Source organism: Anser brachyrhynchus, assembly GCF_964034855.1.
Source record: "Anser brachyrhynchus genome assembly, chromosome: 6".
In the NCBI taxonomy this organism is placed as follows: domain Eukaryota; kingdom Metazoa; phylum Chordata; class Aves; order Anseriformes; family Anatidae; genus Anser; species Anser brachyrhynchus.
The window spans coordinates 37,508,771-37,614,582 of record NC_137700.1 but is presented as its reverse complement, the minus strand read 5'-3'; the positions used below and the strand labels follow the sequence as shown (position 1 = coordinate 37,614,582).

The 105,812-nt window shown below is 38.4% G+C and overlaps 4 protein-coding genes across 5 annotated transcripts; all 4 read right to left on the bottom strand.

The window, feature by feature from the left end:
- Positions 1-557: 557 nt before the first annotated feature.
- On the bottom strand, positions 558-20,648 carry LOC308197339 (inactive pancreatic lipase-related protein 1-like). The gene is made up of 12 exons (XM_080597632.1): positions 18,525-20,648; positions 17,619-17,773; positions 16,952-17,077; positions 14,648-14,782; positions 13,430-13,538; positions 10,547-10,666; positions 10,182-10,301; positions 8,665-8,783; positions 7,428-7,560; positions 6,181-6,292; positions 5,204-5,371; positions 558-3,271 (listed from the first exon to the last, which is right to left on the bottom strand). Exons 1-12 carry the CDS (start codon positions 18,571-18,573, stop codon positions 3,208-3,210), a joined length of 1,410 nt encoding a protein of 469 aa, XP_080453758.1. The 5' UTR covers positions 18,574-20,648; the 3' UTR covers positions 558-3,207.
- Positions 20,649-22,056: 1,408 nt separating this feature from the next.
- On the bottom strand, positions 22,057-39,827 carry LOC308197337 (pancreatic lipase-related protein 2-like). The gene is made up of 14 exons (XM_080597626.1): positions 39,602-39,827; positions 35,658-35,751; positions 33,850-33,898; positions 32,881-33,035; positions 31,246-31,371; positions 29,538-29,672; positions 27,617-27,725; positions 26,929-27,045; positions 26,716-26,838; positions 25,858-25,976; positions 24,920-25,049; positions 24,534-24,645; positions 23,328-23,495; positions 22,057-22,225 (listed from the first exon to the last, which is right to left on the bottom strand). Exons 2-14 carry the CDS (start codon positions 35,658-35,660, stop codon positions 22,162-22,164), a joined length of 1,410 nt encoding a protein of 469 aa, XP_080453752.1. The 5' UTR covers positions 35,661-35,751; positions 39,602-39,827; the 3' UTR covers positions 22,057-22,161.
- Positions 39,828-43,140: 3,313 nt separating this feature from the next.
- LOC308197340 (pancreatic lipase-related protein 2-like) lies at positions 43,141-62,596 on the bottom strand. 2 transcript variants are annotated; one of them, XM_080597634.1, is made up of 13 exons: positions 62,366-62,595; positions 61,292-61,340; positions 59,660-59,814; positions 58,031-58,156; positions 56,479-56,658; positions 55,957-56,065; positions 54,704-54,823; positions 54,500-54,622; positions 51,961-52,076; positions 50,308-50,437; positions 49,044-49,155; positions 48,401-48,565; positions 43,141-48,285 (listed from the first exon to the last, which is right to left on the bottom strand). In XM_080597634.1, exons 2-13 carry the CDS (start codon positions 61,338-61,340, stop codon positions 48,222-48,224), a joined length of 1,449 nt encoding a protein of 482 aa, XP_080453760.1. In that variant the 5' UTR covers positions 62,366-62,595; the 3' UTR covers positions 43,141-48,221. The 2 variants fall into 2 exon arrangements, with proteins under 2 accessions (XP_080453760.1, XP_080453759.1); XM_080597633.1 differs by having other exon boundaries at positions 43,143-48,285; positions 56,524-56,658; positions 62,366-62,596.
- Positions 62,597-78,806: 16,210 nt separating this feature from the next.
- Positions 78,807-101,747, bottom strand: CCDC172 (coiled-coil domain containing 172). The gene is made up of 8 exons (XM_080597636.1): positions 100,377-101,747; positions 100,069-100,154; positions 96,972-97,088; positions 95,296-95,461; positions 93,197-93,298; positions 92,127-92,229; positions 82,227-82,314; positions 78,807-81,387 (listed from the first exon to the last, which is right to left on the bottom strand). The coding sequence occupies exons 1-8, from the start codon at positions 100,453-100,455 to the stop codon at positions 81,355-81,357; spliced, it is 774 nt and encodes a 257-aa protein (XP_080453762.1). The 5' UTR covers positions 100,456-101,747; the 3' UTR covers positions 78,807-81,354.
- Positions 101,748-105,812: the final 4,065 nt, after the last annotated feature.

Genomic DNA, 105,812 nt, shown 5'->3' with positions numbered 1-105,812 from the left:
AAAGTGAGCTTTTCAAAAGCTGCAAAATGATGCAGATAAAAATCAAAACATTTCTACTTTTAAAGATTCAATCAAAGACTTGCCATGAATGGTGTGATATTAAAGTTTAAAAAAATAATCAATTTAGCATGTATTTTTGAACACGATTTGTCACAAATAGCATTCCCAATAGATAAGAATGATTATATGGTAAAGAGCGTAATTTATATATCTCAAGCACTATGCTTTTGTCACCGACATCGTTAAGGAATTTGACACGTTTGCAGGAGAACAATATATGTCAACTGAAATATATACCAATTAGCCATAAATGGGACACTGAAATGAATGATGCATGTGCATGCTATACTTACAAGTAATAACATGTGGTTTAAAGTCGCTTGCGTTTTCAAACAAGAATTCTTTTTATGTTGTCATTTAAAAAATCTAATATTTGAAAAGGTCAGGAATAAATAGCACCATTAGCATTAAAAGCTAGCTAAAGGGAAAGTAATTTGTTGTTCATTTAACATTGCATTTTATGTAATAGCTTTGTAAAGTGTTCGGGAGGGGGGAGAGATTTTACTTTGCTAAAACAAGATGACGGCAGCTCCAGTTCATTATTAAAAGGAGATTTTTTATTATGCTATTGTCAACTTTAACGTCTTGATTCTGTTAGGTGTTTGTTAAAATTACATGGGCTGCTGAAGTGGCTATGGCAAAAGATAATGCAGAGAATATCATGACTGTCAAAACAATTGTGTAGGCAAGAATCTGCTTATACTACGATAAAGGAACAAAAGACAAAGGAGAAACTCTTTTGCAGTGTTAGGAAGTTAATAACCCTGTTGAGGATTCCTCGGCAGGAGGTACTGAGATCAGGAAGCCAAATTCTAGAAGAGACAAATAGCCATGGCTAAAGGAAGCAGGGGACACGGAAACCTGGCATGGGGTGCTGGCTCTGGTGTCTGTGGCTATGTGAGCTCTGGGCAAACCCCGTAACAGTTCGCCTCCCTGGAGCGGCGATGTGTGCTCCTTCCTCCTTGGACTGCGTGAGTGATGTGTGAAAGTGTGCAGAGCCCTGTGGCTAGATCCTGTCTCCCGAAGATGCATGAAGATGCAGAGATCTGAGAAAGGCTTTGTAGGAGCAACTGAAAACTGGACTTACCAAAGCCCTGGCACAAGGCAAGCTATTCATATCTTTGAAATGGTTAGGCCTTACACCTTTATTCTGTAAGGCTGACCACAGATGGGAAAAACTGGAGGCAAAATAAGTGTTAGCCTGTACCCCTTATGGAAGGCACAGGCTGGGAAGAAAACATACAAAGCGAAAGCAAACTTCTCAGCTGTGCACTTGCTGCTGCCATGAGGAGCTGCAGGGGTGGGGTAGCAACGTAATGAGTGGAAAGCACAAGTAGCATCATCAGGGTGAAAAACATCTGCTTACCTCTCTAGAGAGAGAATTTAGACAACAAATTGTCTTAACGTTTTAACACACCACACATCTATGACAGCATTGCAAGGGATGTCTCCTTTACTAATTCATACATTTATTCCCTACTATCCTCTCTAGAGCAAGGTTTCAGAGACTTATGAAACAATGATTCTCCAGGTCAAAATTTGATTTGTGCTGTGCTCCTGGGGCAGCACAACTGGGTATTGCCTTTTAATCTGGGTATGTAGCACAGGTGTAATTTACAATGTTTTTAAACATAAAATCAAGCCTGCAAATTTCCAACTAAAACTGAAGTTGATGGCAGATATTCTTTTCAGTTGGGTAAAATCAAGGAACGGTTTGTTTCTGACACAAGGAACTGGTTCCAGCTCTGAGAATGCCAATAAATTGCCAGTCTTCAGTGCTGACTCTTCTTATTCTCCCCTTTACAGCCTCCCCTTTTCAACCTCCACCACCGAAAGGGGAATTCAAAGCCTTGCAAGGGGGCTGATGTTCTCTCAGGACTAGACCTTTTTTTGGGGGAAAGATCATGCAGAAAGGCAGAAGGAGCAGAGGGCCCCAGCCTGGGGAACATCAGGAGAAACCCCTTAAGAGAAAGGGTCCCAAGGAGTGGTGGGTCTCCAGGCCTCAGCAGTTCTGTGTTTTCTTCCACTGAGGATGGGGTTCCTCTGAGAGCAGAGGAGAAACAGTGTGTTTCTCCAGCAGCAGGATGAGGGAGCTGAGATAGGATTGCTTCGGGACAAAAATTAATTTGTGAGCTAACTACACTTTTGCTGATAACGTTTATCAAAAAGACGAGAAAGAAGTGGCTCCCTCATTGCATTGTCCGTTTTGTAACTTGACTACTGATTATCTGGCAGTTTTGCTCAAGACTGTGGGTCAGCAGATGGAATTTCAGAATAATTTGATGATTGTTCTGATTATAAGCATTTTAGTGAAATTTCAGTAACATTTGAAATTTGATATGCAAATTTCTCAAATTAATTCTATCTGGATCCTGTGGTTTAAGCTTAGTTTAGCATCAGTTCAGCAAGTTCTTCATCACGTTCACTATTGCATTTCTTACTGGTAATTAAAAACTTCTGTATCCTTTTGTAAACTGCTCACCCTCCTGTCTCTGTTCACATTTTTATCTCTTGCCAATTCTAAGTTTAGGTAAGAACAGTTTGGGTAAGAACATCAGCTTCATTAATCCTCTCATCTCTTTCTTCTCACAAGCATGTCTGCTTTCTCATGGCACTGTCCAGAAGCCATGTGCCAGATTCTGTTACCTGCCCCCTTTCTTCCCCTTGTCTGAAATTATTTTGAAACACACTGAAATCAGAGGATTTTTTTTTCCCAGTGGGCATTGGCTCATTCACTTCTAAAGATGCTGTAAAAATTTTGTATTTTGCAGGTTGTCCATAGGGAGAGATCCACAGACTCAAAAACAAACAACAACAAACCCACAACAAACCAACCAAGCAAACAAACAAAAAACACACAAAACCAACCACACAAAACCCACATGACCACCCAGAAATAACAAAATGTGCATCTGCAGCCTCCTCATCCCTTACACATTAAAATTCCTTAATTATTATTATTTATTTTTATTTATTTTTAGCATGCTAGGGCAAGGAAGGTTTCTTCTTGCATGTCTGCATCTAAAAGGTGCAATTCATTACTTGGTATGTAAAGCTTCCATCATAACTGCAGTGACTGAAGACTCCAGTCTTTCATGCATGACTAGCTTTTATTGAGAGCAAGGCTTTGGGCATCCATAGGTGGTGTTAGCAAGCAGTAAGAGTTTGCAGAACTTCCTCCCTCACGGTCTCAGAACCACAGAAACGGAATCTGAAGGAAACAAAAATATGTGAATGTCTTGAGCTGTCAAGAGATTTACTGAGATTATACAAGCGGATTTGTTTTAATATGTCAACCCGATTTGTCGTTTGACACACTGTGTTGAGTTTACGTGGCAAGGTTTTGGTAGCAGGAGGCTGCAGGGTTGGCCTCTGTGAGAAGAATCCAGAAGCTGCCCCATGTTAGGTAAGGAGCAGTTTCAGCCAGCTCCAAAGGGACCCGCCACTAGCCAGAGCCAAGCCAGTGGGTGACACTAGTTGGGTCACTGGGAGAGCAGATTGAAGAAAGGAGAAACAACTGCTGTGCAACAGCAGCTGGGAGAGTGAGAAGCAGCCCTGGGGCCCCCCAGGTCAGTGCAGCAGGAAGGCAGGAGGTGCTCCAGGCACGCAGCAGCAGTTCCCCTGCGGCCTGTGGAGAGGCCCCTGGTGGAGCAGGCTGTCCCCCTGCAGCCCATGGGTCCCACACGGAGCAGATCTCCACGCTGCAGCCCGTGGAGGAGCCCCCGCTGGAGCAGGTGGATGTGGCCTGGAGGAGGCTGCGGCCCATGGAGAGCCCCCGCAGGAGCAGGCCCCGGGCCGGAGCTGCCGCCCGTGGGGGACCCGTGCTGGAGCAGTTTGCTCCTGGGGGATGGACCCCGTGGTACGGAGCCATGTGGGAGCAGTTCTTGAAGAGCTGCTGCCTGTGGGACTGACCACAGCCCCATTCCCTGTTCCCCTGAGCTGCTCGGGGGGAAGAAGTGCTCTACCTTGTTAGTAATAGGTAATAAATTATATTAATCCTGTCCTTATCTCAACCCTTGAGCCCTTTCCATCGTATTTTCTCCCCCTTTCCCTTTGAGGAGGGGGAGTCAGAGAGTGGCTGTGGTGGCCTTCAGCTGCCCAGCTGGGTAAAACCACCACACACACCCATGCTACCTGAAAAGCTTTCTTTTTTTTCCCAGTTTGTGTGCTACCATCACTAGATAGATGATCTCAACTCCGTGTGCAAGGGTATGAGTCCATAGAAGAGCATGTGCTCACTGAATACGCTTTGTCAGCATATGGTTTGATGAACAGGAACTACAACTGGACTACCTCTGCTGAGAGGTAATGCTTTGGGGCTGTAATAATTTTCCTTTGCTTGAAACTGTTTCCATCTGCAATGTTGTCTTTTAAGTGATTACATTTTAACCAGGAACTTGTATATGGGCCTAAAACATATACTGTACCCCCTCTTCTAGACATCCAGTCATAGGCTGGATCAAATAACATAAATGATCAAGCAAATGAGGGGTTGTGTTCTAAAAAGTCCAATCAGATGGTTAAAATAGGATCAGTAAAACATACTTCTTTAATCTGAGCATCCACACTGTACTCCACAAAGTCTACAGAAATCAGTTTTAGCCTATATCAATAGACTTTATATTTAGCCATTTAAGTACAGTTTCCAAGTATTAGTCTCTGGAATGGTAGGCCTATTATTGCCACTCTGTCTTGTCAAATGTGATCTCAGGGACCATCAATATCAATGGAAATCTTCTGCTGATTCCCACTGGCAGTGAATCAGGCATCCTAATGCAAGCTCAGACACAGATAACCATTTCTTGCAGACAGCAAGTAGGAACTTGGCAAGAATGATGCTGATAATCCAAGCCAGTGCTAATCTTTCTCACCCAAAGAGTTAAGCAGGAAATTTTCCCTTCTGAAGCCTGGAAATATTTAAATTTTTTCTTTGAAGTTATTTAAGCTAGAGAGTTGAAGTAGTAGTGAACGAAATTATGTATGAACAGTATCTTGAAAGGGAGGAAATTAAAAGTGTTGTTTAGAGTCTATTTCTTTTAATGCTTTAAACACCTTTTCTTGTGGAAACATTTTTGCCCCACATATACTTTTGTCACTTACCCTTCAAAGTAACTTTCAGGATTTTTACAATGGGTATACTTACTCTTCTCCACTTTCTCCAGATTGTACTGTGATAGTGGCGGCTCCTAGTTTAGGGAAAGTCGGATTTGCCACGTTGTTGTTCCAAAGAAATTTAACCTTTGTAACTGTTCTGATATTAACTTCTGCATCAATGAAGGCTGTATAAGTGTTGTCTGGTTGGAGGGTTCCCCTGTGGAAAAAATAATAAAAAAAAAAGTTTTATGGATGCAAGTCTGGGTGGCATTTAATTAATTACTAGTCCCATCAACTGATTGTCTGTGGTGGCAAGTCAATCGAAAGTTAGTAGTATGTCAGTATAATGGAAAATTAGTAATATGTTAGTCCATTTTCCAATGTAATGCATCCAAATCACTGTTTGTCAGAAGAAACAAAGGCAGATAGGCTTGATATGGCGCAGTCATAACTCACTGTGAAGACTCAGTTAGAGGACAATCCCTATGGAGTAGGCAGAGCTGCTCCCTGTTGCTTATGTAGGCAGGGTTTATACCATGTTTTGCACATTAAAAAAATAATCTTATTTAATGTTAATTGATTTATTTGATACAGAAGCTGGATTTGTTTGGGAAGGCCAAAAGGATTATCCACCAGCTGCTCTGACTGGCTCTCTACCAGAGATCCTCAAACTTACAGCAGTGTGACTAAGTAAAATGTGCATCTGCTCTTGGGTCACCATAGTTCATAATCTGGCTCCTAATTTCATGTTGCATCAAGAGAGCGAGCTCTAACTGGCAGCAGTTTGAGACTGCACCAAATTCTAATGTTTTAAATTTCTAAGATTTTAAAATTCTGCATTCTAAACTTTTCCCCTCTAAAGTAAATCCAGAATGAGTGAATTGTCTCTGCATTTGCATCAAGAAGCTGTACCTGGAAGTAGAATTTGCTCTGCAAAATTGGACTAACTTAAACAGAAATATTATTAGACATATGAATTATGCATTCTAGAAGAGAAGTTTCTTTTCTATTGAATATTGAACTCACTTGAGAATCTGATGCTGCCTTGTGTTCCCATCATTCCCATACAGGGCAATATTTGCATATCCTGTTACTTTCCTGTTTCCAGAGAGTGTCACGGTTACTTTGTACCTCCAAACTACACAGAAGAAATACAGTGAGTTAGATCATACCCAGAGAGAAACAATTTCCAAAATATCATTTTTTTTCTTTTTCTTTTCTGTGTAATGTAGTTGAAAGCAAAAGTAAAATAAAATAAAAAATTATCACTGCCTTGCACTTTTAGCTTAAGGCTACATCCCAGGCTGCCTGGACTGGGCAAAGTTAATACAATGCTGTCATGCAGGACTGTTGGTGCTCACCATTATTCATTGGGTTATAACCGTGCAACACAAACAAAACACCAGTGAGTCAGATCTGTTGTTATGTCTTAATGAGATCAACAGGAGAAATGGGTAGACATTTGTACGGCTTTCTGAAAGCAACCAACTGACAAACCTAGCTCATAACACGACAAACACATCATAGACCTGAGCATTTTGACCCCAAATGTTTTTACATACAGTGAAGCTGGAAAGAAGGAAGTACTGGGAAAAAACACTGATCCATACCAAGTATAAGCAGTATAAAAGGAGTGTAAAAAAATATCCAATGTGATTATTTCTATGAGTAGGAAATTTCCTTTAGCATGCAATTAGACAAAGCACTTCTTCTCCCTCCGATTCTTGCTTGCAAACATGAAGGGAGAACTGTCTTATGAAAGCTGACATTTAGGATAGCTTATAACTTAGGTTGTAAAGGAAGTTATCTAATCCATCAATTTCTCAAAGCAAGATCAGCTTTGGTCAGGTTGCTCATTGCCAAGTTGAGTTTTGACTATCTCCAGAGTTGGAGATTCCACAGCTTCTCCAGGCCTCTCTTTCTGCCTTTAACCACTGCCATGGTGACAGACACTTTCATAACATTTAGTAAGAATTCCCCTTGCTATGACTCCTGTGCTTTGCCTATCATCCCTTCTCCATGCACCTTGCAGTGTAGCCCACTGAACATCTCGGTGACTTCCAGTTGGCTATATAGCCCAACGTCCTTCTTGTGCTGGAGGGCACAAAGCTGGGCATTAGTATTGGAGCAGAAGAGGAAAAGGCACAATGACCGAAGAGCCATTTGTACTGCTATGAGGTCTATTCATCTGTTTAAATTAACTGTAAAATTGGGGGAAAAGTATGTTTACAAGGAGTAGGGAGTAGGTAGCAACTGAAGCAATCAAAACTCACGAGCAAAATCCTTGACTTCTCCAGTATTCAGGTAAAGTTTCACAAAACTGCTATCTTTATATCTGGCTTTGAATTTATCTGCAAAGTGACCCATATTTGGGCATCCTTCTTTTGGGCATGGGAAACAGTTTTCCTAGTGAAAATAAATATATCTGTTAATAAAATTACCCAGACAGCCAAGAAAAAAAAAAAAAAGCTATTATTAACTGGTCATGAATCACAGCAACGAGTTTTAAGTAACTCTTTCTGTAACTACAGAAAGATCATATAAGCTAGCCAGAGTTCTGCAAGACTGATTTTTCAGGGCTCCATGTTTTTTCTCATGCCATCTTGCTCTCTGAAGCTGCATAAGTGACGTCCTTGAGTAGTCTTGAACTGGAGCAGGGAGAAGGAGGAGAAGATTTCTTTCCCAGCAATTTGTGAGAAAGAGTGATGTCTCCTCATACCTTCAGGTTGGGTCAAGAAAGTCTTTTGCATTGAAAACAAAGCTCATTTTTGTCTTGAAAGCAGCTTTTTACCCTGGTGACAGAAGCATGTAGTTGCCTTCTCCCAGAGTGATCTGTATCACCTGCTCAGAACGTATAAAGGTCAATTTTATACCTTTTATACTTGTTCCTTGTTCCGTTCCCTTCTGTCTGTGCTGCTTGTGGGATATGATGAGCCTGTTGCCTCCCTGCTACAATTAGGCTGTAGTTCATTATCTCCCAGTCTGAGACAGGGAAGGGTTTCCTGCCCTTGGTCCGTAAAGCATTGTCCTCTGTCCTTGAGGCTATCTTAGTTCACCAAAGTACTTTGACCATGGACTAACCCCATCAGACCTTTATGTATTATTTTACTTCTTATTGTTCTGAAAAAATGTTTAAGCTACATTTGAAAGCTCATCTGCTACACTATGGGATTCTCCTTGCTGCTGTGATTGCTGGGACAGGCTCTTCTCCTTGCCTGTTCCCATTTGACACTGCAGGGTAGGCCTGGGGCCTGGAGCCCCACCAGCTGCAGTAGCACCTTAGGGCTGTCACAGCAGCGAAGTACCAGGGATATCACTGTTTTGCTGTTACCTTTTCCTACTTTGACCCATTCATGAGCTATAACACTGTAAGATGTCTGTCACTTCTCTTACATGGGCACCCATTTGGGTGCAAGCTAGCAAAAATAAATTGAATTTCAAATTTCAGATGTATTGATAAGAGTCACTGCTTTTGAAATGGCCCATCCCGAGGCTCTGAAAAATACTCACTGTTTGAAAAGCATCGTATGAAGTACAAGAATAACCCAGAAATCCATCAGGGTAGATAATACTGTCCGAGTAATACTTGTAACTCCGCAAATGGTTACAAGCCACAAAGTCCCGAGTTCCTGTGAAAAAATGCTCTCGGGTTAGTTCTTATTTTTGGTAAACAAACAGGAAAAGATACCAACACAGCACTTGCCGTGACACCAGAATTTATTATTCTCACTCAAAAGCCTCCCCACTACTCTTGGAATGGTGAACATGAGGTTTGAACCTTGCTTTTGCAATGAATTGATGCTCTGAGGAATGTCATTGAGTCAACAGGTATAAAATATAAACTTGAAATGCTTTGTGGAGACTGACTGTGCAGGCCAGCCCACCCCTAATCCTCCCCTCTAAAACGCTTTGTCAAGTAATCTGACCGAGTTTCACAATAGAAAGGAGAGCTGCACCAACCAGTCTTTTATAGGCAATAGCTGCATTATCATAACAAAAGAAAACTGAATGCCAAGTATTCGGTTTGAACTGGGCAATGCTGATTTATTCCAGCTGAGGACTTCAAAACAAAATTATTGTTATTCGGAAAGTGTTTAAGGGAGGAAGACTCTTAAAATTAAAATAATGAATATATTATTTTCCTTTATATTTCATTTATTTTCCTGTCTTTAGATTAAAAAGAAGATGATATACAACACTGTTATTTCTTTGTGCTTTAATTCCCCATTATTGATAATAAGTTTACTTGGGAGGGAGGGGGAGTAGTGCTTCCAGCTGCATTGATTAAAACCTAGATAAAAAGGCTGGTTATCACATAGAAATTAATGGATTCCCAGACTATAAGGTGCTTGCAGTAGTGTAAGAAAGAGCTCAAATTGTATACTGAAGTCTTTAGAGGAGAAAACTTTTTTTTTTTTTAAATGTTCTGTTATGTGCAATGTAAGTTTATAATATTATATGGATGTTTAAAAAATAATTAGAGCATTTATTGAAACTATGCAAAACAACAAAGAAAAAATTATTGAGCAGCCTCTTACCAATCTTTTTTTAGCTGACTAAAAAATAGACAAATTATATTGCTTCAATGCAATCCAGATTTGTGATGGGTAGCTTTAAAAAGAAAGAAAATAAAATTAAATGTGTTGCTTATGTCAGAAGACTTGCAGCTGAAGATCCCATAGCAGAAGTAGATGTATTGTTGCCCTATTCCACCAAAGTTAAATGTGTCATTATAAACTCTTCAAAGATTTTGGCACAGCTTAAGTAATATTTGTTTGTGCTATTAGCTACTTTAGAGAAGGTTTCCAGACCAAGGCCTTTGTTCTGTTTCTTTTCTGATCCATATATGGGAATAATTACTGGAAAGTGTTTTGTTTGAGCATGCTAGCAGTTTCACTGCACTCTGTAGCTGCCATTGCTGGTGGGCCCACTAAAGGTAACACAAAACACCTGAATGAAGAATAGCTCAGTCATTACATTTTGAGGTTGACCTTCCTCTAAATTTGTAGTGTAATCAACCTACTTACCTTCCCAGATGCCATCAAGATCTACAATCTGTGAAACAGGATTCTTCCCACATCCTGGCATTTCCTCTCCTCCATTTGGATAAAAATCAAGATGTCCTATTGCTGGGCCTATTCCAAAACCTGAAGCATTTAAAGCAAGGGTAAGTACGTTTTAAATTCATGTCATCTCATATCTATAGCTGTTGGCTTGAGGTTTATCTGTGGTATTTGAGAATATGAAGTCTCAGTGACCAGAACTGTGTTTTTTTTTTTTTAAATTGTCTAAGAACCACCCAACATACTTGAGTCTTGGTGAATAATTAGGACATTCAAGTGCCACACAGCAAAAATAGTTAGGTACCAATACAGTAAAGCTGAACACTCACCTAAGTAGGGGATAGTGGGAGCTGAATCTGTGTGTATAACATCAACAAACTCTGCATCAGATTTATCCAGTCTGACTTCAATTGGAGTGTCCTGAAAATAAGGTTGAGCAGGATCCAGTCCTGAAAGAAAAAGGTTAGTGTCATGTGCAGTTGAAGACAACTAAATGTGTCATTTTATGTAACAGTATGATTGTTTATAATTAATGTCTCATATATCGCCGTCTGTGCCTCCTTATATCTAAGTAGCATACACGTTAATAAAGCGATGACATGTGCGCTCTTACCGAATGGCTTAGTGTTGAATTCTAGGTAGGAGAGAAGGTTACTTGTGAGAAATCTGTTGAATTTTGGTGACTTATTTCAATAATGGATCCTAGCACCTGGAGGTTGGTTATTATTTTGAGGGAATTTAGTGTTGCTCAAATCAAGGTTGCTGTGTCCACATCCCATAGTGCCCATCTGTGTGGTTTCTTGAGTACCTCGTCTGAGCATACTCAGACAGGAATTGATACTGAAAGCATTACTGCCATGTGCTTGGAATCACTGAAATCAATGTGCCTACTTCTGGCTCTAGTCAGGTTTTGAAAAGGCATCTAGTTTTGAAGTTATGATCTTTGCTTTTGATCCTAGCAGAAATACTACTCAATTTGCCTCTCAAATTGCTGCCGCAATTCTGGGAGCCTGTGTACTCCCACAGATTACAAAATATTATGGTTTTATACTTGCATCTCTTGCTTTCCTTAGGTAGCAGCTTTTGATTTTGCTTTTAGACTGAACTTTGTAGACTACTAGTCTAAGATTCACCCAGCCTGAAATCCCTAAGGGAGTGTAACAACAGAAAAGGTCTGGGTTAATAACTTTTTAATACAATCCTGTGGAAAAAGGAAATCTTTATATGACACTTGGCAAGGCAAGTGGGTAGTTACCTAGGGCTGTGACTCACCAGAGATTTAACGTATATTTTCTAGAGAGGAGGGAAGAATTGGCAAGTTAGTTGGAAAATGCAGTGAATGAGATGTTCTTTCAGTGACAAGAAACAGGAAGGCTCTGTGGAACGTGAGTGTACAGGCATTAATGATGCTGAGCCGCCTTTAGACGGAGAGAGAGCCTCTGCCACAAGACGAGGCAGGTGGAGGAACTGGTAGAAAATGTGCTGCTATGTACTGAAAAGAGACTAAACCAGAGGGCTGCTGGAAGGTAGAAATCCAGTGAATTATATATAGCAACATCTACTGTCACCCAAACCAGAGCATTCAGGGCATCCCTAGACAGACAGACAGCTGATACAAGTTGAAATTTCCAGAGTGGCATTTTTAATAAGAAATTCAACATCTAAAGGCCTATCTGTAGAGGAAGTCATTAGATATAGAAGCACACACAACTCAACATGAGGGTCTGATCCTGAAAACATTTCAGAGCTCAAGTTACAAAAGCCCCACATGAAGGTCATACAGAGCAGATGCCAGCAACTAGTTAGCCCACCTCTGCAAGCAAATCTACATAACTTTTGAATTCAGTAGTGGAAAATATGCCTTGATGACCAAAAGTCAGCTCATGCAAGTGATTCTGTGAAATTATATAGCTAAATAAGCAGATGAATGCTGAAAGAAGAAGGGAATTCAAGTGAAATCTACAATTTCTTAGTAAGTTCCATTAAATCTGGGCAGATGATATGTTCCCATGTAACTCAACTTTTGCTCCTGAGACAAGAGATTTAGTGTATCAAGTTACATAAGAAATTAAACTTTAGAAAGCTTGCTGGAAATAAATGAAAAACAACAAAAACCCCACCAAACAAAACAACAACAGCAAAAAAAAAAAACACAAAACAACAACAAAAACAGAGTAAAACCCAGAACTTCATTACTGTAAACGTGTTCTACAGGTGAAAGGTTTATATAGTCATAGATCACGGTGATTGTGGGTGATATTGAGAAGGTCAGCCTACTACTTCTGAAACATCAGATTTGGACCATTATGTTTTGGAAAATTGTATTTGTTACCAAAACTGCAGTACAAAATAATTGTCCTCACTGCTGTGCTGCTTCTAGTATGCTTTGGAATGACCTGCAAGCAATGGCTGTAATGTTGTGTATCAGATGTGCTTCTACATAAAAGGTGAGATAAATGAAAGGTGAAAAAGGCAGGAGAAAAGCTGCCAGGACAAGGAAGAAGGGATTATTCTCCTGGTCTAAGTCTTTAAGGCCAGGCTGGATGGGGCTTTGAGCAACCTGATTTAGTGGGAGGTGTCCCTGGGGTTGGAATTAGATGGTCTTTAAGTTCCCTTCCAACCCAAACCATTCTGTGATTCTATGATTGCAGTAGTGTTGGAGAAACTATTTCAAAAATACAAAACAAAAAACAACGGCAAAAAAACAACCTCAGCAGCTGAAGTTGGCTCTGCGCGTACATTCATCATTGTGAGCTCGTTTCCAGCAGTGACAGTAGAATGCTGTTGTGTTACAGCATGGCTCCAGCGCTGCTGCAGACTGGAGCTGGACTGGAGCGAGCTTTGGGCACACTGCAGTGACGCTGCTGGGCTGAGGCACCAGAAAGCAAGCTCTGCAGAGATGCATTGATGTGCATCAGGAAGTCAACTGATGTTATTGCAGGGGGCGTTCTGGCTCTGTTAGCTGCAGGGAGCTTTCCCATTGCTGTGTAAATATACGCACACAAGATAATCGTCATGCTGACTGCCCCCCAGGCATGCCAGGGTGCAGCTCCAGCCTGTGCTGTGAGACAAGATAAATTATATATTGCCCAAATTACTCTTGACTAAACTATGTCCTCCAGTCAGATATGACTGAAGGAAAAAATGAACAGCAGTGTTCCGTTAAGCAGTGGTATCTCTAGTATGAGCTGTGACTTTGATCCCTGCCTTACCAGTTATTCTTCCAACACCTGGCCTCCTCCTGCCAGCCTCCCCTGCCACGTGTGCTCCCAGGCTGTGGCCAATTATATGAACTTGGGCTGGAGAGTATCCATATTGCTCCTGAGAAAACACCAATTAGAAATAATACCTTACTACTTCCATTTTCTATCAACAACAGGAAAAAGTAAAGAGGGGTTGAAAGCCAGCTCTTAATTTGACTACAGATTCAGGGCCTAATCTGCAAGGGTATTCAGCATATCCTATAGGCTCTCAACATTTTTTTGCCAATTTAGGTTCTTATATCCAAAAACATATTTTTTTTCCAAAGCTCCTTATTCAGCTGCTGCCCTCATTTGGATGCTCTTACAACTCTAGACAGCTCCGCCGCTGAGTCTTGAGAGACTCAACACCCTCTTTACATCCTAGACCACTGAAGACTCACAGAAAGCTTATCTGGCTTGCAGGGTTCAACCAGGGCTAGTTACATCTGGCAGGTCAGGCACCGTGTGTAGCTGGAAGATGATGCAAGAGAAGAGATGCCTTCAGCCTTTTAGACAGTAATTCAGCGGCTGGAATGCAGATGTGGAGGGTGAGTGCTGGGTTTGGGCCCTGCAGGCCCCGGCATACTGTCTTGTCAAGTAATTCAGAGTTCTCTTAAGGGGAATTCATGTTGAAAGCACTTAGACAAAAAGAAGGCTTCAAACCAAGCATCGCTTCCCACATGAAGTTGACTGAGAAAGGGGGCATGTGGCACCTCCTGGAGATGTAGGCACTGCATGTTGGCTTTCCCTGGAGGCAGCTGGGAAGGTCCCAGGCACTTCTGGTCACCTGAGAGCAGTTGCTCTCCAGTCGCTGTTTGTTTTTCAGTCATTCTTAAGAGCTATTTTATACATTTTTGTCCCCATGAAAAGGCAGTTTACTGTGTCCATTATTTCTGCATATTTAAAACTATGCAGCTCTTTACATCTGTTAATGCCTATGGGACAACTACTCAGCTGTAGCATGGGGATGTCTTGAAGATCTTGATACCTGTAAGTTTACTAACCTTGCTGTTATCACATAGTTCTCTGTCTAAAACATAAATCTGTTTCCAGCAGAACTTCTAAAATAATCACTGAGTAGAAGAAAATGCTTTTACTGATGACATTCACATTCATGAAAGTTCCTGAATCACTTTTTTTCCCCAAATCAGCATTATAACTGTATACATGTAAACGTGAAATTCTTACCATAAGCACATTTATAAAATAAGCTATTTCAGCTCCTACAACACGGACGTTGTTCGATGCCTGGGTGTACTGACATTTTGAGCCTTTGCTCCAGTCTACACAGATGCAGTTCACATCTTCCACTGTAAGCATCCTCTGTTTTGTAAAACAAAAGCAAAAAACACACAGTTCAACAGTATATACAACCTGTACTGGATTCACAATGCTTATTACAGCCAAACTAATAAATGCTGCATGAATTTGTTTGAGAACATTCCAAGAACCAAAACCTTAGTGTATATCTGTTGCCATGTCTGGACACATTATTGTGTGAGCCCAAAATGGGGTGGTCTGTTGCAGTAATGGCCACTCCATCATTTTAAATACCCACAGCAGTATTTTGTGCAGAGGGCAAAACAGTACAAGTCCTGACACTTAATTTCAATCAGACTTTGTATATAACACTAAAGTGCTCTACACGTGCACTTAATTTATTTAAAAGTACTTCTTTAATTTGAATTCAGTTTAATTTTAGTAACACAAAATTCTGTGTTTTCCTGATACGGATTCATAAAAGTGTGCATTCTAATAAGAGGTTGCATAAGTCACTGCTGTCACTGAATATTCATTTGGGCTTTATTTTGGAAGGTGCTTATATGGGCAGATGCTTCATTGTCTGCCATAGAATCTGAAGCTTTGCTTTTCTCCTCTGAGCTGGATTGTTTGGTTAAGTGTAGTTTGCTTTAGTAGATTTAGTATATTTACTCTCCTTTGCACTACATTCAGGCATACAGAAGCATACAAATCAAGGTACAACTAGCAAAGAACAGAAAAAAGCAACAGCAGTCTGTGACTATATTAGAAACGGTAAAACGTAAATGTGCAGATAACTAATAGCTCTATTGAGAAGGACAGATAACAGATACACATACTAGGGTTGATATATTCACAGTCCCTCTAGATCTACTCTTTACTAAACAAGATTCGTTGAGACTGACTTCTATTATTTTTTTTAAATCAATTGGAGTATTGTGATAAAAGCATAGACCACCAGAGTAGGGAAAGAATTTAAAAAGTTATCTCATGTCTCAAAGTCCTAATGAAAATTATCCAAAACGATTTGAGGGACCAGTTGGAGCTTTTAAAATGTGAGCTGTCCTCTTGATTGTGAGGTTCTAGGAAAAAAAAAAAAAATCTCCAAGAGTGTAAAATGAGAGACTGAGAGCTACAGAAGATCAAACTGCTTCTGATACTTTGGACAAATTATTAACTAATAAATCCAACAGTCATTCCCAGATGTTCACAAAGTATTAATCAACGTAGATATGTTTCATCTAGAAAACCTGTCAAATATAATTTCTTTTGAGCTGGTAACAAAAACAGGTAACGCAGATGCAGTAAGTGTGAGATACTTTGATTTTAGTGGACTTTAACTTTATTCCTCATAGTGTTCTCTTATGTAAAATAAGAATATATATAATTTCCACAAAACTGGAGTGGTGTGAATGCCTAGTTGAAAAACCTTATCCAAATAGCGTCATATGCCATCAACTGGTATTTTGCTCTGTGTGCTCTAAGACTAGTAGCTTTCATTAGCAGCTGCAGTCGAAAGCAATGTTTAGAGGTTTTGAGAAGACCACAAGCTGGAATTGCAACTGTGTTAGCCCTATGTTAATGGGGTTAAGAAATAACTTGAGAAAGTGGAGAATCAGTGTAAAAATCAATAGAGTACAAAGAGTGCTTTGTACTTCATTCGGTGTTCATAGCAAGCCCTAGATTGAGGGCTTGGTTCACAATGATTCCCTTGAGGTCCCTTCTGGCTGCACACTTCTACAGCCCTACTGCTCCTGTTAGTGGCCAGTCCATGTCCCCAACGCCCAAGTGGCAGTCCATGCCTTTGTGATGGACTTTCCACACCTACAAACCTTCTCTCTTGTCTAGGGAAAAAAGAAGCAATAGTTACAAGTCTGTTCTGGGGTTGTTTCTGGAATCTCCTTCTTCCCTAAGAAACATCTTGCTCCAGGGTTTGTCTTGGTTTTAACCAAGAAAAAAGACACTTACTGAGCCAAATCCCACTGTCACTCACTTCAGTAAACTGAAGGATTTCATGCATTTTACCTAATGTTTTTCCTTAAGGTGCAGAGCTGCAAGTCTAAGTTGCTAACAATTTGAAAAAATATGGCCTTTTTTTTTAACCCTTCTTATTGCTACAAGTAGTACTAAAGAAAATGATTAGAAATAGAGAAAGCAGACAATATATAGGAATGTATTATTAAATGCAAACTAAGAAACTTCCCAGGGACAGGATTTCCCTGCAGTACATACCTTGCACAGATCTGACAGCCAGCTTTCTTCCCCGTTATCTATAAATCCATGTACAATAAATCTTGTCATCCTGCTTGTACTAAAATTAGAGCGCCCAATTGTTGCGGCTTCAACTGCAGAGATCACCTGTTGTAGATATTACATAAATAAGGTTCTAAATCTCTTTTCTGTAAAAAACAATTATCAAAATTGTGAAGAGCTAAACTGTGTTCCTCTGTATAGGTGTTTAAAAGTTTTGTTAAGCTCATCTGCAAGTGTTCACATGACTAGGGCTTAAGGTCTGTATCTCCCCTCAGAGCAAGCTCTGATACACATCTCAGAGCAGCTAAAACTTTATTTTAAGTATGTTTTCATCTTATCTGTGGAGAAAAAAAATAAATCACCCAACATTAAAAAAATATATTGTTTTGCAGTAGTTCTCAGTGGGCATATAGAAAATGTGCACTGCTTTGTGAGGGCTGGTAGGGCTATTTTGCTGTAGGAAAAAAAAAATATGAAAATTTTGCCCAGAGAGCTTGCCAAGCAGCTGGAAGAGTTTCCCTCTTGAGGGGGGGGGGAAAAAAAGGCTATTTCTAACACTTTTCAGGAACACTGTTAGTTGAACTCTGTGTTTATTTACTCCTTTATTCATGTCATTTACGAACACTTAAAGCACAGTGGTTCTTACTTGAAAGTTATTAGGATTTCCTCTTGTGTACAGGAGGAACTGGACGTTTATCTTTTCTGGATCCCAGGGTAACTTATGGATTGGTCTTTCCAGAGTCCCAGACCATGGTATATCATCTGTGAAACATCCCAGCCTTTCATAGCAAACTTCTTTTCCTGTAACATGTAGATCAGATCATGAATTTGTGAATGAGTACAGAAGAGCAGACTAATCATAACATATAACCTCTTTTCTCTAGAGGTCTCTTGGTCTGTTGAAAATCCTACAGTTTACATAAAGCAAAGACCAGCACTTGTCCTGTCTTAGCTCTCAAAGGCTATGGTTTATCCCAAGAAAAGAAGTCACCCTATTGCTCATATAAAAAGTATTCCGTGGGGTTCTCCTGGGGGCATCCTATACCATATCTTGGGTATCTTTCCTCAACTGCATTTTGCCTAGTGCAAAGACAGCTGATGAGTTTCTCCTAATACCAAACCAAGCTAATGCAAATAATCAGCAGTAACCGGAGACTGTGCTGAGCAGCTAACTATGTGAGAAATCAGAAATAAGACGGTGACTTCTGCCGAATATAAAGCTGTGCACCCATTGAACTGCTTTGCTTTTTTCCCCACTGACATCACTAAAGAAGAGTACAACAAATCATTTCTTAACAATGTAGCTTGGTAGAGAAAGGAAAGCTTTCCTTTGAGATAGAAGACACCAGCACTTCTTTCATGCTCCTAGGGTGGGTTTTCCAGAGTGGAGAAAAGAAAACACACAGACACGTGCTCAATTCACCATCCTTGTATAGGAAAGTGGACCGTGTAACCTCAATCAGTAAGCATGGAATCACCACAGTGCAGAATAAAATCTCACAAAACCCAGCATCACAGAAAGACTTTATAAACAATAACTCCATATGCTTACCTTCAGCTGTGCTGAGCAGGAGTAACGCGAATATCCCAATTCCAAACATCTAGAACAGGAGAAAAAGAAGCAGCTAGGATTTGCTAACCGGCTTGATTAGCAAGCCTATCTAGCTTACTGGTGCTGATTTTTCTCATGGTGAAAAGGGCCCTGGTCTGTCTTCTCTGCCACCTGTACCTCTGACTGCCACATATGTGAGTGAGCTTTGCCTGGCTCCAGCTGAGATCATGGCGCTGCAAAATCTACTAAAAATCTGCTTTAAAAAAGTAAACTAATGAAGTCTACTTAAAAAAAAAAATAAATCTACTGCAAGATCTACTAAAGGCATAACTGAAGTTCAGAGTGATTTTTGTTCTGGAAGGGTTACTCTGCTAATACGTTGTATACCAGCTACTTTAGAAGCAGCATAATGACACCTGTATGTGCTACTATTCCCCTCCATACTGTTGTGTATTAGGAAGCCATTTACCTGACAAGGTAAAAGCAACCCGCCCTGCCCCAGACCCGAACTACTTACGGTGCAGCCTTGAAACTCCATGCACTGAGTGAACTTTGCATGCACTTTATAGTTTGCCTTATCCTTGGAAATGTTCCTGGAAAGATAGGGAAAATTTGTTTATTTCAGATTATAGTTTATAGCTAAGCTATAAAATGGCTTTAATAGCTGGCTTCTCTGTGAAGTCCAAAACTGATGGACGTTGATCTCTTCAGTTGGTGTGCTGGAGTCCAGAATAGTGTCAGAGCTCCAGAAGTAGGGTAATTCCCAAGAAGCAACTCATTAGGAATGGCACATTAGAAAGAAATATGTGGGTCTGGGTAGCAGTGCATTTAAGGGCTTGTCTTAGCTGGGAAGGCTCTTGTTTTTAGTGTTGTATAGGTGGCATTTAGGGGTCTACTACATGGTTACTCTAAGTAATGAACTGAGAGCAAACATGCCTGAAATATATACCAATTACACGTGGAATTCCCCCAGATGTTGGGACATGGCTGCTGTGTGTTTTGTTGCAGTATTACAGAGTTCACCAGCTCATTCTCCTAAAGACATCAGCTAAAACGTGAAAGAAAATCTGTGCAAATGAACGAGGCTAGGCCTGGAAACCCCTTGGTCCTATCCTTCCGTAGGAGAAGGACATAAGCAGACTCAAGGAAAGAAAAAACATGAGACCTCAGTAAACTTTTCACCTAGAAAGCTTTGTCACCTTAGCTATTTTTTAATTTTATTTTATTTTTTGGCTATTAGCACATATCTTTGCAGAGCTGACATTCCCTAATCTCCACCTCTGGGAATAACCAAATGGATACCAGCTGCATGCATGTGTATCACACTGCTATCGTCCATGCTAGTTGGGTTTATTTCTTTAAATAACAAAGTTTTAATTTTTTTTCCTAAAACATCACTTCTGATACTAATGTAGAGCACAGTGCTTCCATCTTTATCTGAAGTAGCCATTTAGTTTGTATGTTCCTATCAGTGAGTGATACAGGAGAATCAGCAAATGTCCTGCTGCACGATAAGTTTTGCTGAATACTTGTTCAGAATGAGGTAGGAACTGTCCCATTTAACTTAAGAGCTGGTGGAAAAGATTTGAGTTAGGTTTTTATCATAATTACTCAGCTTCTCTTCGTCAACACCATAATAAAACACGACCAACTGAATAACTACACAAATCTGTAGTCTGTGGGCAGCTGGGTTCCAGCTGCTTGCTTCTCCTTTAGTTAGAGGGCATGGGGCTGGGATGCACAGCTCAGGCTGCTCACTGTGCCTGGAGGAGCTGCTTTGGCCCTTGAGGCCTCTCAGTTCAGGGACTGTTGGAAAAAAGATGGCTTTTGAGAAAGAAAGTGTCAAATGAGGACTCAGCTATGTTTTAGAGTGAAAGGAATGCTGTCTGAAGTAGGAAGAGGGCCTGAAGGAGACCCATGAAAGGAATGGATTTCACATGCTACAGGAAGGCCCCAGCTTGCTTCTGGAATGTGCTGTGGGGCTTCCTGGCATTGTTCACGCTTCCTTTGCCACCTGTAAGGTCCCTGAGTGACTTGTAGTGTTGGTGGCTGCAGAGCTCTCCTGGCTGAAGCTCAGCCTTGTGTTTAATTGTACTTTCATAATTTCCTACAGGCTCGGTTAGTGTTTAGTCAATACTATACTGGCTGATGTCTTGTTGTGTTTTAATGACATCGTTATAAATGTTCTTAATGTTATACTCCTATTGATATTTCTTAGAAGTTTATCTACTCAAATGCTTGTACATCATTTTTCAAACATAGGGAAATGGGAAAGAATGAATGGAAAGAGGGTCAATCTTTTATTAACTGAGAGTTTGCGTTTTGTGCTTGGGAAAGTTCATACTGCCTCGGTCCCTTAAAGCTCCAGGTGGCTCATTCATGCCATGCTTTGCAGAGCAGTAGTGTTCACTTTAACGTGAAATAGTCAATCCCAGTTTTTGCAGAGCCTGGAGTTATTCAAATTCCCTATGGAAGGATTATAAAAGCTTCTTAGGACTCAGTATTTTCTAGGAAAAAATGGTGAAACCAAAGTTACCAAAGTTACTTAAATATAAAACTATCTGGAAGAAATTAAATTTTCTCTCTGTATTTACATATATAAATATATGTAGGAATCTGAACTAGCTCATCTATAATTCTCAGACGTTTGACCACAGAGCAGTATCACACGGAGCTGAATCCAAATTAATGGATACCATACTTCCTTTAGGCAATAGTTTGAGAAGCAGTCCCCATTCCTGGAGGCACTGCAATACCAGGTTGTTCACAGCACAGATGGAGCAGGAAAGTGCTACCTGGAGTAGTGGAGAAGAATTACTTGTTGAGAGGGAGATGCAGAAGTTCATGGACATGGTTGGTGTGACCCTAAGCTCATAAAAATCGAAGCCTCAACAGGGGAGCTCTTTCTTGTCCTATCAACTGCAGTTAAAGAAATGAAAGGTGAGGGTGGAGGGAATAAAGCTTCCTGAAACACTGAGCTAAATGGGTGCTCACTGCAGGGAAGAGCAGTTGTATCTGGCTCACAGCTTCCTTGAGCAAGCTGAACAGATGGGCTGCTGAGTGGTCCTGGGTATTGGGGATGCACTTTTTTAGTTTTGCCGGGTGCCTCTGTGCAGGTACAGTGCACAAGGGGCTGTTCTGACTTGCTGAAGTCTTTGTGCTCTGTTTTTTCCTTGGCCCACCATGTCTTCTGAAAGCAGTGCTCATATGTGGTGTTGCAAGGTTTGAAGCATATCATCAGCTGCAGAACGGAGGCACTGGGGACAATTCCTGGCTGTGGGGGTTTTGCCCAGAGTGGGTTCTGCAGGCAGCAAACCTGGCAAATCATCAGCACGGTGGGGAAAAAGTCCTTACCTGCTTCTCTTGGGGCACTATTAGAGTAAGAATGTGCCGGTGTTAGAGATGGATTTTGCCATACATGATTTTCAGTTGCTTCCATAGCTATGAGTGCAATAAACTTGACTTCAACATGAGAAAATATTGAAAAATGTGTTTGGAAATACTGAAGAAAAAAAAAAAAGGAAGCAACAAGTCAGTTTGAGAATTCTCTTTAATGGCCTTGAGCACCAACATTGCCATGCACAGGACTGATTGTTTACTCAGCTGCAGCGCACAGAACAGTTGTAATCAGTGACCTCTAGCAAGGTGTAAGGAGCTGGGGAACTCCATATGTCACAGTTCCACGGCCACAGAAAGTTGACCTGCGAAGGAAAACAGTGTCATTCAAGATCTGTTTTATTTATACGCGTGCGCGCACACACACACAAAGGAAAAGATGTCAACCCTCACCTTGAGGGTTGTTAGTTAGCTCCATAACCCCACTTAAACCTTCCTAAAAGCCCATTGGCATTCACATATTAGTAGTAACAAGGCAAATTTCCTTCTTACGAGGAAAAGTTGTAAAATTTGGGTTTTGAAAGATGGATATAATTCACCTCTAGATTCACAAAAATGGAGTTCCAGGTAAAAAGTCAAAAAGCCATCTTGTAAGTACCCTTTACTGACACCGGCTGTTTAACTGGATTGTCCCAGCCAAAGCTCTGCAGCATTTTTTTTTTTTTTGAGGTAATAGTAAAAGGGGTTTCATTCTTGTCTAAATAATCCATACCAATGCCAAACAATAAGAAATACTAGAAAAAACTCTAACATATATTTTCTCTGTTGTGAAACGTATCAGTTAGTTCTTGACCTAAACCCAGCAGATAAGCAGAACAGCAAACAGTGGTCCTTCACAAACAGCTTATCCATCCGTCTTTATGCCCCTCTCCAGGCTTCTCTGTAGAGATTAAAGATTTCATTTCCTTCAGCTGCTCTACACAGACCATCTCTACTAAATCTCTTACTCTTGCTGTTAATCTGGACTTCACTCTGTGTGCATGGTACCTGAAGTATGCACTCCAAGCTTGAAAATGACCCTACTTCTGGTTACATTCTCAGCCCAGCCAATTAAATTAAAATAATTACTCCCTGATCATCTATCTATACAGCACTCCTGGTAATGCACCTGGGGATGAGACTTGCTTTATCTCAACAGCACTGTCGTGCTGGTTTGTAATTGTTTTGCTGGGGCAGAGTATTCTCCGCAAATTAGTCACTACTGGATTCTTTTCCAGACGGTTATTCACCATTTTGTATTCAAACATTTCCTTTTCTGTCCAAAGAGTAGTATCTTGTCATTACTGAAATTCATGCTGTTGATTGCACATTGTGTGTCTGGTTTACCAAGACTATTTTTTAGTCCTGTCTCCCAGAGTCTTGCACTCCTTTCCCATTCCTTCTGACCTGTTGAAAGGACCTACTTACCGACGACCATCTTCTCCGTGAATTATATTGACTGTTTCTGCTCCCAGTCTTGCCCAGAGCAGAGTGAATAAGGTTTTATTCCAGAGAAATTCAACTTTTGCAGTATTTTTGGGGTTAATTTCAACATCAAGGTATTTTGTATAAACCTGGTCTTCAGAGAGGGCTCCACTGGAAACAGAATGAAGACAGTGAAGATAAATGTAATAGTTTAGAGGCTACTGGACTAAGTTTTGTTCTTCACAAGATCAGGCTTTTCCCTTTGTTGCTGTACTTTGCAACAGCATAGGGTGCTGGAATGGGACTCTGTAGGCATGCGCTGAACAGGGAGAGGACAAAAACAATACCAAAAACTTTTAGTGGGCATGTGGCAGGAGACAACCAGGAGATGATCAGGGTGAGGTGGGGATGGCTGCTGGCGTCCGGTGCCTGAGCACTGGGTTTTGCAGGTAGGGAGGGCTCTGGGTGAGGTTTTCAGAGAGGATTTTTCTGTGATTTTATAGATGAGCTGGGAACTTCTGGCTCACACACACAGGGGCATGGGAGAGCACGTGGAGGTGCTTGTTTCAGAGCAAGTACAGAAGACAGTGGGAGCTATGATTTGGATAGCCAACAGGGATGATAAACTGTGAATGAAACTCACTGTCCAGACTGTATAAATGTGATATTTATATCATAGTGATGGATTTTAATGTATCGATGGAGAAAGTACACACATCCACTTTGCAACCTGAGGTCGGGCACAGGATTGCCTTGCAGGAGAGTGTACAGCAAGCCACTGGCAGCGCAGGGAGCCTTATCAGCACCCAGGTGACTGCATTAATGCATGTGATGCAATGCTGGCATGGGAGAGGTCACGCTAATGTGCGTATGAAACAGGTGAGCGCAGTCAGAATTACGTGAATACAAGAGGTGCAATCTTTTTTTTCCTTTAATGAGCAACTCAGAGAAACAGCAATTCCGTCAAGCTGCATTCCTAATTTGCTGTAAAGTCACAGAAATCATGAAAAGGACGTGACTTTTACTTCTTGGCACAACCATCCTTTTGCTCTCATGGGTCTTACCTACATGATAGCTTTTTTCCACAGCTAATGTTAACTAGACTGTCTGCAACAAAGAATAAGGGTTTACACTGCTCAAATATCTGGAAACTGTGTAGATTAAGGTTAGCAGTATTAAATGCGATAGGGCAATACTAATTTATCTTACCTGGCAATTTCATATTCTTTTGTGTTCCCCTCTGTGTCATGGAAAATTAGGTTTATGTCCCCCCTCATTTTCTTTACACCAGACAGTTTGATAAACACTTTTTGTCTCCAACCTGCGTAAGAACAGCAGAATAAAACTGGATTGTCATTGACAGGAGAGAATTAAAAGCGCTAGCATCCTGGAAAATTTTTTTTTCCTGACCAGAATTCATTCATGCTAGCTAATGAAGGATTCATTGAGCTTGAAAGATGATGATGATGCAGCACTTTTTTTTGTCAGAGGTCTTAGCAGGTGTTTATAGAAGTAACAGAAGAGCATGGCTGTAAATCGTGTCAAGGCAATCACTTTTCAAATGTGAACAACTGTAACAAACCTTCTCCACTTACTAGCGAAAGGTGGATCTGCTGCTGTATTTAAAAAATATTTTTGGTTTACTCTCTTAAATTTATCTGGAAATCTGTCAGCGTAGTGCCCCATCATCGGACACCCCTCTTGGGGACATGGGAAACATTCTCCCTAGGAAAGATATGAGCATCGGTTAATGAGGTGTGTGGTTTTCATCCTGGCTTGGACAAAATTAAGGCTCAATTAAGGCTTCTGTTCTAACCTTGCAAAGCTGGGGCACTGCTGTATGCTGTTATATCTTACCACCAAAACCTGATAATGGGCTCTGTACTCATGCACACGAGCACACGTGGAATAAGCAGATATGATACCTGTGTACATGATAGTCTGAAACTCCCTATTTTGGGGAGTCTATTCTTCAGCTAGAGTCTAGGACAAAATGTGAGTCTAATTTACCCTACCAGTGGAAGGGAACCTGCCTGTATCCATGTTGCAACACTATATGGGGGGCAAAAGAATCATATGTGCTTTAAGTTTCTTTTGTAAGTGTATTTATTCAGGTGCTCTAATCAGTGCCCAGTGTAAATTAGAACATTTAAGGCTTTTGGAAGCTCCAAATATCTCTTCTTCCATCCAGGACTTAGTGGGGTTAATATGCAAAGAGCCTATATGCTCTTTGCATAAAGGTTTAGGGTGAGAATTGCATGGGGTTTATTTTTTTATTTTTCTCTTTATTTTGGTGGTTTCATCTGTGCATTCATTTTTCTAAAGCAAAATAGTTGATGGAGCCTCTGTGTGCTGTGCCTCCTCCTACTAACTTGCACTGCCCAAGTTGATTTTTGAGCTCAGGTCTGCTGCTGGCTAGGTGATGTGAGAGCAGAACCACAAGCGCTCTATGCACATGGTGTGATCTAACCTGAGTGCAGAGGCCTTGATTATTTTCTTTAGATTTCATCTGTTCTTGGGCCAATATACTTACTGCCTCATAGGATTTGTATGATTCACAGGGATATCCAATGAATCCGGTGGGATAGAGGATGCTTTCAAAATAATACTCATGGCTGCGTGAGTGATGGCATCCCCCAAAAATCGTAGCATCTGTTGGGAAAAAGTTTGTGAGCATCCATGAAATAACCTCCTGCTATCCTGTACAAGACTTGTACTTGCCTTACCTTAAGACAAGGAATACAACAGCAGCATGGATTAGTAATATATACACACACACAAACATATACATAGCTGTCTGTATATACGATGTCACAGCAAGTGACATTAAGTATAGTTTTAAAAGGTTTAGTAGAACAAACAGAATTCCCCAGCCTTCTTCCATCCACTCAAGTCTGAAGAAGTCTCAGGTGGAGACGTGAGGTGCCCACAGTCCCTGACAATGCTGTGTGCTTCTGTCTATTGTGTGCCTTCAGGGTGCTGGATGCTTCTTGCAGCACCTGTGAGGGACCAAGAGCAGTGCTGTTGTGCTGCAGGTTTAGCAATGGCGCTGGCCACCCTCAGCCTAGAAAGTGTCCTGTTGGAAATGTCACTGTTGTGGGGCTGGGCTTGCCTCTCTGTGTTCTGCAGGTTCAATTCAAATTGCAGAAGCAAAACCGAGGTCTATTTGATACCTCTGACTACTACGTTTCCTGCAGTGTTCCCTGAGTAGCACTGTTCTGATCTAGACTTTATTTCTCATTTTACTTTCCTTCTTATAAGTAAATAAGCAAATAATAATAATAATAAAAGTCTTGTACTGTTTTCTTCCAAAAGAATACCTACTTTCACAGTTCACATTTCAGAATTGAATGAAAATTAAATACTGAGCATGTTGGGAATGTATGCTTACCTGCAATAAGAGCTTCAAAATCATTTTGTTTCATCTCTGGAATTAAATCACTGCATCCAGGCATTACAGTTCCTCCATTTGGGTAAAAGTCAAGGTGACCAGTAGCGTTGTACATTCCAAGCCCTAGGATTCGTACATGATTGTGTCACAGTCTCAAGGTACATCTGCAGCATGCCCATCTCTACAGCTACTTGCTTGCACATGAATGCTTACCTATGGCAGGAAAGTGGGCAGCATTACTGTGAATAACATCAACAAAGTTTGCATCTGAAGGATCCAGCCTCACCTCTGGAGGAGTGCCTTCAAAATAGGGCCCAGCAGGGTCCAAACCTTTAACAAAAAAATAAAGAAATTTGGGTTCAGGAGAGGGAAAAGTTACACCTTGTCTTTTGCCAACTTACAACATCAGACATTTAATATTGCACAAGTCACGTTGAATAATGACCAGACTGAACCAAATGCACAATGTGAACCTTTCTGCAGACTCATTCTAATATAAGCAAAATATTTTCCAATAGGATATATAATAACACTGTATTACTGTGAAGGAGGCATTTTATTATCAGTGGTTTTGTTACTGGACTGTTGAGCATCACGAATAGGAAAACAGGCTTTTGGATGTGTTGTTTTGTCTTCGTATAGTGCTGGATTCAACCCAGTGGATGACTGTGATGTTGCAAACATACTAACAAAGAGCTCTTCTGCTAAATAGTTTTAAACCTAACTAGAGAAAAAAGATTTAATAATTACCCTTTTTTCTGAGAAGCCTAAAGTTTGTTTACTCATACGTGGTGTTTGCAGCACTGCCAATGGTTTAATTCCAGTCTACAGACCAGAGTGCTGCAAGTTTCTTTCCGCTAGAAGCGTCCCTGCTAGATCTGCCCCTCGGTGAGCAGCCTACCTGTGATCCGCCGGATGCCTCGAAGCCTCCTTCCCGCCTCTCCCGCTGTATGTGCGCCCAGGCTGTGGCCAATTAGATGGATTTCACAAGGGGAGTACCTGAAGAGATTCTGATCGTTGTGGTGGTGGAGAGACAAGAACACAGGCTTTCAGTAGTGAGCCAAAAGGGTGCCTTACGCTGAGGGCCTTTGGGAGCCTGTAGGCTGACTTCTTGCTTAGCCAACAGTGTGTGAGCTGCTTGAGTTAATTATTGTTTAAATTAACCTAAGACTTGAAAGAAAAATGCCCAATCTAGAATTTTAAATGCCTCGCGATGATGGATTCACCATCATAGCCTCAGCATATGGTTACCATGTTCAGTTACCCTTGGTGACAAAATATGAACATTCTTTCTCATTCAGATTAAGCCCTAGTTTAAAGTTCCAATGATATGATCTTGTTTTTTATTTATTGACTCTGTTATGGAGCCGCCTTCCATCATGCGACTGTTCTCCACGGGTCTGCTTAGCAAATGTGGTCATGTCACTCAGTAGTACCTTCACTGACAAGCTTAGGGGTTTGGCATCCATTCTGCTCTTTGTCAAGAGTCGCCTGTACAAGACCTGCACTTCTCAGGTGTTATACATGCTTTGAAGACAGCAGTAGAAATTAACGAGCATGTAGTCTGCCTGCAGGGGACACATTTCAACCATGCATGTCCTGGGTTTGTAATGTCCAAAGCCAACAAGGATTGTTTGCTAACTGCTTGAGGTTTTTACACTGTTTTCTTTTGTAATGTATATACCACCACCCCCCCCCCAAAAAAAAAAAAAAGGCAGGTCTTTACTATCGGTCTGTCTGTGCTTATCAGGTGACAGATACCTTCAAATACTTTTTACTGTAATTCTTCTGTTTACCGTGCAGCTTAACTTTGCTTAAAGCCAAACTCCCCAAATCTGTAAATTGTGGAAAAGAAAAATTAAGGATCACTTTTTGCAGTTTTGTAATGGAAAAAAGAGAGGTCCAGACCGCAAATGGTGCGGTAATAGAGATATTAAATGAAAAGAGGCAGACAGAGATCACATAAGAAACTGAACCATCTTTAAATGACCTGGGAGTTGTATGCAAAGAAGAAAGACACAAAAACAATAGTGTGAGGCTAGATATGAAGCCTTCCTAGGTAGAAACAGCAAACTGTGCCTCAGCTGGTTCTAGAGAAATGGTTTTTGGAACTCAAGTATTCATAAAGTTGGTATGTGGCCTTGTGGTCCCTGGAATATCTCTACAACACGAGGATTGCCTAGTTTCCAGCATCAAGTCTGCAGCCAAATAGGGGCTGATTTCAGCAGCCCTAAGTACTTGCAAGTCCATTTGAAGTCAGTGGGACACGGTGGTACTCTTAAACTTTGCAGCTGAGCAGTCCTGTGCTATATGAGCAAAAGTGAACGCTTGCCTTAGGAACATGAAGTTCACAACTAGAAGGCAACAGGACAATTTATTGTGCCCGTAGACAGCAAATATCAAGAAAACCTCTGGTGCTTTTAGCACCACGTCACTTTAGTGCTGCTGAGGTGCCGATGTACTTGTGCTAGAAGTAAATTATTCAGGTAAAGACTCTTGTAAGCACTGAACGTGCCTTGCCTCATTCCCACTGAACGCCTTCTTACCCATAACATCATACGGAAATGTTGCCACCTACTGGTCTTTAATTAATTGGCACCTCTTTTCAACTACATTAGCTTAATTGGAGTCTTTTGTGGCTGTGAGAAGTCCTTACAGAGCTGATAATTAGTATAATTAGCTGTATCTCAACTGCATGCATTGTGCAGCTCTTTCTGAAGCACTAGCTGACCGTACTAGACGAGGTTCAAAATCAAAGCAGAAGTATCATAACCCCACCTCATCTACTTAAGAACTGTAGGTTGTGGAGCTGTATCTTTTACCTGTAAAGTTTTTATGAAATAAGCAACCTCAGCTCCAACCACGCGGATGTTGTTCACTGCGCTGACGTAGGTGCCTTTTGCACCTTCTTGCCAATCAACAGCAATGCAGTTCATGTTTTCTGCCTCCAGTAACAGCTGATGTGGGAACACACAAAGCCAAGCATTTAAGGAAACAAAACAGCAGACAGGAATTCAACTTAAATCAAAATAAACAATAAATGGTAATATAATCATGCAATTTCTCATTCATTACTGAATCGAACTCTTCACTGTAGCCTGTTCCACGCTGAAAAATAAATCTTCTTACAAAACAGAATACAGCAAACTATTCATCAAAGTCTCAAGTTTGAAAGACTGTAATCAAAAATATTATACTATAAGCCATTTGAATACATATTTGATGTGATTTGGAAAAGCCACACAACTGCACAGTAGCTGCTATGTATGCTATGTGACTTTCTTTGAGATTCATCTGTAGCTTAAGTAAATAGTATAGGAAGTGGACTTATTTACCAAGTGTCTTTAAAACTGGGAAAGTCATGTCAGCCTGGAAAGGTTCAGAGCAGACTAGGAAGTTCCTGTTTCAGCAAAGATACCTAATGTATCTGTCACCTCTGTACTGGCCACAGCCTTGCAAAGATCAGTGATTTTTTCACTAGACGAATCACGTATTAAAGTCTGCAGCCGTAGCTTTCTGTGATTAAGGCTTATGTAAGGTTTGAGAAGGATCAAGGAGTAGAAACAAAAATTAATGTGTGATAAACAGCTGAAGGTGAATGGCAAAGAAAGCAGAAGCTTGACTCCTTTCCTTTAGGTACATCATGAAAATGGCTTCTAGTGAGGCAGATAGAATTGCTGTTTCTTTTCCACTGGAAAATTTGGAAACGTAATATTCTGGATTAAAAGTTTTCACAGATTTACAAACAAAAATAATGCTGCGGAACTGTGACTTAGCATTCAGTGGCGGTCTTTTTCTGTCTTTCTGAAAGAAGCAGAAACCACAGAAGATTTTTACTTCCTTGTCAGAGCCAAGGCTGACACCACCACCATACGCTCCACTGGCCAGAGGGCAGCAGCTCTGTTTTGTGGTAGCTTCCACATTTCATTTTTGAAATCTTTTTTTTCCTTTGCACTCATTAATCAAACAGAAAGCTTTGTTTTTCCTTTTTCTTTCTTTGTTTTTTTTCCTCCCTCCCTCCCTCCCTCCCTCCCTCCCTCCCTCCCTTCCTTCCTTCCTTCCTTCCTTCCTTCCTTCCTTCCTTCCTTGTTGAATAGTTCTGAAACAGAAGAGTGTTTGTAGATTGAAACTTGAACTATTCAGGAAAGCCTTCAGCTGAAGGATGGTTCAATAGTTCCTGATGAAAACTAAAAATAGTTCCTGATGAGAAACAGTGAGCTGGCCTAATCTGATATTCTGGCACCAGTGCAGAGGCTGGGGACATCTGTGTTCAGTTTGTTGCTTTGATCTGATTTGTAGGGTTTTGGGGATGAAAATTCTCTAGAGAAGCACAATGTCAGAGATGACCAAGAAGCCTTGACTATGCAGCACCTTCCAGAATGGGACCATTTTGGCTTTGGTTGGTAACTTCTTGGTTGGTATCTGCAACTATTTAATGCATTACAAAATAGGAGGTGAACCTTGGTGTCTAAGTGATAATGACAGAATGTAGTTACAACTGCTGAAGGAAAACAGGATATTGTCTCATACCAAGCACATTTCTACCACCCAGCCTTTTTTTCCAGTGCTGCCAAATCCATGAATGATGAAGGAGGTTTTCCTGCGTGAGGAGAAATGCGAGTTTTGGATTGTTGAGGAGTTTATCGCTGAGATCACCTGTGTGTAAACAAGCAAACAAAAAAACAAGTTGTTTTATCTTCTCACACTTTTAAATGTTTTAAAAGCGTAACCTAAGTCATCACATTTGTAGGACTCGCATAACTCCTTATAATGGGCAGAGTCCCAGGCACTTCTCTATCCCATCTTTCCCAGTCCCACCACTGTCTCCAAAGTTGTGCCAATGTGGTTTCTGCTGCTCCTGTCTATTTTCCTTGATGCAGCAGGAGCCCCCCATATAAGATCCATGGTGCCTGAGATGGATGAGTTCCTCCAGAGAGCTCCATGCCTCCTGAGTCAGCTTGTCCTTCTACTGACCTGACCTTTGGCCTCTGTGTGCTGCTTTGCATCTAAGAAACAGCATGTCTTTCTGGGCAGGTGATGTTTCATGTCTGTTTTTGTCACCAGCTACTCCAGAAAGGCTGAAAGAATTTAATGCAAGAACTGTATGCAGTAGTGGTGAAGCTGATCTTTGCCCACCACACGTTGCCACAAGCTGCTTAACTATATATATCTTTTACTCTGAGTGTGATCTCTGACCACCTGTATTGTTTTCAAGCAAATATAGTACCTGTGATGTGAGCTCAGGGAGCTTGGGTGTGGAAGGGCTGTGCACTAGATCAGGGAGATGTTTAGGTGCAGTGCCTGGGAATTAACACAAGGTGTATTTTGACTTATTTTATCAACAACCAAAATGCCTGAGTAACCAATGCTGACTGCGTGCTGTGAGCTCACATGTCCCTGCTCTGCAGATCGTAAAAGTTTATTACAGGTGTAACTTTTCATCCTTAAAGAGCCTGAGCTGGACTTGTAGCATGGCAAACAGGACTGCTGTAAGCTGCGATGCTTGTGGTGCATCGTATTTCGTGGCAGTGGATAAATGTTCCTGTATGGAACAGGGGGCACTAGGTCTGGGAGCCTGCAAGGTATTTTGCAGCTTCACGTGCATTTGCTGAATTGATGTGGTCCCAGCCCCACATCTTGCAGATCCTTCTCCTTGCTTGGCTCGGAATTTCAGGACACAAACAACTTGGGTAGTTCTGTCTTAATTTCAGCATGGAGAGAGGCAGGTAAGAGTGCACAGTCACTCAGACTTCAAGGAGGAATGTGGTTTGAAAACCGTATGAAAATGGCCTGCTTCAGACTTCTGATTTTAGAAGTCACTGGTGCAGCTTCCCCATAAACCAGCAGTACTTGTTCCCCTACCCGAGCATTCAGAAAGCTGCTTATTTGAACAGTTTTCCAGCTTTCCTGAGAGACCTAAACACATGCAAAGGGGAGTCTGCTATAGCCCAGTTCTTGTGCAGGAAAATACCAGGAAACCTGTTCCACCTGACAGTTCCTTCACCATCATTTTATGCTTTACCCCAAACAGTTTGAAGGTACAGTAATGAGTGAACACTGAAGCTAGCTTCTTATTTTGACTCATTTGCCTATGATGACTGATGTGGGCTTGTTAACAAACATTGGTAGCTTTAGTCAGTTCTTGATGTTAAAAATAAATGTCACCTGTGAGTTATTTCCTGTTTCCCTGGTGTAGAGAGAGAAGCTCAAGTTCATATGTTCAGGAGAGTCAGGCAAACCTGTCAGAAGTCTCCCTGGTACCCCAGACCACGGGGGGTCATCTGAGAAACAGCCAAGCCTGGGGAAGCAAATTTCTTTACCTAGAGTAGAAGAAACAAATGGTTTATGTTTTGGACTCTCTTACAGCTAGATAATATGTTTAAGACTGCAACAGTCTGAAGACTGTCCTCAGGAAACTGAGGATTTTGTTCTATGATTGATTTTGAAACAGATTTCTTCTTGTTTCCTTTATGGATATTGCCTGAAGTAGGTAACACAAGGGGAACTATATAATTTGAAGATAAACCAAACCAAGCAGGGATCCAGATACTATTTTTACACCATAGTCTCAGCTTGTAAAAGGTGTTTTATTTTATTTATTTATTAAAAGTCTTTTAAGAAACGCTTGTTAGAACTGCTCCCGCATTCTTCCTGCATCAAAGCATTATGTCTCATTGTAGGAATGGATACGTATGCAGTAGCCTTGCATAGTGAATGAGTTGATTGTTTCTTTTAATACATCATCATTTTCCAGATCAAACAGGTCTCTTGCTCTCATGCTCAACTTTTCTGTTCCAGCACTGTTTGTTGTACTAAGCACCCTGTTACTGAGCCATTCTTTGTAAACAGCAGTAACAGGTAGAGACAGCTCGTGCACTGTCTTGATAGAGCTCGGGCACATGACTGCAGTTCTCCTCTGTGAATTTTTGGCATAAAGTTATGTATCTTGTATTCTTAATAAAATTGAAATGAGGTGGAGCCTTTAGCATTAGGTCCCTGTACAGTAATAGACTTTGCCATACAATGACACACAAATCATGCTATGACTTCAATGTAAAAGATGTCACTGTCTCCTCTGTATTATTTTGTTTGAATTCATCTTTTAGTGATTGTTTTTATAGATCTTTATCTCACCTGTTACTGTGCCAAGGAGATAAAATGCAATAATCCATACTCCAACCACCTAAAGCAAATCAAATATACAAATTAAACTTTTTATTTGTGTTACATTTTTATAAAAGGGACAGATCTATAAAGAGAAACACAAAGAACTGCAGCCTAGGAGGAATAACCCAGTACCCCTGAGGGGCCAATCAGCTGGAAAGGAGCTTTGCAGAAAGAGATGTGTGTGGGGGGTCCTGCTGGCCACCAACTTGACCATGAGCCAGCAACGTGTTGTTGGGTCTCTGGGCATCCTGGGCTGCATTGGGAGGAGCACTACTGGCAGGGTGGGGCAGGACATCCTTCCCTTCCACTCAGTTCTGTTCTTTGCATTTCTTCCACATCCAATGCTGGATGTAGTTTGCTAAGGGAGTGAATTGGGCCATGAGGTTATGACTCTCCTGACGGCCAGCAGATAGGTGGGAGGTGTGGCAGAACTGACGGGCATGCATATAACTTGGTGGAAGTCTGCATGTTTGGCAGCTTTATGCTATTTGTGCTGCCCTCACCCAGGGCTCCTTGTGCTTCTGCACCTTCATATCCCCCCTTTGGTTGGATTCCTTTCCTCTACATTTTCCTCCCTTGGCTTTCCTATGGCAGTGGCTCCACATATTTCATCATTTTCCTCCCTTCGTGTTTGCCTTCTTCACTGTTCTCAATTTCTTCTTTTAGGTGTTTCATAGGGCATCCACCTCCCCTTTTCCACATTCTGCTTTTCTTGCAAAGTAACAATCTTGAGCTGTAACTGCTTTTCAGTCCTAAAATCTGAAAGGCAGCTCTGAAATTAATAGGCTTATGAAGAAAATGGACGAAGACTCACAGGTCATGTCTATAATGTGTGCTGTACTTCTTTTCAGAACACCTCACCAGTGGGTAGTGATTTTAGAAAATGTGGGAGGTTGTTGCCAAACAAGAGTGATCAGCGATTTCTTTTCAGAGGTTCGTCCTTTGAAAGCAGAAGCTGGAAATGAACGGGTAGCTAGGCAAGTAATTCAAGATAGAGAAAACTTTTTTGTGTGTCTGTGTGGAAAGTCAATTCATTTTGTTATTAAGAGAGGTGTATAGTTTGGATGGGAGACAATTTTTTTAGCAGGTAGTTTTTCTATGTTGGTTTATGTTAGCCTAATAACAAAAGGACTGGGGAGATGTTAAGAAACAATATCTTTCTACAAAGAGTTGAGGCACCACACAATTTGATGGGAGAAAATTCTTTCAACAGGCATTTAAGAGCCTTAGTGCTGAACAAGAGGAACTTGAATCACTTGTTCATGAATGTGAACTCAGCCTAACCAGCACTGCTGGCAGGAGGGTTCCTGAATGCTGAGCTCCATTGTTTTACTCGGAATGAAATGGGATATGCACCCCACTTAGTAGCCAACCAGTAATAGCCATTTCCACTTTGCTCTTCAGCTCAGAGGGGAAAAAAAAAAAAGTGAATGTTCATAGATTGACATCCTAATCTATAAAACCTACACTGGTTTAGTAGCTGCCCTTCACAATGCAGCCACCTTTTGGACACTGTTGCCCAACCTGTGATTCATGGGCTGCTAGTGGATGGCTTGTGAGATATGAAAAAGTCTGAATATGACTGCCCCACACATGGACCCACACCTTCTCAGGACATGTGCACAGACACAGTCTATTTAAGAGAGGCAAGACCAAGTGTCAGACCTTTTAATTATCAGCATCTGATAATTTTCCCTTTAGGAAATAGTGGTTTTGTTTTGTTTTAATTTAAAACAAAATATGTTGTTTATCTAATTCCTAAGACTTTTACTCACCATTCTTTTATCACCCTTATCTCCTTCAGTGGTTAGCAGTAACAGGACACAAAAAGCTTTCTGTTTTCTTTAGTGCAGACTGGGTTGCTTTATGCTTTAAAAAAAAAAAAAAAGGAAAAAGATGTTAAGTATCTATAGGCTAACTCAGTAAAGTGAAAGAAACTGGAAGAATACAGGACAAGAAAAAGGAATACTGGGAATTAAAAATCACACGAATTTCATAAGAAAAGCAGCAATGTTAACATACATTTATGGCCTGTAGAGTTAAGATGAGTTAAGAAGGAATATTTCATGTATGGAGGAAGTAAAAAGATACAATGTTTTTGATTCATTACTAGATAAAATTGGGCAAAAGACAGCTGAACCAAGGTCTTTGCACTTTTATTTTTCTATGTTTACCAAAACAAGCTGATGTTCACACCAGGAAAAAAAAAAAAAAAGTATTGATGGTGACACTTAGAACAGCTGCTAGAACTATGTGTTTTAAAATAAAGAGACTTTGGTAACTCATAGCTTAGCTAAGAGCTAAGAACCTTTTTTTTTTTTCTTTTTCCTTTTTAAGGGTATCAAAAAATCTATTGAAAAACTTTTGTTAAGTTGCTGATTAGTAAGAAAATTCCATAGACGTGGTTTGAAAAAATCTGACATGCTAAAAGGTAAGAAAAGATAAGACGAATTATCTGTGGAGTTTCAGGGCAATATCAGCCTGAGGTACTATAATGAAACTTTCCACAGGACAGTTGAAAAGAAAATTTGTGCAAAACTGTTAAAAGATTAAGTTGTGTAATTGAATTCAATTACATGACATGACACTCTTATGAGATCAATATTACTAGTCTCATAATACTTGAATTACAATAAGATGTTCTGCTACTTGATATTTTGGTTAAGGAATTAAAATGATATACATGCTCTGCTACAACAGTTAAGTAGATTAAAAGTTGAATGTGCGGATTAAGCAGATTAAAATTTGAGTAATTACTGCATCTCAGAATATAACGGCAATAACTAGAAGGCAAGCCCTGGATTGGAAATACCGTTCTTGCTATTGTGCACAATCATATAACATCGTGATCAAAATGTGATCACGTTTTTTAGCTGTGGCTTTTGACACTAGAGTTATTGAATGATGGATCATTACTCTGTAAATTTTTAGAAGAATCAGTTCTTGGTATTACATTGCATGTCAACATTCAGCACTGGTGGCACTGATCCAGAAGTACTGAAAAAGTACTGACATCTAGGTTAAAGGATTAGTAAATAAAAAGCACTTGTAATTAATTTTGGATTATTTTATTTGTTTGGGAAAGTAAATGCTGTCACACTGCATATTATATTTACTAAATGAAGGTGAACATTTTGAGGAAGCAAGAACTGAAAAGGCTTTTGAGGTTTTTCTAATATATTACTAGAACTTTTGAGTTGCTAAATAACTTCTTAGTCTTTATCCACATACACAGATGAGAGACATACATGCACGCACACATGCAAATATACAATATACATTTAATATATGGATGGGGATTGTTATTTAAAAGGTACAGAGGTTTTGTTGCTGCTTGCATGCACAATTCAGGAGGAATACTAAAAAAATGAGAAGTTTGAGAGAACATCTTCTTGGGCAATCAAGAGGATGGAAAAGAAGGAATGTGGAGCAAAAACTGAAGAGAGGATTGTTTTGCCTAGGAGTACAAAGTCGCAAAGCACAGATGATTGTTCCCAAAGATATAACCTATTTTTCACCATTTAGAATTCTGTTTTTCCAGCTTTCCTGCCATACTATTCCTTACTTCCAACCATACTTCCTATATTTCCTGCTCCAGCATTGTCCTTGAAGAAAGAACATTTCTGTCTTTCAGTTGTTTTAATTTAGTCTTCCATATTTTTTGGTAGTTTGGTGTAGTGTTTGGTTACTAATGTAAAGGCATCACAAAAGAGAAGTCATCCAGAGTTTAGCCGAGAATCCTTGACTGTAAGTTACAAGTTAATTTCCCCTTCTCCCAAAAATTTATTGCATGTATTTGAGCCTGAGGCATTTAGATACCACTTGCTAATTGCACACCCAAACATTGTAAAGTTACGCAAATGGATAAAAGAAAATGAGGATAAAAAATATTACAGCAGTATCTGTAGACCTCATAAAGGAGAACATGCATGTATTTACCCATATGTAAATACTTCAAAATCCACTCTAACTTTTTGAAAATAAATTTTGTAGAGATGGCCTAGCCTATTCCATACAAATATACAAAGAACACCTTTTCCAGGCACAGTCCATGTTCAGTAGCTAACACAGCAAGAGCATTTCTCCAGCTTATCAAATGTGCACAGGTCTGGGCTTAGTGCTGGTGATATAGTGAACTAATTCAGGTGAGCAAAGTAACTGGCATAATTGGTTGAAGACTTAATTTCATCTCAGTCTCCTCCCCATCCCTCAGATGTGGTTGTAAATTGCCCATAGTAAGATTCAAGATGAAGGCGCTTTGGCACTGCTTCAGTACAAACAAGTAATAATAAGTAAAAGAGCATCTGGGCAATTAGCCAGTCTCCTTTCCTGCTGGCTCACCAGCTTTTAGGTAAGCTCTCCAGGAGGAAACTGACTCTAAATGAATAGCTCTGAAACCAACAAATTTAACAGTAGACAAATCAATCTTGTAGTGGAGCAAAGTAGTCAGGTGATCTAGAGAAAGGAAAAGGTTCTGGACCTCGCAGGTGTCAAGGTAAGGCAAAACAGGGTTCACACACGTTGCCTGGTCTGGGTATTAGAGTTTTCTGAGCATCTACTGACCTCTTAAACCGAGTCTGAGACAGTGAACTAGGGCATTAGGCTCCCATAATGACTCAGAATACTGATGCAAATTCTTTTCTTGAGGCGTTAAATGTGGGAAGCGCTCCAATAAAAAGGCAGTATATATGCAAAGTCATACATGTATTTGTTCATCATTAGCGATTACAGTAAGATTGGGGCTTTCAAGTTGCTTCTGTCAGTCACTTAGAAATGGTGTACAATCCAGAGAAATGTCAGGATAATAATGAAGAAAACCTATTAAATATGTCCTGATTAACAGACATAGCTAACACCATCTGCTTTGACCTCCTAAATAATAGGGTTCTCACCTTGTCCCTACAGTAGTGTTCAGACAGTAAAACACGCAGTTATGATTATTTAATCTAACTACAAGCATCATATTTAAAAAACAAAACCAACCAAACAAAAAACCCACCTATGATTCAGTTTGGGGAGGTGGCCATGCCAATTCCAGGCTAACTGGGGATCCTTCAGCTGACTTGCAGCTGTGATCTGGCCACTTCTGTCCTTGCAGAACTTCACTAGTGTTCTTCATAGGTAGACTACTGTTACTTTTAGCCAGGTCTAAGGCCGACACTATTGGCCTTTTGCCATTTCTGAGGTGCAGAATGACCGTTGCTGATAACAACTTACTCCATAAACTGTGGTCTACTAAAACACATCCTGTTTGCCTCATCCTTCCCTATAACAGCTTTGTAATTCTTCCTCACTTCCATTCTCCCTTTACCTTTAGAATGCTCCTAACAGTGCTTAATTTTTTCTTTTCAGCTATTATTTGTATTCTTGTGTACTTTTTCTTAAAATAAATAAGAGTCCAGACTCTATGTGGAAATAACATCATTTGATCTTTCTTTAAAAACACAGGGATATATTATCTGCCTAATTACCTTAGCCCCACTGAATCCACCCAGTTTTCTTAGCTGCACTGCAGTGTCCCAGTCCAGATAGGATCATCTCCTACTGGGATTTCCTGGAATTGAAAAGTTTTTAGCCCTGTTGCTGCTGCCAGGGTCTCCTCAGTATTGCTTCCAGGACCACTCTTTGTACTGTTCAGCCTGTCTTTTAAGCAGGAGCCCCAACCATCCATTAGCAAGGACAGTTACCCCCAAATCCTACCAATTCCTCAGTCACTTACCGCTGACTGCGGACCGCGTTGCTGCTTTGTATGCTCCGCTCAGGTGGCTCTTGTCAAGCCCCGGCTGTTCCCGGCTCTTTTCACTTGGACTCAGTCCCACCGCCATGGGTGTGGACCTGCCCACACGGTGCCTAATTACAGGCCGGGTGTGGGTGAGCGAGACCTTTGTCAGAATGACACTCTTAGTGCTGGATGTGACATGTTGCCTTTTCTTGTCTCTCTAGCTCTCCCGTCATTTTTAATTCATCAACAAAAAATTTACCTCTAAGGGTTTTGCTGTGGGTGTGAATAAAAGCAAGGTGAGACCATTTTAACCCTTGAAGGGGATATGGTATGGGACATTGAAATGCTTAACTGAATTAACTGGTTATTGGAGGCTCCTGCTGTAGGCAACAGACTGAACCTCCTCTGTGGGCACTTAAGAGCAGAAACTTAATTATGCTGTTTGGTGTCACCCTCTGTTGTCAGACTGATGTATGTACCTTGTGAAACAAACCCTTGTGTGTTTTTGTATAACAAAGCCTATTCATTATTATTTTTATTATTTTTTTTATTTTTTTAAAGAGATAGTGGGTTAGCTTCTTTTAAAAAGGGGAGGGCAAGAAGAATTGTTGTACAACATAGTGCCTGAGAATTCATTAGCTTTTGCTAATAAAGTTACTCAAGCTCTGTCCCACTACCATTTCAACTAATCTATGTCCTCTTAGGCCATGTGGGATTCACAAGTTAGGTGCCAAGCTTTAACATTGGTTTGTGTGCTCTGAAATAAAACCAACAACTCTTGGCACTGTTGCAAACAGCATAGAGCCGAGAAACCACAGCTACCTTCATTCAGACATGTCAGGAGGAGAAGGAGAGGATGATGATAATCACCATTGTGCATCTTTTTCTCTAATGGCCGAGTGACTAGAGAAGTGGTCCAGCACATAAGTCCCAAATTCTTTTCTTTGCTCAGCAGGCTGTGGGTCTTAATGAGCTCAGACCACGGAGTGTGTCACAACCCAGTTCTCTCAGCAGCTCCTGGGCAAGACCTCAAGTCACTGCACTGCTACCTATGGGATGGGTGCTCCCATAGTCACCTGTTCACACAACTGTGAATGACATTCATCCTTATACATGGAGTGATTCAACTGCCTAGGGGCAGGAAGTGACTTGGGTTGAATATAAGTTTCATATAAGAAGCCAGTTTGTGGTCCTGAGATACGTGCAGTGTTTGAGAGAAGGTATAAATTCAGAAATATCACCTAAGGTGCATTTTTTTCATATGCTAAGCAGTACATAACGTGCTCAGCATGCATTGTAAAATACAAGACATGAGCGTCTGTCACTCCTTGTAGTCTATGGAGCCTGTGCAAGTGTTTGGGTTAGGGTCTGGTTCTTGTTTGTTGGTGAAGTGGTGCAAACCAATGCCATCTGCAGCGATAATCACTAGCAAGAAGTCTCAGGAATCAGGAGGAAGCAGTGGCTGGTCAGTGATGGGATCTCATATTTAATTGCTGCTCAGGCTGAAGACAAGTATGTAATTTCAGATAAGGGAACAGATCTAGCTAGTAAGAAATGATTTACAGATCTATTGTATAATCTATACTCATTGACTGGAAGATAGAAATTGGGCAGCACTTATGGGAACAGTATCAGATGGATACAGCTCTTTGGATAAGTCAGGGAAGGCATGGGGCTGGGGAGCCACAGAATAGAGATAAGGAGTGTCATGTTCCCCGTTTGTCAGCATATCGGCATGTAAGTTATATGGAAAGCAGCCAGTGAAACTGGTGCCTCTATTAATGATGAAATATCTTCCAAAATTGCTGACATCTTTGTGTGAAAATCAGACCCCTTAAAAGTGTTTGTTAGGGGACCAGGACTGCTGGGTATGCTCAAATATTTTGCTGTAATTTCCACAGAGCTCGCGTTTTGTGTGTGAGTGTTAAAATGGTGCTGCAGAACACCCCCAGCAGCACAGTTACAATCTGAAACAGAAATGCAGGCTCATAAGAACAAGATATACAATACCTCCTTGGACTAATGTGCATGAATAACTGAGAAAAGTATTTGACAAGGATTTAAGTTCAATAACTGCATTCTTCATTTTGCTTTTTCATCTGCTCTGTATGTTGTAGAAGTTGTAGTTAATATGGAGGAACCATACACATTTTCAACAGAGAAGCTGTCAGTGTATTTCAGAGGAATATGCAGTGGTGCAGATAATATTAACGTAGCTCAGATTGACAAGATGGATTCAACACTAGAAAGAATTTATAGCCTATGTTACAGGGTTTTCGAGGTCTAGCTTGCTTTAGGAATGGCTGCTTTTTCTTGGTATGTTTTTATGACTTAAGAGGAACAGTAGGTTTTTACGGATAGTAAGAAAAGTCTGGCTTCTGCAGTTGCCTCTGACAATATGCAAGTGAACGCATCCAGATGGTTTTATAAATGTCAACTTGAAAATTATCAAGGACATAAATGTATTCTGATGGTAGTGGCCTTCGCATTAGCAGGAAAAAAAGGATCAAAACACTCACTGAGAATCATGTTCTCCAAAGGAAACTCAGCAACTGTGTTTCAAGTGCAGTGATATATAAATTACCAAGGCTTTCATAGCAAGATAAGTGAATAAAATTCTAAAAGCAATATTTTTCTCTCTCATTTCAATTTTAGATTGAAGATGGTTAATGAATTTCTTAGCTTGAAAGAAGGTCACCTGGAAGTAGCTTTGTTATTGCATCCCCTAGAGAATTGCTAATATGCATAGACAAAGACCACTCACCTTCTTGGAGAATCTTACCGTTAGTCCCTGAGTGACAGAGCCACGAATAAAAGACTTTCTTGATATTTCTATTGTCTAACTCTGATGTGTTCATTCTGGTCAAGTGAGCAAACTTTATATTGAATAAAAAGCAAAACCAATTTGCCTTAGCGTATCCTTTTCAGTGTTGCACAGCAGCAATAAAATGAATATTTTGGAGATGATAAATATTGATGACCTTCCATGATACTTGCTCCCTGCTCATTGAATCAGTCAAAGCAGTCCCTTGCCCTTGCCCAAAGCAAGCAGAGAGAATGTTAACTTCTGGTTTTGTGAGCTGAAGACTTATGGAGCATAGGATCATGGTAAGGAAACAGAAACAGGAGAATTTTAAAGGTGGCGATGGAAGTAACCAAAACCAGAGTGGGTGGAAAGATTAGGGAGAGCCAGGCTTCCTTTCCAAGTAATAGGCAGAATTAAAAGAGAAGAGGGTGAAGTCCTTTTTTCTGAATGTTTTATTTCCTACTAACACTAAAATATTTAATTTATTTGAAGAAAGAAGCAGAAATAAAAAGGAATAGCTGTAGGTTTTGCCTTGGAGACTGATAGGCAAATGCAAATCTTCACAAATGATATGAAAGAATGGATCTGAACAGCTCAGACACAAAACAGTGGCTTAGAGCAAAGTTAGCTACCTTGGGCTCTGGACACCTCTTACATTAGATCCTAAGCTTTCCTAGTGTCTGAAATATATGGGACGAAAAGGAGGCTGACCCCAATGTCAGCATGTATTTTCAGATATTGCTTGTGCTTCCGGTGTTGCAAGACACTTGGCCGATCCCATCTTGTGGTAGCTAGGAGGAGAGGTATGTTGTCCGGTAACGCGGCAATCTAGGTGTGCTCTGTTTGTGTGCGGGTTGGTGATGATGCATGCTCTTTCCGGAAGGTTTTAGATCCTTGATAGCTAGAGATAAAGAACAAATTCCTGGCTCTGTTTTATTTTGGAAATATGCCATTAAAAATAAATTTCAGCATGCTATCAACATCCGCTTCATAGTGATTGGAATCAGCATAGCTTGAAGCAGCCCGGAGACTGAAATTGCCGAGTCCCTGATTCTGTGTTAATAAAAAAGAGATTCATGAGTTTCATAGACCGTCTGCGTAGATAGGCTTTGTGATGGGTCAGCGAGCAACTGTTTAGCCTGCCAGAGGCAACCTCAATCTCAACCAGCTTTGATTTTGGAAGGATAACTGAAATAAGTGTTGGGAAAGCACATTCAAAGCTCCTCATTTTTTTGCTTCTGTTCCAGGACAACGCTGAAGGTTACTGTTAGAGCCTATGGGTTACACAGAATACCCTGACCTAAAAATTGGTTAAAGTCTCAGCAAAATCCTGTCCCAATTATTTTATTTTACCCTCTATATAGCATGCACATATTTGGAAGTTGGAGCGTATTGTAGAGAAAAAAAAATCACTAATTTTGATTGAGGGAAGTAAACATAAATAATTTCACTATAAAAATATTAATGAGAATTTGCAAGAAAAGGGACTGAGGTGATAAACTTGCAAGAATGCTATCTGGGAAGACCAACTTGCTCCCAAGATGTGTGAGGTTATGGGTGGGTTAGTAACTGATATAACACAACTGCAGGTTTAGACATTACTTGAAAAAAGGGAGAACAGATCTCAGATGTAACAAAGTCCCCTTAGGATGTAAATTCTCAGGCACTGTGCCACTGTAATCATTCACTCGTTTCTGGTATGCCAAAGACAAAAACTCTAACCTAAATTAAAAGCAAAGAGAGAAATCAGAAAAAAAACCATACAACTATATAGAAAATAATTGATTTATCTTCTCTTGGGGAAAAGCAAGCCTGAAGCGAGAAACAAAAACTGATGATAAAATCATGTGAAAGCAAGTGAAATAGAGATCTTGCAGATTATCTAGGGGAAAAAAGAAAAAAGCATGATGTATTTTTTATTCATGGAGAAATTTAAGAAATTTCCCGTGGCGTTTCTGTAAGTAAAGATTCTGGCAAGTGACTGGGCTATAAAATGATGTAATCAGAAAGCAGATAGTTTTAAAGGTAGGATGAAGGCATTGGGGAGGCTTTCTGTGTAAGAGATGGGTCAAGCTTCTTCTCTAACAAAAATGAAAGACCAGAAGGACTTCTAGAACAAAGTGATTATTTATTTCCTGCAGATTTGTGGTTCATTTTCAAGGATTTTATCAACATATTCTAGGGTATTAAAATAGTGTGAAAAAATCTGAATAGTCAGAGAAATAAAATAGATAGGATCAAAAGTGGGAAGAGAGATGACTGCATAAACAAAGCATCAAGGTCTTCACCTAATAGTTCTCATTAAGTATTTTTTTGCTTTTTGTTCTGGGCTCACAAATATTTATGAGGGACTTTTTGATACACTGCATTTTTTTTGAAAGAGGAAAGCACACTTTTTGCTGTGCTTGCAACAGAGGAAGAGAGGTAACAACCTCAGGTTGCACCAGGGGAGGTTTATTTTGGATATCAGGAAGAGTTTCTTGATGGAAAGGGTGGTTAAGCATTGGAACAGGCTGCCCAGGGAGGTGATGCCATCCCCAGAGGTAATTAAAACATCTGTGGATGTGGCACTTAGGGACACGGTTTAGCTGTGGACTTGTAGTGTTAGGTGGATGGTTGGACTTGATGATCTTGAAGTCTTTCCCAACCTAAGTGATTCTATGATTCCATTTTATTCCTGTTACCAGAGAACTCTGATACAAATGGTTCTTGTTTTCAGCACTTCTTGAAAAGCATACTGTTTCTGCTAAAATTATTGTTTCTGATGCTACATATAAGCCAAATGCAGATGATGTAAGTGGAGCAGAGAGTTAGCATTGTGCACTACTTTTTATTGCTGTTCCTTTATTCTATAAAAGATCTAAGAGGTTTGTTTGTTTGTTTGACTTTATCACCTTGCCAAAAGTGTGTTTTGAGAGAGAGCAGGGACTGAGGTGGAATGTCTTATGATGGTTTGTTAGTAGTTTACCTTGGCATTATTTTTGTAGTGAACAAATGCTTAAGGAGAATTAAATGAAATTTTTGTTGCAACTCTGAAGCACTCTCAGTATTACAGAATATTTACATAATTTAAAAGACTGAATGGATATCGTCATACATCCTTAGAAATCCTAGACAAACAAAGCACATTTGATTAAAAAGAAGTCTACTTTTCAATTTGACATTCAAACACTTCAAAAAGTACATCATATGACATTTTAAAGATGCAATTTAAGTTGTTATAACAATCTTACTTATGTTGTTGTGAAGACATGAAGCTATTACCTCTTCCAGTCATTGTCAAAGGCAGAGTATCTTGTGAAATATCAAACCCTTGCATTTTATGGACTGGCTCCAATAACACAAAGTGATAGAATCCAAATTTTCCATACCAAGTAATAATTTTGATTTTTAATTACAAAGAGAAACAGGAGAAAAAAAAAAAGCATAAATACTAAACTAAACCAGCAACACACAGCTGCTTTCAATATTTTTTTCACCTGTAGTTCATAAAAATAAACCTCCTCTGTTTCCTGCTCTGTTTATAGATGTCTTAGCAAAAATGTGCTGTGCTGATATTTACTATACCAAAGAGTGAAAATTAACTCAAGAAAGAGTATATAATATAAACACAAAGTGGGACAAGACAAGGGGTAGAAAGTAACACAATATTTTGTTCTTAGTCGTACTGATTGGGTGAGGAAACACCTATTTTTAAGGGGCCTAATCAGCTTATAGCAGATGTTATCAGCTCATGTGAGTTGCTATATTTTATCAGAAAGCTGTTGAAATCAACAGCTAAAAATTAAACAAAATGAAAGTTTGTATTTTTGAAGGGAAGAATATGATTTATGATTCATAAAAACATCAAAATAATGTTCAAAATTGCAAGGAAGACACAGCCAAATATGGAGACAGAAGGGAAAGGGTTTGTGCTTTACAAACTCCTGAATTCAGCAGGGTGATGTTTCTTTCTAGTGAGAAGCCATGGCCCACATTATCCTGTTCACCCTGATTCCTCATGTCATTAAATCAGATAATGCACTTCCTGGCCCTGCTAAACACATTTTTTGAGTCCCCAAGAAAAATATTTACGTCTCTTTTGCTTAAGGCCCTGAGTGCATGAACAGAATAGTAAGTATTCCTTTCCTCCTCCCTCTATCTGCTAAATTTGTGCAACTCTGAGGCAGAGAGCCATGCCTGATTTATGACAGATGCCAAGATGGTGTGATTCCTAACTATAGGTATTTCCCAGCTATGTACATGTACCCAGGGGTTTGGTTTATACTTCTCTGGGGAATTAATTCCACGCTTGGGAAGGTTTCTGGATCCTATTCCTCATGTGGGTGGAGGTGGTAAACATACCAAAGCAGGGAGCCTGTGAAAGTGGACAGATTTTTGAACTTCAATTCAAATATCCTAAGCAATCTCCTCTGGCAAACTTCATGGGAACTGACTGGATTCTGATATCTCAAAATTATTGCTGCATAATTTATAACACACCCGTTCATCACTCATGTTTAGCCTTGTGTAACCCGTCTCATCAACAGTGTTTCTGGTGAACCTCATTGGAAGTATTCTGGAATAGCTAGTTATTAGGATGGGACAGATCAGAGTTGGCCAACATGATTCCCACATTGGATTTCTGTGCCCAAATGATAAACCTTATATTAGGTTTAAATATTTGCTGTGTCCCTTAGACCACAGTGAGCAATAAAATCCAAAAGGATTTTTGTGGTGAGCTTCTACTGAAACAAAAACAGTCTTGCTAGCCTGATTTTGCTAAATAGTGTTATCAAAATACTCCCAAATGGTCTGGGGCAATGCTACAATAATGAAAATACTGCAGATGAGGCCCAACTTAAGCATCATCAGAATTCTTGTGGGGAAAAGTTTTGTATCTCAGAAAGGGGCATATTAAGTTCCTTATAATGGAAAAATAACCACGATCCTAAATATTTTTCTAAGATCCTTTCCCTGAAATTATGGGAGGTCTTAAAGGTTTTCTGGTTTTAGAAAAGCAAGGTGCAGGTGAAAAATTCAGCTTCAATGGCAAAGGGAACATTATTATTTTGAAGGCTGACAGAAAATTTAATATCTTCAATAGCACAACATTATCGTGATAAAGAAGGTACCCATTTCAAGTACAGAGTCCCAGCTCACCCAATGTTCAGCAGAGCTGAACACAGCAAGTCAACGAAAAAGGCAACAATCAAATATTCTGCTGTGCATTAAGTTGTCCTGCTTGACACAAGGTGAACTTTGATGGTTGAGTTTCTCAGGGTACAACTTGGTATGCAGCCCCAGCTCCTAAACAGTCTTTTGGTTGTGTTGCTAAAACGTTGTTTAAATACATTCTTCAGGAAGGAAAGGCAGGTGTCACTCAATGCCATTAAAACTCTGAATATTTTTATATTAAAATTATTTGTCAGAATCCTCACATAGAATAAGATGCTCCAGAAAGCATGAAGGTGTCCTTTTCCTGAACAATCAAGCAGGCACAGTTAAAGGATTTGTCTGTCTATGCTGTGTTGGTTGTTGTTGTTGTTTTGTTTTTAACCTATTTTAGTATTGTCCTCCTTGACTTTGCAATACAACCAAACCATGTGATTGTATAGATGGTAAAATGCCTGTTAGCTGTGGCTGTAACTAGAATTCACAGAAGTGTAGCTCCCCAGTTTGGATACAAGCTGACAGCACCGATTTAGAAATAGAGCTTCAGTAGTAGGCTGGAAAAAATGTCCATTTCTGTTGGAGGAGCTTTGCCAGCAGTTTGGCTGAAGAAGCAAGCTCTTGCCGAGGGCAGACAGCTGTGGCATTCCTCTCCCAGCCCTAGCAAGGCATCAGGGTTTGCCATTTGTTCGGCTGCACAGACCCGTGGCCACAGAACACAGACCTAGCAGCAAGAGAAAAGTTTAAGAAAACAATCTTCAGCACAATGGCATATTTTTCTATTCCCCACCCCTACCCCCAGAGTCACAGCATGGAACACAATCAGGCTGTATACTCACACATTTCCATCTTCCCCAGATATTACAGTGACTTCGTCAGCTCCCATGCAGCCTCTGTGTACCTGACCTAGATGCTTCTTCCAGAGAAACTCGACTTTTGAAATGTTCCCAGAAATTTCTGTATCGATATAGTTCAAGTATGTATTGCCTGGCTTGAAAGTTCCCCTGCCAAAAAAGAAAAGCATATAGATGAAATATAAATCCACGTTTACTGGAAAAGGCTAGGCTGAGTGGGCCACAATGCCAGACTCTGGCATGGTTCGTAAGAAACATGCAACTTCCCTGCTGGTGTACATTCCCTAGGAGAGGGAATGATCACACAATTATGCATCATTCGTCTCTTTGTCATCTTAAAGATTTCCAAATGACATGCCTGAGACCAGAAGTAGCCTACTATCAGGCCCCAGAGCTCTTTGCTCTTGCCCACTTTGCTATACCAACCTTTGTCTGAAAAGAAAGCACAGAGCTATAGAGACCAGCAAGCACATTTTGACCACAGTCTGTAGCATGAGGAACCCTGAACACGTATCACCTGTTTTTATGACCAGTGTAGATCACGGATCACAAAGAACAAGATAAGACATGTAAAAAGAGACATTACAAATTCAGTATAACAATTTTTCAACAGTGATGGTATACTTACTTGTCAATTGTATATTTTCTCCTGATCCCATTAGTACCAGTCAAGGCTACATCTATATTTCCCTTCATGGTTTCTGTTGCAGATACCCTGACACATATCTCTTTTCGCCAGCCTTTGAAAACAAAATGAAATACGAGGGAAAGAAATCTCTTTACAATCATTGAAACCTATATTTCAATGCCTTTCAGGGAGAGGAGAGGATTGCACAGATGTGCTTGTAAGCAAATAAAATGCTGCTCTCATTATTAAGGGAAATGTAAGTTCTGTGTGATTCTAGTAATTTTAATTTCCTTAACAGTGATCTAAATCACAGATGCCAACCAGATCCAATCTCTGTTGGCCTTCTGGCCATGTGGAGTATTTAGTCTGCCGTGGGCAACACTGCGCTTTGCTCTTCCGCTTGGCCTCAGTTTTCATTTCGTAGTTACAGTTATGAGAAATTTGGGTGTGACAGGGTGCCTCATGAGTAGTGCATATTGATTTCAAGTAACCAGGTTTGGAAATGTTTTGTACTGGCTTTAATTTGGGCTATTAAAAGGATAGTCTCTTCACCCACCTCAGGCTATGTTTTCTATAAACTCAACAATGTGGATGTTGAAATTAATGTATTCATTCAGATTTAAGAAATTAATAATTTCTCTGCACTAAAATTCATTTTTCTGCTTCGTGCTTTTCCCAAGATGAGATAGAAAAACTAGGTACAAAAAATATTTATTTCATATTCTAGTGCTAGCGAATGATGTCCTCAAAGACCATATCTGATTCATTGCCCTTGCAATTCATCATCCAGGATGGATTACAATTTATTTACAAGTTTCCTTATTTCCCATTTCTTTGTCTGCTTCTACATTAATCACATTTAAAACTATGCTTATACTTATTACTCCCCATCATCATGACTTGATGAACTTTGCAAAAATACCCTAAAATGATCTAGTTTTATAGATTTTTTGTCAATGACAGCAGTGCAGCTTTACTTGAAATCTTGCATTTTCAGCGTATAATTCCTCCCACCTTCAGCTTTATAGAGCTTTTGAAGCCATCATGTAGTTAACAAAATTTAGCAGGGTTTTTAAGTCACATGTCAGCATCAATTCTATAATTATCTCAGCCCTTCCCAGATAATGCTGATACTCCATATTCCTAACAGACATGAAATTCCATGAGCACCTCTTACTTGAGTTGATTTCTGTAGAAGTATAAGGTATTTGTTCATATAGACTTTGTTGCCACTTTAAATTCATCATCCAAAACCAGTACTTACGAGAATATGGGGGGCGGGCCCCTGTGTTTAAATAAACCTTCTGCTGTTCTTTCTCAGTTTTATAAGGAAACATGTCGGCATAATGACCCATAAGCGGGCATCTTTCCTTTCGGCATGGGAAGCATGCTCCCTGGAGGAAAATAAGTGTTTGTTACAAGAAGTTATCTATTTTAATCTCAATTCTTAAATTACAACAAATTAGGATATTTCAGCTTTCTCTCTCTCTCTCTCTCTCTCTCTCTCTCTCTCTCTCTCTCTCTCTCTTTTCTTTTTTGAAAAGGTACTTGTTTCTGAATTCATATCTTATCTTCAGTATTTAAAAGAGTGGTGGCAAAAGGAGTTGAGATGATCAGTCTGCTTATTTCTTCTGGTGAAAAAACAGAAAACAAAAAGGTTAAAATCTGGCCTAATTCTTTTTTTCCCTGCAGAGACCATGAATAAATATGTAAATGTATGCTGCACCTTACTACCTGACCTGTAAAATACAGATAAGATATTTAAGCATAGGAATAATAAAGCTTGGGGCTTCACTTTGGTATGTGGAAATTAATCTGTGTAGATTGAATATTGAATGGTCTTGTTGTCTATTAAAAAAATACTAAGCGTGTATATTTTCAGTGAAGGGATTCAATTTCAGTTGGAGAAAAAAAAGGTTTTGCAATATTTGGAGAGTTCAGTTTTGATAATGAGGAGGTTCTGCAAGAAGTGGCATCTGTGGATCCTTGGCTATTTAGGCATTAGATGAATGAAAGGCTAAATGAACATTATCAGTTGTTATTCTTCAATTGACAAAATCATTTCCCCCTCATCACTAAATTGCACGGGGTTCTGGTTTTCATTCAAGACCTGAATTACATCAGACTTTCAAGTTATGTGGCAGAATCACTACAGGCAATAACTTTTCAGCATGTCCTGGTTTCACCTGGGATAGAGTTAGTTTTCTTCCTAGTAGCTGTCATGGTGCTGAGGTTTGGACTTAGGATGAGAGCAATGCTGATAACACCCCACAATAACACACTGCAGGAGGAGGGTGAGCGAAGGGCTGTGTGGTGCTGAGCTGCCTGCCGGGTTAAACCACAACACTGCAGTACTGCAATCCTTCCTTTTGTGAGTCAATAGAAGCAAATCCAGTCCTGGCTTCCTAGTTATGTCAGGCACGAAACACCAGGACATTCTGCTGCCTTCTTTCTTGTGGTACTTGAGGGTTGTTTTATGTGGGAGCACTGCTGCGCTGTATAAATATTTGTCTCCCCTGCTCTAAATACCGTGGCTCCTTATTGCTTATACAGATGTTTAAACATTTACGAAATCCATCAGCCATCCTCTTGATGATGGGTTCCACCAGGTTTGTAAGACACTGGTTTAAATGGACGTTCTTCAGCCAGACCATGTCCCTTGCTGCTGACCTATGCAGACGGTGAACCCAGCTGTGTGTATATGTACTGTCTTCATTTTCTCCCTGATCTTTCTTAGGGTTTGCTGCTTTCACATTTTGCCCATTTTCTGCCTGTGATCAAGAGGAGGGCAGCCAGTGGGTCTGCAGAGCCATCCTCTATCCTATCATTTAGAGCGCAGAAATGGTCCCAGAATTTAAGAGAAGGAGGGCAGAAGGGATAACCTTACCCACTTCATAAACATGTACCTGATACTTACCAATATAAAATCTCGGTATGTTTCACACTGGTAGCCAAGAAATCCATTTGGAGTGGTAATACTTTCAGCATAATATCGGAGGCTTCTTTTATGTCCACATCCAATAGATCTATATGCTAGGAAAAAGCCCACATAAAAAAGATTAGAGCAATACATTAACCATAAAGTCCATGCCAAAACAGGAAATGTGGGTCTTTTTTCCTCCCTCAAAAGCATCTGTACATACAGTGAAGTCTTGGATTAAAAAACAGTAACAATTAAATGATGTTTAAAGTGCGAATTATTTGGTTTTATGGTAAAAAGCACACTTGCAACTACAAAAATATTTTTGATGGGGAAGAGCAAGGTGCTTCCCATGTGTATCCCTGTGCCCATAAAGAAGCTCACAGAGGTGGAGATGCACCTGGCAGCCTCCAAGCAGCCTCCAGTCCTGCTCCGTGCACCCTTGACTGCTTTTACTGTAGCACGAGAAGAGGGGAGGGGTAAGCCAAATTCATAGTTGCGGCATTTGCAAAGCGTATAGTAGTTACTGTGAAGTAGTTTTCGTTTGCTTACCATTATCACAATGTGGTATTTTGTAAAACCACAGTTTCCACTCACTTCTAGAATTAAAGAAAATTGTAGTAATTATTTTAACTTCAGTGGCTTTCAGTGTTTTTAAGCTCTAGAAAATCTGCGGTCATTTGACATTGGTGATTCTGTGAAATGCTCTGAAAAGCAAGATGTTTGGCAGTGTGTCCTTGATTTTGTTAGAATTATTCTAAACAAGTGCATTTTGCCCTCAGAGTGAAATTCCTAAGCAGGCAGTGCAGGGAAGAAGAAAGTGCAATTTGTGTTATATTTACAGGTCCCTTGTTACAAGCATTGTCTTTATGAGTTCCAAAGCCTCTCCTTTATCAAACACACCAACGTTAGGCTATAAAAGCAGGCTCCACTCTGCTTCAGGGTCGGGGGACCTTGCCTGATTATAGGGTGATGTCTTGGAGGCACTGAAGTAATTGCAAGCTGGCACAGCTTTTGGTGAAATCAGAATTTCACCTAGAGTTATACATCAATATTTATGCATCTTAAAGATAGACCGGTTGATATTGACCAGTTGATACACATTGCTCTTTACGTAGGGGGAAAAAACAAAACAAAACAAAAAAAAACTGAAGAGTATATTTGTCTGTGTTTCTTGAAAACAATCCGGGTCATCAAGGCTTCCTGAGTATATTTTCTTTATAGTTCTGTCTTTAAATCTAATTCAGAAGGGTCTGTGCTTTTAACTTTAAAACTCCCAGCTCTTAGAGTTGGCTTACTTTGTGCTAGTGCCAAATTTACTTGACATCTATACAATGGGAATATAATACTCATCTCCTTCCTGCATCAAAAGCTGTAGAAAGAAGTTACTAAATAGCATTTCTAAAGCATTTTTTTTTAACATAAAAGCACTACATAAATGTAAATATTATCAAACAGAACAGATAAGTACAAAGCAAGGTTTAAACAAGAGGCAGGAGTTAAGGCTGTCTCTATTTTTAGAAGCTGCATGAAAAACCAACTCCATCTGCTTGTGTTCAGAAGAGCTGGGCTTGTTTCTTACCACAAAACATTGCAAGCAGCCTAGTGAAATATCTGTGGAAAATACGTAATTTTTGCTGAAAACTGAGACATTTTTCTGTTGTCAGTCTTGAAGGTGTTTTGGTTCCAAATGATTCTACGTGTAGCCAGCTTTCAGTGTTGGGTTACTAAGTTCTCAAACCAGTCCTGATACAGAGCATTTATGAAAACCAGTTACTTAACTAGTGGTAGGGATTTCAAAACATTTAGCTGTGAATAACGTATGTTCTTATTTCTGTAGGGTAGGACCAGAAGGCAGGATTTGGTGTGTCTATTGGGCTCAATCCTAGGATAATTCTTATTAACTGCCCAGCTTTCTTTGAAAAACATGAACTACTAGTGCAGCAGTCATTTTAATATCTTCTGTATTTTTAACCTTGTGCCGTTCCCTTTGAAGACACTAAAGCTGCTAATGGCGTGGATGAGTATGTCTGACCCCGGTAATACTGGGACTGATGTCTTTGTAGCAAGAAGGGAAGCTCAGATTTTTAAAAACTCATTTTTGGATTACCCTGGAATGAATTTCACTGGCCCTTTGTGCGTGGAATTTCCACAGAGGTCAGTGCCAGACATTTAAAACAGGCTGGTGAACAAGTCTGTGTGCTTTGACTGAGGTTTCCACCTGGAGTTTTCCTTAATTAGTATATTGATACGCATACACATACATACACGTACATGTATATTATTTATAAACACCCATGGGTGTATAAATATGTACATTATGTACAAACACCCATGGGTGTATAAACACCCATATATGTATGGGTATTTCACAGACAGCTTTAAATCTTTCATTTTTGAGCATTCTCTCCCTACCCCAAATCTGAGGTATATAAGTAATATATACATTCAAAAGGCTTTACCTTAGCCTAGCCTGCAAACTAGCCTTTCAAACTACAGCTTATAGTGGCACATTACCTCTTTACAATATACTTACCTCTCATAAGGTCATTGATATCCCGAGCTGTGGGAGGTACTCGAAGCTGCTTGCATCCTGGCATTTTCTTCCCACCATTCGGATAAAAATCCAGGTGGCCACAAGTCTGAAGAATCCCAGGAGCTGAAATATGTAAAATGACTGAAGGCTGATCACTCTCTGATATGCCTTTGTGTATGTGTTGGCTCTTGTGTGAAAACTTACCAAAGTCAAAGAAGAGATGACCAGCGTGAGTATGAATTACATCAACAAATTCTGCATCTGAAGGATCCAGCCTAACCTTGTTAGGAGTATACTGGAAAAGAGGCCCAGCTGGATCCAAACCTCAATGAAAGGAGATGTGACTGGTTAAGTAAACAATAACTTATTTACTGTCATCACATGTGATGTGTATACACTATATGTCATTAAATTTCTACCTTTATTGCTAAGATAAAAATCTATTTTGTGGATGTAGGACAGCCGTCCAAACAAGTGGGGTTTTAATAGAACTGTGGCTGGAGGCAACACAGTAAAAGGATGGATGGATGGTTGACTTACTACTGGGGAATAGTGTCATAGGAAGAGGTGTTGTTTTTTTTTTTTTTTTTTATAGTAGCAGAAGATGTGAAATTTTGGTATGTTATTCTAACCATGCATGTTTGTCTGAGAATTTTTATCTGGTCAAAAATTTCTTTGAAATAGCAAATTTTCTTAAAAACATTGTCCTCCACTTCAGGCTCACTGAGCTCTCTCTGTGGCCAGAGCACTAAAATTCTGATCCCATTTTCCCCAAATTGCACACAGCCTAGTCAAAGAAATGTCTATGCAAAGCAAAGAACTGACTGGAGGAGAAAGGAAAGCAGAAAATACTGAGCCTTTAACAGATGTGATGTGGGAGTGTGTCATGATATTGTGCCTCCCTGCGTAGCTATGCAGCTAATAGCTTTCTTCCTTTCGAGGGTGCCCACAGCTATTTATTGTCTCATCCCGACACAGTAAATATAGGGGTATTTAGTTTTTCATTTCAGATTTTCAATCTTAACTGCTGAAAAGTCATGTTAGAGCGGGCTTTTAAAACCAAATATGATAATGAGTTGCTAACATATTTACAAGTCTGTTATTCCAGATGTAACACGGTATTTTCTTCCTGCTCTTCGATATAGCTAAAAATCATAGGCAGCATGCTCTCAGGGACTCAATATGATCTATGCAAAGTGACATATATTTAGCCACAGTAGGGACAGTTAAACCTTTCTGTTGCTGTCCAGCCTTTCTCAGGGCTGTGACTGGTGATGTGAAATGGCATGGGATAGGGCATGGCTTCATTTGTGTGCAGTCACGCTGGCTGTATCCTGTTACTTAAGGCAAAGCAACATAGTGCAGTCTGTGTCGTGTTCGTTAGGTAGCAGTGACTCTCTGGTTCTCTTAAGTTGCATTAAAATATAAAGCTTCTGCAGCTGAAACAGCTTCAGTACCTGTTATTCTTCCAATGCCAGGTTTCCGTCTCCCTGCCTCCCCTGCAGCATGTGCTCCAAGACTATGGCCAATGAAGTGAATGTTGGCCGGAGAGTAGCCGTAGTCTTTCTGTGAAAGATGTACGGAAAGGAAAAAACAAGGGTGCTAAATGGGAAATAAGGTATGAATAAAGCGGCTGTGGTGCTATGGAGGTGCTCCACCACCCAGCTCCTGCAGGAGGAGGAGGCCACGTGCTGCTGGCACGCTGGGCTCGGCTGAGCCTCTGTGGGGAAAGTGTGGCTTTGGGTGGCTGTGGGAGAATCGCTTCTCTGTGCTGCCATCCGCTTGTAGCTGGAGGCAGGGTGTGAGGCCCGTGGAGGGATATTTTAGTCATGTTGGCCCTTGACTCCTGCTCCTCTCCTTGCCAATTTTCCTAGTCTCCAGCCAGATGGCTCATCCAGAAAAAAGGCCATCACGAGCATCTGTACTTTCTGACTACATCACATCAAATCTAAAGATGCTACCTTGACCACAGGCTTTACCATACAGACTGCATGCTGGTGTTCACATTCCATGGGTACTTGTACCTCGAGAAGGTTCACAAGATACACGAGCTCAGCCCCCACGATGCGGACGTTGTTAACTGCTTCAGTGTACAAGCCACTGGAGCCACCCGTCCAGTCAATCAGAATGCAGTTTACATCTTCAACATGAAACATGAACTGTTGGGTGTGAAAAGAAGAAGGAAACAAGTGTGAAGCACAACTCTTCCAGGTTATGCGCAAATAATCATTCGTTTTGCTCTACCTGGGGGTTCTCATTGTAGTTCTGTGCATTTAGATTTTTGCATCCCATCCTTGCAGAATTGGCATGCTGCTCCCATCACGAGGTTCTTTTGAGTTCCCCCTCTGCTCTCCTGCTGTCTTCTCTGCACACTGTTTTACAGAAGCCTGTGGAGCAACTTGTTGACTCCAGTCCGCAAGGCCAGAAAGCAGGCTGCCATAGAGTACTCTATGCAGTAGTTATTCTTGTCAGTGGTGTGTTGAACACAAGGCGGGCATAGTGGGAGTAATTTGGAGATATATCATCAGGACTTGGCCAGTGATTTTTTTTTTTATTATTTTTTTTAAAGCAAATAAAATTATACAGCTCTTAGGGGATTCTTTCTAGTAGTGCGTTTTTCTAATATCATCCTAGAAACTCAGATTTTGCATCATTCCATTACTCAGAAAGTGGCATAGCAAAATGATGCTATATGCACCTGCTTTGTTTATGGGACTGGTAAGGATATATTTTAGAGCATTTTTTCCCATTAATACTGTAGAACCAACACAAGGAGGCAGACTGGAGGCAGGTTTGAACACTGCATAAAGGTGTCTAACAGCTGGTTTCAGTTCTGTTTTCCTTTCCAGCTGCTGTTCCTGGTTTTAGAATATCAGCTTGTCTTAGTTACCCCAGTTAGAAAAAGAGGATTGAGTGATTTCTTTTTTATTGTCCAAGCTCCATTCTTCAAAATTTATACATTCAGATCGTCTAATGAGATTCATAAATTCACGTTCATGTGCTTGAAATGCTCAGCCCACGAATCCAAGTATTTTAAACAAACTATTCTACTTAGAGACTTTTGGCAAGTGAACTTTCTGATTTTTCATTTTGAAACAATTTCATTTTTTCCATGTTCCTAAATAAAATGAAACCAATCTGCTGAACAAAACATTTTAGTTTTGGTAGATCAAATGCCTCACTCGATCTGAAATGTTTATTTTGAACTTTTGCTGAGGTGAAAAAAGTGACCTCTTTTATTCCTTTATTATTGTCAAGGAATTGAAAAACCAATCAATTATAGCTTTCACTGTGGAGGTGAATGCAGCAAAAAGCTATTAAGTAGGAGTCTGAAGTGCTCTATAGCTAGGAACAAGCAGGCAGTTTTCTGAAACTGAACTTGATTCCGAGGATTTTTCTGCTCATATATTCCCAGAATTAAAAAGAAAACAGAGAAGTTAAGTTTCATAAGCCAATTAATGGGGAATGTCTATGGATATTTTCACTTTCAAATACAAGTACGACGACTGTCAGACAGTAATCACACCATACCCTGCACATGTTTGATATCCAGGGGAGGTCCACTCCACCGAGATGGCCATGTATAATGAAGCGAGTTTTCCTGTGTGCTCGAAAATTTGAAGCTTTGATAGTTGAAGGATTTGAAGGAGAAATTTTCTGTGTTGAACCAAACAAACAAGACAACAACAATAACAATGTGAATGCTCTGTACAAGCGCACAGTTAGATATGGGGCAGAGTATCCCAATATTTAGAGCATAGTTCTGTTCTGGGCTCTGAAGAGATGGGTCTTGTTCCTGGTCCTAAACTGCCTTGCTGGGGAATCTCACTAAACAGCATCAACAAATTCAACTTCTATTTAGTTGAACTAATGATATCAGTATCCTTTGCACAATGCTTTGAGATATACAGGTACAACACATCGTATAAATAAAATATTTTATCAAAAATCATAACCAAAATATAAAAAATAGTGTTTTCTACAAGGTATAATGCAGTTGATTTTGAATCTGTATCTTTTTTTTTTTTTTCTCTTTAAGATAAGATTTGCATTCCAAGCTTACTCATATATTATCTTAAAGCTAGTCTAGACAGCATGACAAAGGCCACCAGGCTGACAGTAAAGGCTGTAGATATTTTGGGGTTTATGGAGAGGGAAGGCATTATTTTCTTCAAAAATGAATTCTGAATAATGCATTCCTTTTGAAAACTGGCACTTATTTTTTGTTATAGCTTGGTAAGCTTAAAAGGGATGCCATGCACTAGCTAGAGCACATCTCACCTCCTGTGAAAGATTGACTCAGGTTGAAAGCTCACAGACTCAGAGATGTCTGAGGTGACTCAGAGAGGAGAAATCACTAAAAGTCTCCACTGTGACTACCATTTATAAAACAAACAAACAAACCCATCTGTGAAATCTTTTTCATTTATCATAAACCAGCAACAACAAAGCAGCCCTTCTCATTTTTCACATTAAATTACTTAATTTTTCCTTGCTTTTTGTCCAAGTAAAATTCACAGGGATGGTCATTCTCTTCTTCATTTTTTTCTTTAGTCTCGTTTTCCTTTCTAAGCTTTTCTTTAAATTTTCATCCCATTTTCCTTCCCTTCTCTGGTGCGCAGTTACTTTCTCTCCTAATCTTCCCTCTTAACTACCTACCTACTCTTAGGGTTCAGTGTTGGCCATCACATGAGCAGAGCCTCTGAGACTAGTTATGTATCATTAAAAGGATCCTGTAATCATGTAGGAACTGCACCCCCAATTCGTGCATATAGGCCTGAAATATATTTTTCAGCTGGAGACGCACAGAGTCCAAAACTGAGCATTCCTTTTATACTTGTCTTACTTCTGGCTTTGTAATGATAAAACTGAAACTGAATTTGGGCCATTTGCTTATTGTAGAGAAGTACATAGAATAAATGCAAAATGTCTTTGACGACTTGTGTTAGAAGACTGCAAGTTAGTAAGATGTCACAATTATACCTGGCCCATCAGAGAGCTGATGTGAGGAAAAAGAAATGAGATGAAAGAAAATTGGGATGGACTGGTTGTGACATGTGTAATATGGACCGGAGCCTTTCCTGGGAGGAACAAAGCAGTCCGTATAATCTGTTGACTATGTAGTAGACTGTCAATATTTAAAGCAAACCAGTTTCTTACTTGGTATTTCATGGTGTTGTCTCTAGTGTAAAGGAGGAAATTGGTGTTCACAGCTGCTGGAGGGCTGGGCAAGCCTGCCAGTTCTCTGCCTGGGATCCCAGACCAAGGGGGATCATCGGTAAAGCATCCAAGCCTTTCGTAGCACACTTCCCTTCCTGGGACACAATGAACAATGTTAGTGTTCTGGGAATGTAGCACGCCAGGCTGCTGCCTCTTTACAAGAAGCTGGCAGGGAAGTGGAAAACAGCTGGTTCAGATTAGCATGGCACCTGTGTCCACTTTCATTAAGGGCTCAGTTGTGCTCTTATGCCTTGTGCATTTAGCAGGGACTTGAAACTGAAGATCCATTCCTGTTCCAGACATTGCCTAGAGCTCAGTTAGGTGAGCTCAGGAGAAAGCAGTATTTGTTTTGTCAAACATATTGTTAAAATAGCTATCGGAAAAAAAAAGTCTTGATCTTTTCTGTATATTGAGATCAAACTGAATTTGATGAGCTTTTGCTTTTGCTGGTAACTTTTGCTGCCAGCTCAGAGAATTCCTTCAATTTAGTGCTAGTGCTCCACGGATTATCTAAATTGTTACTTCTTCTGCAAGAATTAAAGGAGTTAAAATAACACAAGAAAATAAACCAAAAAACAACCCAGCAACAGAAAACACCCAATCATTAAAATATACACCACTGCTTGCTCCACCACTTATGTAAACCACCTCTTGTTTTTTTTAATCATCAAGGATTTAGTGGAAGCAATGGAGTAAAATCTGAGTGGAAGCCTAGAGCAAAACACAGACTAAGGAAGTATGATTTGTGGCTGAATTTCCCAATTTCTGTTGTGACTTTAATACAACAATGATGTAAATATGACACGTGGGTGTTGCCATTAAATGTCAGCCTTATCCACCATTATAGCACAATAGTTGTGAAATCCCACGTTTTTATGGCTATTAAAAAGACACTGAAAACAAAGAGAAGCTATTGCTACCGTGGATGGGTGATGGAGTCAGAATACATCAGACCATGGCTTACTCTATTTGTAAGTTTGTACAAAATTCTGATGTATTATATGCTGGAAATACATTCAGAGAAAGAGAAAATTTGATTGTGGAGCTGCAATCAAGGACTCCACAAGTGATTCAATCATTTTCAAAGTTGTGCTGTTTTGTTTTGTTTTTTCCCCTGATGCCAGGCAACTTCTGGATTGTGTTTCACTCTTTGTTTTCTCCCCATGCATCCACCCCTATTGGTAAAGAGATGTTTTGGACCAGGACTATTTTTCTTGTTCTCCGCACAGTGCTGTGCAGAGTAAGCGCCTAGACTGGCATTACAAGTTGTTGTAGCTACCATAAATGCTTGTGGGTGGGTGGGGAAAACAGTTCTGGGAGAAATTTAGAACCCATTTGTACATTAAAAAACCTTTCTAGTTCCTTTTCTGTTTGCTATCTGCAAAAGCCTTTGCAGAATTAAAGAGTGATAGGTTAAACATGGCAAAGACAAGACAGAACTCGTTACTCCTAATGAAGAAGTCTATTATATCCATTCCAAAGCATGTTCTTTTTCTAAAAAATAGTTATTGTGGTGTAAGTTGCATAAAACAATTTTTACTGTTTATAGACTTTATCAACTGTGTGTCTTACCTGTGGCTGCATCAAGAAGGAAAAGAGTAGTGATCCAGACTGCAAACATCTAAAGCAAATAAAAACGCAATTCAGACCCAATTAAAAATTGAATCTGGAATTCACCTAGGGTTTTCCTTGATCCATTAAAAGAGTCATAGTGACCACAGGAGAGCTTCACACATAATGAGCTGGGTCCAAAAGAACCAACATTTCCTTAAAGACAGCAAGTTTTCAAGAAAATACATTTGGCATTCCTTTTGTTTGCCATGGCAATACTGTGAGTATATCCTCTTAGCATCTCTTAAACGTTGTCTTCCTGACCTTGACAAACAAAGCTTTTTTTTTCCTCTAGAGCTGCAATTTATGGACAAGCAAATGAATTTTTAAACGGATTTGCGACAACATTTTTTTACAGAGTAAAATTTCTTTTATCATTTAATAGAAAAGTTATTCACAGAATTACTATTCAGTGATTATATTTAAAAGAACCCAGGAACAAACTTAATTTGTATTCCTGAATTGTACTGCAAAGATCAAACTGAGTCTTCAAGACTCTCAGCCACGTACACTTATTAGCCCTGATCTGTTTGATCACCTAATCACCAGCTGATATGTAAGCATCGGAGTAAATGGAACCAGTCAAGTACTTCGAGGTAAAGCGGGCAATGTATTTTAAGTATAGTCTTACTGCTAGTAACTTATCTTCAAAGGAAAGATGAAGAATTATTCAGGTACCATTAGTCAGTGACATAAATATATCCAGATTGACTTTAAAACTTGTATTTTGAACACTGTATTAAGTAGGTGTGCAGAATATAACATCAGTAAGAGAAGAAAAGTAAGAAGTGCATGCTATATGTGCTGTAGAATCTGACAGCTCATTCTTAGAAGACTAATATCAGGCTCCGATCCTCCAATAAGTCCTGCGTCCCCTGAAGTCAATAAAAGCCCATTAGGAGCCAAGAATTCATTGCTGTAGACTCACTGCAGGTTCAAGCATGTCCTGCTTCCATCTCACCACTCACCCAACACCCTGCACCTTATCAAGATTTGAGTTCCTGATTTCCTTGGCTCCAGTATCTCACATTTTACCTTGGCAAGTCTCAAGAGTGTTCTTCGGGTCCACCTCAGCTGATGGCAGCAAGCCTTGCAGAAGCCCTTTGAAGTGGCTGGCACGAAGCAGGACAGCTCTGCGCCAGTCCTACAAAGGCAAAGGGCAGATGGATGCTCACCCTGCCACTGCTGCGCAGCGCTCGGGCTCCTGGCAGCATCTGGGACGTCGCTGGCTGGTGCCAAAAGAGCTCTCGTTGTGTCAGGAGTGCTTCAACTAAGATAACAGGAACCAGTTCAGACCTGTTGCTGCGGGACTCCACCTGCTTAATGCAAAGTGTCAAATAGGATGTTATTGTCAATCATCGGTAATTATTTTTAAAGCTAAAAAGTACTGGGAAGTGTGATGTAAACAGTGAACACGCAGCCTGTCAGCACCACGAACGGGGTTATTACCAGCAGCTTGGCTCCCCACCTCCACGTGGTGCTGGGTTTGGATCCAAGTGACAGCAGCATGCAGAAGGCTGTAGCAGAGTCCGTCTTTTGTGTCCTACTCCAAACTTCTAAAAGCAAAACCATCCTTCCTGGACCTGAGCTCTGCCTTAAATATTTTACAGTCTTAAGCAAAGTTTTAAAATTCCTATTGAATAGTTGACCAGCACACAACTAAGGTGTGGAGGGATCAACTAGCATGTATGTTTGCAAAGTTCAAGCTGTTACTTGAGAAAAAGCAAAAAAGAAGAGACAAGGATGAAAAATGTTTGTTTTTTTTTTTTTAAAAAAAAAAAGTATATAAAAATGGTCGTTGTCATCTGTTATTTGTTCATTTTATAGTTCTCTCATATATAATTTTGCTAGTGGATGAATTACCTGACTCTTCTTTGAAAAGAGGACAGGAATGCTTTTAAACACACAAAACCTACTCCCAAGTTATCCTAGGTCATCCTGGCATAAACTGCATTCAGTGATAACTACAGGTGCTCAGATCTGTGATGATACAGTGTATGGTATGCTCAGATCCGTGATATAATTTCAGGGAGTGGATGGTTGTGTCTTCACGTCTCTAAGCATTTATAGACAAACTCAGAAAGGCTGATTCAATAGTTGATACAATATTTATTAGTTGATGCAATAAATTATTATTGTTAATTTGGATTCACAGATTTTATCTGTAAGTAGAATATTTTGGTGCATATGCTCTCTGGGGAGCTCAAGAAAATTGAGTTATCCATTACATTAAGAAGCCTTTCTAGAACCAAACCTACATCAACAGTCTGCTGCAACATGAACCTCAACAGCAGTCTGGTGGTGAAGATTTCACATCATTACAAGATTTAGGGGCTCTTGACTGTCCTGGGTAACCAGGGTGGCAGCATCACTGTCTCACATCCTAGCTACAAATTTGTGAACCGTAAAGCCCTTATAAATCATTGTTCTATCTAGTACTGAGCATCAGTTGAGCTTAACTTCTACAGGCTTTTCTTGGAACATGAAGTAGATATTTAGTGAAATTCATTTGAACTTTTGTAGTCAGTGAGACAGCACAGCACTGCCAGAGTTGAAGACAAGGTTACTGGGAGAGCAAGGCATCTTCTTATTTGTCTCCAGCAGACAAGCATGAAATGGGTTTTTCATGCTAGTTTACTAATACCAGGAAAGCTCAGCACCATTGTCAGCTGTCAGCACTTCCATGTCAGCTTCTAGAACTCATATCCCTGTAACTGGGTTAGCTACTTCAGTATTCTTTGGGACCCGTGTCGGAAGGAACAAGCCAGAAAGTTCTCCCCTTTCATCCTATAGAAGCTTGTCCAAGCTTTCTCTGAACTCACACACACTTTTAGCATGCACAGCATCCTGTATCAAGCAGTTGCACTTTGTAATCATGCCACTGTGCAAAGAAACATCTTCTTTTGCTTGTTTTGAGATGTGCAACTGCCAGCTTCATTTCATGCCTCCTGATAGTAGTGTGGAAGAAAACGAAAAAGACATTTGTATTTGCCTTCTCCATGATACTGTTTGTTCCATAGACCTCATTCATGCCTCCATCTTTTTTCCAAGCTGACTTCTTTTTTTTTTTTTCCCCTCATGTTTCAGAGGAGGTGAGAAATGACTGCTTGTTCCCCTCAGCCAGAGTAGATGAACATCTCTCTTTGTCTTCCATTACCAAAATCAGTATGGGATTCTTTCTGCCTTGAAGTTTTGTCCATGAATTTTTGCTTTAAGAGAAAAAGTGGCCACAGGTGGTAGAAGTTTCTTTCTGCAGCTCATATCCTGCTTTGTGCAGTCTCCTGAAAGCTCCCTTCTGTTGAAACATCTGTAAGAGGGAAAATTCTGTGAAGAGGTGCACTCCATATAAGTTATCAAAAAGAAAAAAGAAAAGAAATGAAAAGGATATAGGGATATATAAGGAAATATAGGGACATATAAAGGAAATAGGGATTAATTCATGTAAGTTATTGTGCAGAGCTGCTTATGCTATTTTTGTTCCTCAACTGCAATTGCACCCACCTGTCATCCTGTCATGTGTTAACCCAGAGGGTGAACTTTCTGGGCAGGGACCTACCTACCTACTTCTGCACATTGTGGAGTGTGTAACTCAGTTTGGGATAATGTATGAGTAGTTTTTATTATTAATGATAATAGTGCATCAGTTGTAAGAGCTTCTCTAAGGAAGTAAGACTTTTGAATAAAAACTGAAATACCGCTAAGTATTTTTCTATTCTTTCCAGTCTGCTTGGCTGTTGAAATATGTATTCAGGCTGTTGATATCTGCTGAGGGGATTACTATTCTTTATATCTGCTGTTATTTCATTATGATCCAGCTTCTAATACCTTTATTGATGCTAATCCCATTGGGATCACTCATAGAATAAAATACATCTTAGCTAGAGAGAGTGCACCGTACGTTAAGTTGAACTTGCTTTGTATTTTAATACCATTTAAACTAACCTCTGTTGTGTGACTTATTTGTACCTCTGATGGAAGCCCACATTTTTTCTTGTACTCCTTGAGGTGAGCCTGGAGATTTCATAGATGGCATACCCTATTGTGGGCTTGGAACTAGATGATCTTTAAGGTCCCTTCCAACCCGAGCCATTCTATGGTAAGATTTGAAATGTAATGTTCCTAAGTTTTGCCCCAGTAAAGTGAAGAAGTTATTTAAGAGCATTGGTTCCTATTTGCTCTCCTCATAGTAATATGTGAGTGCGTATGTCTTGGTTTATTAGCCTTCTAGCTGGGTTGACTACAACCTCAAAACACTCCTGGGTGAGCAGTGATTAAGGTTCACAAGGAATATGGCAGGAAACATTCCCTTGACGTTCGTCTATCCTTTTACAGTCTAAATGAAGAAGTTCTGTATAGCCTGGTCTGTCCTGGATTTATCTGGTGTATCTGGGAATTACTGAAACGTCCCACTACCCTGCTGCAATGATATTTAATTTAGTGCCAGTTTAGAGCTCCTAGAAAGCTGGAGACCTGTACCCTGTCAATGTCAGAGAGCAGAGATAAGCATCTGCTTTTAGTCCTAGCACTGTTTAACTTTCTTTTGGTAAAGTTCAGTAACATCAAATTTAGATTGGAAAAAATGGGGAAAATAATCATATATGCATAGAGTTTCAGTTTGTTAAAATATCCCTCTCCCTGGAAGAGCTTAGAAGAGGAAAGAATTCAAGAAGCATTAGTGATTTCAAGCTTGAGGACATGTCTTATTATGTTCACATAACAGTGATGCAATTGCCAATAACGAGCCGATTAGTAATTGTTTGTGCTTGTCTACAGCAGTTACTTGCAGATTGTAAGAGTCTAGGCTATGTATTTGAAATAGATATAGTAGGTCATTGATTGGATTCAACAGGCTGATTTACACCAGGCTAGATCTGAAATTTTTGTCTTAATAAACATAATAAATTTCTTCTGGTAGTTATGTCTTAATTTGTTGCAAATAGAATTAAAAGAGAGGCAATTCTTCATAATTTCAGTGCTAAAAACTTGTGCTTGATGCACATTCTGATCAATGCATTGAATAGAAAAGTACAAGATAGGAAACTGAATAAGGTGATAAAAATAGAAAATTTAGTTTTTTAAGGCATGAAGACATTGAAATGTGTTGATCTAAATTTCAAAATGTAGATTAGTTATCTATAGTGAAAAAAATAATGAAAGAAATCAGTAACTTTTGGACTTTTTCCTGACCAACTGACATGTCTTTCTTTCTCTCATCAGCCATCTGTTTTGAGATTATTGTGTTTGTACTTGTTGAAGGTTAGAAATTATGTTAAAAAAAGACAAATACCGTATAAAATGGATTTCACAGGTTAACGGAAAAGCATGGAATAAAGATCCAAAGCGTAACGCTTTTTGACAACCTCATAAAAGGCCGTGGTAAATTAATTGTAATTGATCATGATGAATTTAGTTACACGGTTTAAGGTTTACATGAAGTGGTGGAAGAGATGCTATAGATCAATGCCTTTGATTTTATATTTCTGATTTTTTAAATGTGTTAATTAAAGTTGGTGGTTATTAGTAAAATAGAGGAGGCTGTACTTTATGAGATAATTGGGACAAGTCTCTATCTGCTAGCATACCTAGTGAAATGCTATGCCTTTAGGAAGAATGCGTGACTTTTTTTAAACTGCTCTTTGCTTGAAATTAAGGAAGTCTTATTTTATGTTAAACAAGTATCATCAGCTTGCAGGGTGGCTGAGTTATTTTCTGTATCATGATGAAAACTTCTGATGTATTTATTTCTGAAAGACCAGATACTAACGATAAAGACACAGTCATTCTATGTATTCTAGTGTCTTACCAGATTGCCTGTGCATTTCTGTCTTAATCAGCTTTTTTAATATCTCACTTTTCTCAAACCATTGTGACTGTAATTATTGGAAAAGAACTCTCCAAGTATAAAAAAATGATCATAGAGCCATACAATGATATTAATTTATAAAAGCCGTTAGCTGCTCTTAAATAGAAACACCTAGTATAATTACAAAGTGGCTTCACATCATGCTTTTTGTGTTGTATGTGGCCTGGTTTATTTGGGTTTGGTTGCTATTTCGCAAGTGATGTTTTTGTTCTACTGTACTTCCTCTACCTTAAGTCTAGTACAGAAGGCTTATGCAAAGGTGCTGTTATGTTTGTGTCACTGCCTTTAAGTTCTCAACTACTTGTGGTTTGGCAATCCATGTAATAATTTAATAAAAACATATATTGTTTTTATTGGCATCCTTTATCCTGCACCATGGGTTCGTGTATGTCCCTATTCTGTGTCTCATTTGGAGAGGAAGTTTGAATTTGGAGAGCTATGAGATTAAATCAGTTTTTAATAGAAGCATTACCTATGCCTTCTGCTGTTTTAGGAAGATCTATCAACATTCATTTGAGAGGGGCCAGTCAATACAGGGAAGACGCTGAGGAAAAGTAAGTAATTTGCAGCATCTTCCTGTAAATCATGCACTGGCATCTATTTGTTTTACAGGCCAACTAGATTAGTATCATGTTCAAAATGACTTAAAAAAAAAATGGGTATCACCTTTTCAGCTTTAAGCCTTTGAAGTTAAGCCTTTGAGGCTTTGATGTTAAAAAAAAAAAACAAAAAACAAAAAACAAGATTTTTGCAAAATTGTGAAGAATCCTCCAGCCATGAGGATCAGAGAAGAATATTTAAATACAGTGTTGAAAAGGGCCATCCCAAATGAGAGTTGTAAGGCATGACCACAAAGCACAAAGTCATTTTAAGTGTATGGAATGTGGGAGTGGAATGCTGCAATCAGTCATCATGCAATATATAGAGGCATTACTCCACTGATTAGATCTAAAGAAGTTTAACTGGAATATTTCATAACGTGAGCCCAACGCCCCCTCTTTTTGAAGTCAGCTGTAGTTCTCGCCATTGATTTCAATGAGCAAGGGCAAAACCAGCATTTCAGCATTGATTTCAGTGTGTGTACATTTGTGGTTTGTATTTGAGATGCACAGAAATGTCTGAAAAAAAAAAAAAAGAAGTCAGATTTCAGTAGCATTTCAGTGATCTATTACTGGATGGATACTAAATACTAAGTGTGAGCAACTGAAGAGTTAAAACCTTTAGGACTGGTTTACCAGTGAGCTTCGCGCTGATGAAACATCACTTATAAATTATTGCAGTAGGCAGGTCTTAAGTTTCATAGAGCTGTGAGCGTTTTATGCTTATTTGACAGTTAAACCTTATGAAAAGAAATGGCTATCTAGGCATTTTTATAAATTGCATTTTAAAAGCGGTGACAGAAGGATAAAATCTTCCAGCAGAATATAAGAACTCCCAGGCCCTTGGTTGTCCCCTCCCTCGTTATGGACATGTCAGAGATGCAATGGGCAGTCCGTTCGTGTGCTCAGAGCAGGTACTGGCTTCCTCAAGGCACTGCTCACCTCAGATGTGCTCTGCACCATGCACATGTACATATCTTTGTTGGCTCGCCAGGAGAGAGGACACTGGGACTGCCATGGACACACCAGCCATGATTTGTGCAGTGCTGGTGTATGTATGCAAAGCTGGTGTATGTATGCAAAGCAGGTGGCCCTGATGGTCATTTACAATATTAGTGATAAGCAACAATTATCTGCTTTCGTTGCTACCAGTCAGACTACAGTCTGGACTGGTTAAGGTTGATGTAAAACATCTAATGGCCAAAGCTAGAATTATCAACAGTCACAAGAGGCCAGAGCTGCGAGCAGGACAAGCCATGCTAGCTTAGGAGTTTACTGCAGCCTTTGCCAGACTGATCGGGACCACTGCCAGCAGCGGGACGAAGTCCTTTACGTGGATAAACTGCAGTTTCACTTCTGGGGCCACCGTGCCAGGCACTCTGTTATTCATCAGCACAGCAGATGTGCTGAATGGAATCTGACCGCATCCAGGCCAAGGCTGGCGCTTGCTCCTGGAGCCTCCAGCAGCCATTTAGGATGAAAACGAGCTGCCAGACAGGCAGGTCAGGTTTGGCAGCCAGAGGTTTTCCTGTTCTCCTGGCTACCAGTGGTACAGCAGCAGTCAGAGCCTGCATCAGCACTGATCCAGCCAGGGGTCTGCACGAGGCCTGTGCCGTCACCCCCGGCTGCAGGAGGCCTAGGCCCAGTGTTGGACCAGGACACGGAGTTTTGGACAAGGAATCAAATGCAGTCCTCATCGCTGGCAGTTTCAGGGGTTCTAGGAAAACCAGCTCCTTTGTTCCTCTGAAGCCTTGAAAACATACTTCAAAGGTATTGTTTTCCATGGCCTTCATCTAGATGCTATCGCTTTGCACTTATCACTGTGAGTTGGACTCGATGATCCTTGTGAGTGATCCAAGTTGGGATATTCTATGATTCTCTGACTTCTTAAAGTCATAATCCTCTATCTGCAGTAAAGCATGACATTTAATAGGTGCAGCTAATAAGCTTGATTACAGTTGTAGAATCTACTCAGGACAGGATCAACAAGCACCTGCACATATTTATGCAGAAGAAGAAATCTCATATGTTAATATAGAGTGTCATGAAAACGAGGTAATTTTGCATTCACCTTTCAACTTCATTTTATAGTATCATTTCCATCATCCTATTGCCAGATACTTGCATCTCAGCAGCACCTAGAGGCCAGCACTACACAGATGTGGGATGGGAAGATCTTGATCCCAATGCAACGAACAGCTGAAATCAACAGGGGGGAGAAAGGAAGCAGAGACTGAGAGTGATGAATCAAGCAAAGTATGAGACAGTTGACAGCAGTCATTGCTGCCTAAGCAAAGTGTGAGACAGTTGACAGCCATCGTTGCTGCCCACCCCATTAGCTGTCAGGAGGTAATGGGATTCTGTAGGTAAAACTACGCTGCAGTGCCTCTTAGAAGGTTTTAAAGGAATCAGAGATGACAACTGGCCTGGTATTTTTGTCACTTCATATTTACTGTTTTATGACAGTCCTTCTGTGAAATGTATTCTGGTTTATACCTGCATTCTTAATATGAAAAGTTAGAGCTTGCTGATTTTTTTGGAGAGTTAGAACTAAGCCTTAAATTAGATGAGTAATATTTTCCTTCTTCTCAAGACTGAATAATAAAATTGTGATGTCTTATTTCCTTGAAGAAATTACAAGAAATTCTATGTTAACTTGAGGGGCAAGAGAAAGGGAAAGGGAAGGGGATAGGGAAAGGGAAAGAGTCCCTGTAAGTTGCCTCTCTAGTAGTGAAGCAGAGCCTGACTGAAAACAAACTGCCATTCAACAAAGGTCGCATTCTCCTGAAGCACCACATTAGAAATAAAATAAAAGCTAGGAATGTTGGCAAGTAAATAGCAATATTTGCACGCAGCCATGATTTATATATTCACAAATGGCTGTTTCACATTATTATTGGGGTTTAAGATAGAAATCTGCATCAGAACATTTGAGATTTCTGATATGGCATGTACCAGTGTATGCATAAAAGTGTCATATACCAGTATCTTCTATCTGAGTAGAAAATTACAATTTATGTAACTTGAATACTCAAAGGGTTTGAAAAGCTCTATTTATGTGCATTCAGTTCAACAGGAATAAATCAAACCCAGAGTAATACGTTCTTCAAATACGTATAATTTCTTATATTTGCTTGAGTATTTTCTGAGAAGCATTAGGATGAATCATTTGGTTTACATAATTGTATTGAACATATAATTGGAGGCAACTGTGTAAAAAGGATTTTCATTAATCTATTGGTTAAGGTAGTTTCCCTGGAAACTTGAGAAGGATCTTTCTCACTGTAGTCTTTTTATTTTTATTTTAGTATTTGTGCTATTTTGTTTGATGAAATGATTAAGAGTATATAATGATTGGATGAGTGTTTATTTTCACTGCTTCTGGCATAGGGGACAGAGTTATGGGTTGTGTGTCTGAGTGTGACACAGAGATGGATGTCAGCTGATATTCATAAATATCTTCCACTGATAGTCTGCAGGTATTTTTTTTCATTGATGATTTTATGACCTAAGGGAAGCAAATTAACATAACTCTTTCTCTACCTGTTTTTGCAGCCTTGTTATGCTCCTTGTACTGCCCCAGTCACTCCTGAGCCAATAATGTCAGCTGTGATTTGTTTGTTCACCTCTCCTGCAGTGTCCTTCCTCCTACTAAGCCACTCCTAGACCTAGCACCTGAGCTTGGTGTCTGCTCCCATCACCTGCCTCCTTCCTACACATCACCTGCAAAGCATTCCTCTGCTTCATTTCATGTGTAAGCATCATTATGATGCACTCAGCTCTGCTCTGAGTAACTCTGTAGCCTCCCTGCAGGAGGATCTCTTGTCCTCCTATCCCCTTCACGCTGTGGTTGTGTTTCCTGCTTTTGACTGAAATGAGATTTTTAGCTCTTCTGTGATGCCACGTAATCTGTCTGTGCTGTGAGGCACCACTTCATTTCCAGATGCCATAAATAAATAAATACAAATGCTCTAAATTTTTAGGTGATAGTTTTTATATTATGTCTGTGCCTATGAGTTTAGCCTGGCGTTGTGTTCTGTTGGAGCATTGGCTGCTGCGTGTGTGTGCGGTAGCATGCAGGGTCCCGCTGTAAAGTGTCTGGACCCCATCAGGAAGTGCTGCAGTGGTGTGGTGACACTGAGCCACCGTTGGAGCCATTTTGGTGGTCATACAGGTTTTCAAAATCTAGTGCGCTCTTCTGAGCTTAAAGCTGGTTCTCTCTAATGGACAAGTTCGAAAAATGTTAGCAGAAGCATCTGGAAGATGACTAGAAAACCTCTTGTGAATATGCAAGGCAAGCAAACAAACATAAAAGCAAAGATCCCTAAAATAAGTGGGCTGATTAAGAAAAGTCAGCATGGAAAAGTCTTTCTGAAGGAACAAAAATGGATTAAGGGACTAGAAAAAAAGGACTACAACCCATTCATGCTTTGGTATCCTTCTTGTTTATTTACCCTATTAGGATTAAGGAAGCATTAAGATACATCTTATGTATCTAGCTATAGATGTATAGATGGTATAGAAGACCTCGATAAGAGAAAAGGTTGTGTTGTCTTTCTTTTTGGGAAGCTAACATCTGAAAAAAAAAATCCCTCTGCTTTTTGACATTTACTACTGTATTCAGTAGATTTTCCTAGGTAAAGTATTTCTGGTTAAAGAAAAAAGCACTGCAGATTTTATAATGAGTATCACAACTATTACAGTTAATCCTAGACCATTTCCTAATGAGGCGCATGTTCATACTACCACCTAGTGCAATTCATGCTTCAATGCAACAGCATTGTACAATATGATGTCTTTATTATTAATGAATTCCTCTGAATGATTAATCTTGCTGATGTACTTATTGACTACAGTAATAACTCTCTATTAACAGAAGAACCAGAAATAGAATATAATTGTTCTCTACCTCTAAGCCCTCTGTAAATAGTACACTGCTTTCCATACTTTATCTGCCTATTTTTCTCATGTGCACATAGTAATTTCGAGATAGTAATCATTCCCCTAGCACAACAATACCCACCTACACTCCTGCTGTGGGTTTATACGAATGAACAGTGGTTGGTTTGTATCAGCACCCTATTACTATTTGTAGTGTTATTTGGAAAAACATAGTAGATTGTCTTGTGCTGTGATGTGTAAAACCACAGTAAATCTCTAAGATCTTAGGTATTGGCATGCTGCTCTTAATGAAGGAAAGTACAGACTAAACAGTGAATGTTGCTGTTTCTTAGTGTGTAGTTGTTACTTTAGAGTCATTCTAGTTCTATCAAGAAACAACCTTTTCTAAAGGTAGGTCTGGTAGACTTTCTTGAATGATGTAGGGATTTTATAAATAAAATAATGTACATAAAACATCCTGATCATTTACAAAGGGCTTGGGTGTTTTTTTTTTATATTTAATACCATAATCCTCATTTTATCTCTACTAATGTATTATTTCAGAGTCACAATATGGATATTATCATCATTTCCTTTAAAAAAAACTTTGCAAAGTTGATATTTACTATTGCTATTAACTCCCCTGCACTACTCTAATGCTGTGTCAATAAGGAAAATGAACAGGTAACTAGCTTACTGTGCTACAGAACTTCCTCTAATACTGCCTATATTTGTCCTTGCTCAAAAAAATAAAGAATGTATACTTATTTCGTATGCAGAAATAATACAGATCTATTAATAGCAGTTCTCTCTATGGAGTAAACTAATCACAACATGTTCCCCATTCTGAAAGAGCTAAATACATTTTAGTTTCAATAAGGAACTATTTTTTTCCAGGCCTCTCCTTTTCAAACTAAGGTAATAATAAGGTAATAAGAGTCAGATCTAAAGAGACAGGACGGATTAAATGCCCGATAAGCTTAACACACAAATAACTGAAGTTTCACTGATCTGGAATTGCAATGCAATTTTTGCAAAGGGATTTTACCTACATCAAAAGTTGAGTGTTTAAAACTTAGGTACAGATGTAGAGGGTGAAATTTGGGGCTGACAGATAATTCACTGGACTTTAGCAAGACTGCAAAGTGTTAAGATATGAACAGAATGTAAAACAGTTAGTTTAATAATTGTAAGCTGTAGTATTGTATGTAACTACAAGTTATACAGGTAACTTTTCTGACAGGGTAAACTCTCCTAAGAGCAAACATCAAATACGGGGTTGCAGTTTGTCCACCCTACCAGCACTGGCTGGTTCTATAATGCGGTTTCACTTTCAGTGTCACGTTTACATGATGGACAGGTATGGCTATAAATTTACTTTATGAACTTTAGAGGAGTGAAAAATTATGTCATTTACTTTATGAACTTTAGAGGAGTGAAAAATTATGTCTTTATTTTTTTTGGGGGGGGGGCAATATTCCCAAATAAACATCTCAAATGCACCCTCCAGTAGATTAATACTATGGCTACTCGATGCAGAAAGGGCAAAGAGCGTCAATATGTTGTTTCTGTTTTGTGCTTGGAAAGAAATGTGTTAATTCCACTCAATTCATTGCTAAGTAAGGGAGAAGTTAGACATCCGTTAGGGATGAGTTTTTAAAAATGATCATGTCTGGATCATTTGCACCTAAAAATCCTTGAAGGAAACATCTTTGACTGAGGCACTTCACATACACCAACCTCTTTTGAAATTAACTTCGGACCGCTGGGGAAATTGCAGAAGTGGGAAAGCTATGAATAGCTCCCCAGTATTTGAAAAGGACTTTTAGCTAAATGCCCGGTTAACCTGACTTGAGCTCCAGGTGGAGGAGTGGGAGGGAGCATGGGATTGCAGTGTTAAAGAATTAAACGATAGGAATGCAATTAATACAAAGCAGCATGATTTTATAGAAAATAGACCTAATTTAGCTCCTTGAGATAGAACAGTTGTAATCATACTGCATAGATATCATATGCCTTAGCTGCTAGAAGACATTCAGCTAGCACAAAATACTACTGTTCATCTAAAATAAGTGGCACCCTAGCACATACAGTCTATAATCAATGACTGAAATCTGAAACCGATGGTTTTGAAAAATAATTCGAGAGAGGATTAATCATCCAGTGAGGCTGTTTACAATTCTGTCTTCCAAAGAAGACTGCTCAAAGGTGATGCTACCGTATTATGCATAACCTGGACATAAACATAATTCACAGCTGATAAAATATGCAGATGACACCGAGACTTGACAGCAGGATAGCTAAAGGTGGTGACAAGACCATCACACCGAGTAACATGGATAGCCTGGCAAACAGAACCCATGCAATTAGCTAATGTTATAATGCATATACATGCAGAGCTGCGCAGCTGAAAATAACCCAGGTTATAAGTATTGGGGCAGGGCAGGGAGCACTGTTCTGGAAAACAGCAACTTTGAAAAGTGCTTATAAATCATCTTGAACAACTGAGTCAACACAAACTTGAAATGTGACATCTGAGGTAAAAAGGCTTAACAGGAATCTGTAAATCTATTCAGGAAACCAGTGTGTAGGAGTGAGAAGGCAATTTTATGTTTATATAAGCACTGACGAAGCCAGCACTAGAATATTGCTTGGAAGTCAGGTGTCAGTGTTTCTAACAGTGCAAGAAATGGAGAGGGTGTATGAAAAAAGCTACAAAGATTATCTGAGCACTGGAAAAATGCCTCACTGTGAAGGACAGGAAGAATGCAATTTGTTAAGCTTATCAAAAAAGAGTCTGAAAGGTAACTTGATTGCAGCACAGAAGTACTAGCACAAGGAGAATATAGCAGGTATTAAAAGACTTTTTAATCTCAGAGGAAAAGGCTGAAGAAGAAACGTGCTAGAAGCATCAGCTGACACATTTGAACTATCAATTATACGAAGATCAGTGTGCCAATTAGTCAGCAGAACAGGTCTGATCCATCTCCCCTCTTGAAATCCTCAAACTAAAGCTGTGTCCCTTCCAAAAAGATGTATTTTAGCCTGACTGGCTTATTGATCTCAGCCTCACAGTATGATTCCTCCTCCTTGTATGTAATACAGTTTGGTTGGTATATTCCCACTCTGCTTAATATTTATCCCAGTTTGCACAGAAATAGTCTGTCCTTACATCAAGCCAATAGAATTATTTTAAAGGCAATGTGTCCAACATCCTTATATATAAACGATAAGAAGTTAGTAAATCAGTAAAAAGAAGTATTTTCTGATTACAATTATAAACTGGAAATTGTCACACGAGGGAAAATTTATTATTAATATGAAAAAGCCACTAGATGGCACTGGAACATCCCTTTACAATCATCTCACTTTGAATGATAGCCTGATTATCCATATTTTTTAATCAAGACTAAAAGGAATTTATGAACCACAGTATGAAAAATCCAAGGGACATAAAAATATGATACTAGATAGGATGAATTTTCTTTGTTGTACACGATATACTGTTCATTATTTAGTTTATGACTAAGTTATCTTTAGGCACTTACATGTTTGGAGACTTTTTAAAAGAACTTAATCAGTATCAAATTATATCAAATGTGCCTTAGAATATGAATCGAACATTCTCCCAATCCATAGTTTGATTGCTGGCTAGATTCTCTTCCTGCTTGAATAAATTTAGTTAAATAAATTACAACAATAGTTTGTTCTAAAGTGAAACATGATGTCTCACATATATCTTGATATCAAGACTGCTCGGAAATTTATTAGTACACAATAACAGGAATTATTGTTTCAGTAAAATGCAAGAAATACAGTGTGTGCTTATAAAGACTCACTTCTGGCATTTCATCTGTTTAATGAATTATTTACATCTAAAAATCTATCACTGGAAAGCTATTTCTTCCAAACAAGTAGATGTTATCTTTAAAAACTCAAGACATTGAGTGGAAAGAAAGGAATCAGCTCCCACTTCACATGTCCAAATACATTTTTAGGCTTCTCAGCTATCCAGACTGTCAGACATGTGCTTATGGGAGCAATCAAAGGAGCAGTGAAAGCTGGCAATATCTGAGAATTGCTGCATAAGTCTGAAGAAATGCAGAGGGCATATATTTAACGTAACACATCCAGTGTTTGAGAAAATGCAAGTCATGTTGCATTTTAATTTCTGATACAACTTTAGTCAAACAATAAATGAAATACCAGCTTTCTGCTAATGACAATCCCATGCTGAAAAGGTTTTCAAAACCTACAAGTGTCAGCAGGGGACTGCAGGTGACTGTGAAAGAATGTCTGTGCCTTGACTTTGGCCCTTCAGAGAATCTATGTCACCTGCATGGATCGCAAAGATCAGGGAGTGGTTTTGACAATTTGTGCTTTAGGAGTTTTACTTGTGAGCCAGTGGAAAAGTGTCCTTCGGCAGATGAACGTATTACTAAATATAAGCTTTTTCCAGCACAGACTACAGATACTTTCATAAACGAAAGAGCTATAATATTAGCCTGGTATCTAGAATATAAAAAAGCATCTAGAAATTTGATAAAAATCAGCCCCCCAAATTCACCGAGCAACCAAATAATTACAAAAGTCATTTGGATAAGGGGCTGACAAATCCTAGCAGACGTGGCAAGAGTGGTGGGAATTTGGAAGGTCGGGCTATGGCTAGAACACATCAGCACTGTATGTCAGCTATGTCAGCTCCCATCAGTAAACAGCTCGAAAGAAGCAGAGCAACTACTTACTTAAGTACTGTATTGACAACCAAGGCATAGATCATGAGACATTGAATCCAGTCCTTTACCCAGTTAACTTACTATAGGATCACATCACATTTCAGAGCGCAGAACTGGAACTCTTTTGCTAGTCTTGTTTACCTGATAGCTGCTTATTGCATTGTCAACTTCGGAAAATGGGCATACAGCTTATCTACTAAATCTATCATCTTTTCATGGAAATCATCTGGAGGTGTTCTCTCTTAGTAGAAGCTTCAGGGCATTATTTCAGCTCAGCCAATGGTAAAATCCTTTCTCGTGTTACAAAGTGGTATCAAACCAAAGAAGACTGGTAAGCCACTTAGCTCACACGTAGAGTGTCTACATATGGTTGAATCTGCAGCAGAGAGATGCAGTGAATGGCAAATCAAAAAGCAATGCCTTTTTTTTCCCTCTCCAAGGACAAGGAGCATCTGCTACAGATAGGCAGCACAGCTGGTCAGGCACAGCATCCTTAACCAGGGAGATGTGCTGGAACAAGCCTCTTTCTGTTCTTCCTTGCAGGAATTGTGACTCTCTTTTACACCTCCGCGTTGTCTCCTATGTGTTTTTCATCAAAATGGGATGTTTTCTGAATTTAGATACATATTATTTATTAAGACACAAACCCAGTTCTCAGTGCTGCACTTCTCTAGTGATCTGCAACTGACCACCTGTGACTTGAGCTTTTACCCCAGGGCTTCTGCTATCACCCCAAACCTGCACTCTCACATTCCCCGCTACACCTTTGTGGCAGGGGTTGGCCTTGCAGTTTTTCAGTCCATTTTTGATCTATACATGTAATTCAGTCACAAGTTTTAAAAACAAATATTCCCTTCCTTTGGGGTCTAATTTTTTTCAATGAGTCAACTGCCAAACAAGTCAAGCTCTATACAGGCAACCAGCCCTGGAGCTGGAGGCTGTGACTGTGAACCCCATAAGCTAGGTCAGCTGAACATGGACCTGTGACCTTAAATGGCATTTTGCCCCCTGCCATACATATGATTTTTTTCCTTGCTGACTCAGTGTGTCCCTAAATTTTTACTTTTCTAGTTTGTGTGACATACTCTTTATTTCTCGTTTGTCTTCAATTTATAACGTTAATTTGGCATTACCACAAATTCCATTGTATTTATGTCAACCAATTAAAAATAATTTGTGTGGGTACTGTTGCATTAGCTAACTGTAATTTTATTCTGTGTTCCGATATTGTAGTGGTTTTCATGTGTATGAAATCTTTGATTTGAGCCATTAATAATAAATAAAATAACATGAAAATGTGGCAGCTTAATTCCTTTTTATAAAAACCAAAACAGAAAAAGGAAAAAAAAAAAAAACACCACAAAACCAAACAAAACATTTTTAGTTAGTCTCTCTCGTTTTGTTTTTTTTTTTTTTATCTTCTAGTTGCAGCTGTTCCATGTTTTAAAATAGGTACATATCTGGGGAGCTAAGAGTAACGTGGGGAGCTTTTGGTATAGTTAAGCTGTAATTACTGGGGTTTCTGTTCTGTTTTGGGTTGTTGGATATCCTGCTTTTTGAGTCTCCTGCTCCTCAGCATGGCCTCTGACCATGACTTTTCCCTTGCATTTTGACTTAGTGCATCTCCCAGTTTCTTTGGCTTGCCTTTGCTCTATCTCCAGACTCATAAAGGCTGACAGACTATTTCCTACTCAAGTTTACCCAGCAGCTAATCTTGTAGATTTAGGGTTTAACAGACCTTCTGTTTTAGGGTTCTGTGCTCAGACCTCTCGGACCCTGGTTAGTAAGCTCTTTTTTTCAAGTTTACTTATTTCACAAGTCTTCTCAGGCCCATGTCCTGGCATAGTAGATTTTTTTTCTTCATGTGGATCTTGGATTCTCCATTGGAATCACCTGTTTGCAGTAGGCTCCTGCTGGGAAGTGTCCTTTAGAAAGCATGGCTGGGAGCTGTGGTTTGATGATTAAAAACATCAGTGTGCTCAGCTGTATCATAAGGGGAAGGGGCTGCAGAGCTGGGGTGCTGTGGTGCCAGCATATAAACCTGAGATAAAACTGCAGTTTGTACATTGTGAAGGATGGGGGGACTTGGTGCTTGTCATATCTCAACCCTTACCAGGTAGATTTGTTAATCTTAAGTTTTTCTTTAGCCCCTTTCAAAAATGAGGGGCATTTTCTCTGTTTCCCCTAACAAACAACTGTCCAAAGCAGAAGCATGGCTAATTTTTCCTATACTTTTTTAAATCTAAAATGGCTTTTTTTTTTTCTGTGATTCTCTTCCTCTTTCTCACTAACTGCTTCAAGTATTTCTATGGCACTACTTCTTTATTCTATTTTTTCATTAAAAAAGGGACAACTACTACTTCTGGCCTCAGAGGCTGTGATATGTTAGGTGTGTAATCTATGCTAAAAAAATAAAAATTCTTTGTCATCTGTGCAATAACGATTTTTTTCATAATAACTGTGTATTTTTATAGTAACTTGGCAATGTTCTGTAACATTAATTAAATAGGATGAGATTTGCTTATTTTTCACTCTTTGCTTTAAAGATTAATCACCTCTGGATTAAGAATTTTAAAGAAAATCCATGAAACACAATTTTTGCTCAATTTTTTGGAGTTCTCTAGAAAGAAGTATTATATTGGTCCCAGTTTATATTAATCATGACACAGTGGTGACAAGTGTATTTTTATACTGCAGCAATTAGTTTGTTTTACCCTGCAACAGCTGGTTTAGTCCAGCATTAAATATTTTTTATAGTTGTTGAGAGATTTCTTTAGCCCAATAGAATTTATATTGATTTGTTTCACTTTTTTTTTTTTTGTGAGCTTTATTCTTGTTTTGCTGCTCTATTGATTCAGAGAGTTCTAGCCATTTGAATTGTTAATACAAATTGTGCTGTATTTATGCTGTAATTCTGCTAAAATAATCAAGAATTTAGACCTTCATAGCTATTTAAATAAATGACTAAATACATCTGAAGCTTGCAACTAGTTTTTTGGAATCAGAAATATCTCTGAAAAGGGACTAAGTTGTTTAAAATTACGAACATCCTACAAGGATCTCCTTTAGGGAAGAGACAAATCTTATAGAGAATTCTGCTCCAACAGCACTGTCTATTGAGAAATACAGTTCCAACCTCTTGGAATTATCCTAGTTAGCCCAGTGGATCAGAATACTCTTTCATACTGATGATGCAGATCAAACCTTGCCAGTCTTTAAACTGCAGCTGTGTCCTAAGAGGGGAAAAAAACTCCTTATATCTCAGGCAGAACTTGGCCAGTTTCCAAAAAGATCGATTCCTACCCTCTTAATAAAACATCTCTTGCAGTTCTTTTAATGACAGAGCTTGGAGGGCTCTTGGTGTAGAAAAGCTAGTGGAGATTATTCACTTATATGGCTTACCATAAGTGGAGGCATCTACTGATCAGTAGGTTTGAAAACTATTCTGGACGATCATCCAGTATCACTAGAGTTGAGCTGTTTCAGAGAGCTTGTTATGGAATTGCATTGTCAGATATAACCTAAATAGCCCACAGGTCCTGTTAAGTATTTCTTGACGTTAACACCAGTCTTCCTCTCAAATGAGACCACATCGTTACCTTAAAAGGAGAGTGTTCATTCTGAAAAACAGTACGTAGAGAACGAAGCTTGTGTTATAGGAACTTGGCTGTGTGTGTAGTAGACTGTGTTGTCCATTCATGGGCAACAAAGAGGAAAATAAATATGGATAGCTGTTGAACTGGAGGGAGGATAAAACACACACAAAAAAAAAACCCCACACTTTTAAATGAATAAAATTTGATTTTAATGGAAAATAAAGGCAGATACAAACTGCGGTTTAACCAAACAGCACCAAAAGGCATGCTGATAGAGCCTGTGTAAAATTGTTTTAAAACTCTCAAAGATTAGCTTCTGTGACACTTCATATGATACGCCACATATTATTCACTTGTCTGAAGACTTTTTATGTGATAGCTTCTGGAAAACAGAAAGAATTGAATTACAGAAAATCAAGTCAAATAAGTTCACTGTGTTCTTTACAGAGAAGCTTTTAAACATTATGCTGTTTTTGTTTCTGAAGTTTGACAAGCATAATAAAATTAATGGAAGAAGTAAAAGAAAGTTATATTCCTCCAAAAGAAATTTAAAAATCATCATAACAGTCAGTAATACAAATTTTCCATGACTGATATTCTGCTGTTGATGATAGTAGCAGCTGCATCTTCATACAACTCAGTCAGGGACTCTGAAATGAACCTTTAAAAACCCTTAATTTCCAAAAATGGGACTTCAAAATGTTTTTTCTCTTTGTATTATTACACAGACTGACAATCAAAAAATTTGAAGTTAAGACTGACATTTAGAGGAAAACACACTTTAATTTTTTTGTGAAGAACTTGTGAGTGGACAAAATACTTCCATAAAGGATGTTATTATAGCCCTATTTCTCCATATTCCCATCTTTCATTTATCTGACAGCTGGAATTAAAGATTAAATTATCTCCTAAATGCCTACTCTTTTTGCAGCTTTCAAGAAATTAATGATTACTGCTAGTCTCCCAAATAGGTCTTGTGCTAAAAATGTATCTTTAAATTCTTTTCTGTGCTTCTTTTTTTCCATGAGAAATGATACTCCTGGACATTTGGAAATAATAGGGTAAAACAAATGAGAATTGAGTGCACCTGCAATGCAAGGATTTTGGCTGTGTACATAGTATAAAAAACCCGCTTATCTAAAACCACTGTTAATCATCTTAAATTACACATTTAGAACTAAGATTATCAAACACTTAAAATATGTAGGGAAAATGGCATACCATTTGCAGAATTTCAATTTCTGTTCGAAGAGTCTCATAGATACTTTCCCAATCATCATCTTTGTAATTTTCCAATTCTTTCTTAAGCCTATGTTCAAAAACAAAAAATAAATCAGGGAACGGCTGTTTGGATTACGTTGTTCAGCTTTGGTCCCAGTCGTCAAGTTGACTTATGTGAGAGAACCCTCATTGATCTATTTGCATGATCAAGACTTAAGTTTGCTCGTTTTGTAGCTGGCAGTCAATATGCCGCTCTCATGCAGTATCGCTGGATTTCATCCATCACTGGCAGTTGTGGTGGCAACGTGAGGAACCTTGAAAAATGTCAGTTTGGGTTTTTACAAAGTATGTCTCGACTAACAGTGCTTCATTAGACAGACTTCTAGACTATGCTGTTATAAACCATGAAAGATTTATGGCCTCATTAGTCATCATTTTCCTTATTTAAACATGTGAGTTTGAGTGTTGATAGTTGGGAAATACCATATGGTCCTGTTCTTACTTTACTTGGGCATCCACTCGGAGCTGCTGGCGAGGACAGAATATCGGATTAGATGGGGCCTCTGCCTGACCGCACGGGGCAGTTCTCGTGCAACCCTTGTTCCGTGCCCCTCCGCAGGCTCCTTGGCTGTTGCTGCTGTTCTCCCCTCACTGCTCCAGCCCTTGCTGACTGTTTTCCTAATAGTCTCAGACAGGAATTCTCTAACTTCTCTACAGTAAGGACTACTTTTAATATAGGGATTATTCCCATTCAAGAGAGCATTGGGTTTTCCCCATTCTTTCAAGTTTATACAATAGCCCCTATGGCTTCTGTCTCTTGCAGGCATAAAGCAGTTTTTGCAAATAGCTCCTGATTTTACCATCGGTATGGAAACAATTAATAAAACCAAATATTTTTATTCTCAATTGTTGCAGCTACTGAGTCACTGCAGCTCTTCTCCAAATATTTTCATAGAATGAAAAGAGACAGGGGGATTACCTAACGTTGTCTACAAACAAGGCTCACAAATCCAGTGTTTTTAAAACCAGAAAATATGGTTTATTCTGGGGGGAAAAAGTCCTCTATAGAAAAAGAGATTCCAAGGGGAATATCAGTATTCAGGAAATACTCAAGTCATTGGTCCTGCTAAAAGTAGACGCCTAAACTTTGCACAACACTGCCTATATTGGTTTAGATTAATGCTCTGTAGGCCACAAAAAATTTTCATTGAGAGAAGCTCAATTCAAGGTCTAAGATCAGCTTCTGATCTTGGTTAAATCAGGTTGAGTTCATTGCCTTCCCTCCTTGTTTTTTCTCTGTGCTTTCTGCTAGTATGATTTTAGAGCCCTAATTTAAGACAAAACAAACAAACACACACACACACAAAAGCCCTGCTTTGCTGAATTTAACAGTTTTTTTTTTTTTTTTTTTTTTTTTAATCTCTGAGAAAATGCTCTCTCATTGTATTCCACATTGGAACATTGATGCATAGCCTGTTTGCAGCTACCCATCCATGCTTAGGTGTACACTAAGGACAAAACAACGGGAAAATAACCAGTAACAGTTGCTAATTTGTGTCTTGGGGTTGTGAATTAATTACTATTGATGATGTGCTTCTGTGAAGTTTTGCTTATGGATTTTTAAATTTTATATAAAATATTTTATAAAACTTAAATGTGATGAAAGCACAACTTCTTATATAGCATCAGGTAGTGGTGATAAAAGTCATTTATTCAAATGTGGTGTTTAATTTTTACATTAATCAATTGATTTTGCTTTCAGGTCTTCCTTCTTTCTTATTTAGAAGCTAGATAATTACAGTATGTGCCAGGAATATTATACTCACAAAACAAGGGCTGTCTGTTAGGTTGCAGTCTACACAATTAATGCGCTGGAGATGCCTGACTTACTGAATAAATGATGAAGTTTTACCAGAAGGAATGTGAGACAATGGAACTATTCAAAATAATGCTTAACCTGGAAGCAGACTTAGCTTTTTTATTTTACACTTAAGATAAACAGGATACTCCTATTCATCTTTTCACTATCGAATCAAATATGCAAACCAATTATTCATGGAACTATACTGTCTAGATGTAGGGCAGGTTATCTGTCACCTTTGGAAATGGAAAGAGATGTGCCTTTTGCCAGAACAAGGATTAATATGACAATTATACCCTCCTTACAACTATGATAAAAAGCAAATCTGTTTAAAAACAAAAGAACAACAAAAAATGAAATGATAAATTATTTTTTCATCTTCCACATTCTTTGTTCTTATTTTTAGCACTTTGATCTTCTAGAGGGAAATCGAAGGTATCTTTAAAAAAAAAAAAGGTCATTACACTGGATTGACGCTGTATTAGTAAGTTACAGAATCACAGGTAATGGGCTCTAATGACTAACTGGGCTGGAAATGCCATGTTTGTGGAAGGAGGTTTGAAAAACCTTCTTCAAGATAAGGCTATGTTTTATTACTGGTATTTAAATCAAGTAGGTGGGACAAAAGCATCAGATTTTTTTTTCAGATGCTAGCTTGCCCAAGACTACTCAACTATCTGTGTCCTGTTTTCCACTTTCTCTCAAATGCTAGAAGTGACAAAGAGATGAAGACGGAGATCACTGAAGATGATTGATTTTGCAGCTTTGAAATGAGCACATCTATTAAACATCATTGGCGTTTGTGGTTGATATGCACTCTACTTGAATTTTAGCTGTATATGCAGAAGGCAAATTGGAAAAATAATTGTGAAATCAATAGTTGTTGGTATTACGAATTGAACTGTGATGAAAAAAATATTATTCTCAGACAGATTTCTCTGAAAATCATCCACAGGCTCATAATACTGAACCAAGGCTTAGTAGTCAAAACTTGCACTCTGAGAATGATTTTATGTAAAGAGGTCTCAAAGCAGAAATAGTTTGTGTGAATATGCATTTTAGAGGTCTTTTTTGTCTAAGTGGAAGACAGATCCAACCTGGTAATTGTTGGGGTTGCAAAAGGAGCAGACTCTTTCTTGGTTATGTTTTAATGAGACAAGAAAAATATTTTTTTTCCTTGTTCTCCTTCTTGCCTCTGACTTGTGTATGATCATTGTTCTATTTTTTAACCATAAGTACGAGGGAAAACATTAGCGTATTATAAACAGAATTGCTTGATTCTGGTATACAGGGAATAGAATTTGTGACACAAAACTGAAAGTTCCCTAACTTCCAGAGTATCTATGTTGATTTTCCTGAACTTTACCAGAAAGGACAGAAGAAACATTTATCAAGGTTTTAAGACTTTATTTAAACTGAAGAAAAGAATAAAAGACTGGTTTACTGTCTCAAAGAAAAGCAGAGCTAATGCATTGGGGCTGTTCAGTCTCAGTTCGGTACTGGGGCCAAATTAATGTGTATGATTCTAAAGCGAGTGCAAGATTTTGCTGGGTATCTACAATTTGCTACTAAACAGAAGATGCTATTGATACAGCTGAAGAAGTCAATGAATTTCATAGTATTATCAATTGATTGAGGAAAGGAGAAAATAAATCCTGAATGGAATTCAGTATCTCAAAACACAGCTCAAGCACTTGAGTTGAACAAATAAATTATAAAAGTATGTGCTCAATGGAGCAGAAATAGAATAAAAATTAAGATGTAGTAGTAATAATAAATACTAGGAAGAAGATTAAACTACCAAAAGCAAACAGTATACTAGGCTATGTAACAACTGGAACTATGTAATGTAAATAAAAATAAATGAAATAACATTAAAGAAAAAATAGGGGAGAGATTCCAAATGAAGCATTACAAATAAAGTTGCCACACAGTATTCCAGCTGAGGTTGCCTTGACCAGCAATGTTAAAACTCCTGTGGTTTTTGTGGAAATAACTCTTGCTTTTATGTTTTCCACAGCTATATTTACTTTCATTGTTTATAGTTATCTTCTGATAACATAGTATGCTCAGGCTCCTCTTCTTTGGTTCCAGCTATCTAGTATTGAAGTCCTTAGTACAAGTACATAATATATATTATATATTTTATATATATATATATATAATTACGTTCCTCCTCTCTTTTATTTACTTCATTCTGCAAGGACTAGAGTTCTGATATTCCTTCATGCTATTTTCTTAAAAACACTTTCTATTCCATAGTTATTATTTAAAAAATTGGACGGAATCAGCTGTGACTGCAGTTACCTTCTTCCAGCTCTTTTTATTTATTTTTTCAGCCCTATTACTGTTATTTCTATCAGTCATTTCCTTACTCAAAATTTTTAATGTGTCTTCTCCAGTTTAACTAATAGTTTCCCACATGGGATAATATCAAATACTTCACATGCGTCTAGATGGATGATACTGAATTTTCTTTGTATAACCAATTGGTTGTCCTATCAGAGAAAGATATCATTATTCAGATTTGATCTACTTCTTGTAAATCCATACTGCAATTTATAATTGAAACTTTTTTAAACATGATTCAAACTGTAATAGTTCCACTGGGTACTTCTGTTAAAAAGAAAACTTAAAAAAATCAATTAGATGATTGCCATTTAAAAACTCATTTTGAACCACATATATTACTCCAGAGATTGATATTTCCTGATTATAAAATTTAACATAAAATTAAATCGAAAAAATATTTTTAAAAATACCAGAACCATGGCCTTAGGCGGTCCACTGTTAGCATGAAACATTTGTTCAGCTCTAATGAACGTATTTCTTGTAAGATTTAGATGAAAGAAAACATCACTTTTTCCTTCCTAATTTTGGCAATGGAGTTTCTCTTTCTGTATTCCAAAGTTTAAGAAGCAATTCTATATTTCTTGGAATTATGCAATATGCAATGCCTTGAACTATTTTTACAAAGTGAGCTGACCATGCATTTCCCTTTGCTACTGTGATTATGAAGTAGAACAGAAATTCAGGTTTTGAAGAAAAAAAATATCCTTAGTCTACCTTTTAGAATAGTGTGAAAAAATATAAATTTTAGGTAGAAACTGTCTGCTCTTAGTCTATATAATCTTCAATTAAGTTTATTTATAGGTTGCTTTTCGTAAGACAATACGCAAATCTAAAATTGTGAAACAAGATAATTAATATGGTAAGTAATTATAGTGAATATAATAGTTAAATGCCATAGTTAGGAATTTGTTGGTATCAGCGAAAGGCTCTGCTTGCATCTGTATTGTTCCATTTAAGTGATGCTACTTGCCACCAGCCTGGAAAATGTGACTCGAGAGAGCTGTTGCCAAAGTTCTCTCAAAGTTCTGTGTGTGGGGCTGGCATTAGCAGAGCAGATGATGACATTTTTTTATTTTAATTGCACATCTTTTCTGAAAAAGCCCTCTTTTCTTAAAGGCATCTCTGTATTATGCATCCAGATCATGAGACTTGTGACTGTCAGGGAGCCCACATTGAGGAATAGGGTAAAGTGTCTTGAAGAGAGAGAAAGCAAGAAAAGGAAATTTGTGTTTGTTTATTGGATCTATTACTTTGTTTATAGCATTTTACAGCTGAAAATATTCAGTGATACTGAAGCAAAAACACTTTTAGTTCATGTCAGTAAGAAAGCACTTTATGCTGTCAAGACCTGCACGAAGGATGCTGACAAGCATGAAGAATTTAGCTTTTAAGACTAACAATCACGATGGCATCATCAACAAAAACCTCAAAAGTTCTCTGAGTGAAAATTATGCAGCTAAAATGTATTGCAATTCTAAATTAACAATACATAAAGCAAAAAAAACAAACCAAAACAAAAAAGTAACAGGCTTTAATTACATTGTTATTTTCACAAGTGTTGAGGGAATTCAGGTTGTTATAAATTTGAATATTTATTTCTCTTAATTGCTTAAAATGGGCTTAAAGTCTCTTATTTTCCAAGTCTTTTTTTCCTCCCTCTCATTAGCTTTCCAGAATTTTACTAGTTACTAAAACAGAACAGTAAGCAAAATAACAGAGTTTCAGTGTTTTAAAGTCTCTTTTTGTGCTCAGTAACATTTTAGTATTTTGTGAAAAAAGTTTCAGAAATAGTGGAAAAGTTTAAAGAATACACTCGTTAATTTCAATTCAATAATAAATTAAGCAAAATCAGAATGTAGTTCAGCATAAGGAAAAGCCTAACACCGAAGATTGCACTAGAAAACTTCTAAATGCTGTATAAAAGCATCATTGTTAATGAAATATTTTTCTTAAAAAAAAAACAAACATATATATAAATATTGAATAACTCTTTTACCACTGAACATTCAAGTCAGTATATACAGCAGTCAGTATATTCCACATATGTGCTTGGAATGCACCTGGAAGTCAAAGGTTTGGTGTATCTTTTCATATGCAAAATGTAGTGTACTTTATACCTTATCTTGAATTTGTAGTCACAGCAGTCTGTCAGGAAGGGAGTTATAGAGTCAACACTGTAGAGTTGTAAAATTTTTTGAGCAGATTGATCTTAAAAAAATAAATAAAAATAAAAGCAGCTATCAAACTATTGAAGCATGTGGAACATTCCTAGTTGTGATGGGGATGATTAACTTAGGTCCAGAAAATAGGTTTTTCGGTTTTTCATCTACTGTATGTGATAACTTTAAACTAGGACAGTATGATTGAAATTGTGAAAGTTCAGGGGTTAGTGATAGGCAGAGTATAGCAGTGAGTCATGGAACGTGGTTTCTGCCATTGGTAGTACTGCTGGCAGCAGTTATCCCTAGCTAACAAGAAGCTAGAGCACTCCCTGATCTCAAAGAGCTTCACTGACCTGAATTTTCAGGATGCTGGTAGAGTTGATTCCTTTAACTTAGCTGGAATGATTCAGTGAGTCCTGCCTTAATTGCTATTACCATATTTTGGCATGAGGGTTGTTGCTGGCACAGTTTAGAATCATTACTGGTCATATGACTCCTTCCAGTGTATTTCAGCATGAAATAAAATCATGTCGTTGACTGTTTTTTTCAGAAAACATTCCTTCTACGCAAGGACTCGAGAGGCAAATGCAGAATTGAAGATCTATTAAAATGCTAGATTTTGAGTGTGCCTTTTGGTACCACTGTATCTCATAAAAATAAAACCATAATATATTTTTCTCTAATTTTTGGAGAAGTACATACTAAAAATCATATTTTCTTTAGTCCTTATCCATAACTATATCTGTATTCAACATTCAAATTTCGGTTAGCTTTTTCCAGTATTTTATGTGTATTAGAACAACCTTGTAAATGCAATACCAGTAGCTGCTGGAATTAACAGTGTGCGCTTCTTACGACCTTCTGTAATTCTTTGATGGATTTCGGAGAAATTTTATGAAACTGCAGATATTGTATAGGGCATTTTTCTCAGATCAAAGATAAATTGCTGTAATTTGAATTAGCTGGCTACACTCTTCAGGTGAAATGCAATTTTCTTTAAGATATATACTTAATTGTAATGAAGATTCTTGCCTTGCCAGCTACTTTTGATATTGATTTTTAAGCTGGGACTAGGTATGTGATCCAATAACAGACTTAGAGGGTGGCCTGGGAGCTACATATATCAGGTTATTGATGCTGACTGTCTCTCATGTTTGTTCTAAGGAAGCATTAAACACGTTGGTATTTTTGCCATTTAAAAAATGTTGTGGCTTCCTACATCATAAAAAAGACAGAATCAAATTTTGTGCCTTATAGAAAAAGTATGAATTTTTGATCCACACTGCTTGTGTTATGTCAGAATATTCCTCTCTTTATAATGTATACTAAATGTGATTTTCAGGAAAAACTAAAACTATATTCCTGCAATAGATTCTATATGGGGGAAGGAGAACTGGGGGGAAACAGAAGGTGTGGGGGAGAAGCCTTCATTAAAGAAAAAACTGGTCTTCTTGATGGCCTCCTTGTAAGTATTGTAGGGCAGTTAGGTTCTCCCAGAAGGACTATATATACTGTATTATTTGTAACATACTTTAAATTCCCTTTCATTCTCTTAATTCGATAGTCCAGATGAAGAAGTCATGAGTAGGTTTAAAAAAAAAAAAAACGTAAGAGGTGTACAAGGCTAAAAAGCTGTGGGATGTGGGATACTGCTAAACAGCACAGCGCTGTGACATAGGGAAGTAGATAAACGAGGACTGCCTGTGTAGCTCTACTGAAAAGCAGAACCTATTAGTGCTGACAGAAGTGCAATGACATAGCTCTGCTGCTCCTGGCATCGGAATTAACTTGTTCAAAGCTATCTTTCTCTATCAAGCAAAGAGCTTTTGCACATATGTATGAGACCAAAGGCCAGAGCAAGATAAAAGTATGATTTAGACAAATCGGTCATAAATTATGTCCAGTATCTGAAATGAAAAAATATTTTGATATAAACAAACTTCAGTATATTGTTACACCATAATGAGTGTTTGCTTTTTGTGACAGTAGTAACAATAGTAGTAGCACTTTATATTTTGCACTACATGCAATTATCAAATAACAGACATGTATGGGCTCGAATGACTTGCCTGGGATCTCAGTGAATCAGTGGCAGAGCTGGGGATTTAAAGTATTGCTGCTTGCTACTTCTGTAACTTACACACAGGAAACCTGTTACAGAAAACTAATTATGACAATTTGAATATTAAGTGGCATTATGGCAGTAAACTAATCCATGGGAAGTGTATTATTTAGTAGAAAGCTGACAACCTCATGTATCACAAAACCTAATATATCATGGTGGAATGAATAATGTAGAGGAGTGAATTATAATGGCCTGTCTTACAGCTGCAACGGAATTGCAACTGTTATTATTATTTACACTGTCCTATATGTATATGTTGAATGCAAAGTTTTTGCTACTGTATGCGGAATTGTAAGCTAATTAATTTTTATGTTGAGGGAATTTTGGCTATGTCTCAGCGCCATGTAAGAGGTTGTACAGTTAGTAATAGGGCTGATATATCATTTTTTCTTTCAGAAACTGGTATTCAGCAAAAAAATTGGTCTTTAACAAATCGTCCTTCAGAAAAATGCCCAGAGTTCCCTGCTAAATTTTATTTCTTCATTGAATGATTTCAGAAAAATATACTATATTTATTTTAGTCAAAAACTAATAAATGTATAGGAGAAAAGGGTGACGTTACAAAAGTTCTGTTTTCCCTAATAATTTATTTTAAAGAATAATTTGGACCAGTTCTTCTAAGAGGAATTTACATTGTCTATTAAATATTTTTAAATACTCATAGGCACTTTCACATGGAGCACCATAAAATTAGAAAAAGAGTTACTTTTGTGACGGGGAGCTTTTTGCATTGAAACTTTTTGTTTTGTTAAAGTTCATTACATGCTTTTGTGTACGGTGAAAATGTAAATGTCACACTTGAGCAAGCTGACAACAAATGAGTCATGACTACTCTCTTCCTGGGGAGCAATATTGACTATTAAGGGAGACTGTGCAAGGTCTTCTGTCTTGTTTAAATCTTCAAGATTTTGTTGTAAACTAGCTTAATTAGAAGTCAAACTAGAACTGATGGCAGGGACAGCAGAGAAAATAAATCTGCATTAAGTTCAGTGCAAAGCCCACCTGATCTGAAGAGGTTTTTGTGGCCCATCCAGTCCATCATCATTCAGCCAGTCAATGTATATAGCATGATGGGTAGTTCATCAATATTCTCTGTACCACCACCACTATTTTTACAAAGACTGAAGAAACCTACTACCCACAGAGCAGGCTTTTACTCACCCTCCAAGTATGACTGTGATTTCCTTGCAAATGCTTTCAGTTTTTAGTTCATTGCAGCATGTATGTAAGGGTGAAAGACTGTAATAAACAAAGAGAATTTGTGTTCTGTAATAAACATAATTGGTTCTTCTGATTTCCAATGAATTGTATAGGAATATACAAAAAATAGTCATTACTACTGGAACTGAAACTACAGACCTAAAATTAAATTTAAGGATCTACTAACATGAGACTCTTACCTTAAACATTCAGGATCAGTCTGAGGTTTTTCAGTGACTTGGACTTTTTCTGTTTCTAAACCTTTTGTTGTTCCTTCAGCCTCCTTGATTAATTTCTCAAGGTCTAAACATACATTTATAATGTCGTTATTGTTTTATTAATCATGCATATTCAATGACAGTCTGCATTTTCTAAATTTATCTAACTTTTTTTTTTTTTTCTGTGAAACTGTTTGTAGGATAAAGGCACCTGAATGATGAACACGTATTATTTTAGTGTCGTAATTCGTATATACATTACAATCTTTTAGAAAAACTTGTTCACTTTCCAAACAATCTGTGACCATATTTATAGCCTATCCTTCCTAGTTCATTTACTGTTACATGCTATTTATACGTTTGCAAAAAAAAAAAAAATATATAAAATTAAACCATTTCTTAGATTTTCTTTAAACCCAAATTTCAAGATAATTCCTATTGCCTGACATCACCTATGAAACAGAACCTTTCTTGCTTCTCTCTGTATAGTTGTTTCTTTTACTGGGGTTCTTGCATATTCGACACCTTTTTGCCAGCCTTGTGTGTGGATCTCTTTTTTTATGCATTGCCTTTAATACACAAATGTCAGTAAAAAATAACAGTTGAATTTAGAACTCAGAGACAGTTTTGGCTTGTCCTCTATCAGTCCAAGCCATGTTGGTTAAACATCTGAATTTTACAACATTCTTTTATTACAGGTTAATGGTTTTTAAACAACACTTAGGTTGATTTCAAGTTCACTTTGAAACACATAATTCTCCATTTAAGTATTTGTCTTACTAGCAAAAGTAGAATTTTCTTTTTCGTATTTATAGGTTATGAGTCAGCAAAACTGAATGCCTTGCTATCAGTGACATTCAATATAAATCTTAATGAAATCCACAATACTTGTTACAAACGTATTTTAAGATGATGTATTACATAACAAACTATGAAAAATCGTATTTCTATGACTTCTTTTTTTCTGAGAAAAATAACTTGACAGAAAGGATTTTTCAGAACTATTTGTCAAGACAGAAATAATTACCATAACAAGTGATTATCAAGCGCACCTTTGAGTTCACTTTGGAGAGTAAATAATTCCTGCTTTAAGTCATTCTTCTGCAGCTGGAGAGCATTTAACTGAACACTTTTATGTTCCATTAACTCCATTTCTAAGATTAAAAAATTATATTTTAAATTACAATGCATTGCAGTTTAAGTCTTCATAATATAAACTTAAATACTCTTTACTACTTCTACTCATCTTTATCTACTGAAAAAGAACCTTAAATACAACCAAAATCAGTTACATGAAATCCAGCTCACAGGAAATATGTAATGTATTTCTCATTGTGAAAATAAATGTTTTCTAATGTTCTTAAGACATTCACATTTTTGTTGACTGGGCATAAAAATAATTGCAAATCTTTTGCTTTAGAGTTACTTCAGCTATAAAGGAAGATGACTTATTGAGCAGGAGGTAAATAAACACCTTTCAGCACAACTAAAAGAAAAATACCACAACATATTTTGTTTAGTATTACGGATGCTTGAACCAGAATGTTGACAGCATCTGGAATTAATTGTGATCACCCCCCCCCAACCAGATGTCCTCAAATAATTTACTTGTTATTAGTTATTTTATCCTGTTCACTTAAGTTCTGATAGTGTGCTCAGGACTGCAGCAGTCAGAAAGCCAGACAAGATGTATCTCAAAAAGTGCAATTTAAAAAGGATGTAATCGAGACAGCAACTGAACCCAGAGAAGGAAGAGGTTAGTCATTTCATGTTCTGCTGATCTAACCTTCAAGAGACCATTTGACTGATCAGATTTGTCTGAATATTTAATTCTATCAAATAAATTAATCATTAAAAATAATAGGTGCCCCCAAATACAGACTTTTTTTTCAGTTGCAGATCAGAATCAGAGCCCTATCAAATACAGAAGGAAAGTATAACCAAATACAAACTCAGACCGTTTTATTTCAGTAACTTTACATCAGAAGTCATGGAATACAAAGTGCTGACACTTAATGAATCATGAGACTGGATAAGACTTTGAGGGGTCATCTGGAGCCTTCTTCCTCCTGAAGGCTATAGCATCAGCTATACATCTGTCACATCTGACAGATGCTTGTAAAACCTGCTTTTAAAGACGTTTGTTAATGGAGAATCTACAATTTCCTAAGGCAGATTGTTTCAATTGTTCACTCCTCTTATTTGTTTGAAAGATTTCTCAAACAGCCAGGAGATGCTCCCTTACTGTTGTTTAAGCTTGTTACTTTTTATTCACTTCACTTCAGGTATCAAGAATCATTTTCTTTTTTACAGAACCCTTTAAACATTTTAAGACTGATACCCACCTTACAGCAATCTTTTCCTCCATAGCTTAAATACTTCCAATTCTTTCCTTTTTTTCCCTACGTCCTCCAGATCTCTGATCACTCTAACTGTTCCCATGTGGACTGTCTCCAGCGGGTCCACATTTTTTCTTGAAATGCAACATCCAAGACTAGATACACGGTACTCCAGCTAAGAATTTAACTGTCCTAAATAAAGTGAAAGATTGTTTTGCATGTCTTAGAGGTCAGAATTATGTTTATGTGTCTCAGTATGGTGCTGATATTCTGATGTCATTGACTCGTGTTCAGCTTGTGATCCATGATGACTCCAATGTCCTTTCTGAAGGATTGTTTCTCGGTCTGACTCTATTCTGGGAAACCTCATATACTGTACCTTAACTCAGAGAGAAACTGTGGCTGTAAAAGACCAGTCATACCAGACAACTCTGCGTATAATTTTTTGAAGCTAAGAAAATTTACAAAACTCAACCAAAGGTGACTAAAATCATTGCAAACCTAATACAGTATGTTATGTACGGCAGCGCACCTCTGTGCTAGCTGACATTAGACATCGTGATCAACTTTTACAGATCTGCTTCTCCTTATAGCACTCATGGTTAGAAATGAGTGAAGAGGTTGGAGAATAGAAAAGGCTTTAATGATCTTTGTGTAACGTGGTATGTCAGACGACTCTCTTTCAGTTTAGTGCTAAGAGATAGTTCCAGACAGCAGGAGAATATGATTAAAATTATTGTTTTGCACTCCTATATTTTATTGATTTATATTCTCTGGTAATCCAAGATGAAATCATTTAATGTAAGACTTACCATTTTTTAACAGAGCTGCCTCATTCTCTAAATCATTTATTTCAGTCTTGACTTTTTTTTTAATCAGAAGATCTCTATTACTTGTTAGTCCATATTCATTGTTAAACTCTGTTATTTCCCTCGCAAAATTATCTTCCTCTTCAGTCATTTTTCTCTTTGCATCTGTCTGAAAAAAAGAAAGGGAAAACCGAATATTCAGATGAAAAAAAAAAGGAAATATTTGTTAAGCTAGGCAGAGTGAAACATACTTATCGTTTATCCTTAAACTTTACACATGCTATTTATTTATTTTCCTGACTTATGAGAACATGAAAATGGTCTACAGCTCTATCATTTTGTCTGCTGTTGGAATCTTTTTTTTTTGTCTGCTGTTGGAATCCTTTTTTTTTTTCTTGACAAAGTGGAGGATATATTCTTCATAGAAAAACATTTTAAAAATTACCAGATTGTGTTACAGACTTGCGTCAGCAAGTCAGTTTTTAAGTTCAACTCATTATTGAAATTAGAAGCAAGTTCTGTTTAAAGTCAGTAGCATAATATGGCCATTCTTTTTTAGGCTGTTATTAAATTAATTAAAGGTGTTTATTCCTGTGCATAAGGCAGATTTGCTTTATCTCCATTGATATCTACTATGAAAGCTATAATTGATAGGCAGTCACTTTCATTTTCTAGAAAAAAATAATCTAAAGACACGGGTAATAATAAATTCCTTAAAAAATCTTAACTGAATAAATTAAAAGAAATAACCTTACGTACGGGAAGAAACAAACAATCTGTATATCAAACCTGACTGATTGCAATTAAATAAATTTCACATTTCTTCAGAGAATAGTAATTTTTTTGCCTTTTAACTGAATAATTTTACTCTGATAATGTGATTATATTTATTTCTTTTTCTTTTTCCCCCCTCTATTTAAGATAGGGAATACTTTGGATGTCGAAGTAGTATTAGTTAAAATGATTATTTGCTTAAGGGTTTAGTGGTGATAATGATGATTCATAATGAATATTGAAAATTCAGCTCTGTTGATTTGAAATACAAATACATATGCAGAGAAGAGTACTCATGCATGGATTTACTTAGTATCTAAAGACTTAAGGATCCACGATGAAGAAAGAGGAAGGCAATATTCAGGTTAGCACGACAGTAAATTAAAAAGCTTATTGTCTGTATGTTGCAAGTAGCTACCTTTTAAGAGGTGGCTAAGTATTTGTGGTCTCAAAGAGATTGTGTGGGATGTCGTCATTCCTAAAACATTCTATTGTCCTCCCTGAGATTTTCCTTTGATATTTCTCAATCTGCTTTATTGTGCTTGAGGAAGTCCAAATTAAGGTGTGATTTTCCTACTTTTCTTTTACGAAGTAGTTAATATGTCAGAATTGGAATTCAGCCATATATCAGAAATTAGAAACTGAAGTTAAGAATGCTAAATCAGCTTTGTCGATAAAAGGCAGCACACGTTACCTTAGATCATTAAGCTGAGAACTAAATTTAAAATTCAAAGTGAGAATTTAGCCACGTTTACATTATTAAGTATGCTAGAGTTAAAAAATAGTAATAATAAAAATGGGCTATTCAGATTTATAACGTTAATTCTTCCATATTTTCAAATTTAAAGCTGAATACACTCATACAGTACAAACAAGCTGTTTAAATGTTGTAGCTGGAAACATACAAAGTTTTTCTGAAGAATGCTTTTTTGATTAGTAAGTTCAGCTTTCTGTTTCTCTAAGCTGTCTTCATGTTTCTTCAGAATTTCTAAGAAGAACATTTTTTCAGACAGATGCTGAACCTTGCAAGAGAAAACAGTTATGAAATAAGGTTATTGTTTTATTATTTCATATACTTTCATATTGGAAATAAGGATCTAGGCCCAGTTAAAACACAGCTGGTGTAGCTGCTGGACTAGAAAAAACATAGCAGCTCTCTTTTTCCCCCCCAGTAATCTTTCATTATACCACTAAGCTTTGGAAAAATATCCTCTCTTTAAAAAAACAGATTTGGTGCTGGCCTTTCTATCTAAAATAATATTTTTTAAGTTTATCCAGGTTAGGCAAAACATTTTCAGGTTAAAAATAGGAAAAATATTGATCACATAGAATCTTTTACTCAACCTTAGTACAATGTCCTCCATCTTGTTGTGTACAACCCATCTCATAGCAAACCAGAAAACACCTGAATGGCTGTGTACATCATCAGATCTGCAGTGCTAGTATTGCATAGGTGAAGGAGGAACAAAGCTCACATTTTTTTTCTGAGAACAACTGTTGGAATTCTTAGCTAAAGAAATATAATGGTAAGAATGTTGATAGTCTAAAGACAGTTTTGTCATAAGGTCCTCCCCACGCCCACCACCTATACTTCTAGTTTGCATATAGCTTTATTTTTAGTTTTATTAATTTTAAATGTTAAATTATCTGATAGAAGATAAAAATAATATAGATGATTTGGAGAGGGTACAGATTAAGTGCATCTGTTATCAAAATGAGGAGGATAATGGAATCAAATATCCTAAGACTAGCGTGAGACAATCAGAAAGGAAAGGACCAGACTTATTCCTCGTCCCTAATATGTTTGGCACAATGAGCGTCATGGAGGTGCTTGCCTCAGCAATATTTATTTTGCATCTTAATTCAAAGAGAGCAGATGATCTTATACCACTGTAATTATATTATTGAACATAACTAACTGTAGTGTAGTTTCTCCATCTGTAAGATGCCTACTTAATCAATATATTTGCAATAGATTTTTTTTGAAGAAATCATTTAGCCATGAAAGGCAAAATGCTATAATTCAGGTTGTAATTACATGCTACTTGATTTTACAGAACAGTGGAAACAAATAGAATTTCCTGGGAACCTTTGGTTGACCACAGGCAGTCTCTGTGAAATAGTTGTCAAAACACTTTTAAATTCAGCCTCATCTGCTTGCTCAGGCATAAGCCCTTGTGCATGCACATGCTTGGATATCTATGCTTATAAAGCACAGTTATTTGTTGTGGGACAAATTGAACAGCGTTAGCTGAACAGCAATATTTAATGTTAGTTGAATTATGTAAACTATTCTAGACATATGTAAACTTAACTGCTGTACTGAAAAATAAATTACTTTAAATAATTTAAATATCTCTATAATCTTTGAACCAAAATACGGTCTGATTGAAATGCATTTTTCCATTCCACTTACTTTCTGTATCACGTCCTATATATAAATGAATCAATGTCAGAATAAACAGGCAAGTAAACTATACTTTTGTGGACACCAGTTAGAATATTATTAATCCTGATGGGTAAAGCACTTAAGATCTAATTAGGAATAATTCTTCAGCTCTTCCCATTAGCCATTTACAATAATAGCTCTACTCCTGGGACATTCTATACCTACCACATAAACGTTGATTGTAAATCACAATGCATCAATAACAAATTAGTAGTATAAACATAAACTAGTGATGTTCATAAATAAATGTAGGAGGAAGGCTACAAAGGACTTTATCTAACAAACAACACCCAGCCATCTGTGATAAATTTAAATAAATTTAAAATGTAAATAAATTACTATTTAAAAGTTATTTTGGGCTCTGAGATTGTTGCATGCATAAATGCTAACATGTGACTAACTGCTTGCAAGATTATAGTCTCAATTTACAACAGTAAATATTTGTATATTTGTTCCTTTTTTTTTTTTTTTTCTGACCCCATCACAGTAATGTCAGTATTTACTATACATAGTATAGAGCCTTTAAAAAAAGACAGAAGAGCCTGTTTTTGGAAAGATGACAATCATCCCCAAAACATTTATTTTTGCATCTAGGTGAAGTAATTCCCCAAAGGCTCGTGAAGCTGTTTATTTAAATAACAGGACACAACAGTTTTAACTTCAAAGGAGACTCCATAAGCTTTCTTGTTGTGCACACACATTCCACCAATGCAGGTACTTAAGAGCACAAGGATGATATTTAGACTTCATTTTCAGGCACAGGAAATGGATTTTTAAATCATTTGTACTGACAGGAATTAATGGTGAAGAAGTTCTGCAAAAATGAAAGTTTAAATCTAAACCAATGTCTTCCATTTGGATAAATGGAAAGCATAATAAAATCTTAAAAGCACCAAATATATTTGGAAACTTTCCCGTCTTCAGTGTCCCTAGCAAAACTCTAAGGCCTGGTATAATTGTGAACCCAGGAATCTTTAGTATGTGACTCAAGATCCTGTGAAGTAAACACAATGATTTTTTCCATATATTCTCTGTGAAATAAATAACAACTTTAAGGAATGGCAGGGGGCAAAACAGGAATGATTTCCAGACCTCTGAATGAATGCATGTGTAAAAAGAGCAAGTGCTATAACAACCTCCAAGAGTGTTCGGTCCGGGCTGCTCACAGTTAATCTGCTCCCTGCCCAGCTCTTTTCCAGGGGAGCAGGCATGACTTCATGCACATATGTGCTGTCTTCAGTGATTCCAGATTTTGGAAGTATTATCTGGAAATGTGTCTGGCCTTGAGGTGAGAAAGTCCCTGAACATATCCAGAGGTCAGTCTGAAGTCTGGCATTTGTGAGAGGAAAGCCATAGACACACCTTTGCCCTCATGAAATACACACATTTGCTGGCAATGATCACTACAGAAACGCATGCTGTAAGTTTTCTCAATGCTCTCTCACTCACTAGGTGAAGCATATGCCTTGAAAATGTTTATGAATCTATTTCTGAAAAGAATAGATCATATGTTTGTAAATATAATGTATTTCATTATAATGTGGCCTGCTTACCTTAGTTTCTAACGTTATTTTTGCCGTGCTCAGCTCTTCTTTTATTTGGTTAATTTTTTCATGACTTCGGTTTATGTCAAATTTAGCTGCAACACAACAAAAACCTGTAAGTACATGTGGTTTTATAAAAACATGCCACTGGCAAGAAGCAGCCAGAGTGGCTGCCTGCCAAGCTTTTGCCAACGCTCCCCTCACAATAGCGCAGTGGGGCCGCTCTGCTTTTCCTAGGATCCTCTGGAAAATGGAGAGGCCATTTAGCGTGGTCAGTGCAGCTCCTCTACCCACAAGATGTCAGCCATAGGGCTGACCTTGTTGGATGAGGCGCCTCTTTTCCCCCGCCTGCTTCTCTGTGAGCTGGATTTGCTGGAACAAAGCATCCAGATTCATTTCTGACTTTTTTTGTGGGCAAGTTTTCAGGTGTGTGAGGGCTCTCCAGGGCTCACTGACTTGTGGAGGGCTGGTTGCTGAAAGCCACGGATGTCCCGAGGGAAGCTGAGGATGGGCCCAGCCACAGCCCTTCCCTCAGGCCTCAGCCCAAGGCCCTGACAGGCCTCGTCTCTGCCCTGTGGCTTTGGCCTCCCTGGGGATGGCTCCTCCAAGGGTCTGGAAAGAAACTCCAGACCATGGAGAGAAGTCACCTCCAAAGACAGGACCCAGCTGTGGCAGAAGAAGTGATGAGGGGCTGTGGAAAGTGGGGGGGTGAGGGTGAACCCTGGGCAGAGGGAAACATGAAGAGCTGGCTCGGAGAGAGTACAGTGGCACAGCAAGTGTTGAGGGAACCCAGGCAGGAAATGGAAAAAAGCAGGCACAGAGCAGAGTAGGGGCAGGACATAGAAGATATTTGGCTGTTCTAAAGGCATCTGACTGGCTAAATCTTGTCAAACTTGAGTGCATTTGTGAAATGTTGATTCTGACCCAGGGTTTGGGGAGTTTTGATCAAACAGCTCTGACTTTATTTCTCTGGGGCCAAATGATTTATATTGTTCTTGTGTTGTTCAAAACCTTTTTTTTTTTTTTCCTTTCTCTCCTTCCCCCTTCCTTTTTTTTTCTGTGGAGCATTTACCATCCATTTTTAATAATGTAGCTGTTCAGATTTATTTGTGCTTTGAAGATTGATGCCTAACCTTAGCAGTTACAGAAGTAGGCTAAAATCTGCAATTTTCATACAATTCCCAAGAAGACAGTAAAGCTGACTACATCAAAATGAAGTTACTGTGATCAGGCTCAACTCTGCTGCATCACTGTTAACGTGGAAGGACAGAGTTTCTATCCCAGCTGGGCTTTGTACATAAGGATCTGAATCTAGCCTGTTATACAGTCTTTTGGAGCAGTCTTGCGGATGAGATTATTGTGCTGCTTTTTGGTTTGTACATTACTGAACGGAATACCTGGAACTGTAAAAAGCTAGTTGAAAATATAATTCATATTACAGGATTTGATACGTCTTGAAAAGAACTAACTAAATTCCCTGCAGGGCGTACCTATGCAAAGTTGGCCTATTTGCTTTGAGGCAGAGAAAGCCTGGAGGAAAGGAGCTCGATACCCTTCCAGCCTTTTCAACATCGAGAAAGATTAGGATTATTACAGTCTTGTTTTGTTTAAGAGTTTTCCTCAGAGGAGCTACTGTCAGAATAGAATGCAGCAGCAAAGTTCAGAAATTAGAAGATCTTTGACCACAAAAAGCAAAGCAATATACATATGAGTACAAATGTCTTGGTAGTGAAAAAGCTGTTCTCATTTTGTAGAATGAAACTGAGAATTCTGTAAAAATGTTATGTTATAGCATTTATTACTTAAAAAGCATCATGTTATAGCTGGTAGTGTGCTATAAAATGGTGCTTTTAAAGAGTAGACATTGCTCTATCTAAGAAAGAAAATGTGAGTTCTGATGAAATTTAAAAACCTGAAACGAGCACATTATGTTGCAGGAAATGCAATTATTTTTTAAAATGGAGCAAAGTGCAACTGAAGGAGAAGAGTTCACAAAAGTGAATTTAGAAAATGTTTCAGAAGTGAAGCTTCCTACCCAAAGGCCAAAGCAAAAGCAGATGAGTCAAGCGGGAACATTTGGTGATTGAGACAGTGATTTGTTACACAGGTCTGATGAGTGAAAAAGTCATTTTACAAAATTCAAGAAAATGAACTGCTCTATCAGTGGATCAAGGAGAAAAGAAAATGAAAAGCATTCTTTGAAGTTTTTGAGACTTGACTGCTTTTGTGTTTCAAACTGAAAAAGCTGGTCTAGGCTGGGGTAGTGTTCAGTGTCACTTATTAAAGAAACGACTGTTTTTTTCGTGGAGGGTGCTTCAGTGTCTCTAATTATGGCAAAGGAACTGCTCACCCTAGCAAGAAGAGTCTGGCTCCAACTATACTTCTCACTGTCTGAGAATGACCATTCAGCATGATTAACAGTTCTGTAAAAGATTCTTTCAGAGACTGAAAAAAATACTAAGTGGGACAAATCTGAAATTAAGCTTGATAGCTTCTGACTCCTACAGATATGTGCTTGATTTTACATGTAAATAACTCATCAGTTCAGGATCGTAGAAAGCAAACCATGCATGTGAAACGTACAACTGCTTTCAGAATCAGGATAAGAGCCATTACTTCAAAGGTGTGTAGTTACCTAGCTCTCGTGGAAATAGATGAGATGTTATGACCCCAAATGTTTCTAAATAAAAGTAAAATGTGAATTACCTTTGTTTGACTCCCACTTCTGCAAAGTATAACATCTTTTATAAATTGCTAGCTGTTAGAAAGGTGACTTTATTTTACTCTTCTGGTCATATCAGTATGTCCTAATCTTAATCTATATCTGTATCTTAATCACTGTGCTGTAATCAGGTCACGTCTTTCTAGTGTACTTCAAAATTCGTAATTGCCCTTTGTAATCAGTCTGCTGTGTTAATAGTAAAGTTTCTTCTATGAGTTTCTTCTCTAGTTTGTGTAGAAAGAAGGAAAGAAAGATTTTGTTTGTAATTTCAAGTCAATATAAAAATATCGGTGTAATTTAATTCTAAATTCTACATTCTCGGATTACTTCAAAAATTGGTTTTCTGAAAGCCAAAGATGAAAGAAGCAAAGGTAAAGCAGTGGCAGGTTATAGATAATACAATATGGTCTTCACAGTAAAAAATACATAGTGGAAACTCAAAATTACATGATAGTACTTACAAATCATTTTTCTCTTCTGTTTTTAACAGTATCAATATTACTTTTTCCATATACAAATGACCCTGATTTTGAACTGTTGTATTTATACCAAACCTTCTTCACAAGCTGCACTCTTTTGTTCTTCCTTTGATCGTGGTAACTTTTGTATTTGCCATCTATTTATGCCCTAACTTTTTCCTACCCTATATGAAGGAAATAAATAAATTATTCTGCAGCATAAATCCACACCTATCATTTTGTGTTCAGGGCTCAAGTCTGAGCTATCCTTTACTGGAGAATAGCATATCTATATATTAAAGAAAGAGCACTAGCCACTTGGAGTGTGGTGTTGAGCAGCAGTGCTGATGGAGGGAGACCACTAATAATGAGAAACCCAGTAATTATTTAGCAAAAGCAAGCATAAAAAATAGCCAACTTTCAAAATTAATTCAATAAGGTGCCTTTTAAAATCAAAGCTTTAGCTCTACTATTTAAAGCATCATTGTTAAAGCACAGCAAGGCATTTTAATGTAATATGTAATAATAGTAAAATGTAGTAGAGAGGTTTTAATGCAAAAAACATTTTTTTTTGTTCCGCCCTCCCACTGATCACCCATTGCATGGAAGGGGAGGCTGGAGCTGTTCTGCTTCTTCCATCACCTGGTTCCTTCCCAGGCTCAGCAGGATGCAAGGAGCACGGGGACAGCAGAACAGGAACTCAGTGATCTCTGCTTAAATATGAGTTCGTAATGATAATAAAAACTGAAATAAAAACTTCAACTATTTCTGAAAACCTGGAGCAGGACAGCAGAGGAGAAGAATATTAAAATGCACTAATAACCTATAATTTATTGCCTCTCAAATCCCTGATGAATGCAGATTAAACACAGCCTAGTCATTATCTCTGAAAGAGTGAGAGCAAACCACCAAGCCACAGGCTGGAAGCTCTCCATTTCTAGTGGACTCCTCAGCAAGGGACTCATGAATGCACACTCTGTTTCCTCCTTGTAACAAGGAGGAAACTAGAAAAATCCATATAATTAAAAAAAATAATAATTTTCCAAACAGCATATCTATCTGTGCCCAAAATTCATATTGTTTTTTTTCAGGTGACAGAATTGTGAATTAGGGAAAGTCACGTGTATTTATAATTTATTTAAAAACACTCTAAGAAGTGAGTTTGTACTCCCCCTAACATGTCTGGTTGCAATAGAGAAGTCACTATACTCTCTTCCATTTTGTTAGGAATGTAAACAACTTCACAACAGATGTTCTTTACAAGGAGAGAGCCTGCTATTTGCATTGTGATATCTCCATTTGAGTCTTATATCCAAGAGTTTGTACAATTCCATCTGGAAAGGCTTCAAGGATCCCTTGGGTAACAAAAGCAAAGATTACTCTTTTGTGTTTTTAAATCTAAGCTTTCTGTTGTCTTTGGTTGCAATAACACAGCACATGTTATACAGGTATCCACATTGCTCCTCTGCGGTGTTTTGGAGTCTAGTTCAGTTGTCTGTTCCGCTGACAGACAATTATCTTGGAACTTTTTTACTCTGCTATTCTGTAGTATTTGGATAAGTGACAAATTAGGCTCTCATTTTGAAACATTTATCAGAGCTCTTATTTAGCTTGGCATAATGATAATAACTTTTGTAACGGAGAAAGAACTTTTCAGATCTGGAGTGCACATTGCAATACAAAATAATGCCTTGGTTATAAATTTTCACACAAAATTTTCTTATTTTTTTTTCCTTGGAAAACTGCTGTTTGCTCTGCATAAATATTGGTTATCATTGAGTAGGTGCGGGGAAAGCTACAACAGTGGAAAAAATACTTTTAATTATTTGTGTCTTGCATGTATAAAAGAGTTACGTAATCTTGAGCTGAAGTACAGTAATCAATCCATTGAAAATCCTTCATGTTTAATCAATTTGGTATGGTATGTTTCCTGTTACCAGAAAACACCAGTATGTTGGTTTATCTCTTTTTGTTGCATAAATTTTACCTTAAACATATAAAAATCTTAATGGACACTGAAGCAGAGAAAGTAATTATTTTACAATTAATTCATGTAAGTAAAAAAACCTTTTTTTTTTTTTTTTTTTACTTAAATTGATCTCAGAAACTCATATACAATGCTGCTAAATTATTAGAAGAGCAGCTGTCATTATTTCTTTGCTCCTTCTATTTCAGGAGACTTTAAGATGTTTATGTTGGTTCTTTAAGCTTTGTTTCTACTTAATACTGCAAATGTAGGAAAAAAAAAAAAAAGTATAGATGACCAAAACTGCTTTATTATCTTTATTCATAACAGAAGTATTTAATGCTAGGTTAGATAACTGTTAGACCTTTGCTGTATCCATTAAGGCCAAATGAGTTTGTCTGTATGCTGGAAATAATTACCGTGCAAAACCAGGAGATGTCCATTATACTTCTAGACCTCTATGCTAATTATTTTATAATATTATATTTATATAATATCATATAATATATAATATATAATATATAATATATATTATATATAATAATACATAATAATTATATTATTATATTATTATATTATATATTATATATAACAATATATATAATAT

Coding starts and splice junctions, on each gene's coding strand:
- LOC308197340 (XM_080597634.1), bottom strand. CDS start 61,340: ATGTTTGCAGTCTGGATCACTACTCTTTTCCTTCTTGATGCAGCCACA. Junction 56,659..58,030: donor GGATATCAAACATGTGCAGG/GTATGGTGTGAT, acceptor CACACCCAACAG/TTCATGTTTCATGTTGAAGA. Junction 48,286..48,400: donor TCTGGGGAAGATGGAAATGT/GTGAGTATACAG, acceptor TCTTGCTGCTAG/GTCTGTGTTCTGTGGCCACG.
- LOC308197339 (XM_080597632.1), bottom strand. CDS start 18,573: ATGTTTGGAATTGGGATATTCGCGTTACTCCTGCTCAGCACAGCTGAA. Junction 17,078..17,618: donor GAAATCCTAATAACTTTCAA/GTAAGAACCACT, acceptor TATCTACAACAG/GTGATCTCTGCAGTTGAAGC. Junction 13,539..14,647: donor ATTTTATAAATGTGCTTATG/GTAAGAATTTCA, acceptor GTGTTTTCTCAG/GAGCAATATGGATACTCTCC.
- CCDC172 (XM_080597636.1), bottom strand. CDS start 100,455: ATGAATCTGGATGCTTTGTTCCAGCAAATCCAGCTCACAGAGAAGCAG. Junction 97,089..100,068: donor AAATAACGTTAGAAACTAAG/GTAAGCAGGCCA, acceptor TTCTCTTGCAAG/GTTCAGCATCTGTCTGAAAA. Junction 82,315..92,126: donor ACTGATCCTGAATGTTTAAG/GTAAGAGTCTCA, acceptor TTTTGAACATAG/GCTTAAGAAAGAATTGGAAA.
- LOC308197337 (XM_080597626.1), bottom strand. Junction 29,673..31,245: donor GGGTGGTAGAAATGTGCTTG/GTATGAGACAAT, acceptor TTCCCACATCAG/CTGTTACTGGAGGCAGAAAA. Junction 22,226..23,327: donor CACGGAGAAGATGGTCGTCG/GTAAGTAGGTCC, acceptor TTTCCTTCGCAG/GTCAACTTTCTGTGGCCGTG.